General features: G+C 36.9%; 2 protein-coding genes across 3 annotated transcripts; both read right to left on the bottom strand.

Annotated features, from left to right (window-relative positions):
* Positions 1-15,560: 15,560 nt before the first annotated feature.
* On the bottom strand, positions 15,561-30,927 carry LOC144448460 (cornifelin homolog A-like). 2 transcript variants are annotated; one of them, XM_078138717.1, is made up of 5 exons: positions 30,799-30,927; positions 18,617-18,723; positions 17,677-17,740; positions 17,241-17,380; positions 15,561-16,970 (listed from the first exon to the last, which is right to left on the bottom strand). In XM_078138717.1, exons 2-5 carry the CDS (start codon positions 18,680-18,682, stop codon positions 16,863-16,865), a joined length of 378 nt encoding a protein of 125 aa, XP_077994843.1. In that variant the 5' UTR covers positions 18,683-18,723; positions 30,799-30,927; the 3' UTR covers positions 15,561-16,862. The 2 variants fall into 2 exon arrangements, with proteins under 2 accessions (XP_077994843.1, XP_077994851.1); XM_078138725.1 differs by lacking the exon at positions 30,799-30,927 and adding an exon at positions 24,187-24,319.
* Positions 30,928-45,132: 14,205 nt separating this feature from the next.
* On the bottom strand, positions 45,133-124,906 carry LOC144453826 (poly [ADP-ribose] polymerase tankyrase-like). The gene is made up of 50 exons (XM_078145193.1): positions 124,716-124,906; positions 96,060-96,170; positions 95,370-95,562; positions 93,816-94,085; positions 92,345-92,659; positions 90,255-90,420; positions 89,895-90,018; positions 89,276-89,439; positions 88,053-88,137; positions 86,992-87,108; positions 82,886-83,005; positions 81,907-81,984; positions 81,215-81,378; positions 80,580-80,811; positions 79,834-79,990; positions 79,010-79,218; positions 78,297-78,521; positions 77,388-77,432; positions 77,020-77,145; positions 76,333-76,491; positions 75,359-75,475; positions 74,854-74,925; positions 74,321-74,411; positions 73,478-73,671; positions 72,570-72,652; positions 72,008-72,120; positions 71,378-71,612; positions 70,864-71,035; positions 70,256-70,332; positions 69,605-69,866; positions 68,873-69,040; positions 67,971-68,088; positions 67,433-67,550; positions 66,642-66,909; positions 65,619-65,784; positions 64,686-64,832; positions 64,092-64,357; positions 63,051-63,637; positions 62,061-62,166; positions 61,171-61,340; positions 60,483-60,630; positions 59,554-59,675; positions 58,863-58,941; positions 58,262-58,439; positions 57,592-57,699; positions 52,081-52,274; positions 51,724-51,816; positions 50,575-50,704; positions 49,752-49,895; positions 45,133-48,787 (listed from the first exon to the last, which is right to left on the bottom strand). Exons 1-49 carry the CDS (start codon positions 124,815-124,817, stop codon positions 49,759-49,761), a joined length of 7,881 nt encoding a protein of 2,626 aa, XP_078001319.1. The 5' UTR covers positions 124,818-124,906; the 3' UTR covers positions 45,133-48,787; positions 49,752-49,758.
* Positions 124,907-132,445: the final 7,539 nt, after the last annotated feature.

Below are 132,445 nucleotides of genomic sequence, written 5' to 3'. Positions count from 1 at the left end.
ATACCGCCGTGTATTTCTTCATGTATGTAGCAGACTAGTTGCCAAAAATCTTGTGTTCGTAAAGACTTTGGCATTACTGATGTGCTAAGAGGAAGGTAGGATATGTAATTCCCCAAGTTGTTTGTATTTAATTCTTCAAAATATCTCCTGAGAGACACCATTACCGTACAATGTAAGACCTCCCTCTTGGTCACATTACCATCTCTTATCATAGATATCATTGCCAATGTTGCTGCAGCTGTCAGAACATCATTTAGTCCAGTACCATATTCCTTTGCCTTTCGTACCAATCGTGCTGTCAAATTCTTTTGAATCGTAAAAGGATGGATTCGATCCTGTGCTTTTATAGAGCTGTCTGTCAAAGTTTCAGGTGGAAATCGCTCTAGAAAATGTGTTGTTGCTTCTTCTGTGTCTTGTACTGCAGAAGGAACTACACTCATTGCATCCTTGTTTTGCTCTGAAATTAACTCTTTACATGATGGAGGGAATTGCTGACTTTTAATGACACTATGGTTTTCTCCCATGGCTATCAGGTAAGGTTTTTGACCACTTGTTGACACACTTGCCACAGAGATAAACCATCTAGAATTGAGTGATGAGATGTGAAGACAAAGCCTGTCTTGTAAACTCTAGTTTCACAGTCTTCGGTGCCCAAATCAGACCAGTATCCTTGTAACAACCTACACCTCCATAATGGTCCACGAGCCGAGTCAACAGGTATCCCCAACTCACGTGAAATTACAGCTCCCCAATCATCCACACTCTCAGACACCATGTGTAAATCTGCAGTACCTTCATTGGGCACATCTTGGAAATATCTCTTGAACCCAGCACCATGTGGCAATTTTGTAATGCGAGCACTCAAAGAAGGGTGGAGTTGTCTTACCATATCCAATGCTTTCTGCATCTGTTTGACTGTTAGTTCAGTCTTACACTTTAGTAAGACAGCCATGGAGGGAGATGCTAGGCCCCATTGGTGGATTTTATCTAGGTAGGCTTCATACTCATCCAACCTACGATGGTACCTGTCCTCAGCTATATTACGCTGACACCCTATTCTTAGGGTGTGATTACCTAGTAGAGTTACCACTCTGCGGTGTTGCATCATGTGACAAATTTTCTGACAAATACTGCTGCTACTTATTATGGAAGAGGCCATGTTGTTGTTTGTCGATATTCAATGCGCATGCCCAGGACAACAGACTGCCTCTATCCATGACAATGCCCAAAATACTGCAGTACTGAATGGCTGTGTGGATTAGCATTTCGTAAATTACGATTTTTTTGGGACGTTTACGATTTTTTTCATTGAGTGAGTCGTAAAATTTACTATAGAATTACACGTATACTAAGGCAGTCATACAGCGCCTGGACCCTAGACATGCCTACGTGACTGCAAAGCGTTTGTAGCTCACTTAATTTTAAAATTGTTTCACGTTTCATGATTGGTCAGTAATATAGAAGTTATCGGTTTTTTTCCAATATTAGCGTTCGAGACAAAACGACTTGTTACGACAAAATCATGTGGTCTAGATTTTGTAGCAAAGCAATCGGCAATATGCCCCCGGGTCGATAGTTGTTGACCCTTCTTGTACTTGTACATTCTCGCAAACCAGAGTTATTATTCTACCACTACATTTCGAAATACCTGTGGGAGGCCCGTTAAGAACGTTGCCGTAAAACAGGTCGTGGTTTGCGACGATGGTACTTGTAAGGCATTTCGATACCGACAATTTGGGTTTCTTCATCAGTCGCAGTTTATGTTATTACATGTAAAACATCATTCCCGTGTTTGCTGGCATGGTAGATTGATTTGTTTACACTGGTCGTGTTTTGTAAGTCCCAGTGTTATGTCATTGTCTCTTATGGTAGTGACATATTAATTATAGGATTGAATGTTATGTTACCAACCCTTGGATGTAGTTTGAGTGGTGTCCGAATTTTGACAATATATTGACTCCATTAGGGACCGGTCAGTTTCTTTGGCCTGGGGGGGGGACCGGTGGATTGGGAGGGGGGGGTCACCCTGTTTTTGAAATTGGCAGTAGGGGGGGGGGTCATGCTGTTTTCAAAATTGTGGATGGGGGCAATTGTGTTTTGGATTGTGCTAGAAGAAAAAAATCCTTTTTCTACGATGGCATATAGCAAGTTGTCTGAAATGTGGTATATGTAAATATTTGGTTTTCTCCCTGTTTCTTACATGAATTCTTACTTATTAGTTCAAGCATAACTATAAATATACATATACATGTATTACCTAGCTACCACACTAGTTACAGAACATGTCATGTAAATGCTTGGCTGTTTCACAATCAGTGCTTCACTTATATTGCACTTTGGGGCAAAAGTGAACTTGAAGGTTTCGTAATGGTAATCTTCATAGATAGTTTATAAAAGAAGTTAATCTAAAATGTTCCCTACTCGTCACTATGAACTTGTCAGAAGGGATTAATACACTTTCTATTTGGACACTACATGTTATTGACACTACAAATCATCACATCTCATCAGATTCCAGTTTCTATTATACACTAGGTATGACCACCTAAAGTTCTCTAACATACCGATGACTTTATTTACTATACATGCAATATTAATGCCACTATACCAATGTTACGGGGCCATTTTTATGTGACATGGGAAACTCATTTAAAACTTACATTTACGTTAGCTATTCGAAGCTTGGAAATATTACCTCAAAGGCTATGAATAACCTAAACATTGCCTTAATAGAAGCAAAAAACTGCAGATCTGCCAGGGGAAAACGCCCAAGGACTCCCTTACCCCCAGAGGTCACTCAAGCATTCAACCATTACTCAGATGCACCAACAACCTTTTTACAGTCATAATGGTATTAAACTTTTCTTAAATATTTTCACCCAATTCTAATTTGAGATGATAGTCTTTTAAAGATGTGAAATGTTTGCCAAGGTAGTCTAAAATTGCCTTAAACTCCAAATCTCCCCAACCAATGATACTACCAGTAGATGTGCTGACCTTTTACTACATGTAAATAATGATGCCACATAATTCAACCCTGTGTGAGTTATAAAGAATAGTTTCTGATACTTGATGGTGCTGTCTTGTAAAGCATGGATTAAGTTATTGCTTGAAAGGGTCTGAATAGCCTAAAAATTGGCTTTAAGAGTAAAAATCCTCGAGGGCTTCTAGAGGGAGACCCCTTTGGATCCCCCACATGAGGTGGGCATATCCCAGTTTCAAGCTCTTCCCCTCTAACTGTCAAGATGCTATCAAAGTATATTTCAAAAATATTTCAACCCTGTGTAGTTGCTTTTTACATGTTGGTGCTGTCTTTCTTGTAAAGCTTGGAAATTCTTGTCTGAAAGGGTCTGAATAGTCTCAAAATTGACTTTTCAGAGTAAAAAACCTCCAGGACTTCTAGGGGGAGACCCCCTAGGACCCCCCATAAGAGATATACATATTCCCTGCTCAAGCTTTCCAATATCTTTCACTGTCAACATGATATTAAACTCCTTTTGGAATATATTTACCCTGTGTAGTCAATAATTACAATTATGATAATGCTAACCCAGGATCTTATAAAGTAGATGCAAGACAGTCAAGCAGTCCACACTGAGCCACGATAAAAAAAATACCTGTCATGGGAATATTATATATATGCGGGGGGGGGGTGTCATCATGTTTTAGAATTAAGTGATAGGGGGGGGGTCAGCCTGTTTTTGATTTTACAGATAGGGGGGTCAGTGACTTTTTGTCGGCCCAATTTAAGAATCCACCGCCCCTCCCCCCCCCCCCCGGCTGAAGAAACTGACCGGTCCCTTATTGGAACAATCTGTTATGAAGAATTGCCCATTGTTTTGGAAGATACATCCGCAACTAAAAACTTGATCTAACAGCCCCCATAGTTGGTTATCTGGTAAACAAAATACCATACATTGATATAATGTTGACAATGTTCAGAGCCCCCTTCTGCTTTATTACTAGTCCCCTTCCCCTTTATCAAATAAAGTATGAATACTATCAATTGATAAACAGACCAACATATTTGACACATTTCATAAGTCCCGGCTACAATATTATGAAGCTTGACGTGTGGTTAAACGTGACTAGCAACTTTTGAAATTTACTACAAATTTTTAACCCAATTTAGTAAAATTTACTACCAGTTTTCAATAGCCAGAGGAAACCCAGCATGATTACTTGTGCACACGGAGAACGTGATTTTCCAGTGGGTAGTTTTCATTTTCCGTAATCAAAAGGAAAGAGTGCTAGTGATGTCTGTTTTATTTTGAAGCTGTATCTCAAACGGAATGTTGAATACACCACATGTACTCGAATCAATCTGTATGATTATTATACACAGGCACGATTACTAGCGACCATTTTATTACAAACGTCGTTAGTTTATTACAAATGTCCTCAATTGTATTACAAATGTTGTTAGTTTATTACAAATGTTGACAATTTTATTACAAATGTTGTTAGTTTATTACAAATGTCGGCAATGTTATTACAAATGTTGTTAGTTTATTACAAATGTCGGCAATTTTATTACAATTGTCGTTAGTTTATTACAAATGTCGGCAATTTTATTACAATTGTCGTTAGTTTATTACAAATGTCCTCAATTGTACTACAAATGTTAGTTTATTACAAATGTCGACGATTTTATTACAATGTCTTTAGTTTATTACCAATGTCGGCAATTTTATTACAAATGTTGTTAGTTTATTACAAATGTCGGCAATTTTATTACAATGTCTTTAGTTTATTACCAATGTCGGCAATTTTATTACAACTGTCGTTAGTTTATTACAAATGTCGGCAATTTTATTACAATTGTCGTTAGTTTATTACAAATGTCGGCAATTTTATTACAAATGTCGTTAGTTTATTACAAATGTCGGCAATTTTATTACAATTGTCGTTAGTTTATTTACCAATGTCGGCAATTTTATTACAACTGTCGTTAGTTTATTACAAATGTCGGCAATTTTATTACAAATGTCGTTAGTTTATTACCAATGTCGGCAATTTTATTACAAATGTCGTTAATTTATTACAAATGTCGGCAATTTTATTACAAATGTCATTAGTTTATTACAAATGTCCTCAACTGTATTACAAACGTGGTTAGTTTATTACAAATGTCGACAATTTTATTACAAATGTCGTTAGTTTATTACAAATGTCCTCAATTGTATTACAAACGTCGTTAGTTTATTACAAATGTCCTCAATTGTATTACAAACGTGGTTAGTTTATTACAAATGTCGACAGTTTTATTACAAATGTCGTTAGTTTATTACCAATGTTGGCAATTTTATTACAAATGTCTTTAGTTTATTACAAATGTCGGCAATTTTATTACAAATGTCATTAGTTTATTACAAATGTCCTCAACTGTATTACAAATGTTAGTTTATTACAAATGTCGACGATTTTATTACAAATGTCGGCAATTTTATTACAAATGTCGTTAGTTTATTACAAATGTCGGCAATTTTATTACAATTGTCGTTAGTTTATTTACCAATGTCGGCAATTTTATTACAACTGTCGTTAGTTTATTACAAATGTCGGCAATTTTATTACAAATGTCGTTAGTTTATTACCAATGTCGGCAATTTTATTACAAATGTCGTTAATTTATAAACAAATGTCGGCAATTTTATTACAAATGTCATTAGTTTATTACAAATGTCCTCAACTGTATTACAAACGTGGTTAGTTTATTACAAATGTCGACAATTTTATTACAAATGTCGTTAGTTTATTACAAATGTCCTCAATTGTATTACAAACGTGGTTAGTTTATTACAAATGTCGACAGTTTTATTACAAATGTCGTTAGTTTATTACCAATGTTGGCAATTTTATTACAAACGTCGTTAGTTTATTACAAATGTCGGCAATTTTATTACAAATGTCTTTAGTTTATTACAAATGTCGGCAATTTTATTACAAATGTCATTAGTTTATTACAAATGTCCTCAACTGTATTACAAATGTTAGTTTATTACAAATGTCGACGATTTTATTACAAATGTCGGCAATTTTATTACAAATGTCTTTAGTTTATTACCAATGTCGGCAATTTTATTACAAGTTTTCAACAACTTTATTACAGGTGTACTCGTAATTGTTACAAGTTTTCTGTAAATATACAAACAGTTTTGTAATGTTGTATATCCTGGTCAAAACATATTTGGCTGTGCTATTATAAACCATTCCAGAAGTTCAAATACTGATTTAATTGAAAAGAAGATGAGATTAATTATTTTAGAGAATTTTAGATGAACTACTACCTAAGTGCACTGCTCACTAAACCATCATACACACCCTCGAAAACCCCACTAAATTGAATAGCTTGATGAAGAATAGAAAACTGCTGTAATTATATGAAGGGGGGGGGGGCTGCTGTATTCAAACATTGATGGTATAAATCAAATCGATTCATATCAGTGGCGACAAATCTCACAAATTTAATGCAAATGTCACGCGAACACATATTTTCTAATACATTCTGTTGAATTGCAAAATATCATTCATTCGTTCTTTCGTTCATTCATTCATTCATTTATTTATTTGTTCATTTATTCGTTCGTTCGTTCATTAATTTGTTCAATCATTCTTGCACTTCGTTATCACATACATACATACATACATACATACATACATACATACATACATACATACATACATACATACACACATGCATGCATAGATAGATAGATACATACATACATACGTACGTTCGTACGTGTGTGCACGCACGCACGCACACACACACACACACACACATACATACATACATACATACATACATACATACATACATACATACATACATACATACATACATACATGAATATGCGGATTGATTGAACTATTAATAACTTATTTAATTATACAGTTAATTAGTATATTCATCAATTTAATTAATGCTTGTTGAATCTACTTTCGTTTGACGTGATGATTTTGCATTCTTGGATTTCTTTATTTAGATAACCAATTTTTTAGTGTGGAAGGAAGGACCCTCCTTAATGTCATTTTTTATTACAAATTTCGGCAGTTTTATTACTTTTTTTTGCAATTTATTACAAATATAGGCAACTTTTATTACATTTGATGTTCATAGAAATTATTACAAATGTCGGCAATCATTACAAATGTCGGTTGTACAGAAGCGGTCAGGGCTTGCCAAGAAGCCTCGAACAACGCAGTAACATTGACAAGAGAATGGTACAGTACCCAGTACGCAGCACATGGATGAACGTGGGCAGCACTGTAGGTGCAAGGAATACGGCCGTGACAGTCCAAGTCCCGGGGTCCAAGTCCAGCTCGAATGTAGCGCCTACCCCCCCCCCCCCGGCACTTATTCCCTCGAGATCTGCTTCAGAATACAATAAGATATCGATAATATTGAGATACTTGGCCGATAATGTATTTAAGGGGTAAAATAACACGGGTTTCTAGCATCGCGTAAGTCTACAGACAGCAAAATGCTTATATTTTGCAGGACTTACACGATCCTACAAACCCGTACCCCGGGACCCGTGTTAACTCACAGCTATTTCTCACAGTTATTTCACCCCTTTAACATCATTGCCTCTATACTATGCTCTCATATAAATTTTTGTATTATCGGTCAAGTACGTCAATAATATCGACACTTTATTGTATTCTGAAATATAGCTCGGGAAACAAGTGCCAATGACCTCCCTACTCTCCCAGGGAACACTTTCGGGATTTTATACTAGTATCTTACTTCAGTGTACTGGGATTGCTGCTCGGCGTTCGCGTTCATCGATGTGTTCCGGGGTTTCGTAAAATGGTATTAGCTTTATGCTATCGAAAACACTGGGAATAATCAAAGTTACAGCTTTGTACACAATTCTCGCTGTATGGTGAGTCAAACACTCTAAAGTTCCAATCAAAATCCGGATATCTACGAACAGACTGTACAGCATCGAACGGCACCATTTCATTCTTGGAGTGCGTATTTACACTTTCTGCCGTTTGCTGGGGAACTTCGAAGGAGTGACGTACGAGAGAGGGAACATGGTTTAGCTTGCCTTGAATGATGACCGTCAATTAAAGATAAAAATAATAATAAAATAATGGTAACATCGTCAAATAATAATGAAATATAATTCATCAAATAAATACAAAATAATAATAAAACTCTCAATTAATGATAAAATAATGATAAAATCATCAAATAATGATAAAAAATTCATCAAATACAAAATAATAATAAACCCGTCAATTAATGATAAAATCATGATAAAATAATAATATAACGATAAAATAACATATTGATAAAATAAAGATATAATGATTTCACCAGTAATATGCAAATTAGGTGTACACATGTGAATTTTGGTCGAAAACTTATATCTCAAAAAGTGTTTGGTCAATGAGACTGAAATTTGATGAGATGTTTCTAGAAGTGTTATTCTACAGATTTTCTTCAAAGCATTTTGGCACAATTGGCCCAAGCAACCATGACCACGCCCTTAGCAACAACTAAATGGCTGTATATTTTAGTTAATTAACAACATCAAGTTAAGCAAGTGAGTAAACATTCAAAAAATGTATGCAAATACCCATAGCAACCATGACCACGCCCATAGCAACAGCCAAATGGTGGTGTATTTCACAAAGATAACAACGGATTCTTTAGACAAGTGAACAAACATCAATAGGTGTATGCAAATATGCCTAGCAATAAGACCACGCCCATGCATAACAACAGCCCAATATCCATATATATTGCAAAGATAACAACAGCGATTAATAGACAAGTGAACGAACATTCAAAAAATGATCCGATACACGTGTATACGTATATAATGGAAGCTATAAATAGTTATCCATGTGTGTATGGTCTTTCATTTACTCTCACATATTTCGTTTTTTTCATTTATTTTGCTTGTGTACTTGTTTGTTCGTAACTAATGGGCTCCATGTAGACAGAACAGTGCCACCCTGTCTATTAACTTGCGTTGTTGCCTCTGGATCTTATTTTTCAAAAATAAAGTATGTACTTATTAGCTTGAGAAGTGGTTTATCTCTACATTTTACTCATGGTCACAGAAAAGTAGCTTTATATTGGAACACGTTAATCGATCTTGATATAAGCATCATTGGTGTACCCTTACCTTTCAATCATTTGTGTTTGTACGATTGCTGTGACGTATCATTTTGTTATGATTTTCTGCGTCATCGTGTTCTGTTGATAGTATGCTACTTGGGCACGGAACCCATCAAAAGAATTCGTTTTGTTCCCACAAAATAGAAAAAAAATATACAAGGCGTATTCAATTTAAACCTCATTTTTTTTCTATAGAACAGACAAGCCGACAATGACACCATTCTTGGGGGGGGGGGCAAGTAAATCTCAACTTGACAAGATATACTATGAAAAAATTAATTAACTTATATCCAAATGCTCTGCTTGTAGGACCTTACCGAATTACAGTGAAGACATTGTTTGTAATGTTGGTGATGCTATTGAACGCACAGCTGAGTTTATAAGCTTTTTACTCAAGTGAAAATACTGACAAAAAATTCAATTAAACTATTCAATAATTCTTAGTGTAATGTTAATGTCGTCATTACAATTTGTGTTTTTGACATTGTCAGAACTGTTGATTCCATAGTAGGGACTGCCTGTACATTTTGGTATGGATAATATATTACGTCATCGGACTGTTTATAAGTTTTATCCTAATACTGGGTATTAGTTCAGTCAATCGTAAGTGGTGGTTAAGTATACATCAGTAAGTAGAATACTGTGAGTATTTTTTAATATGCAGAAAAAATGACATCCCAAACGCATACAAACTCAACTTGTGACCCTCTAATAATTCTAGTTATGATAATAGCGTATTTTGCTCATCATATTATATGATTAATGGGGGTATGGATTGTGACAAACTTTCGATTCTTAACTCTATTTTGTAGGGGAAATAGATGGGTCTCCTTTGTGACTGCCAAAGCGGATTAAATCATTAACAATAGTGCCGTTGTAATCATCTGTCGAGATAAAAAGTTGAAGTCAGCAATCAGAAGAAAATAACCAGTTTATCGATATTTCTGTTCTCAGCATTATCGATGTATACTTCTGAGTTCGATTCGCTTGCGCTATATAATGGCGTCCATTCATACACGTCACCATGGAGACAACGATCGATGGAACTCTTGTATATAGAATAGTGTGTACATGTGCAGTTACATACCGGTCTGGAGTGTGTTGACGGTTGTGTTATCACCGTCGCCACATCAAAACTGACTGTAGAATTACAGAGCGAGTGTTAACTAGTCGTGCCAATTTGACAACCTGACATCCATCGTTCGCTTGGCTTATATGGCAAGGTTGTGCATTGAAGGCAGTTCATGAACTTTTATTGTGACATTTTCGAAGCCTAGCCGAAGGGTTTAGTCTTCGATTGTGTGAACTCGTTTCAGATGGGATTTTTCCTTGCCTAATCTCGTCGCAACACAGAAAAAGATATTTGCCACTTGAAGTGCCGTCGGGCTTGCCAAAGTCACCTCAATAGCTACCTGTTTTACGAAAAAGTGTGACGACTGCCGTCTACGAGACGAGACGTATGAAGTATCCACGAAACCAAGGAGTAAGTGTTACGCCATAATACGAGGCCTTCGCGTATCTGTGGTTGTTTCCAGTCACTGCCCAAGAACTTCAAAGTAGAATGTGTTATTGGAGAATGAAATTTATCAACTAGAGTATTACTTGGAAATCGGAAGTCTGTTTATTTACGTGTGAACATTCAAATTTTTGACGCAATGGCTGAATATAGTCTTGTACCAAAGACATCCCAATGGGGAAAGAAACGCATCAAGGAGAAAACAGTTCTGGACGAAGACGGTCGCCCGATACGCCGGAAAGCTGTTGTAAAGAAGGATATGACAGAACAGGCCGTTAAAGAAAACATTTTCGACTCAAAATTACTTCAGAAACACCTCAATATGCTGGAAACTCATAAAAACAGAAGGATCCATCAGATCGACCGTGAGCTAATCGAGGCAGAACGATTTCTTGACCGTCTCAATGCAGAGAAGGAATCGTTAAGACAGCGGAGACGTTCAGCCAGTGAATTTGGTAATTCTTTCGTTCTGCAGCAGATCTTGAAATCACTCGGTCTGCCAACTGAAGTTCCAACTTTTGGGCCCGCGAAACAATATCAGACTAGAGGACTGAGAAGTAAGAACAGCTCGGAGCAACGCAGTGTTTCTCCGGGATCGGTAATCTCTCAGAATACACCAACGCCGAGTCGTCTTTCTCATACCAGCTCTTCGAAGCAGCCAAACGGTAACCAGAGCGTAAACAATATTAATCAACCGAGTACTCTTCCAACCCTCAAACAAACTGACCTTGATCTTGATAGTGGATCTAGCACCACCAACGGTCAAGATATTGACGACGAGTCCGTTAGTATACAGCTTGAAGATGGCGAAGATGGAGACGATGAAGATGACAAGGATAAGAAAAGGGTAAAGAGAGTGACGTTTAGTGGTATAGATATCAAAAGTGATAGCAACGAGTCAGAAGATGATGTTACTGATGTCGTTGAAAGTTCAGTTAAACCAGACGACGAAGAAGAAGACAACGATTTGCCATGGGAACTCAGGTGCCTACATTGGGACATGGCTGCTCGACAACAACAGAAATCACCTGAACTCGAGAGTCCTGCTATCTTGAAGTGGAAAAAAATTCTGAAAGAGGAAAAGAAATGTCCTGTCCCCGAGTGTACGATGCATAGTAAACGATACAATCATTTCAGAAAACACCGTGTAGGTGCTAAACATACAGCATGGAGTTATGACAACTCTCAAAAGCTACCAATTTTACCTGCAGGACGAAACAGTGCCGCTAGCGGTGCTAGTCGGAGGAGTGTAACTCCAGGAACAACAACTTCATCCCCTAGTCCTAACATATTTCGAGATTTGGACAGCGAAAATGGCGAGGATAGTTTGGATATTGACTGGTGTAAAGCAGAGGCTATATCATCCGTTAGAAGACCCTTGAGGGGATCAAATCGTGAAAAAATGATGGCGTACAAGGAGGCTTCCTTACGAAACGCGTTTGACATCATGCGTGAGAGGGTAGCAGCTGAGAGGCCTCCGCCGTTCAATAAAAACTATGGCGAACCAACACCAAACTGGAAGATTTTAAATCCACTGAAACTACGTCATCGAATCTTCCACAAGTCACCATTGTACGTGAAATGGAAAATGTAATGTTTGACCCATCATGTCTGTACGTGTAATGTCAACTTGAAACGTCTTCGACAACATGATGTAGTAGCCCATATTAAATCTATTACCCGTCTGAATAACTATTGAGATATGACAACTTTCAGATGTCATAAAACATTATTCTCAAATCATATGAAGAAACTTGTTGAATCGGGACCTCCGTCTTATTTACAGATAATCTGCTATTAACTTTAATGTATTTGGAATCCTCAAACTGACTGTAAAATGTCAAATCACATGACATTACAATATTGCCATTCTGTGTACGTACTGTACGATCATGAATGTTTCATTTCCAAATTTTACTAAATGAAGCCCTTTTTTTATTCATCTACCGACCGCAAGGGGGCGGGCTTCGATATACATTCTCTTTATTGTGAAAACTATTTAATCATTTTGGATGTTTTAGTGTAACAAATTAATACAGTGAGTTCAACAAATGTTCTGGTGGATCACAGACACAGACAAGGAAAAGATACATTTACATCAGAACCTCATCCATCCGAATGTCTTTTCCTTGTACGTACATCTACATACATCCACCACTCTGGCAACTGCGGCTTCGGTTTACAAAGATAAACACGTCAAACTAAAACTATTGTTGTTCAATATATGTATGATAGATTACACAAGTGGGTGATAGCGATGTCCGTGTTATGAAAATCTACACCCTACGACCAAGATAGTGTAAACATTGGAAGTCCCCAAAAATGTACACTGCAAGGTTATGGAAGTCATCAAAAATGCCACCTTACAGAGAGTATAATTAAACCATGGACCTTTCAATAGCTTATGTCAGCATGTGGCGACAATAGTTTTAGTTTGCATCTTTTTTTAGTAAATCGATACCTCAATTGCTAGTGACATATCGACATTAATGATACAATAATCCTGTGACTTTCCTTTGATTTTCAAAGTGGGTCATTATTTAGCATTGCAACAATGACAGTAACTATAGAAATTCCGCTCGCTGTCATTTCTCAATGTCTATGACGTCGCTAACACCAACCCACTTGCTTGGGAACACGATGCTGTGTCGGAGATTGCGTAAATTCTATAGTAAATGTGTGAACAGCTCACAGGATTTGTTGGCAATTATTGTGTACATTTCATGTTGTTATAATTAATTTAGCAGGTAGCTCAATGGACTTTATTTATATCATTTTACAAAATGCTAGTGGCATCGACGAATGCATAATTATTTACATTTTGTAATTGAGATTGGGAGGAGTGACCCATTTGGGTAAATGACCGACGTACTATACTAGTCCACTCTATAAAAATGGCATATAAACTGTGTGTATCTGTCAATTCAAGAACCATGGCTCATCATTTCCCATGTTGACATCGCTAACTTCTAGTAATATGAGTCTGTTATGATATTTTCTCACAGTCCTCAGTCTGTATAGACGCTACCACAGTATAGAGCCATGGGTCAAGCGATCGTTATTTTACATTTTTGACCGTATTGAGATTCTAAAAATGCATCTAAAGTGTAAAGATTTTGCTTTTTTGAAGATAAGACCAAAACTGCCAATCGTGCAGACCAAACGCGTACGCGTGCAGCACGATTGACATTTTTGAAAGCCGACACAGTCAAGTTGCACGATTAACATTTTTGACACGACAGTCTAGAGAATGTTGTTTATTTTCGTTTTTTGGTCAAGTTTAGAGTCGCCTGGCTTACTAGTCTCATTGTGTAGAGCGTCAAACATTGATAATTGATCCTAGCTCTATCTGTTATGTTATATTGAGCAGAACTTATTCGAGACACCAAATGCGAAATGACAAATTAAACATGTTTTAATACATTGATTTTGAGTCAAACCTTTCATTAATTGCTGCATCGTTGTCAGATTTTGTCATTTTAATAGTAAATTTTGGAGAAGATTCTTTATTGAATGTTTTTAATATGTGTACTGTAAATTTGTCTTTTTGTGTGTGTTTTTGATGTTGTTCGTGCAATTTATTCTGTTTGTGAGCTTGCTCTCGAAATAAAACTATTATTATTATTATTATTAAATTGTTTACTAAATGTTATTTGTCTCCAAATGCCTAAGCGTTTTGATCGTAACTATAGAGGATAGTATTTTATACATACATAAATACATACAATACACACACACACACACACACACACACACACACACACACACACACACACACACACACACACACACACACACACATACATACATACATACATACATACATACATACATACATACATACATACATACATGTATATAACTGTACAACGGCTAACACCCAACTAAGTCAACATGCACATGTACACACGTGCCTACAAAATACCAAATATAGCTTGCTTCGACAAAGATACTTTATTGATTTAACTACAATGGTACAGAGAAAGCCATACATGTGGAATACAATACAAAAGTGAATGAAGTTCCACGATTACAGTACATGCAGGGACTCACTGATGTCGCATTTAAGTGTGTGAGTACATCATTTCAAATACTTGCAAACCATAGTTTTGGCCAGTTGAACAAGGCAGTTCCTACCACCTGTTGGATTCCGATCACGTTCACACCAAAATTGCGTACAGAGTTAAAATCAGTTAAAACATTTCTTCAACCACCTACGTTGTTTGTTTTTTACGAGATGTAGGCAGTGATTATATTGTCTTTTTAGACTACTGTATAACTCTCTGGGTAGGCAAATGGATGAAATTTCGGTGATGTTTGGGGTCACGGTCAAATCCTGGTGGAAAATGGTCGCAAAGTTTCTAAATATTAACGTCTGCCGTCCAGTACTACATTATATAAACATCAACCTCGCTGGAAAAAAATAACTAGGAAGTGACGTATCTTCTTTGAAATATTAAAATAAAACAGTAAAAGATCAACTTGTTCAATATACGAGTTAAAAATCCTTCGATGAATACCATGCGATCACATGCAGTGACACAGTTTAAAATGAGATCAAAAAAACCCCGGCCACCCGTGAAAATTTAATGTCCACTTAACACTGACTATAAACTACAACAATATCAAATACGGCAGTTTTAGATCTGATAAATGAAATGGTAATGAAATCTAATATGTAAAGTTAAATACGCACAGATTTGGTAAAAAAATCTTCGTGTTACCAATGTAATAATGTTGTGACTAGTGAACAATGCCGTCTGGTAATTTAAAGTACAAAGATATGCAATACTTTAAAAGGGAAGGCACCTTGAAGATGAAAGTGGCGATGATGCGTCGTCGTCGTCGTTGTTGTTGTTGTTGTTGTTGTTGTTGTCGTCGTCGTCGTCGTCGTCGTCGTCGTCGTCGTCGTCGTCGTTGTTGTTGTTGTTGTTGTTGTTGTTGTTGTTGTTGTTGAAACTGAGATAAGTTTTTTTAGAACGTAGAGGAATGTTGGGAACACGGCTTATCTCCAAATTATAGTGTTTTTTTTTTAAGTTTTCAACTTCTCTTGTGACCTTTACAAGGGAATCTATTTCTCCATAATTTCATCAAAAATTCATTTTCAAGGTGCTTCCGAAGTGTGAAAACACAGAGGTGTTTGTTGTCTTAACAGAGTTGTTTACTTATTTATTTGTCTTCATGGAGAGAAAAGTTTTACAATACCTGAAAAAGTTGAACAGTACGCTCAAGGCACATCGACATAGTTTGTTTTTTGTCTAATATATGTGGCAGTTACCTAATTGAATTTTAATATCTTGGTGTAACCACTTCTCAGATGTACTGTGTATTTCGACTAATACACATACACGCGCCTATGCCAATGCTAAACTGAAGCTCATGCTACGATGCAGTGCAGCTGGGTATCAAATCGGATTCACGATGTACACCTACATTTACAAGCTTATACGCTATTTGTCACCAAAATGCCCGGATGTACAATGACACAATTACATCAGCTCTGAAAACAGAAATTCTTCTTCAGAGATTTAATTGTCCGGTTCAGATTAGTTTTTTTTATAATATTTAAATTCGAAAGTTGGCTGCTATAAGAAATAAGACCACTCATCGTTTTCATGATTTTCTGCTAAATGTGACCACATCATTTAAACGGGTTTTATGGAAATATGACCCCATTTAGATCAAAAGAACTAACACCAAATTATGCATGAGATGTATTTCTTTAAATTTGGTCTAGAATAGATTTGATTTGGGCCAAGAAGTTGCAAGAAGACAACAGTTTTGTTCCAAATGTTTTGGCGGGAAAGCGTTTGATTCGGAAGAGTTGGTTGATGTGTGAGGGCGCGCCGACACGGTGTACCTTTACACAGCCTGGATGAAGTTTTACTGCTAATTCATTAAATTTGGTTTCAAATCAGTTACAAAATGATGGGAAGACTTGTACATGATTTGATAAAGTCTTTTTTTTTTCTTTTCCTTTTTTTTTGCAAACAGCCTCTGTGGGTGAATATTGATTCCTGGGTAACTGCAGGTATAAAATCAACAAACAGAATAAAGAAAAAAATAACAAATAGAATAAAGACCTTATTAACAACAAAGTATGTATTTCAGATCATAATTTCTTCGTAATTATAACATAACATTTCGTATCATAAGATGATTTGGTGGACCACGATGACAAGTCCTCTTCAGTTCTGCAGCAGACTAGGCAGTTACTCTACCCTTCTCGATGTTGTCAAGTTCACGTGACATCTGGCATGCAACACATGGACCACAGTACGTCGCTGCACAGCAATCTTTCATGATGGAACCCTGGCGGGAAAACAAATACATCAAGAATTAATCGACATGAACCAGGGAAAACAAGACTTCATCATTCTTGTTATTAATATCGTCACCACCATAAGCACAACATCGTCGTCATCATCATCGTCATCATCATCATCATCATCATCATCATCATCATCACCATCATCATCATCATCATCATCATCATCACTCTATCATTGAGTTTTTCACTTTTTTATGTTACGGTTTCTTTAATTTCTTAAAATTGCGGACGACGCAGCAAATAATTCATACCTCAATGTGGTGCTGAGTTCGTACTTTAGTACGCATGACAGTCAGTGCACCTGGAACGCAGCATGGCACACAACAGTGCTCTCCAAGACGTGTCGCCAGTTGACACTGGAAGCAGAGAAAACAGAAATATCCGCACATACCTACATTGGAAGAAGAGAAGGAGCGGATAAATATTGAATGATAATTAGTAGTTTAGAAGAGCAAGCGACGAATGATAGCGTTCTTTTCAATTCCCATGAAGAAATTGAAGGGCGCCACCAAGCGACAGACATGCAAATGAAGGGCTTACTAAATGTCGTCACAATAATGGTATATTATACACAATAAACACACACACACACACACACACACACACACACACACACACACACACACACAAAAGCATCTGATAAAGGAAAAGTTTGGTAAAACAAATTTAAAAACAATGTCAACTTACATGATTTGCAATCTTCGAAGCAACCAAATACACCAGTAGTCCAATCTCTTTCCTGGAACGTTACCTATTGTTTGGAATGTGTGAAAAGTAAAAATTATGAAAAAATGTCCGAATGTTCAAAAAGAAATTAATTCCAAAACGTATAACTCATTCTTACAGTGAATTCACTGCCCCCCCCCCCCGAATGGTGAGGAGAAGTCTGTGAAGGACGACTACTACGTGACAATGTTCAACTAAGTTGTCACGACCTTTATGAACGTTCAATGACCCCCGCTTCGACATTTTGTGAAATCCGTGTCAGCTATGTACTGCATAGCGCTTGGCCTCCTTATTCAAAACAACTTTTGTCTACCCATGTCTGATCAGCTCGACACACAGGATGACCGCATTATCTCAGTCCGTATCTCCCTAAATTCAACTGCCTTCAAGTTCAAATATACTATTTACTACATCAGAAAGACAGAGATAAGACGAATGCAGAATAAGGTTAAGCCCTACATTGGGACTTTCGAAGTTTGCTAGATAGGTCATATTTATATTTGAAAGATGTGGTCTTTTCCCAATGATGGTTAAAAAGTTTCTCAAATGTGAAAACAAACATTTGTTTAAGATGAAGCCGACCAACAGCACATTCACTTGACACAAGAAAAATATGAATAAAATATTTGTTTTAAACACAACTGTGTTCATTTATGTGAATTGATGTTCTGAGTGACATGAATGACTGCAAAACATCGGGGTGAACGCGTATGACCCTCGAGTTGTATCATCAGTGACGGGGTTCAGCCATGCAATAAATTACTACTGTAGTATGAATAAAATGAGATCATCAGACTCACGACCATATATAGTTTTCTTGTCAAGTGAAATAGTCTTCCTAAAAATCACGAACAGAGACTAAATGTGGAATAACGAATATATGTGGTGGATGTGTACTCACAGTAACATGTTGGGTTGTAACTACAGACTGGGCACCTGGCTGTGTAGTTATCACCTGTGTCGTCATCTTTGCAGAAGTATTAGGCTCTCACTTACACAAATTAGGACCTAGATTACAAATATACAACAACAACAAAATCATAAATTTTCTGAATTAACGTTTTCCCAAATCCCCCATATGCAAATTGACCCGCATCCGACACACACAGCCTTGCACGTAATTACCATAACAACTCATCATTTCGTCAGCATATTGCCGTGGTACGATTTCAAATTATTCCAAAATATATATTATTTATTGAATTATTCTTGTACTTCTTGGTGGTAGCTAACATCAATCATTCGGTCAATCTTTACGTTTCAATCAAATTTCAGATTGGGATTCATAATGTCATTTACTTTCCCTGTTCGTAATAAGTTCACATCCACGGCAGCTATATGAAAGATTGGTCCAAAACAACGCCCCTATATAAATAACTCTCATGGTTCAACTGATAAAAGAGCACTAATTCGTGAACCCGGGATTTAAACCCTGGCCCTTAAAAAGACTGTCCTACTCCTAAAAATAATCGGTTTCTCATAACACAGACATGTGCTCATAACCAACGGCTATAGTCGCTACGCATGAAAGAGTACCATTTTCTGTGAAAAATACTAACGCCATGAAATAGCTTTCTTCACATAGCCATTAAACATCGAGTTTTAGAATTACCTGTATAATATATGCATACTAAAGCATACTAATGAGTTTACCGCGCATGGCGTTAGGGAAAATGGGTGACTTTGTATGTAGATTCTTGTAAACCCTGCGCCCCGTGCATTTACAGTTGAATCAGAGATAAGCCCGTAATACATTGCACAAGACATCTAATGACCCTTGTAGAATACATGTAATATCTCATGCAGTAGTCCTCTGTGATAACACCTTTTATAGCCAAAAAAAATATCCATAAGTGTACAGCTACCGAGAATAGTCCACAACTACTATAACAAATATGACATTATTAACATGCTTTGAAATTAGATACTTTTGTTTATTCTGTACGTAAAGTTCTGTGCATATAGCTATAGCTGTAGTGATGTTTATCAGGCATACGACACACACATTGTGGTGAAAGTGGACTAGTTTTAACTGCGCAGTCGCCGTACGTACATACGTGTATGGAATACAGGTGACTAAAATTCTCCTTATTGTACCCGCAGCGGCTGACGGCCTGCTAGGTTTACAAATGTCAAAGTGTTCAATATAGAATATTACAGAATTAACACGAAGGTCATTTTTTATTGGCCCGGAAATCCTCTATCATTTGTCAAGGGACTGGTGTCACTGACAACAGATAAATAAAATTGCGCAACAGAGATGGGTTTTTTTACGCGCAGCTAATCGATAAAATTTCACTAAAATTATCATTTATATATATATATATATATTCTCTGCAGTTGAAATTATTTCACGTTCGGAAAGGTTTTATTTGTAATATCACACGTGCCAGACTATCTCAACGACCATATATATTAGGTAATAAATAGAATAAAATAGTATTATTGAAAAGGGATCGTAAATATAGATGATGCAATAATACACATTGGGAGTTATGTATAGTATCAGTTACTTGCAGAGACAGTGGAATTCACGCAATAGCTCTCAAATTTCTCTAATCCTTTCACATGCACTTAATATCCAAATACTTGAAAATGCCAACTATGTGAACCGGCCTGACCTTTGCACTTTGACCGCAAAGTCACCATCTCCAAATAAAACCGATCAAATTTATCAAAGAAGGTCGACATTTTGAAATGTACAAAAGAATAATAATTATCAGAACACTTAAAATATTGAAATATACATAGTGTATTTTTTATTTTAGGGAAATGAATTTTTTCGTATATAGAAGAATGGAATAAATTTGTATGTGTTATTTGTCATTCGTACAATGATATGTTTAATATGGTCGGACTGGCATTTAATGTCTGGTATTCAAACAGATGCATATTGTGCGATCAATGGGAAGAGCACGCGATTAAAATATCAGACATTGTGATTTGATGGCACCTGGTTATTTGAGCGTTTGAGATAGCTGCTCGTCGAAAATGATGCATTTGTGAACTACTAGTAGATTCAAGGAGGGGGTGGGGCTATTACGGTATTGGTGATCAATAGCTGCAAAAGCTGTGTATTTTTTTTAAATTGTGTTTGTATTTCCAAAAAAATACACAAATTGCAAGAATAACACAACACGACACACTTCGGTTTCAATTGCACATGTCTATCCAATAGATTCATAAGCTTATAGGTGTGTCGTATGATAATTTACTTTTTTACTTGACTGTGAAGTAGAGTAGAGAATTTCGTCATCGCTATCACACATCACCGTATACTGAATATTTAATACAGACGAGATTTGATGAAGAAGGATCAACACAGGCGGAAAGTGGGGTGGAATCATCGCGAAAAAAGCAAACGGGCGAGGTTTATCCCGTTCTGTATCACGTTGCGGTAATCGCATTTGTCACTAGTACACTACATGAGAATAGTACAACGACCGCGACTATAGTATGTATGGGTGCGACGTGATGTCTCCGATTACACGCGACCCTCCGAGCTAAATGTCACAGTGTCGGTCTTTATGCTTCACTTCATATGGGCGCCTAATATTCCTTAGATTGTTGTTTTCCTTGTCTACAGGCTAAATACTTGCATAACAACGTTTTGACTTGAATATATGCCCACCTATATCATGGCAAGAACACCATTTATCTTCTAGTATACAGAGTATATTGATACATTTCTACAGAGCTCTGCATTTCTAGTACCAGGATTCATGTGATATATTCCTTAGGAAAACAACAATACGCGTCCCTGTGTTTCATTCTGAGAACAATTAGGCCCTATATTGTTTTCTTGACAAGTGGCCATGCCACATAACGTGTAGATTATAACTCAGAATTTCCTATCCTATTACTACAACGAAAATCATACACCAATAAAGCCCCAACCTTAGGTTTATCAGGGAGGTATAAATTTTGGCGATGGTCTCGTTAGATAATGGTAGCTCATCTCACGAAAAGAAAGTGTAACAATATTGGTAAAGATGTTTGTCACAACAGACCAATGACGAAACGCTGTTGGTAAGATCATATCTAGCCAGATGTTAAAATGTAGCAATGTTTAATGAGATTTTTTGTCGAGCAAGGCGACGTTTTGTTTGAGGGTTGATGACTTTCGTTGTAGTTGCAGTTTTGACTATGAATTTTACAAAAGCATGTTGTTACCCTTTAATATTAGACATTTAATGTGGGAACTGTCATCCAATTTTATACACATTATATAAACATCCAACAGACCGATCAGAACACAAGGTATTTAAATTAGCCTACATTCAACTGATGGGCGAATATGCAAAAATGATAGATGGCATTTATGAATATTAATGAAATCAATGCAGTGTGGATGGATGGATGGATGACTAATACCAAAAAAAACCCGGTTGAGGTCATCATGTCATCCCGTCGATATTATTCGATATATGTATGTTTTGATAATAATTCCACATTTACCACGTCATCAAGAGTTTGCAACCTTTTCGGAACTATAACTTTGATACATAAATAATATCGCGAAGAACGCAAACAACTAAAACGAAAGATTCAACAAATAACAACCCAGAGCAATTCAAATTTGATACTTCTATAAAGTCTAAGTGAGGGAAAGAAAACACGCGGAAATATACATTTAGGGGACAAATATACAAAACAAAGGTCAATTCGTTTCACACTACTGGTTCTTTGCAAATATAAGTACATTCTCGTGACGAATGTAAACTGACTCGAAATTTCATTAGTAGATGAAATTATTAATTCATAGCAAGTATTTATTTTTTTGTTTGAAGGTTGTTCTGAAAACACCTTAATTGGCAAGATATAACTCGTATTATTAATAATATATTTAATATTAATATTTTGTAAAGATGAAAATTAATTTCTTAATTTCACACCAAAAGAATAATGATTACAAATTGCATTCTCGCAAGCCGTGAAAGAGGCGGTGGGTTTACGATGATAAATTGTTACACATCGGTTTTGGCATCAAACGTACGTGGTGGTGTTTGTGTTCACTGAGACCAGTTACAGAGGCCCTGCGATAATTGAATGCCAATCTACCTAACAAGGTGTACTACTTGTTGTACCGTTTTCACAGTATTGAAATTGCCAACAGACCAATTAAGTAAAATTAATGACAATTGTCACGTGTGAAATAGCTGTCTCCGTTATGCGAGAAATTTCAATATTTGATCGAGGAATAAAATTCAATGTGGTTGAATTATTCAGGAATTCGTCGAACTGGAAAGAAATAGTCATGTGAGAGAGTACGATATGACATTAACGAATTGAGAGCTTGTTGTTCTAAATTTAACGTCATGTTGCCGTTTCAGACGGTACGTCAGACCAGCAACTTTTACACTGTCGTGGATGTAATAAATTCAGAAGTGTGTTAATAATAATAACGACAACAAGATTACTGTTGCAGTAACGCTTGTAGAGAGTGTACGACCCGGTGAATGTGTTGATGCTTGTGGCAATATTGATAAATGAGTGTACGTGTTCTGGAGTAGTTTGTCTGCGTGTATGTATGGAGCTTTGTTTGAAATAACATGCAATCTGCCTACGGAATACAGAAGAATTGAAGGTCACAGCCCCCTTTGAAATGAACTTAATGAGCTATTCATTCGAAATATGTTTAAGGCAGCGCCAGTGGTATTGCAGCATAACTGATTAGCAAATTTAATAAAACGCATCAACAAATGTTTCTTTAGACACAATATTCCTAATTAGATTATCTTGCCTTAGATTATTTTTTTTTATATTCGAAGCAACAAAAGATCCAAATAATATGTCGAACGGTTCCTTATTTTATAACCTTTGACATCTACGACATACATATATACACACACGCACGCACGTACGTGCGTGCATACATACACACACACATACATACATACATACATACATACATACATACATACATACATACACACACACACACACACACATACATACATACATACATACATACATACATACATACATACATACATACATACATACATACATACATACATACATACATACATACATACATACATACATACATTCATACATACATACATACATACATAATATTGAACCTTCAGTTCAGTTGTGCTAATAACAATTCCACACCTCTCTGTTAATTATGCACACTCTATTACTGTAGGGAAAGGCAACCATTTTCTCCAATTTAACATTTCTACCTTTCCTTCTGTTACTAACGTGATATTGAGACTTCTTCTTCTTTTTAGAGAGGTCGTGTTGTTGTACTCCATGTCGTTGAAAGGAAGGGGGGTTGTACGTACCACGCCCAAGAGCTGTTTCATTTGATGTGATTCGAGCTCATCAGTTTCCGTTCGGATGACGAATGAATGTACATCGTCATCACCCAATCCTGTTCCTAATTTCCGACTACTCATAGACATGAATTAAAGATATATTATGTAACTCCACTCTAACTCGTTAAAATACACACTACTGTACCTGTTTGACAAGAGATTACACTTCCGCCACCAATCTATACGGAGGATGCTGTGATGGAGCAAGAAATTATTCCCTTCCCGACTATCGACAAGAAGAATAAAATTGTAATAATAATACTTTATGAATGCGCCAGCTGTCGCCGCCCGTGCTATTGAAATTTACATAGATGTCGTTGTAGCACAGTAGTGTAGTGCGAGTGAAATGACGTGACAACCTACGCTGTTCTAAATATTGATCTACACGCATATTCATTTTTGTCATCACGATTCTTAGGTCATGAATCTAGCGTTTTTCTCACGAACCTATTTTTCTTTAACTCCCGATATGTTTCCGGAGGGGTGATAGTCAGATTATAGCACAGTATGTGTGATGACATGTGAGGAAGAGTGCAACCTATATTAAAGGCGACTAATTATTAATTGGCCCTAGAGGTAGAACTACGGCACAGTGTTGTAGACACGTATGGTTGCAACCCAAGCGTTACCATACAGCTTGGAGAGAAACAAAGCAACGGAGACAGATAAACAGAGAAGGGAAGGAATGACAGGAAAAATTATGGTGATGAAACTTAAACCGTGAAGTACTATAATTGTGACCTTACATACAAAAGCGAGGGGCAATACAAATGAAATGATAAAGGCTGCGGAGCCGGGTCATAGCACTCAAAGAAAAACCAACAACCACATAGGAAAATAGCGGAAAGTATAACATAACGTGATATTATTATTAAGGTCAACAATATATCAATGTACATTTAACTCATATAGATTTATTAAACTTCTAAACGGGAGAAAATAAGTAACATGCAGATACGCTTTACCGAATACTTTACAAAATATCTTTATTTTTAAATTAAAATGTGTTAAATTATCATGTCATATTTGTATGGTATTGGAATATGATATGGCATATATATGTGTGTGTGTGTGTGTGTGTGTGTGTGTGTGTGTGTGTGTGTGTGTGTGTACGTCGGCCGTTATCGTTTTGCTTTCATCCTCGATACCCTGCTGGGTTCACGGTCACCCAAAGTCATCGTCTCAAATAGCGATATCTATTTTTGTTGGCGTCGTGTAAAAATTCACATAAAATATGTGTATGATTCTATGACCTAATAATTTTGTTCAACATCGCATGACTGGCTTATATTTACGTTTTTTTAATAAAAAAAAAACAGACACCATAAAATTCTACCTCAGTAGTAGTACACTGTAGGTAATCATTACTGAAGGGGGTACTTTCATTTAGGAAGCTTGGAGTCTTTGAAAAAAGAGAGTTGCTGAAGGTAAAATAGACATGCGAAAACAGGTCGAGTGTGACATGAAAATGTCTGTTTTCTAAATTAATTAGATGGAGGTCAAAGGTTCTGACATTCATCAACTTGAAGAAGTTTGAGAAACAGGCCTATGTCCTGTCATCGTTAGAATGTCATCAAAATGGAGTGTTGATAAGAGTTAATACGCCGTATTCCGGTTATCGAAGAAGCCCCGAAAAGATAAAAGATATGATTGTTTGGCCACTAGGGGCGCTGTTTTAGAACCGGAAGTGAGGGCCAGAATTGTAGAGCATTGTTGCCGAAGCATAGAGTCTATAGGCATCGTAACCACTGACTAAGGATTTTCTGTCATTCCCCGTAACTTTACGCTATAATATTGCATTATCGCCCATCAAATAACGAAATAGCAAATTAACCTCTTGTTCTAATATTTCGCGTAAGTTTGGCTCTGCAATTCGACCGTGAGGAAAACCCAAAAGTAGCAACATTTTGAAACGGGTAGTACACTGACATCTCACTCACGTTTTCAGTGTGGAGAAATTGTAGCGATTGCTTCCAGTCAAACATCGGAACGGAAAAAGGTACAAAAACAGAGGAAAGAACCCTCAAAATCACAATATACGCTACAGTGTATTGCAGCTTGTATAAAACCAATCTGATTAAAATCCGATGTAGATGTCGGCTAATCGTTCATTGCTATTTTACTTTCGTTATTGTGCCTGAATTGACCTTCGTGGTACATGTTTGATCGCCTCCTCTACCGATCAGGACAAAAACGTAAACATGTACCACGAAGGTCAATTCAGGCAAAATAACGAAGGTAAAATAGCAATGAACGATCAGCCGACATCTACATCGGATTTTAATCAGATCGGTATAAGACATGGTATGATGAGTGAACCACGTAAACATTACATGGAAGGCCGATTCATTGAAGGGGTGGGCGGTGTGGTACATCAATCACAATAACAATATTTATGATTCGTTGCCGACTTCAATGGGGTTTTTTATACACTGATGGTCCTGAATGAAGAATAGCAAGCTAACCAAAGTGTGATAGTAAAGATGAGTATATCAATACAAATATGTTTATGCCAACTTATAACCAGTACAGGAAATGTTTTTTCCCGGACAAAGTTTTATGATTTCACCCGTGGTGCTACACCACTGTTCTAATAAACAAGAAAGGCCTAAGTATGCGGCGACATCAGTTACAATATAAACATGTGGCTTGGTAATTGTCGACCGAACTCTCAATATTGCAATGACTGTAGCTGGAAGCTGTTCAATCTGATTAAAATCCGATGTAGATGTCGGCTAATCGTTCATTGCTATTTTACCTTCGTTATTTTGCCTGATAATATTTTTCTTGGTACATGTTTACATTTTTTAGCCTGATCGTAGAGGAGGCGATCAGGCAAGCTAAAAAAATGTAAACATGTACCAAGAAGGTCAATTCAGGCAAAATAACGAAGGTAAAATAGCAATGAACGATCAGCCAACATCTACATCGGATTTTAATCAGATTGGAAGCTGTTGTCAGATTTGTAATTTTCTAATCGTTCTTTTGTCAAGCAACAGACACCAGTAAGGTAAAGAAATATGTTTATCATGTCTACATCGGGTATATTTCGAAGGTCCTCCGTCCAACTTTCAATGTTTCCGCTGTCGATTAGTTCTATCTTTTGATGCTTGACATCCACTATTCGTCTCCTCTTCCGTTCTCTCAGAAAATTATCATTTTCTAGTGTTTCAAGACCAAGGATGACAGCATTTCTGGCGATATCTAGTAGATTTAGAAGTAGTAATTTTCCACTCTTTTATGAATGCACGGAGTTCTTTTACGCCCATTTTGTTGACAGCTTCATACATCGCCATACTATTAGAAGCCATGACGAAAATTCTGGCCCTCACTTTGTCAGATATGGTGCGCCCTCTCGCGATACTTTCCTGCGAAACAACCGGAAGTTCGATAACCGGAATACGCCGTATTGGGTTTAACTCGTACACCACTTCAAGTATACTCACCACATCTACTCTATTCCACCTTACAAGTCATCTTCACTCGTAATGACATAGGTATGAGCGGGATGACACATATAATCACACTACACAAGCATACATGCAACCGTGCACGCATGCTGCACTTTCATTCATTCATTCATTCATTCATTCATTCACACACACACATACCTACCTATAACCTACCTACCTACCTACATACATACATACATACATACATACATACATACATACATACATACATACATACATTCATTCATACATACATAAATACATACACAGACAGACAGACAGACACACACACACACACAACACACACACACACACACACACACATACATACATACATACATACATACATACATACATACATACATACATACATACATACATACATACATACATACATACATACATACATACATACACAAAGTGATATGCATTGACTCGACTTGCCGTCTACGTCATATAGAAACGTTACGTAATACACACCAATTACATATTTCCGGTTGACAGACTTTACTAAACTTACACATAGAATAATTTGATGAATTAGATGAATAACTTTATATTCATTCATCCCTTTGTCTCTGAACTTCAACCCCACCCCCACCCCCACCCCACCATGTGATACACGTAGTATACAGGCCTCTATACGCGATCTGCTGATAGCCTGTTCTGCATAGAAGTTACAAGAACACAGAAGTTTCCAAAACACAGACGTTACGCGTTAGGGCCTACATGTCACCATCAAAACAACAGCTAAACATACGATTACACCACATGGGGTTTGTCTGATGTCAACGTCGGTGATGCGTACCAGCTGCTTGATATTTTTGTATACCGGGCGTAGCTTGACCTTGATTTATGCCCTGCGTACAGGCTTCCTCTGCGCTGGTCTAATAATTACGAGTGACAACGGATGGACGCGGATAATCATTATCCGATAGATAGTCAAATTAAACATAGCCACAGACTGCAATAGACCATCGAGTGAATAGTCTGCAGACAGGATAGCCTTCACATGTATACATATGAATAGGAATACACTGTCACTTTTGTATTTACTATTTATTCACTATTTACCGTTAACTTTAGTATTCATAACACACGCCGGACTGGGTTCAACGAGGAGGCGTACCTCAGTCTCAGAATATTCTGTGTAATTCTCAGCTTTAGATATTACACCTCTCGATACCGCGACCCCGCTTTAGTTATAGTGGTCTGAGTTCAGGTGTACCACATGACATTCACTACAATGCAAATGGTCTAATATCTAGTTCATTATGCGCATTATTCTAGAGGCTATCCGTGGCTTGTGAAAGGAGAGTCAAAGCTCTGATTACTAGAGTTTCTAGACTTTATATCATGTACTGGGTCTTGAAATATTATAGTAGAAGTTTCAAAACGCACGGAGAACACATCGAAGGAACAGAGAAAATGATAATTAGGAGTGGAAAATGTGTAACTATACTCTAAATTGTATTTGTTTGGGGTATACTATTCTCAATTTGACCCGCCGACCTTTAAATTAACGGAATCTCTGGATATATATGCGCTTGTTCTGACCTACTTGTCGACATTTGTGACCAGTCTACGTGCAAATAACCGAACTACTTTAACTGGGCAAATCGAAACGTGTCCAGTCGCTGTCTCGCGTCAATTTCTAAATAATGAATTTGTTTGAATCGGATGATGGTATTTATGTAATCAGATATTCATCTTATCAAGCTCAATACGTCATCATGGTTGAGGCACACACAGGCGTAAACTTACATTCGGAGGGGGGGAGAGTGAGAGAGAGAGAGAGAGAGAGAGAGAGAGAGAGAGAGAGAGAGAGAGAGAGAGAGAGACAGACAGACAGACAGACAGACAGACAGACAGACAGACAGACAGACAGACAGACAGACAGAGACATACAGACAGACAGACAGACAGACAGACAGACAGACAGACAGACAGACAGACAGACAGACAGACAGACAGACAGACAGGGGAGACCGGGGAACATGAAACTAGTCATCCCACTTCATACTTTTCTTACGTTTGATGTTCATTTTGTCTGATATCCACGAAATGGATCAAAGCAAGTTAACATACCAATTATCATAATTTCGATTGTAATGGCAATATTAATGTTTACATTGACGGTTAAATCAACATTATACACATTTGCACAGTATTATTAGCAAGTGATATAAACAGTGTTCTTAATATACTGATCGATAGAGATGGAAGGAACAGAAAGGATATTGTTATTTCTTGTGTCATGTCGTGTTGTGTCGTGTTGTGTTGTGTTGTGCTGTGCTGTGCTGTTGCACAATGCTACAGAGATCCGTTCATGTTTGGATCAAATCGGGTTATCAATTTTACACCTTTCGATAAAAACACATTTTTTCCATGTGTACACTTAAGTACTAGTAGTAGTACCTCATTATTTCAACAATACCACCACAGTGTTATAAACATCTAAAGAGGGCGCAGTTTCCACAACCACCGTACCGTCCATGCATGCTGTGACCTCTACGGCAAACATTTTGAGCATGTCTGTGGTAATTTGAAACCCAGCAGCAGAAGATATTTGTGGAACACTTTATCATACATACTTCAAATGAAAACACGGCTTTATGGTGGTTCAGTTTCGCATTTATGGAATAGCTGAAAGTTAGAACAGCATAATATCGAGAGAAAAAAATCACCCCCAGATAAAATATGTCAAAGACACACGGCCAATCAAGGTAACAGAAAATAGCTGTGTAATAAAATAAAAAGACGAATGCATTCACTAACTTTCTTTTGTCTCATATCTTCGAGATATAGCGCGACTAAATAGGTTTTCTAACGGGATGATGCATTATAATCGGATCTGGGCTTGTGAGTTAAGTTTGCAAGCAATTGGGCGTTGTCCACTAAACATTCAAACAAGATCAAATTCTACTTCATTAACATTCAATATAAGCTAATGACCAAAACATTCAAAATATAATATAGTAAAGGAATGCGAAGAAGAAAAAGACTGCGAGGTTTTCACATAAATTTCAATGGCAAATAAAGTCGTTACTTGGTAATTACATGCCCAGGGTATCCACGACTCAAAGGCGATGCGGTTTGCATGTCATCCCCGTACTACATTAGCATTCGATATAGGATAACGAATACGGTGAATAGATTGCGAGGTCATTCGAGCGTGAAGATACACAGCTAGATGCTACTAGTACTGCAGCTTGATGGAAAACTGACTTGTCATCACAGTCATTGACATGATTAGTAAAGCACTAAATCTGCCCACATATAGCCGATTTACATGTACGACTTACCAAATTGTACGTTTGCTAGTTCCGCAGAGTGCTTTCTCGTGCGCTTCGTAGAAGGATGCTTACAATTATACGGGTGGGTCGCCGAGTAGAGTATAACACACAAGAAGCTGCTGTTCACTGCATAACGTAGTATAGTAAGTGGCAGGGCGTTGTTCCTTCTTAGCGTTTTTTGAAACGATTCCATTTTATGTAGGGGGGTGGAAAGGATACTGAGGGCACTTATCACTGACTCCAAAGGAGCCCTGATCAACACTTTCTAAATGTGAGGAACATCTTTGATATACTAGTCTAGTAATTGACATACCTTTTTTATTTGAAGTGATAATTACTGTGTTTTGAAAAGAATAAGTGATAACATTTTCCCTCAATATTTTCACTTTCACCTCTATGTATATGCCACATCCCGTCATTAAATAGAGAAAACAAAGTTGACTTTCCTGTTTCTTTAGTCTTTCACAAATATAGCCAAATCGCTTTACATGCTCGTTTGTGAAAGTGTCGGGGTAAAAAAGGGGGTAACATGGTCGTTATCATCGTTTAGCTGTACACGCTGTTGTAAGTGTGTGTGTGTGTCTCAGAGATGTACAATAATTTAGGTATACGATGTATATGCAGTTGCTAATAATAACACGTTTCCAGGGCACAGGAGCAACATGTAATATAACGACCGTCCATCATGAATTCCTGCCATTCTTACATTAGCTACATTCCTACGAGGCCCATATCCAGGGAGATAAACAGGAAGGGAGAAAACATATCGCTGTAATGTTTACATTTTGTGTATATAGTATATTGTAATATCAGTTGCATTATTCATCAAAAAGGAGAAAGGGGTAGGACATTGTGTGCATTGAATTCGCCTGGGACTTTGTAACCTCGCCCTGTACGGATACGAACTTTATTGAATCCATTTCGCACAGGGAGGGGCCCACAAACCCGATGTATAAATATCTACCACACTAGTCAATTTACAGCATGGTGGTTTTACATTCCCCGACATGTCATTACTGTATGTACGGTGTTTACTGCTCTGGTTTACTGGAAACTGCCCCAGTACAACTTTTGATGTCGTATTCAGGTTCTGTGTTATACACAACAGTGTGTTGCATACAGTAGTAGAAAACCAGTCTGTAGAAACTGAGATACTTGTGTAATTTGACAAACACATTTTACTAACGTGGGTATTTTATTTACCAGAAAACTGTCTCTGTAACTTCCAGGCTGGTCCCTCGAAGAAAGAAACCACAAAGTTGCGGTTTGAAAATTACTCTCTTCGGAATTGTTCTGCTCGACCCGGATAGCAATGCATCTTTCTTATAAAAACAAAAGTGTCAACCGCAATTACGACACACACGCCGATTGCGTGGGCAGAGCATTGCGTTGCGTACGTACGTGTCACAGTTTGCTTTCCGACTGGGAATGTCCTTCGATCACGATACATATATTTCGCTTTGTATGGTTACACACGGTCATGACCCTTCCCTGTTTTGTGTTTACGTGCAAGTCTCAGCAAAAGTTGAGACTGGTTTGCAAAGAGGTGTGTACATATATATGTGTGCATGGTTTATGGGCAGTCGAAGCCCCGTGATTAGGTTGCGTGATTGTACAGAAATACAAGTTATTTGTAACTGCTGTGACTTGTAGCTACAGTCTGGCCACAACTTTAGAATTTTATTCGGATATAAAAAGGGTGCGGTTCGCAGGTCTGGAGTTGTTTTGCTGGTCACTTTCCTCTTAAAGGAAAAAAATTTAAAAAAACCCGTTTGTTTCCAATAACATGACTTCAAAAAATAGAGTAGGTAGATCGGAATTTTATTTTTATTTTACTTTTAAATTTCCTTGAGAGTTTGGTGATGTGTAAAAGAAGTAAATGAAGTTAATAACTTAAGTAACATGTTAGTAGACGAACACGTTATGTAGACTGTACTGTTATAGTCTAAAAAGACCAGGTCCGGGTTTCTCTCTGGAATACGATTTTTACATGTAAAAAGAGTGACCACAGATTAAGCAAAGGCATGAAGGTGTGTGTGTGTGTGTGTGTGTGTGTGTGTGTGTGTGTGTGTGTGTGTGTGTGTGTGTGTGTGTGTGTGTGTGTGTGTGTGGAAATAGAAGTACATTACTATCATTTTAATTTTTGCACACAAAAACATGTTTAGGGTCTGGGGCTTAAACTAGGATCGGTCGGGTTATCGGAAGCACACTAATTTATTTTTTTTTATTTGGCCTAATCAGCTTTTACTAGCTGCCATACTTTTATAGTTTTTTATGTTTCTTGGACAAAATAAATGAACGTCACTTTTCGAATAAATCGTTCATATCAGTCAAGTTAAAATTTCAGTAATAAGTATCTTGTGAAAGAAATCCGGCTGCTATGACAACCGTGACAGATTTCCGAATGGAGTCGTATTGAGTAGGACCGCGACCGTCTACAGTTTTACACTACTATGCAGTACCGAGGTTCAGACAATGAGGACGACATGTTGACGTCTAGTAAGTGTAAATTTACAGGCCTTGGTGGCTGGGTTTGTTTTCAGAAATCACAAGAAATACCGTTATCGCTTTTTCTAACATATCCAATTTTCACTTCTTTTTTTTTTCTTTTTTAATTTTTCTTTTAATTTTACTTTTCGCCCAATCATCAATCATTCGAGCTGATGTGACCTTTCTTGACCTTTATGTCAAGTTGCCTTGTTCGGTATGTGCTGTTAAACATAACGAGTAGTTTTCGATAGCTGTGTATAAGATTGGCTATCTTTAAGGTGCGATCAAAATTTATGGCCGGGGGGGGGGGCTGAGTGGGGAGAAAATGGGGTGTCACGAAAAATGATGATGATCTGAAGGGGCACGAAATATTTTGTTCGCTATCAGACACGAAATACTTTGTTTATTTATTTATCAGACAATATAGCCACACAGTTGCACAATCATGTATTGAGAGTAAAATAAGGGTATTGAAGGACTCTGTGACTTAAAATAATGTGTATGGTTTGAAATGTTATGCTACTACATCAAATGGCATCACACATGTTCTCATATGAGGGAGGGGGACACACCCTCCCACCCTTCCACAAGCTATCATGGGGGGGGGTGCTGTTTCTGCTCAAAATCAAGATTGAAAGTGAAAAAGCTGCTGGCTAAGTATCTCCAAGTGAAGGCTACAGCTCAGTGTGTGAGAGCTTTTTTTGCAAAGCCCATATCTATTTGTAAATTGTTATGTATGGATGCCAAAGTCGATTGTCGTTGTTTTTGTAATCACAGACAGTGGAGGGGAAATTTCCATTCATTGTCTATGTTTTAATGTAGTGTACCATACAATTGTACATCTCAAGAATGCGGGAAGTGCATGGAGGGGTACGGGTACCGTATAATTACACATATTAAAATCTGTGTAGCCTGGAGGGGGCTACTAAAAAATCTTGGGTCCATTTTTTTTGGGGGGGGGGGGCATGATTTTCTTCTCACCCCCCCTCGTAAATTCTGACCGCAGCCTTAGTTTGACTTGCCCTCTCTAAAACTAAATGACTACAGGGGTTGAGCAGTGAACTGATCAATTCTTTGTATTGCCTTTCGTGAAGTTGACCACATGTACATGTTGTAAATCAAGCTAATCGATGTGGTATGGTTTGTGGTTTAACCAGGACAAACAAGTAACTTCATTCTACCTTGAAGTGAATAAAGTTGACAGAAATAGACAACCACTGGGCCAGTGGCAATACACGTTGTTTGAAGGAATACGTAATACGTAATACATAACGAAGCAACAGAAGAAGAAGAGGCAGTCGACCGAGACACATCAGTCAGCAAACGGACAAACAGACGGGCGGACCAAGGAGCGAACGAACGAGCGAATTAAAATAGAATATATTATATATAGTGTTGTCGGTGGCCGAGTGGTTAAACCACTTGCCTCTTACCACTGTGGTAGGGTGCGAACCCATTCAGAGTTTGATTAAATTTACCATGTTGTAAGTAAGAAGAGTGTCGTCCAGTTTGACTCTACTGAACAAGGCAGGTTTTCCTTGGATGGCCCTCTCTGGACTTCTTGGGAGATAAGTGTTTATATACTTAAAGAACTATCCAGTATAAATAAAAGATTACTATAATTACAGTTGCAATGAATGAATGAACAATAAAAATGATTTCATTGAATAATTAATCGAACAGCCATCAGCATTATTTATCAATCAATCAAACAATTAATCAATCAAACTAACTGTAAACCATCTAACAAACTAACTAACTAACTAACTAACCGCCAATCAATCAATCAATCAATCAATCAATCAATCAATCAATCAACGGATTGGCTGATTAATTAATCAACCTATCGACCAATCAAAAAACTAATCAACAATTGTCAACGATATTTAAAATTACTCAATAAACCAATTTATCAATCAATCAATCAATCAATCAATCAAACAAACAAACAAGCAATAAATCAACCGTACACCCAAAGAATCACCCATCAACAGATGCCATTGGCCAATTATTCCATCCACTCAGTGATTGACCGATAGATCGCACATCATGATCAGCTGCTGCTTTGTGGGTGGGTGGATGGGGGGTGGGGGGTTGGGGGGTTGGGGGTTGGTGGGCGAGTAGGTAGGTATGTATATCACATCCTTATAACAATATTTAGACAAATAATTATGTTTCCTCTTATTTCACTATAAAGACATACAGGCAGAGAGCTAGAGGTTTCCACTGTTATGGTAACCCCGAAATGAAACTAGTCGTTTCCTAGGGATGAAGGTAATCTATCAGTTACAATTTAATGTCATTTACCCTCACGGAATATAAGCATAATTATAAGGACGAAAATGTCACGATATTGAAATAGACAGTTTACAGATATGTGGTCCAGATTATACACACCTACGTCATGTCTCACAGCGCTGCTAAGATCAACCCAGATAACATAATATTATTAATCATTAAAAAAGTATTTATTCACTGTCATTGCTATGACATTATCCAAAAATATGGATTGCTTTGGCGAAAAAAGGTCGCCATCACCGACTGCACATGATGAGGTTGCGAAATAAACAGCTACACATATATTGCCCACAGGCCTCGGGGATCCTGGGTTTAGGTCGATGTTTAGTTGACAGAAAAGCAAACGAACAATTACAAAAAAAAGAACAATACATATATACATTCCATGTACGACACAGCACGCCAATCAATTCAATCAATATATCCCTGTTGCTATGCAACGCCTATGGATATATCCTATTTAAAAGACATTCACGACTTGGGTTTTACACAGAAAGCCGTATTTGATTAGCTGTTGCTTAGAAACAGGAGTATTAATATCGGATTGCTATGGTAACTTATGTTATGAATGTATCTCTCTTTGTTGATATATTTTTCCTTTCCACATTTTTAATTTACTATAGTTTGTTAGTGAATTAGTTAGGTGGTTAGCTTGTTTGTTTGTTTGTTTGTTTGTTTGTTTGTTTGTTTGTTTGTTTATTTGCTTCTTGTAATCGAAACAGTAAATTTAGTCTGAGAGCTCTAAATGAAATCTGTATCTTTTTAATTAGGTTTGAAAGACATTGGCAATCCAACTCTGGGGTCCGTATAATGAATCACATGATGGTGGTTTCATGGAATAGCAAATATCTTACATACATAGGGAACCTCGCACATCCTAGCACCAAGATGTGCACACATCCTAGTGTTAAGGTGTGGCCATATCCCAGTGCCAGAAAGAATAACACAGTCATGTACCAGTGCAGCTGTGTGCCTCATCCCCATTACAGGGTATATTTTTTCCACGGCCCAGCTACATGCCAGTTACATGGATGTAGATACCATCTATGTGCTAAGACCGTTCTGCACGTCCCTGTACCTTAGCTGTGCTACAGCACACCTAGTACACAGTCGTGCATATCCATGCACCAGCTATGATGAAATCACAGCCTTTTAAATAACAGCCCCTTCGTTCATATTCAGCACTGCTGACACAGCTGGTACACGACTGTGGGAAATATCCCTGTTACAGCATTGCTCATATATCTGGTTCGTGGCTGTAGGAAATGTGCCTATAGTAGACGTAACAGCTACATAATTGGTACATGGCTGTGTATATACATACAAAGAAAGCCGAAGTTGAGAAAACTATTTAAGGTTAAATGTCAGACTCTTTTCTATAAGTGGTCCGAGGTTAAATATAGCACTCCTTGTCTTTTATTTAAATATAAAAGGGGTACGATGTTTAACCACGCACGTGTAACGTTGTAGACGGCTATTTTTGCACGTCCTTTCTTAACGTACATTGTACTTCGGTTGCTATCTCTTGTCTAATCTCGTATGAGAATGTCGCCAGCCAAATGTCTCCCACAACAACTAAAGCCAACATCGCACCTGCTTCGTAAAACTTGCTTTAGACGTACTCGATACCCTATTTGTGTATTTAAACAACTAAATCCCGAAAACAATTAAACACCATAATTTTTCTTTTGGGACACATCGAAAAATTCGCTTTAAAAATTTAAAAATTTAAAAAATGGGGAAAATTCGATTGTCTTAGACGGTGCCGTAAAAGATGCAGTGGTTTTACGACGATGAACTATCTCGAAACACACAGTTTAAAACATTATCGAAATATTATCATAATGGGGAAATATTATCATTATGCCAGTGGTGAAAGTCTCTTTTATTTTTAACTTTTCAAATTTTGGTATAAATTGGTCCAGACCCAAATAGAATACATTGCTATTCTAGACACAAAAAGAACATTTATTGACTCAAATGTCACTGAAATAGCGATGCGATCACATTTGAATGAAAAGGCAGGCAATAGTGGTTGTTTTCGCGTCCCCACTCGTCCGTAGCCCTCCCATTCCTCAGTCAATTGTCCTTCTTTGACCTAAGGACCCGGTGTTTGTCTCATGAGGACTCGTTTATCCCTTATAAGGAGTCTTTTCCCTTATAAGGAGTAGTTTTCAATCTAGTTTGTAAAGTTTTAATACAACGACTAAATATAAGTCATCAATCAAATAACAAAGGCATATTGTCCTAAAGGTTAGCTGTTCTCACCTTAATACAATTTATTCTTGCTGAGTACGACATGGTATGTTACCTTTGAAGAGAATGTAAAGAGAGTATGAAAGCAGCTTGTCAACGAGAACTGCTTGGGGATGAGTAATCTCCCAGTAAAAGATACACAAATGTTCACTGTTCGCTATCGGAATATACGCGGGTTATAACTATAACAATAATGAAAACAACTTATTGGACTTTCTCTATAGCTAGTTCTTTCCATATCGTGCTCAAGGTTCTTTACAATTATAACTCCTGACACGGACCTATAGCGGCACAGTGGACTTTCATGCTTGAGGAGCATACAATCAAGTGCAGTCTCTGTACGTGCAAGGGATTACAGTATTGACATCGCAACCTCTATCCTACCAGGTCCCTATTTATACAGCTGAGATGGCTGCGCTTGGGCACAACGCCGGGGGTTCAAATCTTGCCAAGGACTTTAGCCATTCAACGCCTCGATTCCAAACGGGCCACTCTAACCATTCGGTCATCTTAACCCACAATAATAGGCCTAGATACTTGAATTACTGAAATATGCTCTTAATTTAATGTAGTACACGACATAGATATTCTCATTTCTCATCTAGATATATTGAATTCACATGTCTCTACTTACCGTGTCTATAATAAATTATTGATAGTGATTCATCTTTGTCGTGGCCCCCTTGAGATATTAGTGGCAGGACTTATGCATGTATTGATGACAGAGGATGATGTTGTGTTTTTCGTTGAAAAGGAAAATGGAATATATAGTGCAGGGGCGTATGGGTTTTCGTGTGAAATGCATGTTACTTTTATGAAACATATATGGTTACGTTCATTATAGGACCACATATAAAAAAATACATGTTGGCAATTTTTATCTTCAAAATTAGTCTGAGGGGGCTAAAATAAAATTTGGCCCAAAGACCCTATTCTTAACCATTGGTTAGGCAATGAAATTTAACTAGCAAATTACATTTACCACCTTTGAAACAAGTGAATATATCCATCGCCCGTTTGTAATAAAACTTGGCGAATCTCATAGGGTGACCATATTATACTAACCTAGATCGTGGTAGTGTCTGTGGATGGTAGGCTATTAGCCTGATGAATGAGAATGAATGGATACTCTTAGGTAGGTTTTAGTTGAGTAGACGTGGTAACAAGGACAAAAATAGTTGACAGAACAACTACTTGAGTAGTAGACTTGATTAATATTTTTTTTTCAAAATTATTGCCTAGTATTAAATTGATTTTACTGGCACGAAAGAAGAGATTCAGTTGAGGTCAAATTTACCCACCTTTACCCAACGTGTGACCCACCTAACTATCATCTCTGTCAAGGGGTAGTACGAGACAAAGTGATACTTTTGACTTCACAGACCCAGGGGATAGGTCACCGGAGGTGAATTAAGTCAAAGGTATCACTTCGTCTCATACTCACCACATTTACACATCCTCTGCTAAAGATGTACCCCTTTGGAAAGACATGGTCAAATATGACATATCGTATAGTGAACTAAACTCTAGTGAAAGTTACAGTGGGTTGAAAATACAGCAAACTCAACTTTTACAGAAGAGGATATGAACAATGAGTTCCAAAGCTACGTTTTATTTATTGATGTAGTAACTAATGGATATGCAATATCATGTCTGGTAGCGCAGAATTTTTCTTTCGACAAGGCGTGAAGGAGCAGCAATGCAAAGTTTTGCTTTTGCTGAAGGCATTCAGTTTAAATCTAAAATAAACATATTGTTGATCAATAGCATAGAATCAATTGAATCGTTACTATACAAAGTTATGTATTCGAATGAATAGACCCAATTATTTTTATTCAAAACTAGTATCTATTCTCTCACTCACGCCATTATGTCGTATGCATTGTCTACATTTCTACTAGTATAGCTATTTGGTTGGCGTTACATGTCATTTCATAGGAACAACATGAATAGACGTGTTCTCCACTGTTACATTTGATTACGTTATTTCATCGAAATTCTAAAATAAAACAGAATAAAGGACAATGTAGTATAAAATAAAGATAGTAAATTCAGTATCTGAAGAATATCTTTTATAATATTTCAAAGGAATAATATATGAATATATGCATATTTAGTTTAGTTATTCAGCGTGAAGGCACTCTTACATTGGATTACGCAACGAACTTCCTCTTGGTCAGTCATGAATAAAGGTTGAAAGTAACAGCAGAGAAACATTCTAATGTACCACCCAACCCCAATCACCAACCCACCAGAAAATAGTATCTTAAATCAAATTTTATTGTACTGTTAGCTATCATTCCACGTGTTTTAGTACTCAAAGAAAATCTGACATTCAAATTCTCAACGTAAACAACATGGAATGTACCCTTCTACATCTTTTGGTAATTCTCATACACAAATAACCTTCATTGCTGGGAATAAGTAGTCACATGCCAACTTCATGACTAAGTCTATCTCATTTTGAAAAGTGGGAAATTAATAAGCACTCATGAAATGCCTTTAACAGCGATTCATTTACTTTTTAACATGATATTTCTACAGAACATAGAGGGAGAACTGCATACAGAACAAATAACAAAATCGTTCTAAAGTAGCTGCCATATTGACTTTTTCCATTGCTCTAGAAAGTATCTCAATTGGTCAAAAGTAGGGGTAAAACATTCTGAAGGTTTCTAAAGGTGTTTTACTGAGTGGTGTTTCTTTTCTATCTAATATTTGCAAGAGGTCCAAATTATGTAACTTGTTTGCTAATATTGAGAGGTAAAATTTCAAATTTTGTGTAGACCTAAACTTGGACTCTATATCCTGTGTAGAATGTACCTGTCCAGGATTCAATACTACATGTGTAGATACGTATTAAAACCAGATGCCAGATCTGAAAAGGAATATTTTTAATGTGTGTATGTACACTTGATAACAAGCCACACCAATACGCCGAAATTGGTCAAAAGGTCATATAATTTGGCAAGGTTCGTTCTATGCAATAAATGAATGCCTTTATTTTTTTACGATGCATGTACCCATGAATGTACATGGGCAAGGAAGCCACTGAGGCTTTTATAGACCCCTTACTGTTCTGAGGTGTTATCAGTACAATCAATCAATCAATCAATCGATGCAATTTATATAGCGCCAATTCCACTATGACAAGAGTTCAAAGGCTTTAAAATGATTAATTGATGTAGTCACAATAACCCTTCCTGGTAAACTGTTCCAAATGTCTATGACGTATTGACTGGAAAATATTTACGTATATCCAATCTAGATTAAAATAATTACTAACTAATTACAATGATTTAATTGGTGTAGTAATAACAATAACCCTTTCTGGTAAACTGTTCCAAATGTTTACAACATGTTGACTGAAAATATATTTTGGTATATCCAATCTGGATCAGTCTTTAAATCATTTCAATCTATATCCCCTTGTTGTTGAAGTAGATACTTTGATAAATACAACTGGATCAAGGAGAATATGTAATTGGAAAAGTTTATACACTTCCAGCAAATCAGCTCTAATTCAACTAGTTTCTAAAGTTCTCAGTTTCAATATGCGTAACTGTCCTCATAATTCAAGCCACCAAGCTGAGGAATCATCCTGGTGAAACGACGCTGCACTTTTTCCAAAAACGCAATATCCCTATTCGTATATATGTGGGGAAGACACTGGGGAAGCATAGTCAAGGTTTTGACTTACTAGTGCTTTAAAAGATAAAAACCAACCAGAGTATTCATAGTAACTGAAATAATTCATGGTTGGCGTACATTTTTGAAAGAATAGCAATCAGCAACATCAAACAATACAGGAAATCAAATAAACCGGAAGCGTCATACATAATATGCAAATGATATGCAAATAAAGAAGCCAGAATTTATAATATTGTGTTTAAAATGCAAAATTATACAAAAGTCTACAAGTTTATAGTCTAAAGGATGCCCATAAGTACATTTATACAGATATAAAGTAATCGTACAGTTCACATATTTTAATTTGCCATCAATAACAGAAAAACCATTATTTTACATCATTTATGAAATTGCTGCAAACATTACCCTTAATATTGAAATAAAAATTGCCAACATATATTTTTTAATTGCTCAGATGATGGGGAACACAATGACATATGTTGGCAAAAATTAACATGAATTTCACACGAAACCCAAAAATCTGCCATATGCCATGTGTCCAAATTACGTATTTTTTATTGTTGAATAGTGTCGATTGTCATGCTCCTTTCCAAATAATTTATACATTAATGTTTCAAACGAATCACTCATGTAGTCTGAATGTAGTAGTTTTGTCTGTCGTATTCAGTGTTAACATGAAATTGTGTGCACTATGGTCTAGCCGATTTTATGTGATATTTTTCATTCTGATTCGTGTTTCATCATATACAATGTCCTGTCACAACCGCATGGGGGCGCTATCACAATTCATAGCATTCAGCACATGCATTCAGCATACTGTTGTTGATGTTCATCAGTGTTTATTTATTTTTTGATTGTTTGTTTGTTTGTTTGTTTGTTTGTTTGTAAGCCTGAGCGCCATATGGTACGAATGGTTCTACAAAGTAGTTTCCGAAGTAATCTGGTTTTATAATACTGTAATATTATTACTATCAGTTTGCACATAATACATGTTATTACATGTAATAAGATTGTTTGTGAATTCGTCTTTGGGGTTTGTAGGGCCTAATTGTAATGTATGTATAAAGAATAAAGCGAACGCTAGATGTTCACAGTGTACAAAGTTTTCTCGTCTCTTTAATATTTTATCATTCAGCGCCAGTCGTATGCACTATGGTTCTACATTAGAACGGAAGTCATATTATATCTCGATGTTGTCTTCGAATAACTCATGTGGGCGATATTCTACGAGACTTTGAAATGTTCGAACATGGTCACGACGAACTTCTGAAGTTCCCTCCCGTAAACAAAACTTCGAACTTCTCAGTGCGTTTACCTGTACGAGTAAGTGTCCTGTAAAAATGACTTTAAAATGACCCCTCCTCCACCCCCAGAAATTGTCTTTATTTACACCAACTAAACCATACCCAAGGTAAGATATGCAAGTAATTTTTTTCTCATCTTTTTTTTAGAATATTTTATTGAAGGACAGGCCGGCCAAGAGAAAAAATGATAAAACTTACTTACTAGACCCACAGCGAGGAGGAAGAGAAATCGAGTTCAAAAAAGATGTTGCAGCAAAATTATAGACATGATATATATAATACTTCCATCAGATTCAAACGCAACCTTAGTCTATCAGCTAGCCCTCGGATGTTCTTCCGATAAAATACGACACACAGCCGAACAACGTTATCGAGGATGGAACATCCGAGGTCTAGCGAATGTCATCAGGAAATAAATAACTGCCAATCAGAGAACCGTATTAGCGACAAGCACAAACAGAGGACAATAGCTAAATTTTCATGCATATTCATCTTAAGGAGGGGCTTGTATAAATAACCACCAATGCGTTAACTGAAATGTGTGAATGACAACGTCTACACACTCATCAAACTCACAATTACCATAAACCGATAAGCCATAGCAATGACGTAAATGTGATTGTCAACACTTGCATGCAGAGATTCCCGAGGTCATAGGTTATTGAATATATTAAAGTATATATATGCATAGATGGCCCAACCCACCGCTCAATGTAATCTCAATGGAATGTCCGGTCTGAAAATGACATTCGCTAGACTGTTCGGGCAAGCCCTCACATGCGAACTTCGTTCGCTTATAGTTATAGCATCGAAAGAAAGCCCGAACGTCTAGCAGCAAGACTAACGCAACCTGTGCAAATAACCGTTGGGTTCGGAGACGATATCGCCACGATAATCATGGAAACTACAGCCCTATTAAAATCCAACAACTGAGACCGTGACATTCAAAAGACAAAATATTCAAAAAGTACGGTGGCCTTCAAGTGACACAAAAAACAAAAATTAATAACACGAAAACTTACATATTTCAAATTGAGTTTCTTGTGTCCACAGGTTAAGTTTCTGCTATTTTCAAATTGAGTTTTGTGCGTCTACAGGTTAAGTTTGTGTTGCTTTCAAATTGAGTTTTGTGCATCCACAAGTTGAGTTTTTGTTGCTTTCAAATTTAGTTTTTTGAGTTCCCGGGTTTGTTTTTGTGTTGTTTTCAAATTTAGTTTGTGTGTCCACAGATTTTTTTTTGTGGTGTTTCCAAATTGAGGTTTGCATGTTCACAATTTCACTTTGCATTGTTTCAAATTATAGTTTGTGTGTGGATACAATGTTTTGTTGTCAAAATTAATGTTTTGATGGAAATTTTGTAAGTGTGTTGAAAATTAATAGTTTCTTATGTTAATTAATTTATGTTTTGTCGTGTCAATTGTGGGCCACTGTACATAAGCCCCCCCCCCCCCCTTATTCAAAATAAAAGATGATACCATTCAAAATATACAGAATGCCATTTAATAACAATACACACAGTACACGCCATTTCAAGTGGCCATATGGATAACAAATGTGTTATTTTTTTTGTATTTTTAATTCATAAAGCAGCTCTAGTATGTGTTTTCCTTCTTGAAAAAAACATGAAACAGCTTTGACCAAATGTGTTTTGAAACTCAATAAATTATAACGATAAAAAGTATGTAAAAAGTTTGTTACTGTATATTCAATAAATAGATATTTTAATATTTTGTAATTTATTGAGTTACAAACAAGGATTTTAGTTTATGTTGTTTCACACGTTTTTCCAAGTATAAAAACATGGTAGTTTTATGACTTGAAAATCCAAAATAACTACCAATTTGTCGTCCATATGGCCACTTTAACAGTCCACACTATTCAAGGGAAAATGCCTATGCCATTCAAAACACAAAGACCATACCATTCAGAACACAAAGACCACATCATTCAAAACAAAGACACCATTTAAATCACAGACCATGCCATTCAAAACACAGACTGTGCATTCAAAACAAAGTACATGCCATCCAAAACACGGATCATACAATTCAAAACACAAAGCCCATACTATTCAAGACTATGCCATTTCAAAACAAATACCACACCATTTAAATCAGACCACAACATTCAAAACAAACACCATGCCATTCAAAACACAAAGACCAGGCCATTCAAAACACAAAGACCATGCCATTCAAAACATGTACTTGGCCATTCAAAACGAAGACCATATTATTCAAAACACATACCACGCCATTCAAATCACAAAGACCATGCCATTCAAAGTACAAAGACCATGCCATTCAAAATACCAAGATATCACTTTATTACATCTTTGTGTAGTTAGAAACAGAGATTAAGTTTATCATGATCCAAAAATGGTCATAAGACATATCATCACATACACTGACAAAACAATCAAGTCAACAAAGTGAATACAAAGCAATAAACTTTGAAGTGGCAGATATACTGGTCTGTATGAGTTCATTTTACGGTGCTTTCAACTATGGCCATTACCTGAAACTGTATAAATTGAAGCTAATTACAAACTTTAAGTTCATTCACTCTCTCTTTCGTGTCTGCAACTAGCCCTCAAAACAAGGCACAAAAGTCTCTCTGTGTTACTTTTCAAGCTTATTGGGTACATTTAGATCCCCCAACCCCTCCCCAGTAAAATGCACATGTTGCATTAAATGAAGTCATCATGCTGGTTCCTAAATGAAAGTTCATTCAAAATACCGAGAATCCTTTTTGTCTCACACACGATCATGGCAAACAATGTTGCAAAAGTTCATATTACAGTCCCTAAAGAGTACTAGTCATATGTATAATATTACGGTAAGTCTCTTTTTACAAAGTTGGAAGTTAGATGGCCATATACATCTCACAGCAAATAATGGGCTGTGCTATCATGATACACCATGCACCTATCCTTGCAAGCCACAGATGTTTGTTTATGCTGGCTGACAGAACAGTGAGTGTGTGTTTTGCTAGTGCAGCCCGGGTAGACTGTGATATTACGACGTGAAATATACTTTAACATTGATTGTCCAAATTTTTGAAGGATACAGCTTTTAATATGCAGTCATTTTCATGTTCATTATCACAACACCAAGTTCTGATTTGATAGCACGTTGACAGTGGAAAAAAGTTGTTTAAGAAAATCTAGGATACATGACATGAAGTCTGTTATAAAATCTCCTGATAGTAACTTTATACATGCTATATCTTAGCACACTGATTCCTTTTGCAAGTGGGTTTTTAATTCCAGCATGAAAAGGCTGGGACTTGTCAAATAACGTTACTGCTAAGTGTTACATGTGTGGATGTTGATGTGATAACTATCAAGTCATCAACAGTGGTGACACAGCCTGTTTACGGCGCTGTTGAGCTAGTCGCACCTCCCTAGCCCTCATATCAACAACTTGTCTTGACTACGCTGTCAATGTTAATGTCGCCACATCTCCCAAAAGTCATTATCCAGCACCCTGTAGAGTTAAATTTACATAACTATATGTGAAGTCCACTTCAAGTTTTGCCTCACATCGCATAATGTGTGTATATATTTACATACTGATTCATTTGAATAACGAGAGTCAAACTACAGTAGTTGTCATGGTAGAAAGGACTGCACATGGTGATCAACCAGGCTATTGGGTGAAATTTTCAATTTGTTGTTATCAGCTTTGACAATGTAATCATGACAAGCTGTTGATGCGAGGGCTAGGGAGGTATGACCATGTAATGATGTATCTCAACAGCACTGTAAACAGGCTAATGGTGACATCAAGCGAGAACAGAACAGGCACTGTGTGACTGAAAAATGATGTATACAATACATTGACAATGTGTACTGTTTGTCTCCTAAGTACATGCAATAGCAAGTGAAGCGAGTGTCTAGTACGACACTTGTAGAGAATTTTTTGAAGAAATTCAAAATTCAAATTGATAAAGTTGATTAACAATTTAGAAGAAACTGCCAGGTAAATTGACTTGTTCTTTCTTGTCTTGTCTTGCTAAACAAAATGGAGGACAATGTGCAGTCCATCAAGGAAGCATCGACACACCAACTATTGTGTGCTGTGGTACTGCACTGACAGCCAACTTAAGAAGGGTGATGAGCATTGGGTAGACAACGTCTGAAAGTCAGCTGCTGACTGGATAGCAAACATCTAAAATACCACACCAATCACAATGATTTTAACAAGACTAATGCAGAAGTGTTACGAGTTTGTTCATTCAAAACGATAATCCGATATGATGGCATGACAACCACCCCTTCCCCCACCACCATCACCCATCCACCAGCAATTTGTCACAAGTTTCCCTTTCTCAGCAGAAGCACAATGTTCAAATTCTTGTACACTTTCATTCATAATTTCTCAATTTTGGTACAAAAGAAAAGATGAATACACACTTTTACAGTTATGCAAAGACTTACTTTTTTCAATGGTTGAAGGTATGAGGTAATACATGTACTTTTATTCTATAAAACCATGGAATTTGAAACTTCTTCACCTATTTAAACACAAAATGTTTTTTGAGCGTGACACTCTTGTCCCTACCTCCTGGAATGAAGACGTCACCAGCTTCAAAAGCATAACATACACATTCATGTCTATCTCATCAGGACTCATTTTCAGGGATTTCTTCAAAAATTTCACAGAGATATGACAAATTCCACTTGATTTCATCAAGATAAAACAATTCACATTTTAGCAACTAATTTCACAAGGATTTTCTATCTTTCGTGAATGAGCAAGGCTGATGAAAAGTCGTAAAAAAATAAAGTGTAATCGCAAAGACAATTTCATTGAAGTACACACTTTTTTTAAGGAAAACATTGCAAAGTTTGATATTGACCCCATAAAAACATTCTATAACAAAAAAACAAAAACAAAATGGCACCTTAGGGAGTTGATGATTGTTTGGAAAATGTTTACTCAACGTTACAGAAAACTAAGGCTCCTGCTGTGACTCCTTGAAAGTTCAAAGTTCAAGGGTCAGGCACGACTTCTGACCTGCACACTAAAAACATATATAACCAGTGTGATACTAGTGAAGAAAATTCCGTCTACAGAAAATGAAGAGTTGTCCGTGTTGTGTGTGGTGTTTGTGAATGTATCAAAAACAATCTGGTGCACGAAATACTAGCCTTTACCATAGAAATATACACACACATCCCCTAAATATAGACTACGAACATGCACAATAGTACTCACACGTTAAAATCTTTTACAAAGTTCTGAATATAGTACGGCCCAAGTGAACTGCTTTCAAATGACTTCAACATGGTTGTTGTTTTTTTCTAAAAATAAACTTTCGACAGTTTACTATATTTCACAGACTAACTGGCATCCATGCTTGTATCCCCCCCCCCCCCCCCTCCAACAACAGTAGAAATACACAATAAAATCATGTGTAGGTCCACCTCTTTGAAATTATCCATTAAGTTCAAACTAACAACCTCATCTACCTATCGTTTGGTATAACCCAACACAAACAATAGGGTTACACCAAAATAGTCAAGGAAGAAGGGGTGAAAAAGTGATTGCAATGAAACATTCACAACGTCTGTGAACTAAGTCTGTCCTTTAAAACTGGAATTCATTGTAACGCTATCATAGACCATCTCTAAAGATTACATTGCTAAATTTTACATATTTTTTTCCATTTTTTTTCCATCAAACAAATCAAGAAAAGTGTTCATCTCTTTCTAAACTGATTCATATATCTCAAAGTTCCCATATTATTTGCTATGTACGATACTACTCCAGACTGATTTTTTATCAAATAAAAAAAAAATACTTCAAAATATCTTTCTCCTGCTTCAGTAATAATACACATAAAAAATGAAATATATAATCGACTCAAAAATTAATTGATTGAAGTACTTGAAAAACATCACAATTCTTGGCGTGACTATCTTCGTTTAGCCATTACCGGAAAGTTCAAATATCAGACACCAAAATCTCTTCTTATGCCTTCCATAAGGGTTGCTGTGAATTGAAAATATAGACAAACGTTTACTGTCTGGAAGTTTGGTCGTATATTTTTTTCAAAATACACTGAGATTTAGCTTAATTTTGCATTCATAAATTTCTATTCTGTAAGGACTTCTTTTAATCTGATACATTTAAAATGTAAGGATATTCGTTCACAATCCATGCTAGTTTTTCACTCTTAAACTGTGTGTCCAGAGTAGTAGTTGGAAGGTCTGACACATAAACAGTTCTGTGACTGTCCTAGTCATGCACTTCTACACAATGCACTTTCTTAGGCCTGTCACTCTCCATGTCCTTTCAAACTGTGGCTTAGGCTGTCTGCTCAGTGCTGCCCCCCCCCCCCCCCCCCAAGATAGTACAAGCTGTGTCTCAGGCTATCTGCTGAGACATCCTGCTCCCCCCCCCCCCTTCCAAGAACACAAGCTGTGGCCTATCTGTTAAGACACACCCACTCCCACCTCTAATAGTAAAAGCTGTGGCTATAAGGCTATCTGCTAAGACACCCCCACCCCCAAATAGTACAAGCCGTGTCCCAGGCTATCTGCTAAGACATCCCCATCCCCCAAATAGTACAAGCTGTGTCTCAAGCTATCTGCTATGACACTCCCCTCTTCCCAAGAGCACTAGCTGTCTTTAAGGCTATCTGCTAAGACACCCATCCCCCCTCCAAATAGAACAAGCTGTGTCTCAGGTTATCTGCAAAGAGTAGACACCCACACTGCACCACCATCCCCCCACCCCCACCCCCCACCCACTCCAAGAGTGTATTACACCTATACACCTTTTGTGTACAATATTTTCTACTGTGGTATATTTACATTTAATAATTTGCCTGTATTCCTTTTTTCATCTTACCAAGTGTTCTCCTAAGAGTAATAATGCAGTTATTGGACACTCATATACCAAAAAACACACTGTACCTCTTTTTTTTTAATAAGACCACAAGACACCAACTTACCTGTTAATTATCTGAACACAACCAGGTACCTTAAGCAGACTTGGTCTTCATTATATACTATGTACTCATTCCAATTTAAGTCAAAGCCTTCACCCTTGACAGGGTGTTTATTGGTAATCTCTTTACCCTGAGGAATAAGGGCTCCTACAATCAATCAAAACAAAGGAGATATCAAATTAGACATAACTACAGTGTATAGGTTTCACCAAGCATGTATCAGTTCCCGAATCAACCAAACTATTGAAAATCTATTGAGAGGGGTCTATACTTTGTGGTTAATACTTTGTGGTCTACATTAAGATTGTGGTCTAGAGCATGTTGGTCCATACTTTGAGGTACATCCATAATGAGTTCATCAGGGAGTGTAGTCTATAGTTTGTGGTCTCCACTTTGTGGGTGGCTCTATAATGTGCAGTCTAAAATACGGACTCTACTCAGACAACCAACAATATATCCACTGAAAATTGTTAAAATACCAATAATGGGACATTGTACATGTTAATTAGATGTCCATCGCACCATATGTAGGACTGAAATCATGACAGCATTATGGGTGCTGATTTTAGGGTGTGGACCCAAAAACCAGTTGTGACTGGATTTATTGTATCGTATCATGGATACATCTAAACGAATACATTTACAGGTGTTTCAATACTGTTCAGGATGTACAACATTATGAATAAGTTGCCGTGTCTGACAAGTTAAAAAAACAAAACATTACACTTGCAACCACTGTAGCTTTAACTCGATTGATGCAAGTGCCAACAGAGACAAATCTCCCACCTTACTGTCAATGCTGCTACTAAAGTTAAACTGTCATTACCTGAAGGAGTCCGAAGGTTGTGTTTTGGATCTGGACCATGCATGCCAAGCCCCTTGGTGCTATTGAAACCTTTAAATGAGGATTCAATAAAGGTGGCTTCTGTAAGCTCCTTCGCTTTCCCAAGAGCAACCTAGTTTCATGAAAAGAAGAAATGTCCATGATGGTAGTAATCCAAGACCATGGGTTTTCAAACATTTGGGTTAAAAGACCCATAATTCAATCCCAGGCTCTTGGATGACTGCTATCTTATTAATCTGGTAATTCACGCTTCGGTTTTACTAAGATAGACACAAACTAAACTATTGTCACAACATGTTGATACAACAGTGATAAGCTATTGAATGGATGTTGCTTTAATTATAGTCTCAGCAGGGGGCGTCTGCACAGATTTATTGACAGAGTTCCATGAACTTGTAGTGTAAGTGTACTGTTTTAGTGCTTCCACTGTTTACACTATCTTGATCATAGGGCGATTAGAATCATACAACAGAGGAACCGCTATCACCCACTTGTGTAATCTATCACACTGAAGAACGATGGAATTAGTTTGCGTCTATCTTAGTAAACCGGAGGCTGGATTACCAGTGTCATATCAGTGGAGCCATTACGGATGACATAAGACCACTCCTTTGTACAACAGCAACCTTTTCCATATATATTACTATCCTTTGCCAGAAAACTGTTTTTCATTCCTAAATTTTAATCCTAACCTGAACTGGGTCTTTAAAATACATAAATGTACTTTTGTTGCTGACATAAACATCAACAAATTTCACCACTAAGCATCTTATCTATGTAAATGTTGGTTCTGACTATATGTTTACATAACAGTCAATTTGACATACTGCTAGCATGAAACAAGTCTTCCAAAATGAATTGCGTGGACCGTGACATCAAACGGTAAGAAAGTGTGTTTTATGGTGTGTTATGTGTCTTCTATATAGGACCACTGCATTACAACAAATTTGAACTAATTTATGCATATACTACCGATACTTTTCGATAAGAAAATTCTATGATCAAAACGTTATCAAATTCAGCTTCTGGGTGTACGAAAAGTTAGCGACATACTTGTCCAGTATTGAATGTGTATACTGCCATAGCAACAAGTACATTATATCAAAATCACTATCTGAGAGACATATTTACCTCAGTAAGCAGCATAAACCGACTTTGTTGTGATGATCCGTATGTATAACAGTAGTTTTCACTTTTGCTAAATGTATCGGCAGTGTAGATACCCTGTAAGACAAAACAGACAAAATGGTTGGGGTTAATATGTCATCGCGTCAGTCCAATAAGGCCTGAACTGATAAGCAATTTATAGGTCAGTTCTTACCTTACTGCACTGACAGCCAATTCGAGGAGATATAACAATTTGATGAATACTTACCTTTCCAAACTTGTAGCCAATAATATGATATGGCACATAACAAATTGACTGACAACTATCTTTCCAAACATGTAGCCAATCAGAGGAGATATAACAATTTGATTGACACTTACCTTTCCAAACATGTAGCCAGTCACTGGTGCTTCTGGTGGCGCTACAAGTAAACCTCTCATTAATATGCTAATGAGATTGGCGGCACTGGTTCCATGCCAAAGTAACATGTGATTGTCAAGATTGCAGGAACTCAGACGATCTTCTTCCCCTTCCCTCCTTAATGCAAAGATCCCCTGTACTTCAGTATTCTGACCTGGAGTAAAAAAAATAACCAAAACTCAACATGGGGCCTCCATATCCTTCAAGACTTGATCTTATTGGTCAGACTAGGGGGTATACCTAATATGTGAATGCTATCATTACTTCAAAATTGGTATCTTCTTAATCAAGCTAGGGAACATTTTGAAATGTCAATCAACAAGATGGCCGCCACCAGGCAATATCTGCCATCACTGTTCTTGAACCCACCTAGGGAAAATGTCTAGGTGACAGAAATTGGAAAATTTGCCTACCTTAAGGACGTCAAATTAGAAGTCTTCGAGGGAACGTAGCAGTAACTACAGTAGCTTTCCCTAATTCATCGCTAGGTGTCGTCCTTCCATAGTACTATAAAAGCCTGAAAAGGCTACCTTACGTCATTACCTTTCTGAGCAGCGTGTAGAGGTTCCATATCGTGATAGCTGGTACCATAGGTCATAAGCAACTTGTGCTGACCAAATTTAGCAATTAAGCTAGAATTTTGCTCAATTACGAGCGGCAATTTATATGCAACATAGTGCAAAACAATGGTACTAAGACCAATAAACAAGAGCACAAAGGCATGGGACCAGTGGAACCTACAATGAACAAGAATACTGATTATAACTGTTTAACACAGTAAATAGGGTAGAAAAGTCAACTCACCAGAAAATTGGCATCGGGCTGGGTGGGAGGGAAGAACGTAGTAGTTACTGCTACGTTCCCTCGAAGACTTCTAATTTGACGTCCTTAAGGTAGGCAAATTTTCCAAGTCTTCATCAGTTACTGCACAGTAACTACAGTAGCTGATTACATAGCTGGATGCCTATTGGTGGGTTGAATTGTCAGTCTCCTGAACAGCCCTAAGTATCAAACGTCCAGTCTCTGAGCTGTCTGTATGACGGCGATAGAACCGTGTGAATGTAGATTCTGAAGTCCAGTCACCAAGTTGGAGAATCTGAGCAGTAGTTGCTCCTTGACGTATTGCTGCCGATGTTGCTGCTCCCCTAGTGCTGTGGGCTCTAAACTTATTTGTATCAATGCCTGCCCTAGCAAGTGTAGTCTTTATCCATCTTGCAATAGTCTGAGAAGTAACCTCATTAAAAGGTTTAACAAATGAAATAAATAATCTTGATGGTCGGGTTTTCCCCATTGTTACTACATAATCTCTTAACTTGGTAGTTCTCCATATATATGTAGAAACGTAATATTTGACATCCAATGCCTTGTCACCAAAACTTGGACACTTCACCACCCGCGAAGGCCTGGTAACAGTTGATGTCTTGGTTAAACTTGGGATAACAAAAGTACATTCTCTATCCGATATATTACAGTATCTTAAGTCCAAATAACTTAAAGTCTGTCCTCTATCTGAGGAGGTTAGTGCAATTAAAGTTGCAGTCTTAAGAGTGAGTTGCTTCAGGCTTAGACTCCTTGCTGGATGCAGTGACTTTAAATAGTGCAGAACTTTCGCTACACTCCAGGTTGTTGGGTAACGTGGTAAAGGTGGCCTAACACGAAAGAAACCTTTAAATAATCTTGTAATAAGTGGATGTGATCCAACTGGTTCATTATTAATGTGCAAATGTACAGAAGAGATAGCAGATCTGTATCCATTTAAGGTACTATATGCAAGCCTATGTCTATTGAATAACCCAGTAAGGAATTCTACTACCTGAATTACAGGACATGAAACGGGATTGGTATTCTGTTGTACACACCAGCTAGCGAAGCGCTTCCACTTGCTGTCGTAGAGTCTAGAAGTCTTGATGCAGATTGCCTTGATGAGGATCTCTGTAGCCTGCTGTGAAAGTCCAAGACCTCTGTAGTGTGACCGGAGAGTTGCCAAACGGCTAGAGGAGTCAAACTGAACTTGGGTTGATTCCCTGTGTGTGGTTCCCTGAGTAAGTCTGTGCAATCTGGCAGAAGTACCGGGTAGTTGCTGGTTAACTGTAGTAACATTGGATACCATGGTTTCGTTTTCCATACTGGTGCTACAAACAGCGTTCTTGCTCTGTCCTGTTGTATTTTCCTTAGACATTTCAGTATTAGTAGATGTGGTGGAAACATGTACAACTCTTTCTCTGCCCATGAGAGAGAGAATGCGTCGACTGCAAAAGCTTTGGGGTCTAACTTCCATGACACATACAGGGGAAGTTGAGCTGTATTTCGACTTGCGAATAAGTCTATTTCTGGTAGGTGAAACCTGCTGCAAACCTGTCTGAAAAGGTCTGGTTTGAGTTGAAAGTCGTGTTGATCTGTAAATATCCTGGACTGATGGTCTGCTAATGTATTGTCTATTCCTGGTAAGTATTCTACTGCAAGGGTAATATTTTGAGTTTCGCACAATTGCCAAACTTGTAGGGCTACTGCACATAGTTCCCTGGATCTGACTCCCCCCTGGTGATTTAGATAAGCCACTGCTGACGTGTTGTCTAGCTGTACTGTTACGGAGAGGTCTGACCTGTTTTGGACAAATGTCTGTATGGAAAGAAGAGCGGCCTTTATTTCCAGAATGTTGATATGTAATTCCTTTTCCTGTAAAGTCCAACGTCCCTGTGTTGCCTGATGACCACATACTGCTCCCCAACCACTGAGTGAGGCATCTGCCTGGATAGTTAAGTCTGGAGGTGGAGGATGTATCAGTCGACCGTTGTGTGTGGAGGCCTGATTTATCCACCACTGAAGATCGGACTTCGACTCCTTTGAAAGGAGTATTGGGATTTCCCAAGAGACTTCTGGAAAAACCTTGTGAACTAACTGACGTTGTAGACTTCGAAAATGGCATGCAGCAATGGCCATGGAACCCCTTGCGTTTTCTATTAATCCCAACATTCTTGCTAATTGACGCAAAGAGACTGACTGTCTGTTTAAGAGGTGGGTTGCAAATCCGATAATGGTTTGTAGCTTGTCCTGAGGTAATAAGACTGTCATCAGCTCTGTGTTGTAGGTACGACCTAGATGGGTGAGTACCTGTGTTGGGATTAGATGTGATTTTTTCAAGTTGGGTATGAACCCGAGTCGTTGGAAGAGACCTAGAAGGTAGTTGTTGTTTCTCTGACACAGTTCTCTGGTTTCTGCTACATTGATTATATCGTCTATGAAACTGCTGCAAAGGATTCCTCGTGAACGAGCATGAGCAAGTGGGATTTTCATAACCTTTGTGAATAGCCTTGGTGCTGAAGTGAGCCCGAATGGTAGGCAAGTGTATTGGTAGCGCTGGTCTATCCACTGGAAACAAAGATATTTTTGATGATCTGCATGAATGGGAATCATGAAGTATGCATCTGTGAGATCTATTGACGTCATGAAATAACCCTGGCTTAACAACTGTTCTATGACAGGATGGCTCTCCATTTTGAAAGATATCTTTTTGATGTGTCTGTTCAGTTCTTTGAGGTCTATGATTACCCTGTAATCCCCTGATGGTTTTGGAACAGTGAAAATTCTGGAAACAAACTGACCTGGTTGATGTTTGACTGGAACTATGGCCTGCTTGTGAAGTAAATTTTCTATTTCTGTCTGAATGATTTGATACTGCTTGCTGGATGTTGGGTTGGTAATTGGCTGGATTGACTGAACTGGAGTTGATGTTAACTGAAGTTTGTAACCTTGAATGACCTTTGAAATCCAAGTGTTTTGTGTAATTGTTTTCCAAGTATTTAGGAAATACTGGAGTCTGCCTGCAACTGGTATTGATGACTTTACAAGTTCACTGCTTATTCTGGTTGGAAGAGGTGTAATTACCCTTTCCTTGTGGTCTGCCTGAGCCCTTTTGGTACTTCTTCTTATTGTCTTGGTTGTAGTTGGTGTTTCGTTGATAGTTTTTTCCACCCTTGTAATATCCAGACTGGTTTCCGGTTTGTTTGACTGACCTGTTGTCATTTCTGGAAACGATACGAAAAGCATTGACTGACTTCTTGGAGTCGTTTATGGCCTTTACCAAGTTTCCACCAAAAAATCCCTGTGATGTCGGCTTGGCATCTTGTAATAAATCTTTGTATTCACTACGAAAGAATGGCTTCAATCTTGCCTGACGAACCTCAGCTAGCGCGTAGCTCGCAGTAGTCATAAGATGGATAGCATCTCCAAGTGCCTCTCTAATTGTTGGTACGTGCTGTACCGGGTCAAATTCTGGAGAAATAATGGTTTCCAGGGCTTGAAGAACTGGGCGAATAGACAAGTTAAAGTTCTGATGAACCTTGTAATACGGACGGTCATGGTTACGATAGCTTGACTTGCTAGATTTGATTAGATTCTGTACGGAAGACGGCAATTCCTGTGCCTTGAAGTATGGCTCGAATTGGTCTGGTACCGTGTACTTCTCTTTTAACTGTTGAACTACAGAATACGATAAGGGACGGTCTGCTCTTCTAGAGAACCATTCGGCCGTGGAGGCGTCCATGTTCCAACCCGGAACAGCAGCGTGATAGTCAGGAACTTGAGCATACGCAGACGTGGATTCGTCAAATATAGGCTCGTTCCAGGATGAAACTGTTATAGGCAGAGAAGACGCAACTTCAGAATTACCAGACCTGTCAGAATCACTCACTTCGGACCCGGAATTAACATACTCGGTTTGTACAATACGTCTCTGCTTTGTAGGAATTGGTGCACTTACCCTCGAAGTTTTGTGTTTCCTACCAATACTCAAACTCGGTAACCCTGCCTGTTGAGTGGGCGTACAACTACAAGATGGCGGCCCGCATGTGGAAGCATGTGTTATGCTAATACCGTCGACCTGGTCTTGGTCACTACGTGTACGTGGTCCGCCCGGTGCGCTATCCGACCGCTGCTGGGCTAGAAGTTGAGCGACTTGCGTCGCTATTTGAAGAATTGAATCTGGAGCAGAACTAGTCGAAGGAAAGTCTTCAATAGCTGTAGGTAAAACTTCTTCGGTTTCTGAAACCTCGGAGACGATACTGTTGGTAACGGTATTATTGTCTTCATCAGGGTTTATAGCAAAAGCCACTGGCGTTGAGTCCCGTCTTACGTTCGGCTGAGTAACAGATACGGACGACTTACAAGACTTCTTGCCTTTTTTCGACTTGCCTTTCCCTGACATAGTAAATGAGGAAGGAACGACCGGTAACACTGTCTGAGATGTTACCGTTACAGCGTGAAGAAAGGTAATGACGTAAGGTAGCCTTTTCAGGCTTTTATAGTACTATGGAAGGACGACACCTAGCGATGAATTAGGGAAAGCTACTGTAGTTACTGTGCAGTAACTGATGAAGACTTGTAATTTGTACATGCCTTCTTTCACTGACACACCAACAAACTAATCTACAAATGTACTCAAAAGTAGAAATAAGTAGTAAAAGAATACATACTTGTACCCTGTATATATTTCAATATACTGTGAACTACAGCTGAGTCCTTGTCCAGTAGTTTCATCTGACACCCTATTGCTCTGTATACGTAATCACAGGGGTGGATTTCTAGGCAACAGAATGGAAAAAGTCTGAGTCAAAAACAGTTTATCTAACTTCATCATTCTGTGAGAGTTACTTAAATCAATTCTTGCTCCATAGCAATAAGGACAGAATATTTTGTTGATAAATAGCACCTTTACATTTGTCTTAAAAGTGTTTTTTGAACAAATCTGCCAGCATGAATGAGTAAGACCTCCAAAAACAGATACGAGCAGTTCAGGCTGACACAAAAAGTTCGCACAGTGAAGTACACACAGACAGATGTAAGCAGCTATATCTGGACAGACAGACAGACAGACAGACAGACAGACAGACAGACAGACAGACAGACAGACAGACAGACAGATGACAGACAAACAAACAGACAGACAGAGACAGACAGAGACAGACAGACAGACAGAGACAGACAGACAGACAGACAGACACAGACATCCATACACCCACATACACATTTCTATTTCCCTACAATACAAACACTTCAATTACTTTATTTACTCCCACTCAATAATCACTACGATTTGACATTCACAGCTTGTAGATAAAACATAAATCCAATACAAATTTTTACCTTTTTTCCTCAATTGAGCTCCTAGTAGTGTTTGACTAGCAACTTCCAAGTCTAACAGATTGTTTAACTTGCTGACCTCCTTCTTGAGGTCATCAGCTTCATTCAGTGGCTCCATATTCTCAAACACATAACCTGCTGATGGGATGAGTTGAAAATATTCGCTACTCAAATCAGCTACCTACAACAGAAAGACAACATGAACATTAGCAGTTCAAAATATTCACAACTCAAATCAGCCACTGAAACTATGATATATAGTTTGTAGATTTCATGGAACATTTGAAAGGCCTACTTGCACAATCCAAACCACACCTATTACTATTATGTTGTGTCACCTTGGATTTACCTAATATGGTTATATGTATATATGTACATATATATGTATGTATGTATGTATGTATGTGTATATATATATATATATTTTTTTTTTTTTTTTTTTTTTTTTTTTTTTCTTGTAATGTTGTATGCCTTATATTTTGTGAGCTAAATTTTGCTGGAAATTGGATCACAGACACTCCTCAAAAGTAGATCTCAAGTGAAAATGACAGAAAATGGCAGACAAAAAATGAAGGGTCAAGAGTTGAGAGTCACGGTAGCTCACCTTCTCCATGGCTTCTTGATGTTTCTGAATATCTGGTAGGCCTTCTTTTTGTTGTTTTTCACTCTCATCCACCAACACTCTGTAACAAAAAAATCACATGAACATCATCTAACCTCTTCTCTTGGCCAACACAGCTGCACAAACTCATTACAACATTTGCAATGGTCCCTAGGTACTTACAACATGACAATGTCAAAGACCAAAATCAAATCTGATGGCAAATGATCTCTCTAAAAGTAGCTCTCTTTAGTGAGTTTGTCTTATTACCTTTCTTATATCTCAAATCAAAGTATACGTGATGCAAGATTCTTCTAAGGAAATGAACTATAGTGCAGTAACAAGTTACATCAAGCTGCCACTAGAGGGCACTGTTCACAACGATACTTGGTTTTCTGCTAAAATAAATCCCATGACAATACTTTTTATTCATAGATACCATGCATACCTTCCTATTAGGTGAAAATTAGTTCCACGAAAAACAGCCAAATTCTCTTTTCAGTTAACATTACATTTCTTGCAAATATAATATTTGTTGCTATGATTGGTAAACATGCTATGATATATTTGGCCCTATATCTCCTTAGGGTTGGTATAACGATGTTAAGTAATGTGCCCCATCCCCCCTCCACCCATCCCCCTCACTGTGGATAGGAAAAATTAGGGTTATGACTACCCCATAAACATGACTTACCTGATTTTGTTGAGTACCTCTCTAGCTTGTTCTAACACATCTTTTGGTAGTCTACCAAACGGCATGAACTGTGAATCAATCTCTGTCTTAGCAAAGGCAGCTTTCAACATTGACACATCAGTCTACCAAAATAAAACAACACATTCCAAGTTAGCATTCACATATTATTTTCACCCATCAATCATAGTAACCATAAGACTTAGTATGCTAACTGGTATGTACAACCCGCAAAAAAAACCCCAAAAAACACCAGTGTGTTTCATTGAATGAAGTGAGCTTAGGAAAGATTTCACGCAATGACAAAAAACAGGTAAAAACAACAATTCAACCCATACGGGAACAACAGGGGGTTCTCCTCTGATGTAGGTTCAAGTGACACTTTTATCAGTTTGTTTATATCTGTGTACATTATAATATAACAGTTGCATACTGGATTGTTATACCATGTAGCATTCTATCACTAAACAGAGTTATGGGATCCTGGCTCCTGTGATGTTTATACTTCAGTAAGCTACCAACACTGCATGTCCTTGCATGGAACCTGTCTCATCCCCACTTACCACGAGCAAAGCAAACACACCGTTGTTTTTTGTGTGGATTGTATGTCACTCAAATACTACAGGTACGGGTACAGGTATGGTATGTTCTAACATGCAGCAAAATAATCCCAAAAGAATGTACACTATAAACTAAGTTTGTGCACCTTTTATAACAAAGACAGAGAAAGAATAGAATTGCAAGTTTGTAATAGTGTATTTTCTCAAGTTATATAGGTAACTGTGTAATAACTTCTGAATGAAATGATCAGATGGTATACCCATTTTTTTTCTACATCTATATAAAATACCAGAATCATTGCTATTTTACATACAAATTCAACATTCAATCTAATGTTGGGGTCAAAGGTCACCAGCCATATGTATACTCACCAGTTGATCGAATATTTTTTTGATAGGTTTTGGCAGGTTTGAAGTGACATCTGACTGGAGGTTGAAGTCTATTTCTGATAGTTGTGTTTTCCTAAGTCTTCTTTGCTCTGCTCTGATTAATCCATACTTCTTTGGCTGTTTGGTGAAGCTGTAAAATGTAACCCAATGTTAGTAAGCACTGAAAATACATAGATTTGTACCCAAGTCTTTAGGATGTCTTCTGTAGTGTTTGTGAGAATGTGCACAAATGTATGCTCTGTGTGTGTGTGTGTGTGTGTGTGTGTGTGTGTGTCTGCATGTGTGCATGTGTGTGTCAGCATATGTGTGCATGTGTTTGTGTGCTCTCACTATGTGTGTGCATATGTGCATGTGTATATACAAGTACATATATGGTACATATAGGTGTGTGCTGTGTGGTATTTGCCCTGGTTCTTAACTGGCTATGTAAGATGAACATGAAATGTACATCTTTCATTGTGAACAGTTCTTTGTACATGATATACCAAGCCTCAGTTAGACAATCAATATGCTAACAATTGATAACATAAAACAATCGTCCAAGTTATCAATAATACAAGTATAGATTGAATATTGTCAACGCCATGATCTATCATTTTGACTGAATGTAATCTAAAACTGCCTTGATTCAATGTTCACCATAGAATATTTACTACTTCATGTTACTCACTCTTTGATGTGGGACCATAGATTCCCTGTCTTGGCTTTGAACACTTTACAGAACTCTTTCACAGCTTCGGCTGCATTCTGGAAGGGCGTCCGTTGATACTGACCTTCATCACCGATGCGACCCCAACGCGTAAAGAGAACGTACATGTCCTTGCCCTTCTGATAAATTACCTAGGAATGAAAAGATTCATAACAGGTTGGCAACTTCTTAGACGGCTATCACCCAATCTTAAACAACAGTACACAATAACATTCATTGTCTGCTAGCCTAGAAACTTCTCTTGGTATTACTACATGTACCTCAAGAAGCTCTCTAAACCAAGCCCAGAGACTTGTGTTGGTGTTACCAGTCCAGTGTGTCCTCTAAGCCAATTTGACGCACCACTGACACACACAATTTCTAGTGGTGCACCAAAATTTGGTGTTCTCCTATCTCTTACTATGTGTTGACTCACAAGAACTGCCAGTTTTTCTCATTTCGACTCGCAAAACAAAATTTGGCTATCATTAGAGGGCACACTGGTTACTATCTCAAGAAGCTCTCCACACCAGTCCCAGATACCTCATCTTGGTGTTACTATCTCAAGAAGTTCTCCTTACCAAGCTGGGGCTGATGCATTTAGCACCATGAATGTGTTTTCAATTTGAAATTACTACCAATACAGCCGCTCTGCTAAAATCTACGTGGATCTCATATTGATTACGGCACTTGTAATTGGCCACCTTCCTAATCAAAGCACATTCCTGAGCTTCTAAGTGTTTCTGTCTTGGCTTGGTGTGGAGAACTTCTTGAGACAGTAAGGCAAGTGTCTAGGCTAGGTATCTGCAAGTTAAGAAAAAATTCATATCCAGTTTAGAATCCAACAAAACTGAATTATTAAGAATAATCACCTGCATTTTGTAGAAGTTATTCATTCCCCATTTACCATAACTGACATCAACTTTGGTCAACAATACATCATATGCAATGTTTTGGTCCTCATCAAGGTATACTTCCCTGTAAACAAAACATAAACAGATTGTATTTAACTTAAACTGAGTTGATCACTTCTGTGTTGTCACTCACTCAAAGTCTACCACAAACTGTCGATCTTTGAAACTAATTCATTCATGAATACTTGAGAAGTCACCATATTGACAATGAAATCATGTCGTTGTTTCCCAGCATAATAAAACAAACACTGTTAGCCATTCTTGTTACTTTCTACATATGACCAGGCAAGGTCCACCTCTTATTTATCATAAAGGCCCATGATTCAATCCCAAGATAACATTAGTGTTATCTTATCAGTGGAACCATAGGGAGTACATAGAATCATTTACAACCCTTACATACATCAATTGTCTAGAAATGCTGTTGATCAGAACTTCATTTTATCAGTAGTAGACAATTAAACCTGGCTTTGCAAGTGCTGAAAAGTTGTCTCCTTATCACAATATCAAGCAGACATACATTATAACATTGGATGTCTCTGATGTAGGTTCACACCATGTTCTTATCAGTTTGTTTATATCTGTAAAAGTTAGTCACATTGCCATATACAATATATCTAACTGTCACAGACATAAACAAACTGATATAACCATCGCATGCATCTACATCTGAGGCACCCGCTATTGTTTTTGTATTCATGTATGACAGTTTGATATTGTGATAAGGAGTAGACTTTCCGGCACCTTCAAAGTCAGTTTTAATAGTCCACCACTGATAAAATGTTCTGATCAGCAACTGGTGCAAAGGTTGTATTTTTTCAGGACTAATTTTTTCTGAGAAAAGTTTCCCTCACATGTTGCAATTTGTAATCAAAACATATTCTAGAATTTGAAATATTCAAAATTTCCCACAGCAACATTTTGAGAGACGTAAAAACATTCACTAACCCTCCTTCTTTTAACTCCGAAAATGGATCAACTTCTGCATAAAAATCCTCTTTCTTCTTCTTTTTTATCTTCTTCGTCGTCACTTCTTTGTCTCCTCCTCCTCCTCCTCCATCAGCCTCTGTCCTCTTCTCTTTTTCTTCAGATGTATCCATCTTCTCTTCCCCTGTTCCTTTGTCAATTTCCGTGACGTCTGGAATTTTATCTTTCTCTGTCACATCTGCAACCTTGTCTTTATCCGTGACATCTTTAATTTTGTCTTTCTCTGCACCATCTGTAATTTTGTCTTTTTCTGTGGTGTCTGTCACATTTTCTTTATCTGTCACATCTTTAACTTTCTCTTTACCAGTAACATCTGTCACTTTCTCTTTATCTGAGGCTTCTATCACTTTTTCTTTATCAGTGATATCTGTTATCTGTTCTTGTTCTTTTTTGTCAGGCACTACTTTTTTCTCAGCATTGTTATCCACTGGTTCTTTGTCCTCTATGATTTGTTTCATCATAGTTTTAGCATCCGACTCAAAATCTGGTTTTTCACTACTCCATGTCAAATTGTCTGTCCACGCCTCTTGCTCAAGGGTTATTTTCACCTGAAAGGAACAATGAAGACTTCAAATTCTATGATAGAAGCTGTCTTAAATCATTATCTAGATCTCACTGCACTTGGGTGTTATGAACTTATGGGTTGTACAATGTGTGGTACACAGTGGAATCCTTTTACTCGGGTGCTATGGGTTGTACAAGGTGTGGCACACACTGGAAGTGTTATGGGTTGTACAAAGTGTGGTACACAGCGGCATTACTTTACTTGGGTATTATGGGTTGTACAAAGTGTGGCACACAGTGAAATTCTTTACTTGGGAGTTATGGCTGTACAAAATTTGGCACACAGTGGAATCACCTTACTTGGGTGTTATGGGTTGTACAAAGTGTGGCACACAGTGGAATCACTTTACTTGGGTGTTACGGGTTGTACAAAGTGTGGCACAAACAAAACGTACTGGTGAAAAATCTTCAATGTGTAGTGCATGTATATCAACTTACCCAGTCTTTCTTGTCCACTTTTAGTAACCTCTGAATTGCATTTGCCATGACAACAGATCGGCTTTCCACAGCACGTTGCAATGGAGTCCTCCCCTTTTTGTCCTTTTGTTCTAAGGGAGCACCTAAATCTGCCAATAACTCCAACAGGTCTACATTTTCAAATGTTCCGTAATCACAGGTTTTCATAAGGTGATGTACAACACCCCTTCCTTCTCCGTCCACTGCAGACACAATGATGTCACTTTTCTTCTCAAACTTCGGCTCTTCTTTATTTTTAGACAAAAGTGAGCAAATAAAAATTAAATTGATAAGAATCATATACTGGTGCCAAAGAATGTTTTACAGCTACTTACATCGAAACATTGATAAATGGAACCTGCTACAAACAGGGAAAGTAAACAACTGAACTGAATTAATAACATAAAATAATTTGACGTAATGTTATCACAACCAGAGAAGTCCATCTCACAAGCAATTAGTTTGATCACATATTTCTACACGACAATAATGGGTTCACATTGATAATATATAGTAGATGAGCACTCGATCAAACATCAAACACCATGGACGGGCTACTGGATTTTTATTTCTTACTTTCTTTGCCTTTTGCTCCACTCTTGTCTTTGTCATCATCACCTTCCATCTCCTCATCCTCGTTGTCTTCATCATTGTCGTCCATATCTTCATCTTCATTTTCATCATCATCATCATCTCCTTCATCATCATCAACATTACTTCTGTCTGCAAAGACACAAAAATTCGAATGAGACCGATGTACCTGCTGTGCGATTGACATATTCTATTACACTACTGAGAACTGCTACAACAATCAATCGAGTATACGCCCCCCAAAAATTAAATAATACATTTCTGCTGTTACTTGGTTCAAGGAAACTCCCCCTCACTCTTCGTTACCAGGAAATAATTCATGGATTACAACAACAAATTTTTTAAACAAAATTCAAATTACCTCGAAATCAACAAATTTTAATTTGACTTGGGTTATTTGTCACCATGGTGACTGTAGTGCTACTACTATGGAAACCAAGCTATCAGCAAACCAAGATAGACACAAACTGAAACTCTTTTATTCTATGTGGTAGATTGCACAAATAGGCAGTACAGGGATGCCTCTATGGACATAGTTGGCCTATAGCCTGATTTCCATAGTAATATATCAACAATAGTTTTAGTTTGTGTCTATCTTAGTTTACCTACAGCCTGATTTCCATAGTAATATATCAGCAATAGTTTTTTAGTTTGTGTCTACCTTAGTTTGCATCTGGCATGGTTTCCATAGTAGTATCTGTAGTTTACATTCAAATTTTACACTTTGGTGAAAGATTTCCAAAATGGAAATAAATGTGCACTCAGTCATTATATTCCCTTATCAACTTTCACTAGGAATGTTTCCCCAAAAAAAGAGAAACCATCCATTGGGAAGCAAACGTGCTAATATGAGATATCTAGCATAATAACTTGGTACAAAAGACCTGGAGACAACCAAGCCTCTGTTCCTTTACTTACTTGGTACTGAGAATCCAAAACTCCTTTGTTTCATCCTATGAGACCTAGAACGGTGTGCCCCTCCAAAGAACAAACCTCTGTTGTAGCGTAAGTGACCATGTTCTTGAGTCGCATCCTGTACTTCATAATCATAATCACAGAGTAATTTAACCATGTCAATGTTGTTCTGTACGGAGTTAACAGATACAAATTGATTACTAAGTACATGTTGGAAGTGTTTAATGTGTTGCCTTTGTTATGCACATGGGGTGGGGAGGCGGGCAATTACAAGACATATCTGAACAAAACAGGGGAGGGGGAGGGATAAGGCATGTTTGAACATAGTGAGGGGGGGGACAAGACAGGTTTCAATACCATGGGGGGAGGGGGTCCAAGGCATGTTTGAATATTATGGAGGAGGGGGGAGGCGAACAAGGCATGTTTGAACATGGAGTATAAATGGGCACTAAGGATCAAAGTATGCCTGGGTGTAATTATGGTAAATTACTGGACATCTTTGGACATGTTCTTTTCCATAGAGTCACAGGATCAGGTGATTCTACATATGTGATAAAAAATTTGTACAAGTAATCAATTTTTTTCGAGGCATCAATTGTCGCGATGAGCCAATTATGTTAATTCCTAAAGTATGCAAATCAAACTGATTATATATTCAATTACTAAATTACAGCAAATTCATCGCGATCGATTGATTGATTTAGACACTTTTATATTATTTCATATTTGTTATATATTACTGTAACTCGGAATAGACTATTATATATATATTTGGATATTTGAACAGCATCAGCAAACAAAGACACTGAACTCCTAGTAACTGCACATACAGTTTGTGCACACCTTATATTTATATGTTGAGATGTAACTTCAAGTAGCGTTTTCCTTCCTTCATACGATTAAATACACACTTCAGTATAACCCCAGCGTTGTTGTGTAAAGGATGGTTCTAACTGTGGAGTGATGTCTGAATGTGCGTGACCACATCAATGAAATGCACAATATACATCTAAACATTTTGCCTACCTTTCTGACAGCATGCATCAATGGCGTCATTTGGTTCTTGTCACAGTAATTAACACTGGCACCATTTTGAAGCATAAACTTTACAGCATTCAAATTCTGTCTCTCAATAGCACTGATAAGAGGTGTCAGGGTAGTTTGACCAGCTGCTTTGGATACAAACCATTCCTCGGCATCATAACCTGCAATGTCATTCTCCCGGAATTCAGTATAATCTATCTGTGGAAATGGTCCCCTGCAGTCAAGAGTGGCTCCGTTGTCAAGGAAATGCCTGTATAAAGTAAGCAAGATACACTGTGAGTGAGAGGTGCTGCATGACAACAGTGCTGAAATATAGCTACACCAAACAGTGTTTTTGATAAGGTTGGGGAACCCCGGTAAACAGACAGTGGGAAAATATGGTAAAACAGGCACAGTTTCCCCAAACACTATACCATAACTTTGGTGGGGAAGCCCAGTAAAACGACGGGGAACTCAGGTAGATTTTACCTGCTTACCGCCCTAAACAAAAACACTGCCAAAGTAAGCAATTAATGGCTGGACAAGATAGCTGTGTTAAGATTCGAAATTCTCCATTATGGAGTAATTTCACCTGATTGCTCTGTGTATGTTTTCACCTAGTAAGCTCATATGCAGTGAAACCAAAACCCTACCGTGGTGAAAACCAACAAATCGTGATATCTATTTTCTTACAATTTTTTTTTGTCTAAAATATTTACAGAACATTGTTTCTTACATTAAGCAAGACAGAGTGATGAAAACCATGAACTTATAAACTAATACTGTACACTTACTTAACAACAGCTTCAGTTTGATCATCAAACAGGGAATCCCAAAATAAAGCTACCATGGGCACTCTACCAATGTTGTCGGCTATCTTTAGAGTTTCCTTTACTTGACTTGCTGCTTTATCTGTAGGTCATACACACACACACACACAGACACATATGGAAAACAAAATTTCAAACTTTAGGCAAATTAACACCTTAGTCAAAACCTTATTACAACTTGTCTCGCAAACCAAAAAGATTGCACAATATAGGTCGCAATATTTGGAAGCAGTTGATAGACATCATTTGACTGATTGTAACAATACATGTCGAAGATTGTATCGCAGAGCCCTAGACGCAACAGTGCAAATGTGGCATACTCCTGTATTTGCACGAGTGCTTTTTTACACTCCTTATAAAATATTTTGGCAAAAATGACATCACATGATTCACACACAAACTGAAGAGCACTTTGATGATATTTAGCTTACTACCAAACCAGAAAAGACTATTGAGTTTCTATTAGGCGACTGGTTTGGTAGTAACACAGCTGATAACTCACCTATAAAAGATTTAGAGAGTTTCTTATCTTGCATCAAGGATAGATAATGGACTGGTGTACATCCGTACTGGTCTTTTACTGTCAATTTCAACCCTCGCTTCAAAAGATTTTCACCAATCTGTTTATACATAAAAATCACAGTTACTATCTTCCATGGTAGAAAGTAGGTCAAATCTACCAAAATTCCTAAGAAAGTAGGTCAAACACATACCAAAGTGCCTAAGAAAGTAGGTCAAATCTACCAGAGTGCCTCAGAAAGTAGGTCAAATCTACCAGTGTCAAATCTACCAGAATTCCTAAGAAAGTAGGTCAAATCTACCAGGGTTCCATAGAAAGAAGGTCAAATCTAGGAGTTCCTAAGAAAGTAGGTCAAATCTAGCAGTTCCTAAAAAGTAGGTAAAATCTACAGGAGTTCCTAGACAAGTAGGTCAAATCTACCCGAGTTCCTACATGTACAATTTTTTACGAAGTGTCCTATCCAAAATATTTGTATGAAGTACAGGAAACACATTTGACATGATTTCTCTTTCAATATAATGTCAAAACTTTCTCTCCATCGAAGTCAAGGCTTTTCCTTTTTTGTTAGTGCGGGGCTTTAATGGATAGAACTCACTACAAGTGATATCTTTAGACTGTCTTTATATTCAGCAATGCTATTAAATGCCAAGTATTCAATTCAATCCCAGGTTCTCACATTAGTGTTATCTCATCCGTGAAGCCATGAGGATTACATAGAATCATTCTTTTGTTCTGGACCAAGTTTTTCTATAGCTTTGTCAGAAAACTGTTTTTCACACCTACTGTTTAATCCTTTTTCAAAGTGGCAATCAAATGATAACTTCATACTAGAGATAACTAGATATTTGAAATGCCCTATTCCTAGCATAAAATTCATATTTTACCTTCTGGCATTGTTGTTGAATATTTTCATCGTCTGTTTGGGTTCCCGTTAGTGCCAAGGTATGTAGAAGATTTCTTTGCTTCTTGACAAGTACTTGAATCTTGGAGTCAACTTTCTGCTTCCTCAGCAAACTTGACACAAGTTGAAAGGTATACGCTTCCATGGCGCTCTATTGATCGCAACAACAAAATTCATAATGATTAGAAAATGCACATATTTCATGTCAAGTTTCATCTTTCGTCCTACAAATAATCTTCGATAGTTCATTTGCACCACAGCAGGTAAGCATAAACTACTCAGTCCAATACTTTCAAATGACTGATTTTTAACAAGAGAAAAATAAAATGATTTCATCTAGGATTCATATTCATATTCATATTCATATTCATATTCATATTCAAAGTCGCAGTTCAATATTCAGATTCAGATTCAGATTCACTATCAAAGTCAGGGTTCAGCATGAGGTTTGGGATTACTACAAAATCAGATTCAAAGTCATAATCGTTTGCAAAAGTAAATTTAGCAAAAGTTTCGATGTGGAATTGACAAGCAGATCTAAGAAGATCTGGCCTTGCAAAGTTTTCACCTATTCTTTCAATTGGCTGAAGAAATATCACACATATCTGCGGTAAATGAGTACAAAAAGGGTTTGAATGTCTTAGTGTCAAACCTCAGAAGGATTGTATATATTTTGATGTTAGTACGATCTAGATTTCATTTACAAAGTACTTACATTGACTGCAGCTGCATACTCCATGTGGTGTAACTCCAGTTGTTCCATTAATAGAAATATCACACCTTGCCATTTGTTCTCTACCACTTTGTTAAACAGAGTTGCTTCATACGCCTTGGGTTCAGGTAACTTATGAGGGCAGTATTTCCAAGCCGGTTCTAATTCGTTGCCATCACTGTCCGTCGCTGGTTTAGTTTTGTTTGGTGGGTAATATATATTGACATTTGTGTTGGCATTTTTCTGAATTAGGAGAATGGCACAGCTGGAATAAAAATGAACAAGAAAGGAATAATTCAGACTGCAAACTTTTAAAGTTGTGGTCAACTATTGGTGGAACAAGATGGTAGCCATTCTGGGCCAATAAGAACTTAACAAATAGTAAATAAAACAATGGTAACTCTCCTGGTCCAATGGGCATACTTGAGACATAAAAAAAAGTATGGTAACTGTCCTGGTCCAATGAGAATACTTGAGATGTAATAAAACAATGGTAACTCTCCTGGTCCAATGAGAATACTTGAGACATTGTACAAGTATGGTAACTGTCCTGGTCCAATGAGAATACTTGACAGATAGCGACACTATAGTAAGTGTGTTAAGTCCAATGAGAATACTTGAGAGGTTGTACAACTATAACACTCTAGTACTCACCTGTCATGTCCTCCTTGTACAGCCAATCCTAGTGGAGTATTACCAGCATTGTCCTTCTCATCTAGAATTATCTTCATCTACAAATCACACAATATAAACACATCTCAAGTCAAAAGGTAATGCATTAACAAGAAGAACTGATAAACACATCATTGCCAAAAAAATTGTCGTGTTGGTTTCTATACAGTGCTTTCCCACCCGGTCCGGGTGCTCAAAGTGCTTTCCAATTATTACCCATGGCTCAGATCTATAGCGGCACAACAGCCCTTTGTACTTCCTCAACTCCCTGGGGAGCATACAATCCATGGCAGCCTTTATAAGCACACAGGATTAAAGCATTCACATTGCAACCTCTATCCTACCAGGTCCCCAATTATACAGCTGGGTTGACTGAGGCACAGTCATGGTTCAAATCATGCCCAAGGATTTTAGCCACTCAGAAACAAACAGCAACGATGGGGCTCAAATCTGCAACATGCAGATTGCAAGCAAGCCACTCTAACCATTCATCCATCATGACTACACGTTTATAGTAGACAAAAAACATACCCAAAATAAGATCATAGTATTTCACTTTCACGCTCAAATGCAAATAAACCGATACTCACCTCCTTTTCATGCGAGATAAAATGCAGTACACAGATAGTAGCTCCTCGTAATGCTGCTCGATGTAATGGCGTCTGACCATATCGGTCTTTTTTATTGACTCCTTGGTTATTCATGGCTTTTGTTAGTAATGTAACCACTTCTATGGGGTCAACTTGAGATTTGTCAAGGTGTCTGAAAGGATAGATAAGTACATGGTATAGTATTTCTAAATATTCATGCTGTAGTTTTGTTCGCCACAGAATACATCTCAATGACACAACTTTGAAAACCAGAAAAAATCTTGACAATTGCAGGCAAGGGAAACTATTCAAAAGAAAGCTTTGTACTGACAAGAATCCAAATAAAAAACAGCATACAACAAACTACAAAGCATTATTTACCTAAGGTTGACCTTGACTTTTTAGGTCAAGGTCAACTGATAAAATTGAAACCTCCTAAACTATCCAGCTAAAAGCACAAAGTTAAGAAAGTATCCAATGACATAACATCATGACCGAAAAATCCAAGACTTACTGTCCCATTTTCACGAATGCATAGTGTAATGGCAGGCGGCCATATTTGTCTGTTGCCATGGAAGAAGCTCCTTTGTCAAGCAGAATTTCCTCAATTTCTACAGATGAGTCTGGGCCTCCAGAGTTGCTATTGACAGCATAGTGTAAAGGTGTACACTGTTTGTCATCCACTGCATTCACTGTAGCCCCATTGGCTAGAAGAGATGTGACAGCCTCACTGGCATCTTGAGTTGATGCTATCGATAAAGAGTGGATACAAGAAAGAGGCTATAAGTTTATTACATTGTGGCTAATTTTTAAGGTAACGAATTTGATGATGGGACTACATTCCAGAAGTTACGAAGTCAAACACCTGTGGGGTGGATTGTAAAGTTGCTGTCATGTTCATTTCTGTTACATTTCCTAACATTTGATATCAATAAATGAAAATAAGTTTTAGATTTAAGAATAAGAATTGATTGCTGATGTGAAACTTAAACTTAACAAGTCTTCTAAGATCAAAGACATGGTGTCACCCCCCCCCCCCCCCAACCATGATTTGCTGGCAAATTCATGCCATCATACATTGCAATGTCTACTTATAACATGAAGTGATGGTGTTAGTATCTAAGTTTCTGGTAAGGTTCCTTACCTGCTGTATATGTACAGGCATAATGCAAGGCTGTCTTCTTGTTCCTACTATCAGTGGCATTGATGTCAGCTGTCTTCTTGGCAATGCTCCCCACCAGACTGTGGAGTCCTTCCCTAATAATCAACCAGATCACACAGAAAGAATGTGGCAAATATCTAATCAGGTTAAAAAGTGACTCAAGGTGTCAAAAGGTGACTTTTAGGGTCAAAAGTTCAAAAGTAATTCTAGGGATCAAAATGTAACTAGAAGGATCAAAAAGATAACTCTAGAGGTCAAAGTGTGACTTTACAGGTCAAAGTTCAAAGGTGACTCTGGGGCCAAAAGTGACTGTGAGGGTCAAAGGATGACTTTAGAGGTGACTTTTTTTCAGGACATTCTTATGTGTAAGGCCCATTGTGTAAATCTAAGTGACAAAATTCCGAGTAAGTAAAATCTGTAAGCAGGGTTTTCAAATTAACAATGCTAACACATGATATTGAAATAATCAACCACTACACTGTACTACACCAAGGAGGGCCAATCGAGGACTGTTGACAAACTGGCTAGAATTCTGACTGCCTACCTTGCTGCCAAAACAAGTGGTGATGCCTTCCCATCATCCTTTTCATCTTCTGATGCAAGACTTATATCTGCTCCTGCTGATACCTGCAAGATGTAAACAACATTTCAGTAAACAGCAACATAACGAAGAGAACAAAAAGAACAACAACCGATACATCAGAGCTAAATCACAATGGCAGAACTGAACAATAACATAGATGAATAAATTACATAAATATGTACATAACATTAATTTAATGTGAAAAATAAAAGGCAAAAAACAGTAAAATAACACAGGTAAATAACAACACAAAATAGTATTTCCAATCAGAAAATAGTTAAGAAAATCATAAAACACCCTACAGAAAAACATGATAAAGTGAAACCAAAGTGATTAAGTCACTGCATATTACAATCTGTATATGACTGGTAATCCAGAATTCAGTTAACTAAGATAGACACAAACTAAATCTATTGTTCTTCAATCTGGTAGATTACACAACTGGGTAATAGCAGTTCCTTTGTGATAGTGTAAACATTGGAAGTGGTAAAACAGTACATTCTAATCGCCCTGTGACCAACATAATGTAAACATTGGAAGTTTCAAAACAGTACCCTGCCAGTTAATGAAACTCTGCACTGCCTCCCTACTGAGACTATAATCAAACCAACCTCCATTCAATAGCTTATCACTGTTGTATCAACATGTTGCACAATAGTTTTAGTTTGTGTCTATCTTAGAAAACCAAAGGCTCAATTACCAGGGTAATAATTTGCTTCTTTTCCCTTTTCAAAATTTCCATCACAATTCTAAACCAATATTTTACTCAAACGTTTTGTTAGTGAATTTTTGATTTTTAAAGACTGTACACATACTTATAGCTATATCCATATCAAAATCAACAGTTCTTTATGTTTGTGTTTATTTACCAATATTTCTGCTGCTGATTTCAGTTGTTTTCGTATTGCCATCAGTAAGGGAGTGTCTCCTTTCTTGTCTCTCTGGTTCAAGTCAACCTTGAACTTGAGTAACATGGTTAAGGCTGGCCTGTCGGTGGTTTTATCGTCTTCAGTAACTTCATACTCTGCTGTGCCAATCAAGATGTGTGCTACAGTTTGCAGCCCTGTGTGAAAAATTGTGATAATCTCAATGATCAAATGGTGACTTCTACTAATGATTCCTGGCCTTGATCAGTTCTTAATTCTGTAGCACTACATTTTTGCTCAACAGACTATAAAATTTCATATTGTTGTTTCTTGTTTTACAAAAGACACTGCATGAAAGATGCCAATTCCGAGATTTTTTTTTTTTGGAGGGGGGGGGTTTGCACTAATGCTGCCTCATCATTGTGGTTTCTAAGGGAACGTCACTTCACGACATAAACGTTTTTCCATAAACTTTGGGTTCTGCATGATTCATTTCATGATTTCACATCACACGAATTTCACTCGATTGCCAAGAAATACCAAACCAAAAATTCTTTATCACCTCTATTTTGCTTGCATGGTCTCACTGCTGCCTATGGGACTTAGCATACATGCATATGTATCAAACAAACAATGAATATTCATGACTATCTGAAGGTAAAAAACACTTAGAGTCATGAACATCCATTGTTTCCCAAATGAAGTCTTGCAGGAAAAAGATAGGGGCATATCTGGTAAACCTGCATAGATTTTCATTACCTTGTACTATAATGTTGGCAGGGTTCATGCCTGGTAGAACAATAACTTGCAAAACTTGACTAGGTTTTATTACCTACTTTCACTTACCTCTTTCATTGTATTCTTCATCTGTATCATGCTTTTTTTGTCTCTTAGCAACCTGTGCGTTCACATCAGCCTTCACTTTTTCAACAAATGCCTACAAGTTAAAATTTCAAAGTTGTCAGATGTAGCCACTTAAAGGTGTGACAGTCGTCCATTTCACAAACTCATGCCTTGGAATCCTAAGCTGTGAGAATCTAGTCAGTAACGTAAGATGCTCAAACAGCATAGCCCACGATTACATTGACTGTCAGCAGCTCTATAGGGGCTTGCTTCCTAGTGCACATTCCTTCACAGTTATACCAATTTAGACAAGTATTTTCATTTCTATTGTCTAAGATCCAGCTTAGATCAAACATTTGTTCAGCCATTTTACATGAGAACACCATATTTTAACGGAGCCAATACTTGCATTTCTTATAGCGGAGTTCCACAAACATCAAACAGTGCAAAAGTATAGTCAGTCTAACCTCTGCATATTCTGTACAGTACTATCAATTCTATAGCAGTACTATCATACCATATCTACTTCAACTTACCTTCAACATATTGCGTCCGTATACATACATATTCTTCTTTTCTACATCTGTTTTGTTGTATATTCTGGTAGCCTGTTGGTACAAATACAAACACAGGTAAGTTGACTTGCACCAGTAGAAATATTCCACTGACCTTTGACCTTGTCATTATGTCAACCCTACAAACTCAACGAACTAGTTTCTTTTCTAAACAAACACAGAATATATTAGCATAACTTACATGACAATTTATTGAGTTGTTTCAAACACAAATTTGTTTTCTGTGTAATATCTTCATCAAAATCGTACTTCAAAATCAGCACAAGGTTTGGACAGGCACTTTTGTTTGGATGTCAACTTATATATCAAGTGTAACAGGTTTTAGTGCTCCCTGGAGCTAGTCCTCCCCCTCCCCCCTCCCCGGTACACTAGTTCCTAGTGCCCCGCTGCCATATGTGCCTCTGACAATGCTTATTTCAAGATGGCTGCCACATTTCCAAGATGGCCACCACATACATGTACTCACATTGTAGTCAGCGTACACTTGTGCCCATCTCAGTAATGGCGTAAAACCTTCTGAATCAATCTGTTTGGACATTTTATTCAAAGCATTCAGTTGATTGGAATCACCACCAGCAGAGTCCTGAATTTTGAAGAGAGAAAAAACACAAGAAAATACAAGACTTTTTAGTTAACATATTTGTAAACATAAATGATTTTTAACCACAAGTAATATGGTTTCAGATGTAAATTTTGGCATGAACATGATACATATTACCTTAAAATGGAGACAAAAATATCAAGTGAGTCAATCAAACGGATGAAGTTTGTACAACAACAATCATTTTTTTTTTGCATTTGCTAGCTTTTGGTACAAGTAACTGTTAGTTGGTGTTAATGAGTTGATTGTTGGCAATCAAATCCAACATATTGTGCAATTTAAGCAATACATAGATGGATACTGTTAGCTTTTGAGATAAGTGTATTGTACTGCTTTATTTTCACTAATGTATGAATAATAAATGTACACTTACAGACTCTCAAGTTACAATAGTGAAGGACATGACAAATAGCTCTCTAACGGAGCTAATGAGACGATATCACTAGCTTGTTCACAAATGGCCATATGTCATATTGTTATACTTACGAGTGAGTCATCTCTTCAGGTTTTCTTCCCAGATGACTCATTTTCAAAAGCAAAGCAAATTATCATTAACCCTGGGTAGCACGTGAGACACTAATCCCAGAGCTTAAGTCCTCCAGTCTTGAATTATTATTATTATTTTATCAGTGGAGCAAAACAGGAGATAAATTAAACAGGACCACTTTGTTCTGGACCAAATTTTGCTACACCTCTGTCAGACAACACTTTTCACACCTAAATTTAATTCTAATCAGACATTGGCCTTTAAATTAAGTATGTGACTGTTCATCGTTGATAATTACACAGAAATAACACACACAAGGTTTCATTCCCAAAATGATAACACGGTTAGTTACCTTGCTAACTATAGTATCAATGAGGGCAGAGAGATCACTTTCCAGACACTGTTTTGCCATAATATGGAGCAGGTTTTCACCAACTTTGTTTGTATCATTGTCTTCAGAATGGATTTGACTTCCTTTGTCTACCAACAGTTTGACTAATTCCACATTATTCTGCAAAATAAACCATGTACAGAAGTCATATATTACATTTGATGCAAGGTTTGTATTCCTTATATCGAACTTATTACAGTTCAATTCTGTCAGCATGATCTTAAGTTGTATTACCCACGAACAACATCCCACAAATGATGCCACACAAGTATAGAAGACGCAAGTGAACATTGGATGTGAACCGGCAAAATGTTACTTTACAGGTACTATTACTTTGGTAAAGCTAACAGACTTGGGTTACAGGTCAACTTTACTTGTCGCATTGGTACCACTATGGGTGTCCCCCTGTGAAATGATTCTGTCAATCTGTGGGTTAATAGTCAACTTATTTGTGTCACAACCACTAAGGATGTCTCTCCCTGTGAGTTGACAGTAGATGGGCAACATGCCTGTTATATCATCACCACTAGGGGTGTCTCCCTCTATGAGTTGACTATATGAGTTACAAGTTAATTTGCCTGTTGTATTGACACCACTTGAGGTGTCTCCCCTGTGAGTTGTCTCTATTTATGCTACAACTTAACTTACCTGTTGTATCGCCACCACTAGCGGTGTCTCCCCCTGTGAGTTGACGGTCGATGGGTTACAACCATGATCTAACAGTATCTTAGCAACCTCCAAACTGATATCAACCTTACTACTGTCAATCTTTGTCTGTAAGCATAATTATGAAATAAAGCAAATTAGTTTTGCAATCCCCCTAAAAAAGTAAAATTGAAAAAAAAATGAAAAAGTATTTCACATTAACTGACTTTTTTCAAAGATCAAGTAAAATATATACATTGAGCTGTCTAGTAGAACAAGTGAGAAATTATTAAAATTGCATGAAATTGAAATTAAAAAAATATTGATTTGGGCAACAGTTACACATTCACTTCTAAACTGCTAATACTTACGGAATATTGGCTCTCTTGGATGGAATTATTTGCTAAATGATGGAGCTGGAGAGAGTACAAAAACATAAAACAATGTCAGGTATTTTGTAATCAGATATCGTTCCCAAATATTTTTTCGATGTTCAGCAGAGGAAAATATGAGTGACATAGGGGGCCTTTTCACTACAAGTCAAAGAAATGTTGTAACAAAACCCTTACGTTAAAAATAATGGCAATTCAGAACGTTTCATTCATACAGCCTCATAGAACTATGGACGTAGACACACTGTCATGATGCAAAACAACCTATGTATAAACTCCATATTTTTTGTTCTATGCATACAGCTTAGATTGTGCATGGGATAATATGATACCCACATTTTGTTTAGTTTTTTCATTTATGTTTTTTTTTTTAATTGAATAATGTTACTCCTGAATTATTATTACTGCTTGAAAATTTAGATATCTGACAAGAGATAGTATATTTACTCCAAACTAATGAACTACGGTTGAGATGTGTACATGACTGTGGTTGCCATGACTACAGAACAGAGTTTTATCATCTTTTGTATCTTCCTAAACTGTCTACTATTCATTTCATGTTTACTACATCTATATCCTAAACATTTCTACTTCAGATTATAAATATTGTCAAAACCACTGAACTACCCCCCCCCCTTTTTGAGAGAGCATCGTCAAATATACACTTGAGTAAATGTGTCTAAGACCTGTCAACCAACTTTTCATCGTCTCCAATCACACTTTTCACACAAAATATCGATGAAAATAAACAAGGAAATTAAACATCAACAGAAACTAAATGGCAAACAGCATCTAAAAAGCTGAAAATAGTTCATGTGTTTTGGTAGCAGAAAACCAGAAGTTTATATGAACATCTTCAAGTATTTGTAAGACTGTGACAATACTTACGGCATTGTTGTTGTTAACATCTGTTAAGGAAACGTCTGCTTTCTTAGTTTTAACCAGATACCTAATTTGAGTTGTCAAACTCTTCACCAGGGGACTACCAGCCACTAACATGACCAGTGTACAACCGATCTCGTCTTTGAAATTGAGATCAACACCCTCTTGATCAAGGAGAAGATCTGCACAACCTGTGTGGCCTTTCAAAATGGCGATACCCAGGGGTGTAGTCTGCCAAAAAACAAGAAACGTTGATAGACCATGATTGTTAAACAATGGGTTGTAGTCTTCGATACAAAATGGTAGTCTCAGTGGTGTTGTTTGAAAAATGACAGAACTTTGACTGAAGTTTTTGAAAATTGGACAGAATATAACTGTTAGACAATGAATTATAGTCTGTTACACAAAACAACAAAACATGACTGCAAAATAAAATACAAAAAGTACGCAAATGGGTGTAAACACCCAACCAGGTGTCAGACCATATGCTCCAGAAAACTCAAAGTAGTATAGTGGTAGACAACCATGCTCTGCAACATGGAAGGGCACAATGGCAAAAAAAGGTATGTTACAACTCAGAAATGATGGAACAAAGGAACATATCTGATTGCTAATATTCTACATCCCTTTCTGTTCGTCTTTCTATAGTTCTATAGTTTGTTTTCCATCATTTTTTCAGTCGTTTTTCAATACCCCATTTTGACTGAAGTCTGTCTTACCTTCCAGTCATTTGGTGCATTGATACTAGCTCCTGCTTTGATGAGTAATTTAAGACAGTACCACCACCCATAGCCGGCCGCATAATGTGTGACTGTATTTCCTGATGAATCGGCAGCATTCACATTGGCCCCTCTCCTCAGGAAGTAACAAGCTACTGGATACTGGCCATTCAATACTGCATGGAGTAAAGCTGTTCTCTTCAGCTTGTCTAGACACAAATAGATCATAACAAATAGTTATTATTAAAATAACAGGAAAAATTTCAGTAATTATGAACATAACTTATGTTGGAGTATGTGATAGAGCAAACATACATATCCCTGGTATATTCTCTATCTCATCATTTTTTTCAAAGAGTGAAACTACTTTCACTCTAATGCCTTTTAACTGTGGCAAGAGTTGTAAGGGTTGCAACCACTATGAGAGGTATAACTTCTTACCTTTCTCTTCAATGGTTTCACCCACATCATGTTACAGTTTCTACGGGCTGCAGCCAACATATGAGTTGTGACACTAACTTTACCTTTCTTGTCAATGGCAGCACACACTTTAACTAACACTTTCACAGTGGCAAGATTTCTACAGACTGCACAGAACATAAGAGTTGTGACATTAACTTTACCTTTCTTTGTAATGGACTTCAATTAACATTTTTAATGTGACCTGACTTCCCTTCCATGGATTTCAACTACCGTAAGAGATACGACTTCAATCTTACCTTTTCTTTGGTAAAGGCAGTTCCCACTTCAAATAACACTGTCATGGTGACAAGATTCCCTTCCATGGATTTCAACTACCATAAGCAATATAACTTCAATCTTACCTTTCTTTTCAATGGCAGCACCCGCTTCAACTAACACTTTCACGGTGGCAAGACTTCCGCGGGCTGCAGCCAGCATAAGAGGTGTGACTTTATTTCTTCCAGAACTCAGTGGCTTGTCTAAAATACCACCATGCTTGATTAAGGCACGTACTGCATCCTACAAAAAACAACATTTATAACATTTGAAAATAACCCCCACAAAGTTAGGGGGTCTTAAAAGTTATATACCCCTGATTTGCCTTTAAGTTTAATGTAGTCCTTGTAAGTACATCATAAAAGGAAATTACAGTTTGTGACATTTTCTGAAAACAGAGCTGACTTATTTGGTCCAAGTAAAGGAACACAAACTAAGTTTCTACGTATTTTGGTGTAGTTTTTACTGCATATTTAAAAGGTACTCACAGTATTCTACTTAATGAAGCACACACTTAACCATCACTTGCAATTAACTGAATTCAAACCTGGCATTAAGATATAACTTACAAACAATCCAATGACATAATTTATGATACCTATCAAAAAATGTTGAGGAAATTCCGACTTCTGACTATACATTCAATTGTTCTAACAATGCCAGAAGACAATCATAATGTTATAGAAGACACGCATCGACATTAACATTATACTAGAATGTGGTTTTGTTGAAGTATTTTCACTCCATGCTTATAAACTCAGTTTGTGCCACTTCAATGTAAATACAAGAACAATTTAGTGATGCCTGTGAACTGAGAATGAGTTTAACTTACTGTGTGTCCATTTTCTGCAGCAAAGTGTAGCGCAGTGTAGGAACTTCTATTAACCCTATCCACTCCTCTGAGTTGACTTTTTCCTGCTCCCCCCTCCTCGTCATCATCCTCCTGACTCTGTTTATCTTTTAATTTCTTCATCAACACTTCAATGTTGTGTACCCGTGCTGTCTTGGCAGCCAGCATCAATGGTGTGTGTCCCATATTGTCAGTTTCTTCAGGATTACAACCCCTACAACAATTAGACAAGAAGTATGATCAAAGCGGTCTTAGCATTTTTTAGAATTGTTTGATTATATGTGAACTGGGTATCAGAGTCTAAGGTTGACCCCAATTTATTTCTATCTTTCCAATTTGACCAAAATGATGTCCATCAGTCGGCAAAAAATAGGAAAAAAGGTAAGTGTATGTACATGTTGGTGATGTTTCCAATTCATATTACGAATGTTAACCATCCGAATGTCTTAGAAACCACAATTAAAGTCAGAAGAACACTATACGGACATTTTTTATTAGCAGTCCCAAATTTCAATGACAAACAACACTTTTCACCCAAATAGGCACTTGTGTTGTCATCATTAATACCATCAGTGAAACTGATAGCATCTTATTTTTTTCACATCTTCAAGACGTACCTGCCAAGAAGTAGTTCAAGTGGTCCAGTGCCTTCACACGACGCAGCATAATGAATGGGTTTACGTCCTATCTTATCACCCACATTGTAATCTGGTAAGACTGCTAATAACTTGGACAAGTACTTTGGATTGGGGTTGATAGCTGCACAATGCAAGGGTAAAATCTAGAATCAAAACAACCAATATATCAATAGTTACGTGGCAGACAGACAAAACAAAACCCAAAATGAAAACTGTCAATATTAATACTGATACACTTAAAGTTTGTACAATAAGATTTGAATTGGAGGTGTTTTATGCATATCAATAAAAAAATTTAAACTTATCGTTTTGTTTTTTAAATATGTACATTTTCAATTTTTTTCTTCAAGAGAGTGCTTGTCAAAATACAGTGTGACGATGCTAGTTTTTGTAAATGGTTAATATCCAAGATTTTTTCTCCAAAGGCAAAATAATGACAAGTAAGATCTTGACATTGCCCCACTGAATGTGCATCAAATTTCATTTTAATCATGTCATACATTTTCAGATCAGACAGAGACAGACTGAGACTGACACACAGACACACAGGCACAGACAGACAGACAAACAGACAGACAGACAGACAGACAGACAGACAGACAGACAGACAGACAGACAGACAGACAGACAGACAGACAAAGGTACTATCTATCAGTTTTAAACAAACTTACCACATCATTGTCAAAAGGCTTCTTTCGTACTGACGTTGTCCTGAATTTGGTAAGTTCCTCATTATCATACAATAAAACCTAGCAAATGATAACAAATAAAATCAGTGAAAGTTAGCAATATTTTACTCCTTGCATTAATGACTTATGTACGACATAGATATAGAAACAACAGAAAGCTCTGATGTCATAAACATGTCAAATATCATCACTATGACAACAATACAACTGTAGTAAAGACAAAATGAGGCAACTATTGAGACCAAATCATAATAGTTTGAATTTCACATAAAAAAAACAGCTTCAGTAACAATGTTGCCAATTTTCAATTTTTCTGAAAGCTCTATATTGTAAATGGCAGAATGGGAGTATGAGTTCTACTGTAAACATTTCAATTCAATGGACTTGGGAGTATAGAAATGAGAACACACAAACCTGAATTTTGACATTTTGAGTTAAATATTAAAGCTACACTAGCTGCAACTGGAATGCTTTTTTGAAACTGTTTTGTCAGATTTACTCGTAATATCGTACGCCATGAACAGAATTGGATGACCTGTGCAGTAAACATATTTCTGTAGCTGTACATAACATGGTACAATAAATCACATCAAATTGATTTTTGGGTCCACACCCAAAAATCAGCTCCCAAATGCAATCATGTTTTCAATATGTTGCTGTACTACTACTGTCTTATGGATACAATCAGAACCTAATCAACATGCACAATGTCTAGTTATTGGTATTTTAACAATTTGCAGTGAATGAACTTTTCATGTCCAATCGAAAAAATATCATTCCAGTTACAACTAGTGTAGCTTTAAAGCATACCGACTACAATGTTAATGGTAACGATTACAAGAAAGTATAGCTATGTATGATTTCAAATCATTTGGACCCTTCCAATGGCTTCACATACATCCCATAATTCAAGATGTACGAAAAAAGGCGAAAAGACAAAAGAGTAAAAAAACCTAGTTACCTCTTTATGAAGGAAATTGAATCCATGGCCGCCAGACTTCTCGGCCATTTCAATTATATGCCCTGCCAGCTTATGATGGCCATTACGGACAGCAATGAACACATTATCAAATAGGTACATCTGTAACGAATAAACGAATACATGATTATTAATAATCATGCATAGCAGAATGACATTCATATTTTGGCTCAGTGCAAATTTCCTGGCAGCGGAAGAAAACTATAAACCTATTTCTGAATTCTACCAGTTCTACGAAATGTTGAAGACCGACTCTTTTAACTCAGAAAACACAGGAGCAATACTTTCATAACAAGCGACCTATCGGTCAGAATAGCTCCGGTTTTTTTTTTAATTTTATTTTTTATTTTGGTGACACGTAGAAGTGGTTCAGTTCTTCAGCTCTTCACTATGCAGTTTTGTTTTAGCGATGCAATAAAGTGGTTAGTGGTTCATATGATGTCTCACTGTAAAACACATTTTACACAGAAGTTGGTAATGTATTGTACTTTTATACCATAGTCACCATTTTATAACAAAAATCTACAGTTATGAAAAATTGCACAAAATCTCAGAAAAAAAATGACTGGGAAATGCACACAAGAACAAGCCATTGAGAATGACATAGTCCCCGCTATGATTGGGTTTTAAGGAATTAGCACTACTCTGATCACGCAACAACACTTGTGAACCTAAATCAAACAGACTTAGATATGTTGTGTCTGCTTGTCGGACATGGAACATGCCTACAACAATAAAGGATTGGTCGGGTATGGGGGATCATATCAATATGAAAATGGATATGCAAATGTATGTCATAGAACACTGTCCTAATACCAACTTTGAATGAGATCTGTTCAAGCATGTCTGAGTTATGGCTTTGGACATGGAAAATTTGCAAACAAAATGGCTGCCAGGCAGCCATATTGGATCGTATCACAATGAAAATGGATATGCACATGTATGTCATAGAACACTGTCCTAATACCAACTTTGAATGAGATCTGTTCAAGCATGTCTGAGTTATGGCTTTGGACATGGAAAATTTGCAAACAAAATGGCTGCCAGGCAGCCATATTGGATCGTATCACAATGAAAATGGATATGCACATGTATGTCATAGAACACTGTCCTAATACCAACTTTGAATGAGATCTGTTCAAGCATGTCTAAGTTATGGCTTTGGACATGAAAATTCACAAACAAAATGGCTGCCAGGCGGCCATATTGGATCGTATCATGACAACAATGAATATGCACATATATGCCATAGAACACTGTCCTAATACCAACTCTGAATGAGATCTGTGTGAGCATGTCTGAGTTATGGCTTTAGACAGGGAAAATTCGCAAACAAAATGGCTGCTAGGCGGCCATATTGGATCGTATCATAAAACAAATTGACGTGCATATGTATGCCATAGCATGTTGCCCCTGTACCAAGTTTGAAAAAAATCGGTACAGGCATCTCCAAGAAACGGCTGCGGACGGACGGACGGACGGACGGACGGACGGACGCACGGACGCACGGACGGACAGACGGAACCCAATCCATAAGTCCCCGTTCCGGACTTCGTCCGCGGGGACTAAAAAGAAAAAAAAGATGATTTTGAGGTTGGCTATAAATAATGCCATTGTCTTACAGCTTTAACCCTGGGAAATTTTAATGATGAATGAAATAAACTAGGGATCTAAAATAATTTTGAGGCAATTTCAATTTCAATTTTCTAACAAATTTACCAAGTCAACAACATTCAACTTGTACAAGTTGAGTAGATATATATAGGGAAGAAATGTATTAATCGCCATCTTAGTTTCCGGACGACGACAATCCCCGCCAAGTACCAGAAAGAGAGTCATTCTGGCAGCCATACGTTACAGTGGTAACACTCGTTCATGTTCTATTACCTTTCTAGTCCTGCTTCCATGACGGTGCACGAGTCTGTATTACTGACTTGAGGGGGAGGGACAATTGTCAGAATCGAGTCCCGAATTCCTCTGTATGCAAGCAGGACTATTACCTTTCATAAAGAAAACACAACGAAATGGTTGAAGTGATCTTTTTTTTTTTAATTTCTTTTCATCACAACAACAAAATCTGCGTGATCAAAAGTGTTGTAAACTAAACCAGAAAGAATTATCGGACTGGCTAAACTTCCCGATGAACTGGAGTAAGGTCCAAGTCCAAGTAAGCCTCGATAGTACGTGAGAAAATCGTCTCAAACTAGCGATAAAACTTTCAAAATATAACTTGACATGTCTTCATTTGTTAGATTTATACAATTCAAGACGCGTTTTCACTCGAAAACAACAATTCTGTGAATAATGACACTCTGAACGCAGCGATTTCTCGGACGATGTTACCACTGTAACGTATGGCTGACAACGACTTCCTTCCGGGTTAGTCCCTCGTGCATCCGGGTATCTGGGGTTGTCGCCATACGGAAACTAAGAAAGATGGAATTTACAGTGTTTCTTGTGACCGGCGCGGCGCCTGTCAGCAGACTCGGCCATTTTTTTTCATCATTCCATTGTATTTAAAACTTGTACTTGACATTTCGCAATATTTATAATTCTCAACATGCCTCACTTCGCTCGTACTCAAAGCAGCCCCTCGCGGTATGATCACTGATGACATCGGATTTACATGTAAAACGGGGAAAGATACGCAAAACATAATGCAAAGTCTGAAGCCAAATTAAAGTTGTGATTATTTTAATTATTTTTACTTGCCAAATATTTGCATTTTGGAAATGGCAAGACACGTTCATGTCGTTTAACTTTACATGTGAACTGTCGGCCAATAAACAAAATTTGGTTGATTCACAGTCCGCAGTTAGACTGCTCTTGCATAACTTCAACCGCATGCCTTCCTTACGCAAGTTGTCTTAATTCTGGTTCACTGTCACTCCAAATTGCACGACAATATAGAATTAATCACAAGTTACATGTTATCTGAAAACATCACATTTTTATAGTGGGTCTGAAGTGAGATTTTAGTGAGTACCAAGAACGTCTTGTGTTGTTGCTTGCTGTGGAAAATCGTCCGGTCAAATGAGGTCAGCTTCAGCTTCTGGTCGAATCAGGATAGAGTATGCAAATAAGGACGTTGCGGACTGGCTGATTATGTAGAAGGGTGCAGAATTTGGATTTGAAGTTTACAACCCTGTTTCGAATAAACGCTTGTCACTTCATGCATTTGGGCGCCCAATGCGTAGAATTATGACTATAGCACATATTACATTGCTTGTTTGACGTCAATAGTGTCTTTTGAAAAGTGGCAGTTTACTTAAAGTCTCGTCGAATGATTTCCAATATGGCGTCGGTCATTATCCTCATTAACATATTCATTTTTTTTTCAAATTACAAAAAAAAAATCATAAAAAATAAAAATGAAGATGTGCTGACTTGAAATTAACAAACCTGAGTAAGCTACCCCCTGCGCATCAACACACCAGATATCAAAGCAATCTGACAATAAGTTTTCACGGAGATGATGAAAATGACATTTTATGAAAAAAAATCATAAAAAATTGAAAATGGCACAGATCAACTTGGCATGAACAAATCTGAATAGCCTCCCCCCAGGGAACATGCACACCAAATATCTAAGAATACTGACTGTCACTTCCGGAGAAAATAATGAAAATATAAAAGTTTGACGGACACCTATGATTCACTCTACTCTCTATACTCTATACAACCTATACCTAAAGCTACGCTTTCAGCTTTCGCTGACAGCGGAGCTAAAAAATGTGATGTTAGCAAATCTCTTTACCTATAAAGATGAAAACAAACAGCAGAAATATTGAATTTCACCAGTAAGTTGCTATGACGTGATCTTTTTACTTCACTATATCCATCAAAAGTAACCAAAATTCATTGTTACCTTGATGATTGATCTATTTACATGCACATCTCCATAGTTACTAGTTATGGAGATTGTTGTAAGTGATAGCCACTCCACAGTATTGGCAGTCCCAGTATTCCTACCACTGCATGAAGCACTGTTGCTATGGAAACTAATCTATTTACATCCTTATCTCCTTGGTAACCAGGTATTACCATGGTAACTATAGGTTGCCAGCCACTCAATGAAGTATTCTTACCTTGAAGTTAGGCACTGTTGCTATGAGTACATTCAGTATTGCTTTGGACACACCCTTCTCAAGTGCAAATCGAACATAATTTCTAACAGCGTATGCACCATCACTTATGGCTGCATCCTGTTGGCGAAAACAAAAATGTCAAAATTAAGATTTACCTGAGAGACAAAATTTGTCACATTTTCCTTTAAGACTATCACAACATCTTTCTAATCTACACTGCTAATATTAAAAACAAATTGGTATTAAATGGAGGACAACAATTCCAGTGTATGAAAAATGTTTCTTTGTCATGAAATTATTGAATTTTCATTCCTACGAGTTTGCAACCAAAAATAACTTAATTCTCCAACGCTACTTTTTTTAGATTCTTCACAGCCAATGCACTACTAAACCAGTTAATATAGTTTAATGGCTCCTAACCCCAAACCAACCCTTCTTTTGTAGCTTGAATATAGCTAAGTATGTATTATACATGCTGTCCCCTGTAAAGTATTCTTGACCATGATGCAATCTAATCAACATCATACTTTGTAAGTCTAGTTCAAGTTGATATAATAGATATTTAAACATGTTGGTAAAATACACTACAAGAAATGTTTTCATGGGTAAAACCATTACATGTCAAATGTAAATTAAACAGTTATGCAGTTAATATGTTTACTGACTTAAAAATATCTTTTGATAAAGATACCCCCTGTCATATTATAATATATATTATATTCATTCGAATCAAACTCAGAAATTTAAATATGATCACTACTTGTGTAGCACCAAAAGTGCCCAAATGTTAGAGCTGGAGGGAACCAGAGTACTCAGGGTAACTCTGCATTCTTTGGTCAGGTCAAACTATGTATCATCATCATCATTCTTATTTACAAACATGATTAAATTTGAATCAAGCCCAACTGGTGCTGAGCACGTTCAAACCTAGACTAAGAGGCCTATGAGCTAACCACTCAGCCACCAATAACTTCAAATGCACACTAAAACTACAAATAACTACTCATGAAGGTATTACTGCCCTCTATGTTACATAAATTAACTACTACTACAGATATTACCTTTATGAAAGCATTATTTCCCTCTCTGCTTCCTCTACTTTGACTCAGAGCTCTCGTTGCATGGCCCAGAGATCGGAAATTGTACCTACAGCAAAAGAAACCAACAAAATTAGCAGAAAGAATCCATCACAGACACCATCTTACTTCATTTTGAAGCCGTGTCTTTAAGACTATGCCACTTTCAACCTACTGTAAATTTGAAATATTTTGCCGTAAGAATTAAAGCTTGTACCAAATTTGTGAAAAGGCAAGAGTTTTTGTCCTCCTGTTTACGAGAAAACTGTCAACCTTTCATTATTCACATTCTTCATTCACACTTTTTTAACAATTTTAAATCAAAACATGGATGAATTTAAGATAATTTTGTTCTCCTTTTTATCTACAGAAACTTCAAATCACTTTAAATCATACTAGTGGATATCTTTACCGAAAATTCATTTCAAATCATAAGATATTGGCATATAAATCATGGATAAATTTTGCTCTTTTAATTTTCCCAAGAGAAGTCTTTCGTGAACAATACATTTTCCTCTGGTATTGCAATACGTCTATTGTGAATCTCACTGTACCCACAAGCCAAAAATAACATTAGCTGGAAGTTCAATACTATACCTTTACAGCACTTCCAGTTAAAGAGGAACACTACTCCAGGAAATACAGACATTTTCATAAACTATGAGTTCTGGAGAGTCATTTCATGATTTGACATCACCTACAATTTCTTGTTATCTCCGAAAAACATCAAGTTGATCTTGAGCCTTTATAGGGTATCTTTGCTATGGACTACCGCATCATGGGCGTCGGCAGAAATAATATATTCAAGTTGCACACTGAATAATCATGAATCCTGAGAGCCTTTACCCCAACCATGTAAAACAGATCTCATGAATATTCAGTGTGTAGCTTGAACAGATTATTTCCTGCTGACTCCCACAATGCAATGTCCAACAGCAAAGATACCCTATAATGGCACAAAATCAACTTGACATTTTTTCTGAAATGGCAAGTAGTTGTAGGTGATGTAAAATCATGAAATTACTCTCTAGAACCCATAGTTGATGAAAATGACTTCGTTTTCTGGAGTGGTGTATTCCTTTAATGTTCTTCGTATAGGATTCATGCATTACAGTAAGATTCACAGTATGTGGATGTATGTGTATTTCATACAACTGGAAAATCAGATTTCCACTCCTGAGTGGTTACCATAGTAATCTATTTTATACCTGCCAGTAGACTGGGCCTGCAAGAGATTTTCTGGTAGTTCCACCCTGTCTTGTGTAGGATCTTTCATAATAGCTCCAAGTAACTTGATAGCTTGCTGGTTGTTATGAGCAATTGCGAAATTCATGGCGTCTTGTTCCACATCAACGCTACGATACGCAAACATCTAGTTGGAAAAGAATCACCGTGATTATACTTTTCAAGTCAGAATTTTCCAAACTGATGTAAACCTTAGTACATAGATGATGAATTGTATCAAAAGCTAAATTATTTAGATCAAGTGATGTGTTTGTCAAAGTAAGCTGTGTACCTGTTATTTGCTTTATAGCACTTGTTGCTACACAACCTTTACTTGTTGCTATGCAATCTCTACTTATTGCTGTGATCTTCACTTACTGCATAATTTTTACATGTTGCTGTGTGATTGTTACTTGTTGCTATGTATAATCATTACCTGCTGCTATGCAATCACTATCTGTTGCTAAGTGATCTTTGCTTGCTACATAATCTTTACTTGTCCAATTGTTGCTTGTTGCTATATAATCATTACCTGTTGCTGTGTGGCTATTACTTGTTGCTATGTAAACCATTACATGTTGCACGAGAGAATGCACAACTTACCGTGCTGACTTTTTTGGTGGCTGCTATCAACTCTTGCAAATTCTTTATATCATTGGTCAATACAGCTCGTATGGCCCTCTTACACAACATCAATGGTGACACTTCTGGCATCTCACTTTCACCTCTGAAACATTGAGTACGTAACAACAGAATGTAAGATTTATTATTGGGGTTCTATCTCGCTTAAACCTCTTGGTAAGTAACTGTTAGTTCACATAGTTATAATGAAACTATATGGTTTAAATAGCATATACCTAAACATGTCAATAGACTGATATTCATATCAGTCTCTAATATCCTGACCTATTAAATACTCAATTCACTGAAATACATTCAACTGACTCATTTAACACATCTTACCTGACTTCAAATGTTGGATCTTTAGTTACAACTTCAATATCAAGATTTGCAGTAAGTTTTCTATTGGCATCTTTGTCTCGGACAACTTTCATTTTCCCTTTCTTTGCTTTTTTGTCTTCCTTCTTGACAGGCTTACGTCCTGGTCTACCTTTCTTTTTCTTCTTACCTTTCTTGACACCTAATGAAAGGACATGTGTATCTATAAGTCAAAGGCTATGAGAGGCCTTGTACTTGAACTCTTTAAGAGTCTTGAACCCCCACCCTCTCCCTCTCCCCACCCCCACACACACAAGCATTTGGCAACAGATATACACAGACAGACAGACAGACAGACAGACAGACAGACAGACAGACAGACAGACAGACAGACAGACAGACAGACAGACAGACAGACAGACAGACAGACAGACACATTCAAAACATCACAGTTGAGTGTTGCCGCTAATGGTTGAGAACCCATTAACACAGGAGAGTTAAAACCAGGTAAAACCTCCATACATTCCCATACCCTGTCCCATAATTAATTTTGGTGGGGAGCCCATTAAAATAACTAGGGAACTCAGGTACATTTTACCTAGCTACCGTTGTTAAACAAAAACACCGAAATTTTGTGTTTTTTGACAACTTTATGGCACTCATGATATCATTGATGAATTTTCACTCAGCATACATTACTTCTACTTAAGTACTACCGGTACTATTCATGATGAATCATATACCACAGGGACTACATTGCAAAACAGCACTGAAACAAACAATCAATGGGCTGCAATATCTTGATGAACAGCGCCCTCCAGTGTTAGAATGTACACGAACACCATGTACACACTGATGACACGTAGAAAGATGAAACACAATCCGTTAATGTTTTTGAAAAAAGTGTACAACATATCACTTATGTTTGAAGATACTGCAGAACTACATCACAGTCAGAATATACATGTACTGTGTAAATTGTACAATTTACATTTGGTTGGTTGGTTGGTTGGTTGGTAGTTAAATTTCATTGCTAATTCATAGTTGGTGTGCATGGCTGGTACATAATGAATGTAAACAATGGGTCTTCTCTAGTGGCACACTTTCAGTTAATTCCTCTTTCTCCCGAGGGGGGTACACAAGTAATTACTAGTTGTGCAAAGCAGTGTTCTTTACTAAATGTTAGTTGGTAAACAAACCAGTATAATAGGGAAGACACCATGGTTTGAATAGGTGTGTTTAAAGGTGCACTGTAACAGTAGTATGTTACACAAAATCACCTTCTATTATACTCTCTGAACAGTATTGAAATCACCTGTGGGTAAACATATTTGTGTAGCTGTACACATAATACTGGCATGGTACAACTGTACAATAAATCCAATCAAATTAATTTTTTGGGTCTGCACCCCAAAAATCAGTGTGCCCCAATGCAATCACACAAATTCAACTTGTTGCTGTACTACTTCTGGTTACAACTGACCTCTGATTAACAAGTAAAATGTCTAATTATTTGTATTTTAAAAATTTTTAGTGAATATATTGTTGGTTGTCTGACTAGTTCAGCTTTAAGTTTGAACTGTACAAGTTAGCCTAAAACTTCTATAACATACCAATCTGATTAAAATCCGATGTATTGTACACGTTGTGATTTCTTTTTGGTTGTTACGTTTACTGTCATTTGCTCTTTTGTGTGCACTCGTTACATACATCTGACACAACACCATGGGCATTCCCATACCAAATCTCGGATTTACGAGTAGCCAATCAAAATCCATCTTACAATTAATATATACACTTGACGTTCAAAATTGTAAGCGAGAGAACCACCACAGAATAAATGATAACATCGCTGCCGGTGCTCTGTGCTTGTGCTCTTTTCAAACAGAGTGCTCTGAAGAACTGTACCAGTATGTTTCGCTGCATTACGCATTCTCATTCGTTGAGTGAATTCACCCACCGGCGAGATTTGGTATGGGAAAACCAATGGTGGTATGTTAGATGTATGTAACGAGTGCTCACAAAAGAACAAACAATGGTAAATGTAACAGCCAAAAGAAAATCGCGCCGTGGTACACTAAATGGGATTTTAATCAGATTGATATCATACATACCTTTGTTTTTTCCAAGGCTTCCTGCAGGACGACCTCGTTTCCGTTTCCCCTTCTGAACCAATGTAGGTTTGTGGATAGGTTTCACTTTAGGAGGTCTACCTCTCCTTCCTTTCACTGCTCTACTTTTCACTTTCAGTTTGGAGTTTCGGACTTTTTTCACTACTTCTTCTTCTTCTTCCTCCTCCTCCTCCTCCTCCTCCTCCTCCTCCTCATCTTCTTCCTGTACTTCTTCCTCCTCTTCTTCTTCTTCCTCCTCCTCCTCATCTTCAAAATTCCCTAATTCGTCATCACTTAGTTCCATGGCCAGTATATGAGCTGTAATACACACGGGTTACACCAACATTGTAATTAACATAGTATGCCCACGGGAAATACAAGTCTTAAACTATTGCTACTAATTTGTTCAAGTAAACTCCAACCAAGCTCAGATTAAATTAAGGAAAAAAATCTGGGGTGATCTTGAACATTTTTGAATTAGCAGTCAAAAGAGGTCTTCAAATTAAGCCATTGTAGAATCCAAAATGGCCGCCACATACTGTGTTCACTCTATGGGGAAAATGAACGATTGACGATTTCCTTCAATACAACTGTTCCAGGAACAATCTTGTTATATGTTAAAGTTTTTGATAGATTTGAATAAGCTATTCAGAATTACTTATTGTTACTCTACTTCAGTCACATATATTTAGTCATCAGAAAACAAACGGATCTATATCACCATTGCATTTGGTTATTAAATCAAAGAGAAAGGATGTTTTGTGAATTCAATATGTTTAATAAAAACTTGAATGTTAAACGAGAAAAAATACATTGGTTTCATTCACTTTCATCAGTATGGAGCTGGCATTAGTGGAGTCATGATGGGTGAATGGTTAGCGTGACCGGCTTGGAATCTACAGGTTGCAGGTTCGAGCCCTGTCACTGCCTGCTGTTTGTTTCTGAGTGGCTAAAGTCCTTGGGCAAGATTTGAACCACGACTGTGCTTCAGTCAACCGAGCTGTATAATTGGGGACCTGGTAGGATGTAGGTTGCAATGTGAAGGCTTTAATCCTATGCGCTGAAATAGCTGCAATGGATTGTATGCTCCCCGGGGAGTTGAGGAAGACTAAAGGGCTGTTGTGCCGTTCTGATCCGAGCCAGGGGTAATAATTGTAAAGCGCTTTGAGCAGACATTATTATTAACCCAACATTATTATTAATCTGAACTTAGGTGGGAGTGATTACTAGGCAACTCCCATTTGAATGTGTTGTTGACTGTTGGTATCAGTATTGTAATTGAATAACAGGCAGTTTACAATACATATCACAGAAGTTCCCTAGCAAGGTCCGTAAGCCACATCTGCTTAAATTCGGATCGATACAAACTAAGTACTGGTAAGCAAAAGTGAATGAAACTAAATTTTGTCTCATATTGCACTATACAACTTAAATTGTCACGCCAACACAACCACATAGAACAAAACACACATACCTTCCTCTTGCTCATCCAGATTTCCTTCCTCTTTCTGCTTAGCTTTTTCTAACAGAAGCTCAATCCGCTGGCCTTCTTTCTTCGACAAATGGAGTCTCTCTCGCGCCCTCATCTCCATGGTTATATCTGTCAGAACACTGTCCATTTCGACTGTGTCATAATATGCAAATCCATAGATATCCGGTGACCGGACTGTCTCCAGCCACCGTACTTTGAGATTTTTACTTGATTTGTATACATTCTGTGATGCTTGGCAGATGTAGAAGGATCCTACAGGAAGGTAAGAAATCATTGACCGATGTCAGAAGTGTGTGAAAAATTGCATGAACAACCCATAATAACTACAATCAATTCTCATAAGCCACTAAAATATCTACATTTTGTTAAAGGTAGTAACTTGCTCGTAATATCGTATACCCTGAACAGTTGTGAATCACTTGTGGGTTTTTGAACTCTATGAGTAGACATTTCATTACTAAGTATGAACCCAGAATCCATGAACATTAATTCTTGCAAATTCTTTATACTTTTGTCATTTCTCATTTGCTTAATGGATCATTGCCAAAACAATAAGAATGTAATAGATTTTAATCTTTGGTTGATGATGAAAACTTTTTTTCATGGTCTAATATCAAAATGTGAAAAATGCTAATTATATGCAAATTATATGTAAATAAGGCCACCCATTCATTTTACAAAACTGTGGAGAACACAATGACTAGCACAGATACGTAATTCAGCTAATTAGAAGAATGTAGCTATTTCCAGTAGAGGTTACGTGTATTTTCCAAAGGGTAAAAATTATCCCCAAAAATGTCAAAAACTTGCAATTACAATTTAAGATGATTAACACAATTCACAGAGTTAAGATAACCTAAATATTAATATTTATATAAATTAACAGACAGGCTGCAACAACAAAGTAAATTAGATTAGTGATGTCAACTCATCATAATTAATAGATATCTAATTATCGGTTGATTTATTCATTACTTGTAAATGGTTTCATTTTGAAAGTATGGCTCATTACTACCGGTACTATGTACGATTCCCTGTTTGCCATTTATGAGGTTCTATTCATTATAGTACCATTTACTATGTCAATCTCAAAGTGTAATTCTAGTGATATCCTCCATCATATACTGTATACGAACAACAACTGCCATGTCAGGACTGACATGAACAAATCAATGTCTGATAAAAAGTCAAGATGCATGCATTAGTTTTGTCTTACAACCACCACCCCACCACCCCACCACCCCACCCTCCCACCTTCACACCAAACTCACTATTTTTTTTTTACAAATTCCATTCCCTACATTTCACATTCAACATTATGCTGCACCATCTCTGATAAAAATACAAGGTCTTCAATTATCCCTTTTTTTAAAACAATATTTACCAGCATTCTCTCAAATGACTGCAATTTTTTTACAATTTTATCCTACAATGACAATGTTACACACAAGATTAGTTAATTTTTGCCATGTTGAAACTAAAAAAAATCCCCCCCCCCCCCCCACTAACTAATAAATAAACTGAAATCATATATACCTTCTTCATTTCTGACAGCAAGGAAGTCTCCCTTGCTGTAATACACTTCTTTCTTCTCAATGGGTAGGCCCACACCGGCACACTGCTGGGCAGCAGCTACAATATGAGACTGGTACGTATCAGTTGGTGTTCGCTTTCTTTTGATCTTGGCTTGCGGAAGAAGAGGTGCCGGTCGCTTCTTAGCTCTTTGCTGCTGTGAAAATATGATAAAATACACAAAATAATATAAAATGCTATATTTTACACACACAAAAAAAGAAATCAAAAGTAACATTTTCAGCGCATGGTTCAATTTCTGATGTTATGTGCCCTCTTACAATAGGCCTTCTTCTCCAACACCTCCGTCGTTCCCTCCATTGTTCTATCCCAACCATGGCATGCCAAAACTATCCAAATCTATTTCTACCACTCAAAATCATAACTTTTGTACAATGATCATTTCCTCATATATTAATATTCATACAAGATATCAATTTTTTAAGTTATGTTCCACTCGCACTCTAATGGGACTCTAATATCATCAATAATTCCTTGACTAATTGGAGAATACTTCAAATGTAGATTTTGATATAAAATTTAGTAGCAAAGAGACATTGTAAACCCAATTTTAATATTGAGCCAAATAGCAAAGGCTCTCGGTAATGGATATAGCAGAGTCTACACATTTTTAAAAATATACATTTTATATACCTTGGCTGCTGTCACCTTTGGTGGGGAAGGCACTGGAGGTGGGTCACTGCCAGCACTGTCAGTGCTACCAGAAGGACCATTGACCAATTCACTGGCAGACATCCTGAATATCTGTAATTTTAACATAAATTGAAGATAATCAAAAATACAGATCTGAATTTCATAGAAATATTCTATATCTTGAGAGCGCTGTGATAGAGAGTGTGAAGCTATCTATAAGACCTGGTACACTTCACACTTCAGGGCAAGACCAGTAGAACTTTGACAAGACATTGATGCAAATTTATGCAAATTTATGCTAAAGCAGGGGACTTAGGTAAATTTCACATTCTTTAAAATCATCACATACTGTACACTGAAGAATTCATCACAATAAATTCAAATCAAATTGAAAGTACAAAACTACATGAGAAGATCTTCCAATCAGATGTAAACTGAATGCCTTCCGTAAGGGCAAACCTTCAAATTGTTTTTCCTTCAAGCCTGGTCCAAAAAGTAAAATTCTGCGCTACCAGACATGATATTGTATATGTATTTGTTTCTACATCAGTAATAAAACGTAGCTTCAGAACTCTGACTGACACATTGCACATATCTGCTTCTGCAAAAGTTTGGCATATGTTCAACTCGCCATAACTGTCAGTAGAGTCCACCATTTAATACTTTATAAACGTAAAACCTCAACTGACATCACAAATTTCACAAAAAGATGAATTCTTATGTGCTTTAAATGACCATAGTAAATCATATAAATTTATCTCGGCAAATTGTCCAGCATGCTTGCCCACAGATGCGACCTTACAGCCAACACAGCATGCAATGTGAAACGTTTATAGAACGTAGTGTAGCTGTCACCATAGCTGGAGTTTTTACAGATCTAATTACCAAAAATATGCAAATAACTTATTCAAACTAAAAGCTACCTCAATAATATTTCAAGGACAGGTGTGCTTTGGTATCGCACATGTATGTACCAAATTATATTGAATTTGTGCATTCTTAAGACATAGCCTAATTACCAAAAAACATCAATTACATAAATTACTTGTTAATATTCACGGAATGTTTATCAAAACCTAATCATTTCTTGCAATCACCCTTCGGAACAGGTGTACCAAATTTTGTTTGAATTGAGCCTGTCATTTTGGAGAAAATGGTAATACAGACACAAAGACACACACACACACACGCACGCACACACAGACTTTTCATCCTCAATATATAACCTTTAGAAGGTAAAAAGCAAACCTAATTATTTTGATACATAGAGATAATAAGTCTTCCATCAAATTTATATCAATTGCAATTTAAGATCAAGAAACCATAAAAATTGTCTGTGCTCTTTCATTTCCTGTCAATTCTGTACAAGCAATTAACATTTACATATTTATGAGGTCAAAGGTTAAATAGAACCCACCCACCATCAAACACTGCAATGTAGGCTAAATACCTACAACTATACATATACATGTACATGTAAATTGGTGTGGAGTAGGGTTTTTAAGCAAAAAATATTGGTTCATCAATACCGAACTAAATGAGTCCTATATACCAAATAAGATCAATGTAGTCAACATTCTGACCTTTGAACTTTGACCAATACTTTACATAAAACAAACTGTTGTGATCATGTTGGCAATCTGGAAAGAATTAAAGATGGCTGATTTTGAATGCCATCATTGCATGCATCAACAGTAGCAAAGACGGCCTGAAGGATCAAGTTTCTTAACAATGTCCAAACATGTAGAGGCTATCTGTGGCTATGAAAGATCTATGGACAAAGAAAATCATTGGTAGCTGCAGCTAGTCTCTAGACTGCTGTCATTAAAAGTATCAGTATCCGTATTCCATCTAACTAGCTACCATAATAAGGTCAATTTATCGTAGTAGCAATTCTGTTTTATGCTTCAAGTGTCAGCAGACATACATGGACGTTGAAGTCCATGCTGTCATGTTCCACAGTTGATGTATAAATCTTGTAATGGGGAGTATGGCAACGGATAAAGGATAAGGCAGACTTGACAATTCCACAAGATTATTGAGATGACGCAATACTAACATTATTTTACTTCATAAATTGTGATGATTACATCAAATTTCTATTCTTTTTAAAGACCTTTGATATGTGTGCGATGAATATGAATCATTTTTATAATCTTCACCACTGACATTATCATCATAACGTTTACATAAATACAGGAATGTATAATACTGTGTACATTGATAACATTGCAATCAATTCCAAAACAATTAGATATCATTCCAAATATTTTTCTCTGTTCAGCCAAAGAAAATACACATGACCTAAGGGGGTTTGTCACTACGAGTCTAAAAACTCATAGTGACAACCCCTTAGGTCACGAGTATTTTCCAGCCAACTGAAGCAAAATATTGGAGAATAACATAATTATACCAACACAGTAATATCAATCCAAAATCGGAGGAAATAAAGGCAATTTTGAAAGTTTTGACTCATATTTCAAACACAGCAGAACCAGTGATGTAGACATGCATTGTTGTGACATAGACACGCGTAACGTTGTCTTGACAAAGAACAACCATAGTATATTTTCCATATTTTTGGCTAATCCATGGCACAATACTTACAGTACCAGCATATGCATATATATTTAACCACACCACAAAGGGATGTACATAAGGCTGGTAGCTGCCAAAAACAACAAGCTACTCTGCAATTTCTCGCAGGCTACTGTTTTCAGGAATTCTCAGACTTTTTGTTTTCAGCCACTACATGTGTAGAAAACAATGTAGGCCATATTCAGGGACCCTTCATGTAGATCTTTATACCACCCACTTTTCCAATTTCACCTGCTATATCTAAAATCAACTACATCCCTACCACATTAACAGCTGCATTTTTTGGTACGCATTATCATATATAAATATGAACACATTCAAACTTATATCTCTATTTATAAAATATTCAAGATCCAACAGCTATAAAAGCCAAGAAATTATTTGTGAATGTCACAAGAATTTTTTCTCCATATTTGTGCTCAAGTTCCTTTTCTCTCACTAAGTTTATGTAGCTGTACTTGCCAAAGAATACATGATTGATCATAGTACCTAATCAATATGTATAAAATTCACAATTTGAATGAGAAATGAGTAAATGGACTAGACTTTTATACACACTGCTTCTACATGAATGTCACTTCATATTAAGGAGTTAGAGTTAGGGTACGGGGTAAGGTTAGAAAAAGAAGGAGGGTTAAAGTCCCAAACATGATACCAATATCATGTACAGCTTATATCAAATCTAACATTTTATTTCAAGCTAATTGTTAGGGTACAGGGTTAAGGTAGAAAAAAAAGTAGGGTTACACTAGAGCCCCTATCACAATACCAATTTGTACAGTTTATATCAAATTTTACATGTTGTTTCAAGGGAAGGAGTTAGGGTTAGGGTACAAGGTAAGGTACAAATGTACTTGCTTGTAGGTTAGAAAAAAAGAAATAAGAAGAGCCTTCTTAACACAATACCAACGTGTACAATTTATATCAAATTTTACATGTTATATCAAGGGAAAGAGTTAGGGTTAAGGTACGAGGTAAGGTACTTAGGTTAGAAAAAAAAAGAATTACGAAGCGCTCCCCCTAACACAATAACAATGTGTACAATTTATATATATCAAATGTTACATGTTATTTCAAGGGAAGGAGTTAAGGGTAGGGGAGTAAGGTTAGAAACTAAAGTAGGGTCACAGTTCTTTACACAATACTAGTTATTTGTACAGTTGACAGTGTCAATGAGAATACACTGCCCCCAACCCAATTATTGTCTTGCACTCTGTTACAGCCTACATGTCTGGCTATGGCAGGACTCTTTTCATGGTACACATTATGTGTGTCATCCACACTGTCAGAGAAAGACCACAATAGAATTGATAGCAAAGTACAACTTACAAACACTGCATAACAGCCACAGTAAATAACATACACTGAAAACTTTGCCATTCAAATGGCATTCCTTTCTTTAAAGTTTAATAATAGTGGACACAAAAGTGCTAGCAAGATGAACAACAGAACATATATATAAACCACTTCATGAATAAACTAACCTACATATTAAAGCTACTCAAAATGGCATCTATTTTCGACATTGCTGCAGTGTACCTTTAAACGATGTAAATTTATAAATAGTCACATTTCAGCGGTGTATTGCATGAATGTATGAATGATAATACGGTACACATGGTTATTTATGTGTGACTTGATGTTACTTATAGCACACCTACCAGCTGGTGTAATAAATTCACATCTGAGTTTAGTTTACCTAGACTGCAATAGACAGCTTGCCGATTTACATGGAGGTGGAGTGACCATGGTCGTATATTATTCTAAACCTACAAATCTGCTTAAATTTATAAATTTAACATTTTGCACCAAGAAATACTAGTAACTCACCAAAGCTTTTGGCAGGTATCCACTGCAGTGTGCCCTGATAGCCAAATTTTTTTCTTGTGAGTCACTACGTAGTAAGAGATAGGGGAACATCAAATTTTGGTGCGTCATTAGAAACCGTGTGCGTCAGTGGCGCATCAAATTGGCTTATATCAAGGGCACACTGCTATCTACCATGGCTTCTTCATGTTGTACATGTACATGCATGTTTCCAATGACAATTTCTAATCAGAGTCAAAAAAAATTCTGGAAGCAAATCTCAAATTTTCGCTGACATCTCATCTGCATCATCACAGACGTACTACACAGACCATCATCACATGATTTACTTAAAGTGAATATATGTGGAAATATGTTGTTACAGTACATGTACATACACTAACAATCGTTTTAGCATTTTGCAATTCAGAATTGCAAACACACACTTTGTCAAAATTTTCATTTAATACTCAGAACCCAGAGTCAATGTACATTAATTCTCACATGTTGTATGTTGTACATGTAAGTCTACACATGTAAATACTTTTACATGTACATCTCAGTAATAGCCGTTTTCTATTCAAACTGTTCTGTTAATTACAATGTAATGAATGGTTCTACCACAATGTGATTAATCCAGTTCACAGCGGTCGCTTTCATCTTGGTCACTTGGTCACCATCCCTACGTCTGACTGATTCTTATACTGATAAGGAGGGTGGGAATTGTGTGTTTCCGATAACATGGCCTCAGAAAATAAATAGGGTAGGGTAGGTCGGGATATTCTTTCATTTTTTATTTTATTTTTTATTTTATTTTTATAATATTTTATTTTAGTTTTAGTTTTAGTTTTTATGTTTGAAAAAAATATTGCTTCAACCCAAAACCAAACGAAATGTCAGTCAGAATACCCCTTCAGTGTGATACTTTGATGAAATATGTACAGACAATCGCTGGGGAAAGAAAACAGATGTGTATGAAGGTCAAGAAAACAAAGAATTTCTTATCTTCTTGTTTTAAATGTTTAAAAAAATGTTTAGGGTTGATGACTTAAACTAAGATCAGTCAGGTTATGGTAACACATTTTTTTATTTTTCCTATTAAACTGATGTGACCAAGTTAAATCCCCACTTCAATTAACGTCCAGTGATTCACAAGTTTAAACTTTTGAATGACTAAGCATACACACAAGATTTGAATATTACTAGTAATAAGAATCTGTCATACATGTATGTTGGGACTGCAACCAAGGCAAAGATATGAACATATAAAACAGTTGATGAAAGAAGCCAAAAATAAGGTAATAGATCAAACTGAGTAAAATAAACAGACGACCATTTCATCACATTTTTCATCAATTTGGGTTAAATCATAAATTTCATTGATCAAACACCTGAGCCTGTTATCCACAATTATGTCACCCGTCACAATTTCTTAAACATTCATCTAAAAGTTAATTACATTCTATTAGTCAACAATGCTTTTAAACTCAAAATGATGTTTTCAATTATACACAATATTTTACTTCATTTTCGATGACACTTTTTCTAAAATGCTTTAGTTTGGATTGATCCAATTTGAGACCACTGAACAGAGAAGTATGGGTTTGGATCCATGGAGTCAGTGTCTGATGCGTCATAATTTTTTTTTTTTTTTGATCGATGATTTGATTTGTGAAAGTTTTGGCATTAAAGATGCAGAAAAGGTTTAATAATTAAAACTACATTTGTAACTTTCTGAAAATTTGCATAACACATAATGTACAGAAACTTTATATGAAAATTTTGGCGTAAAATATGCAAGAAAGCTTTAAAAATACTAAAAAGTAACGTGCCTTAAAATTTGTTTAATATATGAAAGTTTGCAGAAAATGGGAAACCTCGTCAGATACGTTGTATTCACAAACCTTTTCGTAGACAAATTCTATGAATTAGTCATCACATTACAATGGTTAAGGTTATAGACCACGTTCAATGTCCCTTGCTGATATTGGTTTGCAGTTAAAAAAGTAATGATTATACACATCCATAACTATACATTTTCTGAAAGCTCTTAATCCACTCTTTACAATGAAATTAGTAAAATTTGGTTTTATGTACTTCAGATCACGTGACCTCTACATACGTGATAATTTGCATGTTTGGTTCAACAAAAATTAGCTCCTTCAAATTTCGACCAACAATAGAAAACGACGCACAGTGTTTATCACCACGTCAGTGGCTACAAAACCGTGTCTCAGATTTTTCCTATCTGTTTTTTTAACGAAGATATATAAATAATAATAAATAGTGTCCAAATAAACCATGTATGTCTCATCTAAATCCGTCTTACTTTCGAACAAAAGACGCAATCAAAAATCTGAGACACGGTTTTGGAGCCACTGACGTGGTGAATAAGATCCTACTGTGTTTGTTATTGTCGGGTACTCTTTGAGGTTGCTAATTTCCACAAAGTAACGCAATTCTTTACAAAATGTAAACTTGAGAAAATGACAAAAACATGTGTTTGAGTTGAAACAAACAAAAAACGTTTAACACATTCCTTACAGAAAAGTTGTAAGTGTCACATCCTTTATCACCTTCGAAAATTTGTTTTTTTCCATGTTATGACCATTCTATTGGCCAAAAAATATGAAATCTGTCAGTTCAAAGGTAGCCAACGCCCACTATTCGACATGCGATTTTGGCTATTCGGGTTAAAAATTAACTTCCTCATTTGCATATGTTTGCGAACAAATTGAGGGCGGAGCCTACTTCCTTTTATGGAAAGCAGAGTGTCAAGCTACGTTTTAGCGGTCTCAGGTTTTATGTAAAATAAACGTAGTGGTTTCCGGTGAGAGAGTAAATGTTCCCTGGGTTCCCGTTCAACATGAAACGACGGAAAATATACCAAATGCTTTGAAAGTGGTGTTTTAACTAATAAAGAATCTAGTTAGCTTCATAAAACATCTTTAGTATGATGGTATTTTCTTGGAGTAACAATGTATAGTCCGGTCGCGATTGTAGATGTACTATGTTTTGCTTTGAAGCATCTTACTCAGAGTCGATTGTTTTTATTTTGATACATAACATGTATCTGTGTCGAAATCAACGTCAAAAGACGCACCACTATTGTTGTAATTTGATATGTTGCCATTGTTGAATTTGTTGTGTCTACCAGCGCCGGTTCATCTGGATACAGCATACACAGTACATTCAACCATGGGTGGAGGGTCTATGATTCAACACATCGCTTCAACGTCAATGCAAAACGAAAACTGTTAGACATGTCTAGCAATATAGCTCTCTCATGTCTCTACCTCTTCGGCATGTTAATTTTTTTTTACAAAAGCAAAAATAGTCGGAGATGACACGGCACCACGCGAGGGCTTCAGTGAGCACGGGCCGTGTTTAGAAAGAAGACGAAACCACCTCGTGTCAATTTGTGGTTGGTAATGAACTCAATCAAAAGAAAATGAAATAAGCGAGTACATAGTTTTCAAGAGGGATAGTTATCCGACAGCTTCGCTCTACTACGCGTATACGACGACTTCGCATTTGGAAGGTCGAAGACTGTAGCGTGATGACACGTTACGTGCTACGAAGGGAAGGGGGGGGGGCGGACTTAGCGTTCGATACTGACGTACCGCGTATACCGATGGAAAATCTGTACATTGAATATCGTAGATTTTTTGAGGACATGTACCTAAAAATCATCAATAACTGGGAATGATAATGTACCACGTTGTTCGTTTCTGTGACATTTTATTTAGTGTCACCTAAGTGAAGTAGTGTCGATGAACAACACGGGACGGTATATGTTTACATGGAAACGATCTGTTGACCTGTACTACTAGATAACTAGTCTTGCTGCTAGACGTTCGGGCTTTCTTTCGTATAAGTTACTATAATATATAAGCGAACGAAGTTTGCAGTGAGGGCTTGCCCGAACATCCTCGATAGCGATGTTAGGTCGTGTGTCGTAATTGTAACGGAAGAACATCCGAGGTCTAACAGATAGATTACTAGATAACGGGAGAGATACGAGTGGTGAGTTATTTTTTTTATTACAAAATAGCTATGCATGTGGTTCACGAAAAGATAACTTCCAAATCGTGGGTTTTGACTTCACTCGCTGAAACATAATCACCACTACTGTACCACAAGGGCGAGTATGTTTTGTAAACCTAGGCTATGAATCATTACTTCGCCTAGATAGCGAAAATGGATTCCCCAGAGGATCGATGCGTTGCTGATAAATCAGCTGATAAATACTGTTTTCCCTTTTTTGTTTAAAATTGTGATGATGTGGTACTATTTACACCTTTCCACCATTCTTTGTTGTAGGATGCCTTTGGGTTTTGGAAGACTTCGCAAAGACCATCTGTGCTAAACTGTAACAAAACTGACTTTCACTTGCATTTTGACACCTATTGTAATACATTCCTTTATGCACAGTAAAATTTCATTAAAATTGAGAAATGTTTTCACCATTTAAATAGTTTTGAGTAGACAATCGGTTATAAGCAATATCTTGAAAAAACTGAGTAAGAGAGAGAGAGAGAGAGAGAGAGAGAGAGAGAGAGAGAGAGAGAGACAGCAACTCTAATTCATTCTCTTTATTCATTTTTTTTAGCTCGCTCATTACATTATTGGGCAACTCTTTTTTGACACTGGAAGGACGTCCTCTTGTTATTCATACTTGTGGTACACTGTACCCCAGACCCCATGACCATAGCAATTCTTTTACTGGTCTGAGACTGTACTGTATCAGCAAGTTTATGTAAATGAGTAGCCAAGTACTTGACACATTTCGTCAAATGTATGCTAATGAGCTGCCTAGTACTTGACACTTTCCGTTATATTATAATAAAGTGTGCAAATGGTTGTAAAGCCATGTGCATTTGTTTTGGTTTTTTATTCCTTCCCATATCTCAAGATTGAGAAGTGCTACATTTATTTGGGTTGCATACACTGATAGCTCAAATGGTTGGTAGTCATTTCCCCCAAAAAAGTTAATTTTGTAATTTTTTCTAGCTTTATCGTGGTCTATAACCTTAAATGAAAATTGTTGTATGTCTTAAAACTGCACAGTGTTGTTAGACCTAATAAAAAAAATATTGTGGTTCCAATTACGCTCAATTTTAGAATAGGTAGGGTACATTTTATATATATATATATAAAAAAAAGTTTAGGGTCAGCAGTGAAAAACTAGGAGGGGTCAGGTAAAATATTTTTTTTCTTTAGGCCTCAGATACATGTATAATGACTTAATTGTAATACCATATATACCTTGCACAATATTGAATTCCATTCAGGTAATCATACTTGTATACAAGTAGACATACATGATGTACATGTAGTATGTCCATGTTCATGTACAATGTATACACATATGGTAGTATGGTGCAGCAATGTATCCAATCAAATTGATTTTTGGGTCTGCAAAATCAGCCCCCCCCCCCCCTCCCCCCCCGATTCACAATTCCAACTTATTGGTAATAAAACAAAAGAGACCTTCAATTAACATGTAAAGTGTCTAGATATTGATATGTTATCAATTTTCAGTGACCAAATGGTAGTCTGATCGAAAAAAAAACCACCCTTGTTACAGCTAGTACAGGTTAAAAGACTTGTTTGTCGTACAAGGGTAGGGTACATATTGTAGCTGTTCTTGCATTGGAAAATTATAGCAGCTCTGTCTATCAAATAGGTAGTACTTGTACATCTAACACTGGAGCACTCCATCCATGCATTGACTGAGATTTTGCAAGGATGTATAAAAATAATGATACTTATCCTTACGTTGCCATGACAGCAGACACCAAGATTATCTTATCCTCTCTACGTGTAGTCCTAGTTTTGTGATATAATGGCAGTTATGTGTAATTGTGGCTAAAAAGTCACACACTGGCAAACACATTGCAAGTGTTGTTAAATTTTCATTTTTAACTATCACATCACTGTGGTGTACACACGTACATGCAGGTACTGTTACATAAAATGGGAGGATCATTACAACAGACACCTACATGCAGACAAGCCTCCAGGATGTGTCCACTGGGGGATAAATTCACTAAATAATGAGTCGTACTCTCATCTGCACTGATCCTGTCATATACATGATGTACACATGGAGTGCATGTAAGGCATACAAGATGATCAACGTTCAACTGCATTACGGAGTATGGTTTCTTGGGCACAACATCCAGCTAACATGTAAATAACTCAAATGTTTTGATGCACAAATTGGAAAATCTGGTAAAGCGTGTCGGGATTTCTATGTATACATTGTAAAACCATAATTTTATCAGAGAATCTTGGTAAAGCAGCTGGGGAACTCGGGTAGATTTTACCTGTGCACTTATCAAATAAACCAAAATCTGATCAATAGCCTTTTATAGGATTAGAATTTTAGTGAGAAAACAGTTGTCTGGTAGTTATAGATATCATATATGTATATATATAAAAAAGGTTAGTCAAGAAAAAAACTACTTATCCTATGGTTCCACTGATAAAGAAAGTGTGAATGCAAGAACCTGGGAATGAATCATTGGCCTTTAACAATGTCACTACAACCGCGAACGTTTACATTGTACATTATTAAAAATACCGCCAATGGCGTTGTCGCACAGCTGTACAGTTTTTAAAAATGTTTATCCATATGCAAGTTCATGCTAACAATAGGTGTTCATTTGCTAAATGACTATCCAGTATAAGCAATCATTTGGCTGTTGCTATGGGCGTAGTCATGTTGCTAGATATTTTTGCATACATTTTTGAATGTTTTTGTTCACTTGTGTATGAATTCCTGATATTATCCTTGCAATATATGTGATCATTTGGCTGTTGCTATGGGCGTGGTCTTGTTGCTAGGCACATTTGCATATATTTATTGAATGTTTATTCATTTGTCTTTCAATTCCTGTTATCTTCACAATATACATGTGTACATGATTATTTGGTTGTTGCTATGGGCGTGGTCTTGTTGCTAGGCAAATTTACATACATTTGTTTGTTCAATTGTCCATTAATCCCTGTTGTTATCTTTGTGAAACACAAGACCGTTTGGCTGTTGCTATGGGCATGGTCATGGTTGCTAGGGATATTCTACATTTGTACTTAGCCATCACTTGCAATTGACTGAACTCAAACCTGGTATTAGGATATAACTTATAAATGATCTGATGGCGTAATTTATTATATGTATCACAAAATATACTGGAACACCCTACTATGCAATCAATAGTTCTAACAATGCCAGAACACATATTGTAATATTCATAGAAAGCATGCATCAACATTAACATTATACTAGTAATGAATTTAAATTAATTTTTTTGTAAGTATTTTCACTTGAGTGCCACTTTAAAATACATACAAATGTAGCTGTACATAAATCTACCTTTACGGTATATTTGATGAAATATTTTAGTTTTGTATGGTGACTTAGGTTAGTCTTGGTTACCCAGACTCTTGCTGCTGGGGGTTCTGCCTATGAGACCTCCCCAAGCGAGAGTCTGAGGAAACGAGAGTCCAACTCACCCATGTAAGAAGTAGCTTCTAGAGCAGTGCATGCTGGGGAATATGTCACGTCCAACATATGTAGGTTAAACGATTTAATAGGTACTTTCATGACAAGTTATCACTTCTCAAGCAAGTGATACATCTAAATGATAACAAACAGGCCTCATATAAAACCCATTTTTTATAACTTGGAAGATATGTACTATAACATATTAAATTGCATAACATTGTGCTGTACATCACCTGTAACTATCATAATATTAATAGACATTACTGTGTTGATATAATGTGCACGTGGAGAATTAGAATTATTTTTTAGACCTGGTGGCACCTGTCTTATACATTCCCGTAAATACAACTAAAACTTTCCTTCAATCTAGGTAGATTTTCTCAAGATATTAATTAAATATTCAAAAGAAGCTGATGAACATACAATTATTTAAAACCTAATTAACATGCAGTTTGGCAGCAAAAACTAATAACTGAGCTCTGTATTGTCTTGAATATGAACCCTGCACTGAATTTCATTTCAAAGCATGCACAAGACAGAGAAAGGGGAGGAGAGCGAGAGGAAGGAGTGAGACAGAGAGACAGACAGAGACAGACAGAGACAGAGAGAAAGAGAGAGAGAGAGAGAGACAGAGAGTGTGTGTGTATGTGTGTGTGTGTGTGTGAGACAGAGACAGACAGACAGACAGATAGAAACAGACAGACAGATACAAACAGACAGACAGACAGACAGACAGACAGACAGACAGACAGACAAACAAAGACAGAGAGATGGATGGGTGGGTGGATAACAGACAGCGACAGACAAATACACAGACAGACAGACAGACAGACAGACAGACAGACAGCCAGACAAATGCCTTGTATCACATGAGCTTCCCTAACGAGACTTCAGAGATATATTCGAGCATATAGAGAGGATAATAGGCACTCCTGTAGAAGTACATGTAGTGCTGACTCTTTATCTAGCATTGAAAGGCTACTTCCTTTGATATCAAGTGACACATACTTCATCATCATCATCAGCTACATAACAGTAATGCCTTCAGAATTCTATTTGATGTAAAAGCAACATTTGAATATTTTTGTAAATGTATTTATCTGTGGCAGCAGCTGTTATTATATGATGATTAGGAAAAGCTTGCTTCAACAGAGAAAATTTTCTGATTGTATTCATATTTTATTGTTTGATGTACCCAGTTTACTAGTAAATGTATTTTTTAACACATTAATTCAGTGGTATTTGATTGTTTTTCAAGACAGTATCTCAACATTTTGCAACTGCAGTTCAGCGTGCTCTTGAAAACTGCCACTAATAATGACAGGAGTTCTCTAAATTATCATTTACATATCATTCATAAAGATTAAATTCCTTTGATGAAAGTAACACTTCATTATTTCTGTATGAAGGGCAATGGATCTCATTTATCTAAAAGTGTATTTATCAATGAACCATTCTCGAAAGATTTGAATAATACACAGGTAAGTTGCCTGTGAATGAAACCCACACAAAAAATGCTGACAAAATCCATAAATTGGCTGTGATGACCAAATGGTTGGTCCAGAATACACATGCAACTTACTAATTTAGGACTGTAATCAGTGACAATGGCTACAGCCGAATCTCTCCATGTACATGTACATGTACTGTACTCTCAGTACCTACAGACTTTCAAACGTATTGTCATGGTGATCATCAAATCACAGCTGCTAGAATGTACACTTCCTTCACTAAATATTTTTGTCTTATATTGAACAAATTTATTTATTTATGAACACAAAGAGGATAAAAGAGATACACATTTGTAAGAAACAAGACTGCAAAAAGTTGATAAATCTTGATGTTTTCTGACTGTTTCATCTATACCATCGAAACAGAATGATGTCATTGATACACTGTATAAAAGATCTGAAAATGATCCGAAATTGACATTTGGTGTACAAAATAGTCAATGGTTTCATTCACCAAGTATTCTTACAAATTATTCTGACTAGAAGTAAATTTAGCTGATAGACCAAATATTATTACATGGCTTGCTGAAGTCACATTTTACGACAAACGTTCCTAATTATACATTTTTAAACTGAACATTGAAAACCATAACCGTCATCCATACATGTATCACACACAATCGTATCTGTGAGTGTGAATCTCCTCAGGGGAAAAAGGCTCATTTATTGCTACCATGGTTACAGTGACAAATTTCTACGATAATACAGATCGTTTTCAATATGGGCACATAAAGGAACGGAAGATACTTGGTGTATTTGTTTGCCAGTCAATCACAGATATCTACAGTATGTTTCCTTTACGAGTGTAGAAATGGACAAGCAAACCCCAGCTGGTATCAATAAGCCTCATGGTTCTACTTAAGGCTCAGATGAGTTGGCTAATTAATTAAGCATAATACTGGTACCAGAAAAAGCTGAAGTTATCAATATGCAAATTTGTTGACGCTATTCATTTACAGGTATTTACCTGGTATTTACCACCTTCACAAGACATGACAAGGATGGCAGGGACTGTGAGTATTTCTCAAGTACAACCGTGGGGTTTAATATATGAAAATAAAATACATCTACATTTACAAATTACATCTACATGTACATCTACAATGACACCACAGTAGAGAAAACAAACAAACATACATGTATAAAATGCACTTGCTTTGAAAACCTTTCATCACCTTGTATATCGTTTTCTATCGAGAGTATTTATAACACTGTTCAATCTTCAAGTCAAAGAAAGAGGAATTTGACCGAACTGTAAATATCTCCATGTGATAAATCATTATATACAATGTAGTGTACAATATCCAAGTTATCAATTGTTCTTATCAATGCCGAGACTCATATAGGTCTCAGTGGAAGCCGTGTTTGTATCAAAGACATTGTTTGTTTCCATGGCAATCAAGTCTTGATATTAAGCTATGTAGTAGGACTGCTTCCTTTGACATCGATCTATTCAAATTAGCGTGAGATACAATTATTGCCATGGAATATGACTTATTGCTTTTTACAGTGCTTGTTCCTGCCCAGTTCTATGCGCTGTGTTTTCATTTATCAACTGTTATCATGCTGCTTGAATACTTCCTCAAGTCTAGCACTTGTAATTATCTTTTGATACACATTCCTATTATAATATAAATGACTTGGGAATAAAATCAAAACATGTTGATTTCTTGCTCTGAAATCATATTTTATTTTTTTAGTAGTAATTCAGAACTCGGAACATAAATTTTTACCTACATTTTTTGTACGTGGAACGTTTTGCAAATGACTAAATATTAAATACAAAAAGATGCATGTGTTTCCATTATTGAGATCTATTTAAAAATATCGGCACTCACAACTTAGATATTTCCCCACGTATAGAGAGATTAATAAACGAAATAACAGAACACAATAATCGGATTGAGAGAATACAGGAATTCATGTGAATACACAAATGTAGAGTATCACATAATACATGTACATTTTTTCTATTCGGCAGTAAAATGTTTCTAATTTTAGTCTACAAATCTGGTCTTATTGTACACATAATACATCTTTTCTATTTGGCAGTAAAAATGTTTCTAATTTTAGCATTTTCATTCTACATAAATATGTTACTTTTTTGTATACAAATTATCAATACAATACATGTACAAGGGACGTCAAAATCTAGTTAACATACATATTTTCCATGTTTTTGTCTTTTCTATCTGTGTTGAAACCAATAAAACTAGTCAACTTCTTCCACTAGATAAACTTTAAAGGTTCAGTTTGGATTAGGATTCAAATCAAGATGAAAAACAGGTCTGTGGCAGAACTAGGTCTGAACACAAGAATGATCCGATATACATTGTAAAGAGCTCTCCTAATATCAAAGATAACACTGACACAAGAACGTGGAATTTAACAATTTCTAAGCTACATTTTTATGTTCATAGAATACACAGCAAGCGATCAATCCTGGTGTACATATTACACAACACACATACATGTACAGTTCCAAATATCTAAATATCATATCTAAATTCTTCCCAAAATATCTGATTTTCACTTTTCTAAAATACAAATGATACTGAAAGGGGAAATGAAGCTTACATATTTATCTTTTCATCAAACCTATTTGTTGCCATGGAAATGACACTGGCAATTTATTAGCAGGTCAGACATCAGTTGAGGTCATAGTTACATGTATTGTGCTGTTTTCCAGTAGTCAAATGTATTCCCATATCAACTTAAAATTGAAACAGTTGCCGTGGGCAATAAACACAGACGATGTTGCTGCAATAACGCTACATCTATGCCTACTAAACACGCCTACTATTAAACTATACAAATGTATGTCTAGTAACATGTACAAATACTAGTTCAAACTGTTGGACTGCTTATGACAAAATCACAATTTATGGGTCATAATTCTTGCTACCTGAAAAACAATTGTATTACCTAGGCACATTGTGAAAGTTATGAACATTCAATTTCTTCATCAACATATTGACTTCTGCTCCCGACTGCTACACATGCATTATAATTGATGCGTGTGAGAATATTAAAGTCAACCTTCTTGTTCTATTTTGTCCCTCTAGCATGAACAGAAATGCTATTACAGGCACCGAGAATTTATTGTATTAACTGGACTCATATCATATCACCATTACATCATTTAAAAGTGTACCTTATGCAATCAATACCTAATTTATGATTATATCTCCATCCTTTCCCTCCAAAATACATAAACAACCTATATATAGAGCAGAGTTGTCAGTGACAGTTTCCTGTGTGTTATTGATCATACCCTGTTTACTTGTTGATGTGGTCGTTACTCTCACTCAGTAAATAACACTACACACTATAGTCTTATATATACATTGTATGCTTTCTACGGCTAGGTTTAAATGAAGGCCTTTAAAAATAAAATAAACTACAATATACACTATATTTTGAAATAAAATGCTAATATCGTTGTCATTTCAATGCATTTTCATGTGTTTACACAATAAGCCGATGTGTGTTTTTGACCATTTACACGTTAGGTGCATACGCAACAAAATACATTTGTAGTTGCGTATACATTTGAAAACGACATCATGTAAACAGGCCCTAAACCATTAAATGTTTGTCACCATGGAAACAGTATTTCTGTTAAAATGAACTGTGGACATTTTTAAAAACTGAACTACTTGTAACTTGAGCGTTATTTATTCGACCAACAATATATTCATTGATAATTGTTAAACATTGTTAATTAGGCATTGCACCAATCTGATTAAAATCCGATATGGTGAAAGCGGCTAGATGTCCTTATTTACCTCTATTCATCGTGTTGTGACGTTTGTGTTGTTCGGAGTGATCGCCGCCTTCCCAAAAAGGCGGGAAGGCGGCGATCACTCCGAACAAAACAAACATCACAACACAATGAATAGAGGTAAATAAGGACATCTAGCCGCTTTCACCATATCGGATTTTAATCAGATTGGCATTGCACATGATAATTAGACATCAATTTTATCCACAAGTAATACAGAAATGCTTATTTCAGGGTGTGGACTGAAATATCTAATTGATTTGTTTTTATATAGCACCATTATTATGTGAGCAGGTACCACAAACATATTTTTCTACCCACATGTGATTCAATACTGTTCAGGGTATACAATATTATCAGAGTACATCATTATATCGAACAAATCAGTTTTGAGAAAACATTCCAGTTGCAGAGCCAGAGCAGCTTTTAATATAATTAGAAATTATTCCTCACTCTTTTTGTTTGTTTGTTCAGACAAGTTAATAAAATATTAGCGACCTAGGGGTCTTGTCAGAAGGAGTCGTGAGACGAGAAATGACAACCCTTCAGTCGTTTAGTATTTTCCACTTGAATGAAGAAAATATCAGAGAACAGTATAATTACACTTGCACCAGTTAAAGAGAAAACAGGGAAAATAACGGCCATTATGACTCATATTTTGATTACCCAAGAACAATTGACATAGACACACATTGGTGTGATGTAGCATGACCAGGGTAGAAATCCTGTATTTTGTCTTTGAATGCTTATGAATTTGTTTTCTGTGCGGTGCAATGTATACAGTATTATAACATGCACAAGCCAAGTCAATGTCTTTGAACAGAAAATATGGATTATATCATACCCCGGTCGTTCTACATCATGACAAACAATGGTTTTGTGGTGACTGAAATATAAGTCAAAACGTTCCTGTTTTTTCAAAAATTATGCTTGAGGATTGTTATATATTTGTCCTGCTTTTTCATAAATTATGCTTGAGGATTGAAATATAATAATATCATTCCCACTAATTTTTGCCATTCAATCGAAAAATACTTGTAACCTAAGGGTTTGTCACTACTCATCTCTCTAGCAACTCAGTGACATGAGCCCCTTAGGTCACTCATATTTCCATTGGCTAAACGGAGAAAGGGAATAACATCAATTAATTGCATTACTTCTACCGGTATATGTACATGTGTATTACTCAGTCTCATGAGTTGGTTTTGCAACATATATTTTTGTTGTACTCCCTTCCCCAAATAATATATATGATTGGTGCTACCATAACAGTAACACTGCAGTACTCACATACAGTGAATTTCACCATACTGTGCAGCTTTTCAATTTGATACAACCACCATGCAGAAACCAACAAGAAACTACATGATATGCCACACTTCAATAGCAAGATCGCATTTTTTGCTACATTTAATCTAATTAAATATTATACACTATTTAGCAGACATTTGGGCACCAATGTTTTTCTTAGTATCAAACACTCGATGCAGGATTTTTGCAGTATTCATTTGATGTCTGTATTGTTTACATACATGTGTAGTTCATTCCACTTTAGACAAAATGTAGCAAGAAACTGTACTCATTCAATCTTGCTATCTTAATGTGTAGCATGTCCAGTTTCTGCATGGCTGAGAAGCTGCATGGTATTGTGAAGTTCGCTGTATGTAATTTGACACACTGTATCCAAATGTAAATAACATGTATAACTTGATATCATGGTTTTTATTACTATTATTACTAGAATGGATATGTGTTGAATTACAACTGGTGTTAAGTTATCAATATCTGTGTCTACCTAGATTTACACAAAGTAAACTTAACATGAAGTATGTGTTGTATGTTTTGGAAGACCTAAGTTCGAAAATTACTACTCCAGAATCAGAGCACTTTGTATTGGGATGTTTTAATGTCAATATCTGTGTCTAGTAGATTATATACAGAGTAAACTTGATGTATTGTAGCAGAGGAGTAGGAATTATTACATACCACTAAAGATTACTTGTACCAATGTATGCACATATTAGTGGTATTTGCACTGCAGTGCAATATCGAAAGCATTATTGCATGCAATGAGGGCACAATCATTCATTGTATGCAAAAGCGTGTCATCACACAGTGTCATTTTACGGAAAGTTAGAGTTTCAGATAAACATTTGAAATAATAACAGAACCTCATGCCATGTGAGTTCCAGTGTGGGTCACTCTGGGTTTTTTGCACTCATGCTTGCAGTGTTTTCTGCTGCACTTTCATTCATTACGCTCATGATAGTACTGCCACAGCAAGTACTGGGGCAAATACCCAGAGTACACCAGACTTGCACTCACACATCAAGGGGTTCTGTCAAACGTTGTGAACAAAGATGTTTCATAGTCTAGTGTAATATTAAAGTGTCATGCTGGGACCATGACTGCTTACTGATTTGTCTTTTACAGCTACATGTACACATATGTATTACGTGAATTGATTTTATCTTACATATACCATGTCTTTCACTAAAAAACATATATACAATGTGTGTGTATATATATATATATATATATATATATATATATATATATATATATATATATATATATATATATATATATATATATATATATATATATAATTAGTAAATGCTTTCTAAAACTTACAAGCATTGATAGCGTCTAACACATGTATTTTTACATGAAAACAATTTTTTTTTTCAACCACCTTAAAACAGAATTTCAGAGGAGCCATTATTCTCACTACTTTTGAGTTTGCAAGATCCATCAATATCTTTAAATTCTTAATTTTTTGAAATTCTATGTTTGCATTTCTAACACGCATGCAAATTTTTTTTTTTAAGTTTGGCACTCTGATACTAGTATTTATGTCTTGATTTTCACAATAGAAAATTGTAATTAAATGTACACGCAATAAAATATTCAAGTCTTTTAATTCTAGATGCATAATTAATAGCTAACTATCCTGGGAGTGAGGAAATGGAGTGTTTGTTACACATGAACTGGTTCACTAATCATTCTGGGCATCAATGGATTTCACATCACTCTCTTATCAATCGTTGACCCCTAACCATCATGAAAACTGTAAATTAATCGATTCTAATTGACTGAATTTATCAATAGAGAGTTTTACTACATCAATATTTTTATTTCGAGAATTGCAAAACACCACAATTTTCATAGAATTATATTTTTGTATTGTCACAATAAAAACGTTTTTCAGTTCTAAGGACTGGGTGAGCATTTATGTGACAAGTAAAGGGGAAGTGTGTTTTTTAAATATAGTGCAGTTATAATATACACATTAAAAGTACTGGGTCCACTTTGGAAAAAAAAAACATTCACTCCCTCGATACTGAAAACAAGAAATTTTCCTTCAGTGCATTGTTGAAGCATAAACTTTGGGTTGCATAATATAATTACATAATAATTTACGTTGCCCTGAGAAATGCATAAAAAGATCATTATGCCAATGGCACATTAGCATTTTAACTGTAACAAAATAGATAAATTCCAGGTTGGGATAACTTGAAACTTTTCACATAATTGCATAGTTCATGCACAATATCAGAAATTGATCCATGAAATGTAACTTTTTTTCACCCACTTCGCACTGTCACATCCAACAGGACAACCCAGGTACACTGTATTATCCCTATCAAATAACAAGGTACTCAAATCCAGAACAGTGTCAACTAAGCCAATTTGATGCACTACTGAAGTATACAATTTCTAGTGACATACCAAAACCTTAGTCTAGTGCTAACTTTCATCGAAACTTTAAGAGACCATGTTGGCATCCAGACTACCAAAATTTGTTTTCCAATCTCTTACATTTGTATATAGTATACTGTGACTCACAAGAATTACCAGTTGTTATCATTCAGACTCACAAAATTTGGCTATCACTAGATGGCACACTGGTCTAGTATTTCCTAACCTGATGTTGTTCATACACATGTACTCACGCAAACCAACAAGTTAGTCCATACTATAGTACTACTACTACTACTAATGATACAGCTAAAATGATGTAGGCTTGGTGTTTCACTCATGAGATGTTACGTTTTTTGACACAGAGCTAGACATATTTCAACTCTAAACTAACAATAACATAGATACAATAAACACAACAAGAGCCTTTGCCCAATCACATTGAACAGTGGTAAGCATTGCTATTCTTTCATGTTGCAGTAAAAACAGGCTTCTAATGAAAACATTATACACATGGACTTGATGATTTTAAGGCTTCAATATTTCACCATGACTACTTCTACATCCTCACTGTGCAGGGTACCTATGTTATTGTTTCTTTTGCATCAGCAGGTGTGTATTAAATCATAAATGTCATGTTACATCTGTGAAACAGCAAACCTACATCATTTTAGCTGTAAATGCCATGTTACATCAGTGAAACACCAAGCCCACATCATTTTAGCTGTAAATGCCATGTTACATCGGTGAAACACCAAGCCCACATCACTTTAGCTGTAAATGCCATGTTACATCAGTGAAACACCAAGCCCACATCACTTTATCTGTAAATGCCATGTTACATCAGTGAAATACCAAGCCTACATCATTTTAGCTGTAATACTAAACACAACATTCTGCTACAAGGTATACATACAAATCACAGTTAAATTATTCTTCAAGCATATACACACAGCATGTGACAAGTGAATAGAAATTTATTTCCTCAATAACATTACTAGATGGTACTAATAAATAAATACTCACCGCCACATAAAGTTGACTCTGTTGAAAAGTTAAAAGAGTTACAAATTGTTTATGGTAGCCATGATCTCTATCACTAATTAAATTAAATTCAAAGATGACAAAATCAGCCATCATTATTTTCTCTGCGTTCTTTTATACTAAGTTGCACAGTCCATTACTAATGTTACCTAGAAGTACAACCAGAAAGATTTGCCTCGGGCACAAACATACCACGTCTCTACGTTAAGAGCACTAAGTCTGATGTCATTCATACAACATGTATTTCAGTAAAATATTATTGAATATGAAATTGTATGCATTTTATGAGGAAAATATGACTTCTTCCAAACTACATCTAGATTTTAGATAACTCCCTTTATATAGTAAAAATAGCAGACCCAACTCTTTATACCTTAAGTGCTTCTCATATTCATGATGTGGTTCTACTGTTTGGTCTAATATTGAAAACATTTTTGTTATTTACACCATAACTGAATACCACCCTACCCTTCAGAATCACCCCACCAAATTTCATCCCCATTCACCAGGTAGTTTTCAAGATATAAGATTTTGACCAAAATGACATTTTTAGACCTAATTTATACTAGTATATCACCAGTGATGGGATCGCCATGTTGTGTGAATAATTTTTCATCTCCACATCCCCAGATAATACATCCCCACTAAATTTCAGCACAATCTGATCGGCTTGTACCTATTTTTAGGCTGTAAGTGGAACATACATGTATTTTTCATTACTCTAAGTTATTCTCGCTTTTGGCTTATTTATGTTGTATACTCAAGTGATATGTAATTGACTGCCAGTAATCAAACCCTATACAGTTTTACACAAATTATTGTTTACATAGCAACATCATCATGCCTGTGTACACAGAGTAATCAACCGATTAATAAAGAAGTCTCAACTAATCAGAAGAGTGGACTACTTCCTGTAAAACTTATACATATTTTACAGCAGGCATATATCAGTATTTAATTGGAAAGTCATATCTTAGCAGTCACTCAGTGAGTTTGTCATATAATCCTTTGGGTATTTCAATTTAAGGATGCAGTATAATTTTGTAGTATAAAACACCACATGGATAACAGAGACATTTTCTCAGTTGATGGGAAGTTCACATCGGTATAGGCATTTTACAGAAGTGTGGACACTAACAGCCATTTCTCTTTAATTATGTGGGGGAAGGCTGGTTTGACATACAGTAACACTAGCTGGATTCACGAACCCTACAGCAACACTACTAAATGTAACATCAAGACTAGTACATCCAACAAAAAATGTCAAACATACTCTCAGAACTGCTGTGAAATTTTTCCCTGTCGAGGACTGACTTGATGATCAATAAGCTAACAGCTGTAAATTGACACTGAACCAATTGCTGTTTTAATTTGTGATCGATGTTTCAAAGTAAGAGTCATAAAATTTGCCCATCAGAGCACTCAATGTAAATGGCTCTCGTTTGTCACTATTGGAAGTCTGTTCATATGATGAAAATTTGTGACTCCATTTCCTGGTCACAACAGATTTTCTGACCCAGTATGGACTTGTTTGGAATTTTACTTATTGGAACCGTTCAACGGTTAACCCTGTTCAGACTCTCTGGTGGTGACTCCTGTCCAGACTCTCTGGTGGTGACTCCTGTCCAGACTCTCTGGTGGTGACTCCTGTCCAGACTCTCTGGTGGTGACTCCTGTCCAGACTCTCTGGTGGTGACTCCTGTCCAGACTCTCTTGTGATGACTTCTGTCCAGACTCTCTTGTGGTGACCCCCTGTCCAGACTACATGTATCTTTCAAAACTATCTCTGGGATCCTTGATCACTACTCACACTCTCATGTGGGAACCCTGTCCCGACTCTTGTGTGTGGATCCCCATCCTCCTCCAAACCCTCTTTTGGGGGACCCCTGTCCAGTCTCTCTTGTGTAGATCCCTGATCCATGTACAAACTATGTCATCTGGAACCCTGTCTAGACTATCTTGTGTGGATCCCCAACCCTTGTCCAGACTCTCTTGTCAGGACCATTTCCAGACTATTTTCTGGACAGACTTTCTTATGATGACTCCTGTCCAGACTCTCTGGTGACTCCCTTAACATGTCAAGAATCTTTTGTGAAGCACACCGTCCTGTACATTTTTTGTTGAAATGGCTACAACTCCTGTGCACCCACTATTTTGTTTGGCCATCTGTCTGGGCTATCTTGTAGGGAACCGCTCCCAGATCAAGATATTACCTAAAACAAATTCAATAATAACTGTGTTTGCACTGGGCAAAGAGACAACTGCTCATTTTGATCTACAAGGTGTTGTAGTGGATGTTTTTAACAGAACATGGACAGTTTTGTTAAATTATCCCTAAAACCCCAGGCATATTTTGATCTTTTAATATTGACTGCATGTTATTAACAGGTGTTCCCTTCCCAATCTACCACTCAACATTACATTTTCCTCCCTTACTAATTTCTTGTATCTGATTAGTATAAATGCTTGCCTTCTAAAACAGCAGTTGTATCTACATGTAATAATCTTTATTATTTACTGGATAGTTCTTTAAGCATATCAATGTTCTGTCTCTCAAGAAGTCCAGTGAGGGCAGCTCCTCATTGCTTCAGTTCAGTAGGAAACTGGAGTACCCAGGAAAACGTGCCTTGTTCGGTACAATCAAACTGAATAACACTCTTCTTACTTACAGCGTGGTAATTTTAATCAAACCCAGCCTAGGGCTTGTAGCCTAACCACAGTGTTAAGTGGCTTAACCACTCAATCACCAACAACCTGATAAAATTCTCACTTATTTATAATTCTCACTTATTTATATATCTCAAGTCCATGTCTCTTACATGAATAGTGGTTCATTGTAGCTGGACTGAACGTAGTAAATATAATTACTATGGAAATGAACCTACCAGCAACCTAAGATATACACAAACTAAAAAGTTGCTACACGTCATGGTAGATAACACAAGTGGGTGATGGCAAAGCCTTGGTTATGTGGATACATCAATGTAATCACAACAGTGTAAAGACTGAGTAAGGATGACTGTGCTGTCACTTGAGGAACACTTGCTATCACTGTATCAGCAATCATTGAATGTCACCCTACCATGAGTTTAATTACATGTACATCAAAATTCATTAAATGCTTTATGTGTTCACATAACAGTTTTAGTTTTTGTTTATCTTAATTTGCTCATAGCTTGATTTCTTAGTATTACCAGTACATGTACATTCACTATTACAGATCAATATAGCCAAGGTCTCACATTCTTTGCACATGATCAGCTACTAGTACTCTCCCCATATTCTTTTCACACATACATTGTACATTGTATATAGTGAAGAAAATGGGGCTTAATTTAAACAGGGAAAACTAAGTACACCCAGAATGTGATTCTCTTTCTTTTTCTTGTTTTTGAAGAGTAATTCTTGATGCAATAGCTGGGTCTTCACAATAATCCACATGGATAATGCAGTAAATGCGCTACAGAATCTGATTGGATCAAAATCTGTCCTACTTACTTTCTAGAAAAGTTCTAATTTTAAACAATACTGATAGATGGACTACATTGTATGTTCAAAAAGCTAGATAGGAGATTTTGTGTTATTTTTACTTCTGGTGACAGCTGTTCTCATTTGACTGGTCAAATTTGATAAATGATTTGACCATTTCATCATGAATCATGTAACAGGTCAAACATCAGAAATCACCACATAACATTGATACACATGACAACTTTGATGTTGGCTTGATCAAAGGTTATCAGTCCACAACTTGTTTGATGTCTAACGTTCGTTACACAATGAAAGGCAGAAAGCTACAAGATACTTTCTTGTATCAGTAATGTGAAATATTGTCGTTGTTAAGGGAGAAATTCTCATTTCCAGTGTGCCCTCTAATGATAGCCAAATTTTATTGTTGTGAGTCAAAAAGAGAAAAACTGGCACTTCTTGTGAGTCACCACACACATGTAGTAAGAGATAGGGGAACACCAAATTTTGGTACGTCATTAGAAATTGTGTGCTTCAGTGGTGCATCAAATTGGCTTAGAGGGCACACTGCTCATTTCTTCAACAAAGTCATCACATTGCAAAGATCATGTGACACCAGCTGTAAGTACCTTATCAGTAAGTTCACATAAAAAATTCTACAAAAGTGATGTAATACAATTGTGGGGTTTTTCCAGCCTCGGAGTCTACATTTACATGCAAATGTATTCTTGATATACAGAATCATGTGCCCTAAGGCTACCCTGAATATATCATCACTGCTCCCTATCTCGGTTACCACAGTGGCAATCAAGGTATCGGCTTACTAAGATAGACACAAACTAAAACTGTTGTTGTTTGATGTGGTAGATTGCACAAGCGGATAGCAGTGCCTCTTTTGTGCAGATACAATCACCAGGTGCGATCAAGAGGGTGTTAAATTAAACATTGGAAGCCCCCAAAGCATACACTGCAACAAAATCACTGAAGTCATTAGAAATGACACCCTAATGTGAGCAAAATACTAAAATTAAACCAACGTCCAATCAATAACTTATATCAAAATGTAAACTGTTACAACAATAGTTTTTGTCTCTATCTCAGTAAACCTTGACTGCCAATGTACTTTTCCCTTTTCATTTAAAAGATACCAATTTTATGAAAATGAATATAATATTGTAGGGCAATAAATTTTCTGATTTTTATACAGAGCTATTTCATAATGTGTAGAAAAAAACATTAACAGAAAATGAAACACAATTTCAATTAATACAAAGAGAAAAGTTAGTTGGAACAAAACATTTTGATAAGATAGCTAGCAATTCACTAACAATAACAAACACAAGTTGTGACCATCTTATACATGATGCCTATAATACTTCCATATGACCCCCTAGCACACAGTAAATATTTTTAATGTACCTAACAATCAGCAAATATTACACAAGTTATCCACTTTATACCCACAATGCCTATAATGTTATGTTCTCTACCTAACCCCCTAGCACAAGGTAAAATACTTGTTTGTGTACCTAGCATTAGTGTCACCTATTGTTCTGTGGTCATGAATCAGATGTGATGTATGGTTGGTGGTGATTTTTTTATATTGATCTTTCAATGAGACATAATCCATGAAATCTGTACAACATATTTCACAAGATAAACAGAAGAAATATGGATGATAATGATAAACCAACGGCACCACTATCCCCAACAGAACTAGTATTCATACAACCATCAACAGATTAGCATGAAGAAGTGGAACTTGTTAGAAAATGTGAAAGTAAACAAATGAATTGGAAACTACGACACATGTATTACATTTCATGGTTTGATAAGAACACTTTCATAAGACCTTTTTACATAATACACGCACATTCACAAACGAATTTAAAGTTCCACTGGCATTTCATGTACACTGTACAAAGGCCTATCTATCAAACCACAGAGTTGTAATAAGGTCCTTAAGTTCCCACAATGCACTGTGCCAAGTGTTCATAAATCCATTTCATTTGTTTACTTTCCCCCATTTAAACAAGTTCCACTTGTTCATGCTAGCCTGTCACTGGTTGTATGTACACAATAACCTGTACAGACTGAGAGTTAGTATTCATTCATTTGGTATTACTAATAATCTTATCTTTTGTGACAAATACAGCGAACAATGTGGTTCAGTGAGAAAACACAATGTCTTCCCTTTTAAAGTGCCGGGGACAAGAGACAATAGACATCTACATCAACTGCCTTTTTTTTTAATTTTCAAACAATTTACTAGCTGAATACAAAAACTAGGACAATCTTTAGTGTATTTTCATTCCTTGGTGTTAATCCTGCTTCTTTTTTGACACCACAAACGTCAAAGACTCAGTGATCTAGCTTTATTTCTTTCTCACACATCAACAATGGAGCGAGCCTAAAGCACCTCTCTGAATGGCTTTCTAATTGTCTTTAATATGAAAACAACAGACACACACATATATGACCTACTAACTGCGCTTTCAATGAATGAAAGCCCTCTTTTGTACATCATATTATATATTACACTGCAATACACATTAAAAAATGTTTCTTATGATAATAGCGAAATATTGAATTACAAAATTCATACAATATTAATGGCCTCTCTTTTGGGGGATAATTAGATAATCAAGCCACCTTGGTTTCTAACTGTAATTAGACAGTCTAGCGCAATAAGTGGTCCAGATTTCACACACACTGTAGCCTGTACACAATATGGTATTCTAGAATACACTCAGGCCCTCAGGAGCAAGATGGCCGCTTTCATAGAAAAATGAAAGTACGCAATAAAAGCTACAGTGTGGTGCAGCATCCTAAACATGTGAAATAGACGCCACTTATTAGATCATGACCTGTTTTTATAACCATGTGATTTATTACACTGTTAATGTCAACACAACTGAAAGCACGTGACATTATGTTTTATACATATTTTCCCTCGCAAAAGAACTTGTTCGATGCATGTTACAAACTGGTACAATGGCTGAGGAGAAAACTCTTGACGACTGCACAGTGACGGTTTATTGTTCATACACAACAAACAAGGCTGACAGGGTGTGATCTAACAACATAAGCAGAAACGTGGATGGATCTTTGAAGCCGGTGTCCTATATTCCTCCATCGAACGACAACTGACAACAGTCGAGTCCGGGGTTCGACCCACCTGTAACGGTAGACTTCCTCATATGCAAACACAATATATTCTACTTTCTTACCGGTATGTATGGCATCAGAAGTCTTGTCCCGAGACCGCCACGACCTTGTCTGGGTCTTTTACGGGAGCCCTGTGACTGCCTTCTCCGCGAACGGCCACTCATTATTAGAACTGATAGCGTCCAATATTCGAACTAAGTGTAGCAAAATTAGAGCTAAATACGGTCACAGCGAAATGCATGGAGACGTTTGTAAATCATAAACTGACCTGGTGTGACCCCACGCCTATACATTAACCAATAGGGTCGCTGGATTTCCAATCATGTTTCTGCGTGCAAACAGCATACAGAGTGAGAACGAAAAATTCTAGCCTTTCAATTTATGCAAATTTCACAATCGTCATAAATTTAGACAATCATTCAACTATAAAGGGGCATGCAGTTAACGTACAATATACAAGCACGGGTATTAAAGTGTAGACTTTTCCAGAACCACGTCATACGTCTTGGACGAACGGCGACGCATGGCGAAGTCGTGTTGGTCGATATACTTATGTTTAATATGTGATTACAACGGCATGTGTTCGATCAACAGACTTCAGGTCACCATCAAACTGGCATCTCTTACGAGGCTGCGTGTGTTGGATTTCACACACAATCTGGTGCTCACCAACTAGATGAAATTATACACAAGGTATTTCGATAATGACGAAGAAAACGTGCTAAAACTGAACAGCGCGGATTTCCGATGCAACGTGGACGCAGTATATACTGGACCGTTGTGTGTGCAGACATTCGTACCGAAGCCCAGGGACTTTACATGTATGCTAATTTATGTAACGTGTGTATAGACAGACATTGCCTATATTACGGTAACATGGCATGGCAAGCGGCGTCCTTACCACTAACGCATTCATTACTGTTCAGACTGGGAAATCAATCAAATAAACCAAAACACTTAGTATTCCTCCAGAAACTATACGAATTAAGTAGATAAGGTCATTTTATACACTGTATTCCATTCAATCAGTCACAATTCCTACGGTTTGTTTTCCCGGCGACTCGTACTCTTTCTGATGAGAGAACCCATTCAAACGGCCACGGTGTAGACAACATTGAGACACGACAACATTTGCCAATGAAATCGCCACACAGAATGGACAGTTTTACTGTTCCAAGAGATCATGAACAGAATACAGGTTTAGAAGCACAAAATACGAGCTACGAGTTTTTATGTGCATCAAATGAAAGGGTATTTACCTTACTGTAATAGCATATTCCAAGCCAAACACTCAAACAGCCGCCATCTTTGAACGCAGGTGACCACAAGTTCACGATTCCAGGCTGTTCCATTTAGGAGTCCTTCCCTCTGCATAATGTAGATGTCGCTCACAAATTCACACTCGATTTTATCCCATTTTCCCGATGGTGGCGTGCAATGTACTATGATTTATTTGCCTTTTTTAATATTCAAAATAAACGGTGATAAAACTTGCAGGTTTATTGTTACTCTTTTTTATCATTTTACAAAACAGCAACGTTTGTTTTGGTCAAAACGTGCGTTCATTTTCAGGGTTTCTTTTTTTTCCGGCTAGCAATGTAGAATTCGGAATTCGTTGGGGAAACGCTTGAGTGCTGTTTTCTAAGGCTAGGAAAACTAGAATAAAGGTTAATTTAATGTACTTCTTCATGACCAACGAGTACAGTAAGTTTGTGTTTGTTTGTTTGTTTGTTTGTGTATTTGTTTGTTTGTTTGTTTGTTTGTTTGTTGAACGGAAAACTTTTTTAATACAATTTATTTGCATTGGAGAATGATACACTTGTGTTGTCTAGTGGATTTCCAATAAGGAATAAACAATTCAATTTATAAATAAAACAGTAGTTGATTTCATAGTAGCCTAATACTAGCTCAGTTGTATTTTGCGATGTCACATGACATGAATACATAATTTGTTATTTCGCATGTAATGACGTCACAGGTCATTAACATATTTGTATTAAAGTGAAACCTTGTCTGACGACATCCAAGAAGTGTACATTTCATTTCTGGTTCAACAGCCTCTTTTTCTTCCGTCAAGTTGGAAAAAAAGTGTGTATATACATGTATATAAACATGTGTATTGGCCGACGGAGGTAGTTCATTTCGAACGAAAACATTTCTTAGGTTGATAAATAGAAACATGCATGTATACATTGTCAATAATAATAATAATGTTATTATTTTTATATAGCGCTTTCCCACTGGAACGGACCTATAGAAGCACAACCACAATTATACTTCTTCAACTCCCTGGGGAGTATACTATCCACATCGCAATCGCTATCATACGAGGTCCCTAATTTCACAGCTGGGTTGACTGGGACGCACACTCTTGTTCATAAAATAGCAGTGAAAGCACTACTGGATAGTTACCCTATTAAAAATTAGTATAATTATCTGCGACCAAATGTTAATTAAAGTTTTTGAAAAGAATTGATCAACCAATCAATCAGTGAATTTATAAAGCGTCAGTTTCCACAACGATGTAGAGTTCAGGGGCGTTGGACAGTTAGAATGCTCTAGATACGCCTTTAACTGTTGATTTTTGTTGTATTTCCAATGGCAGTTCATTCCATAGACGGGGTATAGTACAGCACGTGATTATGAGAATGCACGCCCGCCAGACGACAACAGTACGTTTGTTGTACTTGGTTTCGTGACCATAAACATTTGGCAGTTGATCGGAGTGTCCTGGTGATAGTCCATTCAGAGATTTGTAGGTGATAAATAAAAGTTTAAATATGGTTCTATCCTTGACAGGTAGCCATTAAAAAAACCAAGTGTGTATAGTCACCTAGTACAACATACTTTTCTTCAAAATCACGAAATTACTAAATTATAAAATGTAACTGAGGTTGATGATTCAAATGTGGATGTTCTAGCATTTGAAAAATGAAACACAACTATATTTATTATCACAAAATTTAGCGACCAATTCTTTTTTTTAAACATAATAGGTTACTAACATAACACCATGTATATGATTTCGAACCTAATTTAAATATGATAATCACACAACTAACATCACTGATCTCAGAATTTCATCTCATAATTTACCCATGAAAGACTAAGATACATTATACATCTCCAGAGAAAAGATGTATGGTGGGTGGATAGATAGGTTGGTAGGTGGATGGATGGATGGATGGATGGATGGATGGATGGACGAGTCGTCCATGGCCCACGCACATTTACTTGGATAATAGCTAGGAGGCTACCACGCACGCACATGGAAAGCCGTTTGAGAACGTATTCTCCGCTCTCCACCACTGGAAATGGTTCGGATACAGATTTCGGTCGTTAGTTTGAAGGCACCGGCGCGCAGATTAATGAGATTGTGTCGGGTACTACTGGTCCTCCCTCAGTTTCCTTTCTCTAAAATATGACCCTCCATTGATAGTTTTTAAAAGGCCATTGTTTTCATACTATTACCACGGTGAGTATGTTTATGCCTGTGTGTGGATCTATTGGCTTAGCTCCCAAATATTAGATGAGTGCTCAGCTTGCTAATAACCTCGGGACCGAGGTCAACATCTCCACTCCACCACATTATGCCAAATATCTTGCCACGCTATTCCCCCTTTACTACGTACCGTGAGGCCCGCTCCTCTTGTCACACCACAACTGAGGGTTGCATTTCACTGATGTGTTATATTACAGTACAATGGTGGCAGTGGTGGGATGTGGTAGCAGTAGGATTTGGAACTGGTGGCAGTGGGTGGGATCATGTCAAAATCACAAAATAATTGCAAAACATGAGTCAATATAAAATGTGACCACCCCCTAATTTATGATATATAGAATACGGCCCTCCCCGATGACCGATTTGTTAAAAGTGACACCCAGCTAATCCCCCCCTTGTAATTACTGAAGGCTCCCTAAACGACACGTTCATAAGCTTGCTTCGACATTAGGGAGGAGTCGACACTTTTCACTTTCTCGACCTCAGTGACTTCATGCCCGACAAAATTACTATTGACCCATAAGTCTTATCAATATATGTGCAGATAACACCTCGACTCTTCGAAGAAAATATTACGAATATACATTCTAAGTTAACAAATGACTTGACGGAGAGTATGCTAAATCTAATAGGCTAAGCTTTAAAACACAGTTTTAGGCTTACGAAGTATTAGATCAATTCCAAGACAGTGTTCGGATAGTTAACATCGTGTCATGTCTAAATGGAAATACAAATTAAAAATACAAGTTGAAAAACAAAATAGAAAGGGTCACTATAGATGCCAATCTTCCATAACAACAACACATCGAAATAAATAGTTAAAATTTCTGACACTTTAGCGGAAATTATAAATACGAAGGATTGTTTATTAACTTATTAACAGTTATGTTTTACCCCTCCCCCTTGATTATTGTGACACACGTTATTGGCAATGCAAATACAACCTAGGGTAGGTATCTTCAACTTCAACAAGTGCAATTTGGATATTTCTTGTTAACTTATAGCGAGATACTTTTACAACTGTTGCCAGAAAATATTATGGACACATAGTGGCGGGCATGTTAGAACGTACGGATACTATTGTTGAATATGTCTTTTTCTTGCAGAGGGTTATTTATGTACATTGCGGTAACAGTTGCTGTCTCTTGCAGAGGGTGATTTCATTAACAAGGACACCGTTAACATGGAGGTACTACGCATTCAGAATTTTGAAAGACAAAACAAAAACAAATTAAACATGCATCACATCATGATTGCACACTGTGTTTGGAATATACCATGCACGATTTGAGCTGTCACAGTCTTGACTACATGTGACAGACACGGACAACAACTGTATTACAATGTATATACATGTACTAGTAAATCTCCCTCTGCAAGAGACAAAGACACGCAACCACTGTGTTACAATGTATATAAATCCACTCTGCAAGAGAGAAACACACGCAACCATTGTATATTACAATGTCTATAAACACTCTGCAAGAGAGAGACGTCACACGCAACAATTGTATCCGTGTGTGACCGTCAATTCTGCACAGCTTAGTTTCTTCTGCTGTATTGAGATAGATCGTAGATTTTTCACAATAGAGTTCTTAAGAATTATTCTTGGCACCGACAAAAGGGACATACAGGGAAGATATATTTAACTACAGTTAGACTGTCTGTCCACATCCTACCTGTAGAAATGTGTAGGACTAAACGATATAGCACTGTTTCCGTTATCCTAACTGATGACATGTTGACATGTTGCGAAAATCAAGTTAGATAGCGGAAATGGTGTTGTAAGCGTTAGTCCTACACGTCTACAGTTAGGCTAGTCTGTCCCTTACATGTATTAAAACGAAAACATAATAAAGTTGTCCTTATGTACAAAGTATAAAGATGTTAACTCCTGATTTATATTTGGACGAATTTTTTAATCAACCCACAACTATTCCATTGCGTCTTCATCTAGCTGTTGTTTACAAACCCATACCGAAATCAGAATACATACAATTTAGTGCAGTTACTCCTTGGAGTTCATATGCGTTCGATCCATGAGTCGATTAAACGAATGCGAGTCTTTGTACATATATAGTGCAAGTAGGCCTAAATAATGCACTTCGACACTCACACGATGTCACCTGACTGGGTTGTCTACAACACTTAAATTCATGATTGACACCCAAAACTTTTTTGCTTGACATTATACATGCAGACTTGAGCTCCTATGTATTTTTCTACATCGCCCCCCCCCTTTTTTTTCAGGCCTCGTCGTTTATGTACATCGACCGGTACCTGACACACAAACGCGCGCGCAAAAAAAACTTAATGTGTATATACGTAATTAGAAAAACAACAAAAAGGGAATATTTCTTTACTCCCCTTTTCAGTGAAACTGGCCAGTCACTGCAATTCAAATAACAAATCAGTCCGACAAATACGTCGAATGGGATGATTATTACATTACTAGTTCTCCATACAAAGGTAAGAAATCTTGCTTTATATATGTAGAAAATGAACTTTCAGACGATAAAAAAATTCAAACGCGTTTTAAATGAATTTAAGTTGTACGACTAAATGTCAATATGACTGAATCGAAACTGTTATTTGATGTGTTGGACGAGAGGGCGTCCCTACACTGCCGAAAAATTTGAGAGAGAAAGTTCGCACTTGAGGGCGCACTTCTCATTGCTGTTTTCATAGGAGAGGGGGAACTAGATCATGAACAACTTGTTACATGAACAACATATCATACCATTTCAATTCAATATCAACATAGACTTTTTTAGGCAACGACTATTGAAATAAGTTCTTCCCAGGTAAAGCTTAAAGAGTCACGGGGGTAGTATGAAGAAGGGAGTCCGATAGAGACAACAAGTACTGATAGATACTCGTAGTTGTACACGAAATACATTAAACCAGATACCATGCTAGGTTGACGAAAAAAGAAATCCAAAAACCTGTTTAGACTAACGTGTATAGTACTGCAAATGTACATGGTTATCATCATAGATTGCCTGTGCATATTAACACTTAGTAGGAATGCCCTTGGTGATGGATACTGTGCTTCATATTTGACATCATTTCATTTTTGTAAAAATTATTTGTCAATGGGGATGACAATTACAAAGCCCCACCCTTTTTTACCAATATTAACAGTATACAATTTTATAAATGATATTTAAAAATGTTCTTTTTGTTTGAGATACTTGTCAAATAATATGAAAACTCAATATCAAAGTGATTCCTACTACATTTGTATAGTACATGCTGGCCTAACACTTTCTTAGATTTTGTTTTTCTTCAGAATACACGTGATCGTGACCCTAGCAAAGGATTTTTGGCATGGATACTGTCCATGTATTTTGACATTGGATGGGACATGTTTAAGACATCAAATCTAAAACTGAATGCTACTTTCGGAAGAAAATTAACACTCACATTCCCTTGATGGTTGATTGCCACCATTTTGGGAAACTGTGCCCTCGGACGGTGATTCAGAGAAATTTCGTGTCTGGTTATAGTATTTTTAGTATTTCGTGTACGACTACGGGTATCAGTGTAACATTTTATAATACCCTTGAAGTCGCTTCGTGGTAGTTATCCGGCGAACAACTCCCTTGCATGTAATTACAGTCTAGAGGCTGTCCGTGGCATCGAATCTTCTCACGACTCTAGATGTATTGGTAATGATAACGAACATGCAATAATTGAAGTCTCGTTCTCAGACCACTATGCAAGGTCGAAGGAATTATGTAACACTGACTACGTGTCTATTTTAGCGAACGAACAGAATTTACGGGGGGGGGGGGGCGCCGCCACAGGGGCTTAGATTGCCGTTTTCTTAGGAAAATATCATACGAATCTTCCTGCTACAAATGTACCAATCTCTATACTACGTAGAAATATTTCCTTACAGGTAGGACTATATAGTCAAAAGGTTGTTATATTTAGTCTGTAGACCTGGAAAACAACAATCTATGAAATATTACACGCTCCTATGGGAGGGAGGGGCTGAGGAGTAATATTTCACGAGTCCCATAATCAATGGTTTAAAGGACTTAATCCCACCACATTGAAAGTTTTACAGATATGCCAACTAGTACTACCATACTACTATCGTAGGGAAATCGGCACTGCATTAATCAATACCTGTGTTACGATCTTATTGACTGATGAGCTGAAGGCCAGAAAATTAACTCCGGATCCCAACATTGGATGGGCACATTACCGAGATTGTCAGCGCCAAGGTCAACAACGATATCTCTACAATTATCGATCCTAATACTGTTCCCGTTTTACTCC

This window comes from Glandiceps talaboti, chromosome 2 (genome assembly GCF_964340395.1).
Source record: "Glandiceps talaboti chromosome 2, keGlaTala1.1, whole genome shotgun sequence".
Lineage (NCBI taxonomy): Eukaryota > Metazoa > Hemichordata > Enteropneusta > Spengelidae > Glandiceps > Glandiceps talaboti.
This window is presented reverse-complemented; position numbering and strand designations above follow the sequence as displayed.

What these genes read in the sequence shown, in the direction of transcription:
- LOC144453826 (XM_078145193.1), bottom strand. Translation starts at nt 124,817, where the DNA reads ATGAGTGGCCGTTCGCGGAGAAGGCAGTCACAGGGCTCCCGTAAAAGA. An exon ending in GAAATAATGCTTTCATAAAG is followed by an intron (nt 87,109 to 88,052) that starts GTAATATCTGTA and finishes TTTCGCCAACAG; the next exon opens with GATGCAGCCATAAGTGATGG. An exon ending in ATGTTAACAACAACAATGCC is followed by an intron (nt 77,433 to 78,296) that starts GTAAGTATTGTC and finishes TACTCTCTCCAG; the next exon opens with CTCCATCATTTAGCAAATAA.
- LOC144448460 (XM_078138717.1), bottom strand. Translation starts at nt 18,682, where the DNA reads ATGACGACACAGGTGATAACTACACAGCCAGGTGCCCAGTCTGTAGTT. An exon ending in TTACAACCCAACATGTTACT is followed by an intron (nt 17,741 to 18,616) that starts GTGAGTACACAT and finishes TCCAAACAATAG; the next exon opens with GTAACGTTCCAGGAAAGAGA. An exon ending in CTTCGAAGATTGCAAATCAT is followed by an intron (nt 17,381 to 17,676) that starts GTAAGTTGACAT and finishes CTTCCAATGTAG; the next exon opens with GTATGTGCGGATATTTCTGT.